Source organism: Choloepus didactylus, assembly GCF_015220235.1.
Source record: "Choloepus didactylus isolate mChoDid1 chromosome 13 unlocalized genomic scaffold, mChoDid1.pri SUPER_13_unloc1, whole genome shotgun sequence".
NCBI classification, from domain to species: domain Eukaryota; kingdom Metazoa; phylum Chordata; class Mammalia; order Pilosa; family Megalonychidae; genus Choloepus; species Choloepus didactylus.
Genome location: NW_023637588.1, coordinates 1,302,564 through 1,446,742, shown reverse-complemented (window position 1 = coordinate 1,446,742; position 144,179 = coordinate 1,302,564). Strand labels below are relative to the sequence as shown.

The window sequence follows — 144,179 nt, the reverse complement described above, 5'->3', positions numbered from 1 at the left end:
CTAAACTAAAGGTAATGACATTTTGGCTCACCTAACCAGTAAATGCAGCTGCTGGCTTGGCACATCCAGCTTTGGAGAATGAGTGGCATTAGGGCTGGGCCTCTCTCCAGCTCTCATCACCTCCTCTTTTTATCATCCTAATTCCATAGATGGCCAGTTACACAGCAGTGGACAAGGTGCCACCATCTTGGGTGGTGTCCAAATGAAGGGTATGGTTGCAACTAGTAAATGTAGGAGGAATAGTGGAATTAGAATATTAGCATAACAACTTCCTGAGAAATATTAAAAATGTTTTATCATATTTATTATTTTCTATCACTTTCATGTCCCCATTGTCTGCAGGACTCCAATTCCATCCACAATGTTGATTTTGATGGTTTTATTACCTTTTAGTTCTAAAGAAATCTCAGAAGAAAAGCTTGCCATGCAGTCACTTCATTTAGATGGGCACAGATAAACCTTGTGACAAAGTAAAATTTTATTTTTTCAACACTGGAAATCACAGATATTTATGTATTTTGCTACTACATATAAACAGATAAGTTACAGTTTAAATGGAGTCTTATTTCTACTTCTTCAAGTAAACATAAATTAATCATTCCAAGAAAATGAAAAATATTTTACCTATTTCATAATCTCTGTAAAATACTGTACCAAATGAGAGTGGCTACATGAATCTACATATGTGATAAAATTGCATAGACTACACATGTAAACACATACAAATGAGTGCATGTAAAAAGGTGGACTGTACATAAGCTCTATGGTTTGTGCCAATGTCATTTTCCTGGTTCCAACATTATACTGTACCTATTCAAGAGTATACCATTGCTGAAAAATATGTGAAGGTACACAGACCTCCCCATTCTTCTTTCTTTTGGCATTTTCCTGTGAAGCTATCATTATTTCAAAATGAAAAATTAGGGGAAAAAGTCCAAGGCTAATCTTTTAAGAAATAAATTTAAAAGTTAGAAGTTAATCCCAAAGATCATGAAACAGTTGTATAGAAGTTTATCTCTTGGATCCAAAGTGGATTTATGAACAAATACTTAATTTTTGATCAATAATAACTATATATTTAACGTTACCATATCACAATTTGGGTATCATTGATAAGTTGTGATTTTATTTTCCTATGGCAATAGTTTGTAATGTATATCCAAAAGAGAAAATACCTTAGCTATGAGGAAGCAGCCTTTTTTCATTATGTGTTTTCTGTTCAGAAATTGTCTTCTCTGAATTATTCTGGAGAAATTTTAATATCTGGAGCCTTTATGGTACAGATACTCATAAAATCCTCACCATGTATCTTTTTGGATTTGAGTGAGCAAAGAACAGACCTGCTGAATTCAAAGTAGAAATTTTAGTAAATGAGAAGATACGGGATTCATAGTTTATATTGAAAAAGGAAGTGTTTCCAATGTTTATATTGAGAAAAATCTCTACTAGGTGCAATTTTGGTCCACCCACAGGGCAGTCCAAGGCATAATCCTCTTAAAGGAGTGTGTTCCACTTTGCTAAAGCAGCCAATATGCAAAGATACAAGAAATGAACTGGCTGTTAGAAAGGGGATGTGCCTATTTGTGTATATTATATCCCCCAGAAAAAGCTGTATTCTTTAATTCAATCTTGTGGGGGAAAATTGATTGAATTTTTGATTAGGATGTGAACTTTTGATTGAATGTTTCCATAACATTTGGCCCACCCATTCAGGGTGGGTCTTGATTAACTTACTTGTGCCCATAAAAAGGAGCTCACACAGAGAGCAAAGAGATGAAAACACCCAGGATATGCTAAACCAGGAGATATGGAGTTTGCTGACCCTTTTGAGATGCTGGCCCAGAGTTTGCTCTGGAGAAGCAAAGAGAGGACAAAATGCCAAAAGAATAACTGAAAGAAACTTTTGGGAAGATGCTTGGGAGCTGACACTTAGATATGCTTGGAGATATTTGGAGATGCTAGCCCTGACACATTCTGACGAAAGCCATTTTGAAACCAGAAGCTCAGAGCAAAGGATCAGCAGACAGTAGCCTCATGCTTTCCAAGCTAACAGATTTTCCAGATTCCATTTGCATTTCTTCAGTGAAGATACCCTCTTGCTGATGCCTTGCCTTGGGCACTTTTATGGCCTTAAGACTGTAAATTTGTCACCAAATGAACCCCCTTTATAAAAGCCAATCCATTTCTGGTATTTTGCATAACAGCACCATTAGCAAACCAGGGCAGGGGATTTATTTGATTACAAATTGGCAGTTCTAAGGCCATAAAAGTGCCCAAACTCAGTCATGAATAAGTGGATACCCTCAATGAATAAAGGCCAATGGCATCCAGAACTCCTCTGTCAACTGGGAAGTCATGTGGCTGGCGACTGCTGTTCCTTTGCTCCTGGGTTCTGGGTTCAAAATATCTTTCTGCAAAATGCCTCTGGGTTTTTGTGTCTCTTAGCTTCTCTCTTTCAGCCTCAGTGCATCCTTGCTTGTTGTCCCAGGGTATTTCTCTCTAAAAACCTGGGGGCCCTCTCTTAGCTTCTCCAGGACAAACTTGGGGCTTCTTCCCTTAGCTTAACATCTCCAAACATCCTTCTGTCTGCATCTCTAAGCATCTGGGTTTGTCTTGGCTCTTAACTTCTCCAGGGGAAAAATTCTGGATAACATATCAGCTTCTATCCAAAAAATCTGTCTCAGATACTCTGGGCACCTTCTCTTCTCTCTAAAAGTACTGCAGTAAACAAATAAAGACCCACCCTGAATGTGCAAGGTCACCCCTAGATGGAAATAATATAATCAAAAGGTCTTAACCACAGTTAGGTAGGTCACATCTCCATGGAAGCATCCAATCAATATGCCCCATCCCATAATATTGAATTAAAAGATCATGGCACTTCTGTGGTCCATAACAGCTTCAAATAGGCACAAAGTGACTTCTACTCCTCACACTCATTGTCTACTGCCCCAGTTCTTGAGATTCTTCATCATTCCCTCTGCAGTGAGCAGATTCTTTGCAAACACCCTGGGCCCATTCTTTGTTGTTTCTATGTCTACCACCCAGTAATGTTGGCCAGAAAGGAACCAGTCAGAGCCTAGGACACAAATTGAGCAGCTGAATCTCTTGGAATGTTCCTTCCAATTCTTTGTGATGTTGCCACACTGGGTTTTCCTCAGGTCATCAGAATTAAAGAGGTGATTGCTGTGTTCACATCCAAGGTCATTTCCATGGTGGCGAGAAAGAAAATAGCTTAGAACATGGACAAAGTAGGGATAAATCATCCATAAGCAAGGGTCAATGAAGCTACATACATGAGAATAAATATTTCAAAAGTGTTAAAATACTGTAGAACATTTATAAAATGATTTGAACCTAATAAATAATAGGATAATATTTGAAGATTATGAATATGTAGTAGCAGGAGAGAGAGTATTGGAGCTCCAAATTAACTGATCACAATTTTAGTTGGAGTTATTAGATTTCAGTTGCCTTAGTGAGTTCTTGAGATGAGTCTTTGTTTTTCATTTGAAATATAAGATTATCCAGGAAAAACTAGTAATGTAGCACTACTTAATTTAATCATCTAAATGTAATCTATCCCCCATGCTCACCATCCCCCCTCAGTTCCCAATCTCATTCTCACTCCTACAGCATTGATCACCTATGAATCATCTAAAACCAAATATGTTTGTTTTAATAAAGAAAATGTGTGTCATTTTTAAAAAATAACATGATGTAGGGAACTAATAAGATTTTAAAATAGCAGTTTGTTTTGATTCTATAACTGAATAAAAAAACAAGAACTTGGTGACTTCACACAAAATATCAGTGTAGTCAAATACATGGTGAATTTTACTAAACAGTAAAAGAAGAATTAACACCAATCTTTCACAGACTCTTCCAAAAATTGTAGAGGAGGGATTGCTTGCTCACTCATTCTATGAGGACAGCATTACTCTAAAACCAAAGCCAGATAAAGACAGTATAAGAAAGAAAGATGAAAAGAGTGAAAGAAAGGAAGAAAGGAAGGAAGAATGTAGGAAGAAAGTGAGTAAAAAATAAATGAGATATCCAAATTGTAAAGAAAGAAGTAAGACTAAGTCTTTTCACTGATGACATGATCCTATATATTGAAAACCCCAAAGAATCCATAAGAAAGCTGCAACAGCTAATAAACCAATTTGGCAAACCAGCAGGGAACAATATCAACATGCAAAAATCATTTCTATGCACCAGCAATGTACAATCCTAAAAGGAAATTAAGAAAAATTCTATTTACACAGCTTCTAAAAGGATAAAATATCTTGGAATTCATTTCTCAAAGGGGTGAAAGACTTGAACACTGTAAACTACAAAATGCTCCTGAAAGAAATCAAAGATGAAATAAATAAATGTCAATATATCCCTTGTTCATGGATGGGAAGAATTAATATTGCTAAGATGTCAATACTACCTGCTTCAGGTTGCTAAAGCCAAAAGTGTGAAAAACACCAGAAAAGGATTGGCTTTTTATAAAATTCAATTTTATTGATATATATTCACATACCATGCAGTCATAAAAAGCATACATTCAATTGTTCACATTACCATTATATAGATGTGCATTCATAACCAAATTTAATTTTTGAAAATTTTCATTACCATGCACAAAAAATAAGTATAAAAATTAACATGAAAAAGAACAAGTAAACTGAAAAAGAACACTGGATGCCTTTTTTTTACCCCATTTTTCTACTCATCGATCCATACACTGTTCGAAGGGGAGTGTGGTCCATATAACTTTCCCAATCACATTGTCACCTCTCATAAGCTACATTGTTATACAGTCATCTTCAAGATTCCGGGGTTCTGGTTTGTAGTTTGATAGTTTCAGGTATTCACTGCTAGCTATTTCAATTCACTAGAAACTAAAAAGGGTTGTCTGTACTGTGCATAAGAGTGCCCACCAGAGTGACATCTTGGCTTCTTTTGGAATCTCTCTGCCACTGAAGCTTGTTTCATTTCATTTCACATCCCCCTTTTGGTCAAGAAGATGTTCTCCATCCCATGATTCCAGGTCTAGAATCCTCCCTGGGAGTCAGATTCCACACTGCCAGGGAGATTTACTCCCCTGGGTGTGAGATCTCATGTAAGGGGGAGGGCAGTGATTTCATCTGCCAAGTTGGCTTAGCTAGAGAGAGAGGCCCACATCTGAGCAACAAAGAGGCTTTCAGGAGGAGACACTTAGACAAAATTACAGGCATGCCTAGACTCTCCATTGCAGCAACAGTCTTCCAAAGGGCAAGTCCTGTGCTAGAGGGCTCAGGCCATTAAACCTCCAGTCCTCTATATGTGTGAGCACATCAGCAACCATTGAGGTTGGGAAGCCCAACACCACTGCATTCTCCACCAGTTCCTCAGGGGGATCTGCATATGTTTTTCATTGTGTTTTTCTAAATTAACTTTTTTTATATATTAGCTATTAACTATATAAAATTTTTTAAAAAACATACAATAAAAAACATTTCAGCATAGCATAACAAGTGAGTAAGAAAAAGACAACTAACCTAAAATAACTACTTTACTTCCAACATGTTCCTACTCTACCCCAAGAAGATAACCTAATAGACCAATATTTCTGTGAACTGGTTCCCACCATACCCACCAGAAATTAACAAACCATAGTCTTTCCTGGACATTCCCAGAGTTATATTTACCCATGATAGCTTACCTGTTCTTATGGAGTTATCATTCTCCTTTCATTAATTTCTCTCTAACGCTAATTCCCTTACATTCTACATTATATACCATTTATTTTACATTTTTCAATGTTCACATTAGTGGTAGCATATAATATTTCTCTTTTTGTGTATGACTTATTTTGCTCAGCATTCTGTCTTCAAGTGTATCCATGTTGTCATATGTTTCAAAACATTTCTTCTTACTGCTGTGTAGTATTCCATCATGAGTATAAATGACATTTTATTTAACCAGTCATCTGTTGAAGGACATTTGAATTGTTTCTGTCTCTTGGCAATTGTGAATAATGTTGCTATGAATATTGGCATGCAGATATCTGTTTGTGCACTTCCTTCAGATCTTCTAGGTATATACTGAGAAGTGTAATTGCTAGATCGAAGGGTAACTCTACATTTAGTTTTCTATGGAATTGCCAGACTGACTTCCAGAGTGGCTGAAACATTATACAGCCCCACCAACCATGAATAAGTGCTCCATTTGTAGTTTCCTGTTTTAAAAATGGCAGCCATTCTAATTGGTGTAAGAAGTTATCTCATTGTGGTCTTAATTTGCATCTCTCCAATAGCTAGTGAAGCTGAACATCTTTTCATGTATTTCTTGGCCATTTGTATTTCCTCTTCAGAGAAGTGTCTTTTCATATCTTTTGCCCATTTTATAATTGGGTTGTAAATACTATTGTCATTGAGTTGTAGGATTTTTTTATACATGGAAGATATCAGTATTTTGTCAGGTACATGGTTTCAAAAATTTTTTTACCATTGAGTTGGCTGCCTCTTTGCCTTTTTCACAAATTCGTTTGATGTGCAGAAACTGCTAAGCTTGAGGAGTTCCCATTTATCTATTTTTTCTTTTGTTGCTTGTGCTTTGGGTGTAAGGTCTAGAAAGTGGCTGCCTAATACAAGTTATTGAAAATGTTTCCATGCATTACCTTCTAGGATTTTTATGGTACATTTATATTGAGGCTTTTGATCCACTTTTAGTTAATTTTTGTGTAGAGTGTGATGTAGGGGTCCTCTTTCATTCTTTTGGATATGGATATCCAACTCTTGCAACCCCATTTGTTGAAAAGACTATTATGTCTCAGTTCATTGGTTTTGGAGGCCTTATCAAAAATCACTCAGCTGTAGATCTGAGGGTCCATCTCCAAATTCTCAATTCATTTCCATAGATCAATATGTCTATTTTGGTACCACAATGATGCTGTTTTTACTAATGTGGCTTTATAATAAGCTTCAAAGTCAGGGAGTGTAAGTCCTCCCACTTCATTTTCCTTTTTAGAGTGTTTTTAGCAATTTGAGGCATCTTCCCTTTCCAGATAAATTTGATAACTAGCTTTCCCAGGTCTGCAAAGTAGGTGGCTGGAATTTTGATTTGGATTGCATTGAATCTGTAGATGAATTTCATGGGAATTGGCTTCTTAATGACATTTAGCCTTCCTTTCAATGAACATGGAATTCTTTTCCATCTTTTAAGGTCCCTTTCTACTTCTTTTAGTAGAGTTATGAAGTTTTCTTTGTATAGGTCTTTTACATCTTTGGTTAAGTTTCTTTCTAGGTACTTGAATTTTTTAGTTGATATTGAAAATGGTATCTTTTCCTTGAGTGTCTCTTCACTTTGTTCATTACTAGCGTATAGAAACATTAATGAATTATATGCATTAATCTTGTGTCCTGCTATTTTGCTAAATTTGTTTATTAGCTCTATTAGCTATATTGACAATTTCTCAGTGTTATCCAATGTAAGAACATATCACCTGCAAATAATGACAGTTTTACTCATTCCTTTCTAATTTGGATGCCTTTTATTTCTTTGCTTTGCCAGATTGCCCTGGTTAGCCCATCTAGCACAATGTTGAAAAACAGTGGTCACAGTGGGCATCATTGTCTCATCTGTGATCTTAGAGAGAAGGCTTTCAGTCTCTCACCATTGAGTGCTGTGATGGCTTTAGGTTTTTCATATATGCTCTTTACCATATTGAGGAAGTTTCCTTCAATTCCTACCTTTTGAAATGTTTCTATCAAAAAGAGATATTGGATTTTGTTCATGATTTTTCAGAATCTATTGAGATGATCATTTGATTTTTCTCTTCTGATTTGTTAATGTGCTGTAATACATTGATTTTCTTATGCTGAACCATCCTTGCTGCCTGGAATGAACCCCAATTGGTCATGGTGATGATTTTTTTAATGTGCATTTGGATTCAATTTGCAAGTATTTTGTTGAGAATTTTGCATCAATATTCATCAGGGTCATTGGCCTGTAGTTTTCCTTTTTGTAGTATCTTTGCCTGGTTTTGGTATTAGATTGATCTTAGCTTTGTAAAATGTGTTAAGTAGTATTCCATTTTCTTCAATATTTTGAAAGAGTTTAGTAAGATTGTTGTCAGTTCTTTTAGAAAGTTTGGTAGAATTCTTCTGTGAAGCCACCTGGCCCTGGTCATTTATTTGTGGGAAGCTTATGGTGACTGACTGGATCTCTTTTCTTGTGATTGGTTGTCTGAGATCTTATATTTCTTCTCTGGTCAGTCTAGTTTGTTCATATATTTCCAGGAAATTGTCCATTTCCTCTGTATTATCCAGTGTGTTGGCATACAGTTTTTCACAGTATCCCCTTATAATTATTTTAATTTCTTTAGGATCCACACTAATGTCCCCTTTCTCATTCTTTTGTTTATATGGGTCTTCCCTCTTTTAGATTTTGTCAGTCTAGCTAGGGGCTTGTCAATCTTGTTAATCTTCTCAAAGGGCCTACATTTGGTGTAATTTATTCTCTCTATTTTTTTTGTTCTCTACGTCATTTATTTCTGCTTTAATCCTTGTTATTTCTTTTCTCCTACTTGGTTTAGGATTGGTTTGCTGTTCATTTTCTAGCTTCTTCAGTTGCTCTATTAGATCTTTGATTTTATCTTTTTCTTCCTTTTTGATGTGGGTGTTTAGTGCTATAAATTTCCCCCTCACTACTGCTTTTGCTGCATCCCATGGGTTTTTATATGTTGTGTTCTCATTTTCATTCATCCCTATGCATTTAGCGATTTCTCTTTAACCCACTGATTGTTTAGAAATGTGTTGTTTAATCTCCAGGTATTCATGAATTTTCTGAGTCTTGAATGGTAATTGACTTCTAATTGTATTCCACTGTGGTCAGAGAAAGTGCTTTGAATAATTTCAATGTTTTTTAATTTATTGAGGATTGTTTTATGCCCCAGCAAATGACCTTTTTTTTCAAAAAAGATCCAGGAGCACAATAGAAGAATGTGTATTCTGGTGATTTGGGATGTAATGTTCCATATATGTCCATCAAATCAAATTAATTTATCAGATTGTTTAAGTTTTCAATTTCCTTATTGATCTTCTGTCTAGTTGATCTATCTGTAGGAGAGAGTGATGTGTTGAAATTTGACACAATTATTGTGGAAACATCAATTCCTTCCTTCAGTTTGGCCAGTGTTTGTCTCATGTATTTTGTGGTGCTTTGATCAGATGCATAAACACTTATGATTGTTTTTTTCTTGTTGAGTTGCACTTTTATTAGTATGTAGTGGCCTTCTTTGTCTCTTATAACATCCTTGCATTTAAAGTATATTTTATCTATTTATCTGAAATAAATATTGTTACTCCTGCTTTCTTTTTGCTGTAGCTTGCATGAAATATTTTTCCATCCTTTCACTTTCAATTTCTTTGTGTCCCTGTGTCTAAGATGAGTCTCTTGTATGCAACATATTGGTGGTTCATATTTTTTGATCCATTCTGCCAATCTATATCTTTTAATTTGGGAGTTTACTCCATTTATGTTCAATGCTATTGCTATGAAGGCATTTCTAGAATCAGCCATGCTATCCTTTGGTTTATGTTTGTCAGATACATTTTCCCTCTCTCTCTTGATATCCTTTAGTACTATACTGAATCTCTTTAGTACTGAACCTTTCTCCATATCTTTCTCTCCCTTCTTTGTTTCTCTGTTGGAAGATCTCTCTTTAGTATCTCAAGTAGGACAGGTCTCTTGTTAGCAAATTCTCTCAGCATGTGTTTTCCTGTGAAAAATTTATTATCTCCCTCAAATTTGAAGGAAGGCTTTGCTGGAGAAAGAATTCTTGGCTGGCAATTTTTCTCTCTCAGAATTTTAAATATGTCATGTCACTGCCTTCTCACCTCCATGCTAGTCTCTACTTTGTCTTATGTTGTTTCCTTTGTAAGTGGTGAATATCTTTTCTCTTGCTGCTTTCAGAACATGCTCCTCTGCAATATTTGACAATATGACCTGAATATATCTGGAGTAGATTTATTTAGATTTCTTCTATTTGGAGTTCTGTGGGCATTTATGATTTGTGTATTTATGTTGTGTAGAGAGTTTGGGAAGTTTTCCCCAACAGTGTCTTTGAATACTCTTTCTAGACCTTTACCCTTCTCTTCCCCTTCTGAAACACCAATGACTCTTATATTTTGATGTTTTTTATTATGCATCATATCCCTGAGGTCCATTTCAAATTTTTCAATTTTTTCCCATTCTTTCTTTTGTTCTTTCATTTTCCAGTCTGTCATCCTCAAGGTCACTGATTGTCTGTTCAGCATCCTCTAGTCTTGTACTATGAGTTTACAGAATCTTTTTAATTTGGTCAACAGTTTCTTTTATTTCTATAAGATCATCTGTTTTTTTTTCATTTACTCTTGAAATTTCTTTTTTATGCTCATCTAGGGTCTTCTTCATGTCCTTTATATCCTTTGCATGCTCTCATTGTTTGTCTTTAGATCTTTGATTAATTGTTCCAAGTACTGTGTCTCCTCTGATTTTTTAATTTGGGTGTTTGCTTTTGGGTTATTAATATCATGTGTTTTTTTCATATGTTTTAAAATTTTCTGTTGTTTTTGGCCTTTTAGCATTTGCTTAACTTGATAGGTTTCTTTCAGGATATGTAGGCTCTAATTTGTCATATCTACAGCTTGGTGGATACACTTTCTCTAACCAGCAGGTGGTGTCTGCAAGCCACCTATTCCCCTCAAGCCTTTTCCCCCCAAATTTTTCTTTGTGGTGAGTAGGGGTCTGAGTCTTGTGGGGTTCCAATTGGTGCATGAAGTTTGTTTGTGTAGTTGGTGCTGCCCACCTTGAATGTGGGACATGTATCTGAGTGTTTAGGGAGGAAGGACAGCTTTAATAATCAAATCTCCCAGGTGTTCCTGGAGGTTTAAAGCTCTTGCAATTGTCTAACACTTCAGTTCAGTCTCACCACAGTTTGTCTCTGCTGCTGACCCACTGTCTCTTGGTATTAGAATATGGTCCCTGGGACTTGTGACTAGGTCCCTCTTCCAAGTCATGCCATGCCAGGGCTTCTACTGAGGGAAGACTGTGTTACATCACAGGTGAGCACCATCTCCCAAGGGAAGTTCTAGGTCACAGGGCCATGTAGGTGCATTCCCAGCCTGCTGAATGGATGGCTGAATGGCTGATGTTAATTTCCACCTTTTCACACAGCTCTGCCTTCCCAGTTCTGGGACAAGTAGCTGTGGGTGGGTAAAAGACTATTGTCTATGCCAGATATTGTGGCATGTGTGTATGTGTGTGTGTGTTGCTGGAAACATTTCCTTTCACACTGGGTTGTTTGTGGCAGCTCTGAGTTATCATGTTTGTCATAGGCAGGAGTGTTTCCAGCCTGCCGGGAAGATGGCTATAAGGAGACACCCCCCTTTTCTTGGGAAGTTTTGGTGTTTAGTTAAATTTCTTCTCCACTGGACTTATTGTTTTGTCCCTCAAAGTTATCTGAGCGCTGCTTTTGCCTGCGCCCAAACTGCAATTCTTTGATGCTTTGTGTAGTGGGCTTCTTAGAATAATTGCTTTAAAAAAAATATAAAAAGAAAAAGAAGGTCCCTCATTTCAGATCTAATGGGCTATTGAAACGGTAAGAGACAAGGAGTTTAGGGCCATTAAGGAACAATCAAGAAAGCAGAGAAACCAGCACTTCAGACAAGGGTTTTCACCTTCTGGATTTGCATATACACCTGATTCTGTTTGAGTCCTGTCCTCCCTTGTTTTATGCCCACCAGAACTCCAAAAATCTCTGTTTAAATTTTTGTGGATTTTTTTTTTTTTTTTTTGCTTTTTTTGCTATCCCTATTTCCTCTCAACTTGGCTGACTCCTCCCAGATTCTCTGGTATCTGGTCTCAGTCTATCTGTGTTTTGGAGTTTTTGATCAGCAGTCTGAGTTTTCAATCAGAGCTGCAACTGTAGTTCTTGCCCATGGTTCCCAGCACCAACAACCTATCCTCCCATGGGACAGAGCAGGGAAGGGCATCGGCATCCTGGCCAGAAGAACTTACGGTTTTCTTTCATCTCACCTGTTCCATGAGTCCCTGAGGGTTGTATGAAGTATGCCCAGTCAAATTGCTCTGTGGAGTCCAGTCCATGCAGTTACTTGCTTTCTACCTACTGCCCTGGAGGATTAACTAAAACCCACACTTCACCACTTTGTCATCTTGCCGCTCAATTGGATTGATTAATAAGTCACTTTTATAAAGTGGCTTATTAGCTTACAATTTTACAGTTGTAAGGCCATGAAATTGTCCACACTAAGTCATCAACAAGAGAATACCCTCACTGAAGAGAAGCCAATGACATATGGAACACACTGTAAGCTGGGAAGGCATGTGACTGGCATCTGTTCATCTTTTCTCCTGGGTTCTGGCTTCAAAATGGTTTTCACAAAAATTCTTATTCTGTCTCTCTTAGCTTCTCTCAGCCCTCTGCTTGGTTCTCCTGGTGTATTTCCCTCTAAGCCTGTGTGAGTCCTCTCTTTGCTTCTCTTGTGCAAACTCTGGGCTTCATCTTTTAACTTAGCCTCTCTAATCCTTCTTTTATCTGCATCTCCAAGTGTCTGGGCCTGTGTTGGCTCTTAGCATCTCCCAGGGAAAACTCTGGATTACATATTTTACCTTCTGTACAAAATCTCTCTCTTGGCTTCTAAGGATTCCAGTGATATAATGAAGATCCACCCTGATTTGGCAGGTCACACCTCCATAGAAATAATCTAATCAAAATGTCCCACTCACAGTTGGCTGGGTAACTTTTCATGGAAACAATCTAATACAAGGCCCCAACCATAATAAATCTGCCCCATATGATTGCATTATAGAGCATCATCTTTCCTGGGGTACATAACAGATTCAAGCCTGCATGGATGGATTATATGGATTATATCTAAATAAAACTGAATAAAAAACTTCCAGCAGGCTTTTTGTTTTGCAGAAGAGGGAAAGCTGTCACCAAATTTATATCAAATCACAAGAGGACCAAAATAGCCCAGAGCAATCATGAAAAATAAGAAAGTTGTAAAACTCAACCTTCCTTATGTCAAAATTTACTACAAATCTACAGTACTAAAAAAATGCACTACTATCATAAGTATACATATATAGAGCAATGAAATAAAATTGAGACTCCAAATAAAATCCCACATATCTATGGCCAATTTAATCTTCAACAAGAATGCAAAGTCTATTCAATGGTTAAAGAATAGTTCACTTCAACAATATTGCAAGGGAAACTTGCCACCAATACTCACAAGAATAAAGTTGGATCCCTTCATCATAATATACACAAAAATTAATTCAAAATGTATGAGTGACCTAAACATAAGAGCTAAAACCATAAAATTCTTAGAAGATAACAGAGTGTCAAATTTTCATGACCGTGGATTTAGCAGATTTTTAGATATGATACCAAAAGCATGAGCAACAAAAGAAAAAAATAGATAAATCCAACTTCAGAACTTTAAAATCCTATTCATTAAAAGACATTATCAAGGAAGTGGAAATTCTTTCTATATAATGGAAGAAAATAGTTAAACATCATGTATATGATAAGGACTAAATATCCAGATTATACGAAGAACTGCTACAACTCAACAAACCAAAGACAAACAACCTGATTGAAAAATGGGCCAAGGACTCATTGCTCATATACAAGTACCCAATAAGCACATCATTAGTCATTAAGGATATGCAGATCAAAAAACCACAATGAAACACCACTTCAATACATTAGGATATGCAGATCAAAAAACCACAATGAGACACCACTTCAATACATTAGGATGGTTATTACTATAAACAGAAAAAATGGAAGACAAGTGTTGATAAGGAAGCAGAGAAATTGGAAATGTAGGCATTGTTTTTGGGAATGTATAAATGTTGCAAGCAATGTGGAAAAGAATTTGGTAGCTCCTCAAAAAGTTAAACATAGAATTACCATGACACAGCAATTCCTCTTCTTGGTATATACCTAAAGGAATTGAAAACAAGGACTCAAGCAGATACTTGTACAACAAAGTTTATAATGACATTACTCATAATAGCCTAATGGTAAAAACTTCCAAATGGCCACAAGCAGATGAATGGATAAACACAATCTAGTATATCCATACAATGGAATATTTTTCAGCCATAAAAAGAATGATATTCTGACACATGCTAGAGAATGGATGAAACTTGAAGAATTATGGTGAATGAAATTACCTAAACACATAAAGACAAATGTAAGATTCCACTTATGTAAAATAACTGAGTAAGGGATACAGAGTTTCTGTTGGGTTAGAGGGAAAGTTTTGGGAGTGGATGGTGGTAATAGTAGCACAACATTGCAAATGTAATTAATTCTGCTGAAATATACACTTGAAAACTGGGTAAAATGGCAACAATTATATTTTATATACAATTATTTAAAATAATAGTTTTTAAATAAAAATTTATAATAATGTATAATATTTTGTTTAAAAAGTTTCTTCCTAATTACAAATGTTCTCATCAAAAGAATTAACATTTAGATGTCATCTGCAATGATAATGTATTTTGTCTGCATTAAGAAAAAACATTCTCAGGATAAAGTCTCCTCCTTTGTCTTAACCTTTCCAAGTCATGAGTTGAACACTCATTTCTGCCAAATTAAATAAAAATCTGATTGAATTACAGAGGAGGGAGTGGCAGGAAATAATGAGGTAGGAGGAGCGGCCTCTGACAAAAGCCCCTGGTCTGTGGCTCTCACTCCAGAACTGAGCTGTCAGTGGAAGCATCTGGAGGTCAGAGGAGGCTCTTGTGGGAGAGAGATGAGGCCAGTCTTCTCATATATTGTTTTAGTTATCAGATTTCAACCAATGGAAGATATGATGGGGCAAGGTAAAAACACTTGAGAAAATATTAATGCTGCAAATAATTTTGGGGGCCAAGTCAATTTAACACACAGTCTGAGCCCTTAGGGACTCTTGAGATCTTGATACCTCTGTTCCAGGAGCAGTTGGAAAACCTAGATTTCAATATCTAGGCTGAAGAAATGACAAGATCTTTTATCATTAGTCAAAGCATAGCTTGGCCAACTCTAAGGGATGGTGAACTGAAGTCCTCCATTGAATTGATCAACTTCACAGCTGCTGCCAGGGGCTTTGACCACACACATTTGGACTATCTGGGGGAGTTGGAAGATGTCTGCATCTAGACAAGCAATGTCCAAAAAAAATTGAGTAACTTATATAATTATTTATTCTAGTATCCATGTTAAAGAAAGTAAAAAGAAATAGGTCAAATTAATTTTAATAAGAAAAATATTAGTATTTCAACATGTAATCAAATTTTAATTCCTTAATGAAATAATTTACATTATCTTTCTCATTACATTTTCAACATTTGTGTGCATTTTGTACTCACAGCACATCTCAGTTCAGATTTGTCCCATTTCAGGTGCTCAATAACCACATGTGTCTCATGACTACCCTCTTGGACAGCCCACATAGAGAATTCTGAGCACCTAAACTTTTTTTCTTATTTTAGTTTCTTTTATTTGTTGATTGATTTTTAGTTTCATTTTTCTTCACCAACTAAACTTAAAGCCAAATGACGAGTCATGAGCTCATTCAAACTAGCATTTATAATTTCAGAAGTTCAGGACCATGACTTTTCTATTTGTTTTTATATATTATCTTCACTACCTAGTACTAGGGATTGCACAGAGAAGGTAAAAAATTTCTCTAGGCATGTAAGATGAATGATGTCCAAAGTACATTAGGCATATTATCATTTAACTCTTGGAAACTCTATTATCATGCACATTTTCCTCCCCAGATAGTGGCCATGGCTGAATACTTTAAAGAAGCAAGTAGAGGTATTGTATGTCTGGACTATCTTGAAAATCTGATGCACCTAAAATGTGGATACATCTGCTGCTTCTGCTGCATCAGATTCTGGGTCTGAATTCTGATTCACTAAAGAAGGAATCCTGTGGCAATGGTTTGCTGTGCACCTTCTGTTCCATAGTCTCTCAGAAGAACAATGTCAGGCCCAACTGGCAGCTGGGGAAGCTGGTTTCCAAGGTCAAGGACCTGGACCCCCACCTGAGAGCTGTTCTACAAATGTACACAAGGATGCTGAAATTTCAAGGTAGGGAATCTGTACTTTTCCTCAACTTAAAAAGGGCCCTTGAATGAAGAAATGTTCAAAAGGATCTCTATTGAACATAGGCATGAGCTGAATTCTGGCACCTCAAATTTTTTTCTCCCCAAGCAGCAGTTGTTCTTACCTCTGAGAATAGATTAGATACACCTGAAGGTTTCAAAGGAAATGGAATATTAATTCATTCCTAGATCTGTGTTGTCCAATATGGTAGTCACTGATGACTATTGAGCAGTTTAAGTGTGGCTAATGTGAGGTACAGAAATTATAATCTTTTTGGATATATTGGGTTAAATAAAACATGTTTTTAGAAACTAATTTCATATTTCTTCTAATTTTTTAATATCCATAAAGAAATGTTAAAATTGCACATGTGGCTCACATTATGCTTCTAGTGGGCAGCAAAAGCCTTTTCATGGTTTCTCTCTTTGAAAATACATTAAATTACCAGTGATCCTTCTTAATATGTGGATTCCATTTATGTGGTGCTTGTCTTCCCTGAAAATCTGGATTTCTGCCAGTGCTCAGGTGTTGCTGAGGCTACTGGTTCCCAGAGAACTTTTACCTGCCCTCCTTTTTGCCTCTATATCCCAGGAATCTGCAATGTTCAAAACACCCAGGTGACTCTAATCCACAGTAAGCAAGGGCAACCACTATGGTGAATGCATTTATACCCAAGCTCATACTTCCTAGCACCACCTGGAAAAGTTCTATGTGGCTGTTGGTTCTATAGATCTAGGTTCAGTTGCAGAAAATGGATGGCAGCACATCCTTCCTATCCTTATCTGGAGCTGAAGAAAATAATCTGGATTGGAAATCAGAATTCTGAGGGGTTTTCTTTGTAGAACTTCGAGAAAATTATGCAGTTACATTGAGCAATCACAGCTCAGTTGCATGTATATTGGGTCTAAAGTCAGGCCAGACCTACCACATTCCTGAAACCAGGCTCCTTTGCATATGCCAGGTACTTGCTCATTCTCTCTCTAAGAACAATATCTGTTAAACCATGTCATATTAAACAGTGCTTAGGGTGTCCATAGAATGAGTGTGTTTAGGTAGGAATCCCAGCCCACAATATCAATTGGGAAAATGAATTGTGTTTTCTGAGTTACTGTGCTTTTGGGTCCATGCAATCTTGCACTTGAAATGGGCAGACATATCCCAGATATACCATACCCTTGACAAGACCTCTGCAGGCATCACACATATCCTAGTGCCTTCCACCAAGCCAAGTCATAAGGTAGCCACATGAAATAATTGGTCACAGCCCAAAGGACCCACTTCTGAGTCTCATATTGGCTCTGTCCACATAGTAGCATTAGTACAAGTGGTTCTGCACCCAGATCCTATGAATTTGAGCTTGCTTAGATCCTGGAAATCCACAAAGCCACTCCTCTCCCAGATCACCAGCCCATCTGAGAACTGCACCCTGCATGCTCTGAGTCTAAGCTGCTGCATAGACCCAAAGCTAAGTCTACTCATACCCAAGGAATCCCTCCCTCTGTCTTCACTTCCACAGAGATGATGTTTCTTGTTTCAGGACTGCTCACATTACCTCTTCATTTTTGATATAACTCTCAGAAAACAAAAGCCTGGAATGCAATTGCATAGTCAGAACTAAATAGGGAAGCAAAATTGCAAAGAAAAACAATTTTTAATATATGAACATTATTCTAAAATAATTCAGATTATTTTCCATTATTCAAAATACCTATTAGATACCTATATTTTCATCGGATCTGTGAAAATTTCTCTAAAATTTTAGAGCAGACCAACATGATAGTCTCTATTTTCATGTATCTCACATATTAAGGAAAGAAAAATCTTGAAACAAATAATATATAAAGAATACCTACCATGACTAACAGGACTGGTTACAATTATATCCCTCCATTCTAGATATAAAATTTGATTAAGGAGAACAGGGAAGTTTCCTAAGGAAAATTTTGATTTAGTGATATAGATACAAACATGTGAAAGGGAAATAGATATTTGGACTATGTCAGTAGAAGTGAAGAGGGAGGAGTCTATGTATTTGCTGAGCTCCTTATATTTTTTTCCACAGTGGATATGACCTTGGATGTTGACATAGCAAACAGCTACCTCATCATTTCTGATGACCTGAGGACTGCCTGATGTGGGAATTTCAATCAGAATTGGAGAAGACATGCTGAGAGATTCAAGTCTTCAATCTATGTCTTGGGCTCCCATCAGTTCACCTCTGGCTGCCATTACTGGGAGGTGGATGTCAGAGCAAGCAAAGAATGGGAACTGGGTGTTTGCACAGAATCTGTTAATCAAAAAGGGAACATCCAACTGTCTTCAGAACTTGGATTCTGGGTCATTGGCTTGAGAAAGGGAGGGTCCTACTCAGCCAGCACTGCTCCTTTGACAACCCTGTGTGTGAACTTCCAGCTACACTGAGTAGAGATTTTCCTGGATATGTATATCGGCAACATTTCCTTTTGTGATGTTAGTGATGGATCCCATATCTTTACATTCACCAAAATTTCTGCTATGGAGCCACTGCATCCATTTTTCTCTCCTTCAAACCCAATTAATGATGATCAAATCTTTTTGCATATCTCTCCTGTCACAAGTCTGAGCACTTCCATGCCTCCAATTTATTCTGGGAAAGACAAATAAACCTTTGATCACAAAAAACATTTATAGAAAACTACTTCATATTCAGAGTTAAGCAGTTTTCTGCTTGGTACACAGATGTTACAAAGTAACAGCAGATATGGAACATTTTATGTATTATGAACATAAATTAAGTAAATGAATTAGGTAAAATAACATGTGAAATATTTAGTATCTGTATGGTTTTCTTCTTGGGGTTTTATATTTATATGTCATATAAACATACATTGAATTTCAGATCAATTTCCAAATGTGTTCCATTTTATTTTCTGTAGGATCAACTTAGGGTGTTATGGAGGTTTTAAAATATGTAAACATTTAGATGTGACCCAACAGATTACACAATTATCTAAATGATAAGAAAAACAAGGCATGATGTAAACTAATAATAAATATGTGTATGTTTCAAGTTGAGTAATGGATCAATGCCTGTATAATATCCAGAATTGAGAAGACATATTTCCCCACCATAGGAAAACTTATTTAAAGTTTTTTTTTTCCTGTGTATGTTTAAGTCTATAGTTGAGGTTCTATAAGAATAGAATGATTTAGTTTCCAATGTATGTTATTCTCCTGGTACCATCTGACATGCACACTCATAATTTTCTCCTATACTACCATTTAGATTCACAGAGGGACAAGATATGGAAAACTCCTGCTGTTATTATCCCTCTCAAAAGATAAATAAAATGGGACATGTTCAACTTGACAAAGGGTATCTAAAAAGATTCTACATCAATCATGCTTAATCATGATAGTCTAGAAGATTTTTCCCTAAGTCTGGAACAAAACAAGGATATCTCTGTTAGTCAACATTGTACCAGTGATTTCAGCCAGTGCAATCAGGCAGGAAAATACATAATGTATGTAGGGTTTCTGACTGTGGGGATGTGAAAGTTTTAGTAATGGAAGGTGTTTAGGAAACTGCAACATTGTGAATATCATTAATCACAAGGATTTGATTGTTTCTGAGTGGTTGAGATGAGAAAGTTTATGTTGGATAAGTTTCTACAACTAAAAATGAGCATCTAAAGAGACAATGTCATTTAAATGAAACACATGAACATGGATGGAATCTAATAAAAGAGGAGAAAAGGCTCAAATGGACATTACTGAGACAGGTAAAAAATTGGAACATAAACTGTAATCTTTTATCAATGTTAAATTTCTTGGGTTAGACAACTGCACTTTGGTTGTGTGTGAATATCCTTGTTCTTTGGAAATGTACATGGTTGTATCAAGGAGCATGATGTATATAAATGACCTACATTCAAAGGTTCAGAAAATAGATTGCTAGACACAAAAGGAAGGAAGGGAGGGAGGGAGGAAAGGAGGAAGAAAAAAACAATACACATGAAAATGTTAAAACTGGTGGATTCTGTACTCAGGGTAATGGGGATAAGTTGGAGTTCTGTGTATGGAATTTGTATTATTTTTGTAAGTGTCCTGTACATTTAAAAAACATTTAAACTGCTAAACTGCCTGCAGGAATGTAAATTCATGTCAATGTCAAATGATTGGCCCTATTTTCCCTCCTATCAGTTGAGCCCACCTTCTTTCACCAGGTGCTTCTCAAGCTCAGTAACATATTCATTCTATGACCATTCATGAAAGGTCCTTGTGCTTGGTTGGATTCAGGTCCAGAAGAGTCAGCCTCAGGCAAAATGAAAGTTTTTCTTTCATGGATCCTACATTCAGGTGGGAATAGAAATCATGAACTCAAATCACATTTCAGCCTCCTAAAGAGGAGCATAATGGAGTGGGTTAATTGTTCTGATGGGGAATGGTAAGTATGGTTGGTATATTTCCCAGAATAAGCTGTTTAAGTAGAGGAATCTGTTACCATGAATGAGCTGGCTAGCTGGGCATTTAGACATATCAGAAGTGGGTACCAAATACTGTCAACTTTCCTATTTTTGTTTAGAATGAGATTTCAGGAGGGAATAGTGTTTTATTTTTCCATTGCCTAAGTGGAACTCTATCAGCTTAGAAAATACCGTGCATAATGAATACTACTGAGTTTTACACTTGAAAGTGGCTAAATGGGAAATTTTATTTCATCTATATGTTACTACAATAAAGTTTTAAAAACCCTGTCCAGAAAGAAAAGGGGGAAAGAAAAGAAAAGTAATGTATGTATGTTGGAAAGAAAGATATAAAACTTTCTCTTTTTCAGATGGCATGGTTGTAAATCCCATAAAATCAATTTTATAAACTATTAGAACATATTCTAGATTATTCATATAAGTTTACTCATGCAGTATTTGCCCATTTGTGTCTGGCATATTTCATTGAACACAATGATCTCAAGGATCATCCATGTGGTAGCATGTATTAGTACTTCATTCCTTTTTAGGCTGGAATAACATTCTATTGTATGTATATACCATAGAGACAGAAGTTAGACAGTTTGCCATTTCTTCAGAAAGCTAAGTATAGAATTATCATATGAGCTGACAATCCCATCACAAGCTATGTACACAAAAGATTTGAAAGCAGTAATTCAAACAGATATTTGCACATTGATGTTCATAGCAGTACTATTCACAATTGCCAAAAGATGGTAGCAACCCGTGTCCATCAGCTGATGAATGGATAAATAAAATGTGGTATAACCATAAAATTGAAAACTATTCAGCCATAAAGGGAATGAAGTCCTGATACATGCAACAACATGAAGACATCATGTTGAGTGAAATAAGCCAGACACAAAGGGACAAATACTGTATGATCTCACTGATTTGAAACCTTATACTACACACACTCACAGAGTCAGAATCTAGAGTATAGGTTACCAGGGGACTGAATGAGGATAGGGAAAGTTGTGTTAAGGTTTAAAATGTACAGGGTTCTTACTTGGAATGATGGAAATGATTTGGTAATGGATGGTGACAATGGCAGCACAATAGTGTGAACATAGTTAGCAGCACTGATATACATATCTGCATATGATAAAAGGGGGGAAATGTAGGTTGTATATATGGAAACAACAAAATTTTAAAAATATCCATGGAAGTGTACTACATCCATGGTCTTTAATTAATAGTACAAATTAAAAAAATATGTGTTGTTATCAATTGAAACAAATGTTCCATGCAAATGCAAGGTTTGTTGTTGGGTGGTGAATGGGAATCCTACATTTTATGCATGATTGTCCTGTAAACCCACAACTTCTCTAAGAAAACTGCCAAATCACAAAACAAAACATGAGGGCTCTCATGGCATCTTCCAATACTACAGAATCCCATGAAAAGTATATTGCCAGGTTAGAGACAACTCTAAAGTGATCATGGGAAACACCAAGACAAACTCATGGGGTGTTCTCTTCTTGTTATTATCCCCTTTTCACTGGGGAAGCAGATTTTCCATGTAGACAAAACAGTCTTGTATTGAAAGAAGAAGCCATCTAGAACTTTCACAGCTAAAGAGGAGAAGTCAATGTCTGGCTTCAAAGCTTCAAAGGACAGACTCTCTTACTTGGGGCTAATGCAGCTGGTGAGTTTAAGTTGAAATCAATGCTCATTTGCCACTCTGAAAATCCTAGGACCCTTAAGAATTATGCTAAATCTTCTCTGCCTGTGCTCTATAAATGGAACAACAAAGTCTGGATGATGGTATGTCTGTTTACAGCATGATTTAATGAATAATTTGCACCCACTGTTGAGACCTACTGGTCAGGAAAAAATATTCCATTCAAAATATTACTGTTCATTAACAATTCACCTGGACACCCAAGAGCTCTGATGAACATATAAACAAGATTAGTATTTTCATGCCTGCCAGCACAAGATCAATTCTGCAACCCATGGATCAACGAGTAATTTCAACTTTCAACTCTTATTTAAGGAAAACATTTTGTAAGGCCCTGTGGTCTAGCTGTCATGGATAGTGATTCCTCTGATGGATCTAGGCAAAGTAAACTGAAAACCTTCTGGGAAGAATTTAGCATTCTTTATGCCTTTAAGAACATTCGTGATTCATAGGAAGAGGTCAAAATATCAATATTAATAGGATATTGGGAGACAATTCCAACACTCATGGATGACTTTGAGAGTTTCATGATTTCAGTGGAGGAATTACTGCAGATGTGGTGGAAATAGCAAGAGAACTAGTATTGGAAGTGGAGCCTGAAGATGCAACAATCTCATAATAAAATTTGAATGGATTAGGAAATGCTTCTTATAGATAATCAAAGAAAGTGGTCTCTTGAGATAGTCTACTCCTAGTGAAGATGCTGTGAAAATTGTTGAAATGACAAATTATCTAGAATATTACATCATCTTCATTAATAAAGCAGCAGCAGGGTTTGATTGGACTGACTCCAATTTGAAAGAAGCTCTACTGTGTGTAAAATGCTATCAAACAGCATCACATGTTACACAGAAATCTTTTGTGAAAGGAAGTGTCAGTCACAGCAGGCAACTTCATTCCTGCCTTTTTTTTAAGAAATTACTACAGCCACCCCAAACTTCAGCAACCACCATCCTGATCAGTAAGCAGCCATCAACATCTGGACAAGACACTCCACCAGTAAAAATTTACCACCTGCTGGAGGCTAAGATGAGGGTCAGCATTTTTTATCAATAGAGTTTTCTGATTAAGGCATATAACATGTTTTTTAAGAAGCAAGTAGTGTTTATTTGCTTTTGAACACTTCATAGTGTTGTACACTTCATAGACTACTTAGTGCAAGCATAACTTACATATGTACCAGGAAATAAAAAAAATCATTTAACTCAGGTTATTGCTATATTCACTTTATTGTGGTGGTCTGAAATGGAACCCACAATATCTCCATCTATGTAGTCTGTTCTTGATAGTTGACAAGTCCTCTGGATTTTTAATTATTTTATAGTAATCAGACATGGTTAGAGGAACTAGGTTTTGAGAAACCAGGCTTATTTCATGGCCATAGAGAAATAATGGTAGCCATTTACTCTTCTTTTATCTATATTGGTGTTGACTTAACAGGGTCTTCAATTTTCCATTTTCTGAATTAAGGTTGGGAGCACAGCAATCATATTCAACTTCTGGTTTAGATAAGTCTCAGCAGAAAGTACAAATCCGCACTTCACTTGAAAAATGTTTCAATGTGGGCACATGATAAGAGAGATGGGATGCTCTGAGACACTTTTCAAAGGACAGGAATCCCATTGTGACAAATTGCACACTACTCCTCATTGGGGTCCCCCTCTTTCTTCATCACTCTAATGTCAAGCAGTGATTTCTGGGAAGTGTCCAGCCACTCAGACTTTCCATGTGAGGAATTTTCCTGGTGAAGTCCAGACTGATGTCCTGTGCTATTGGATCGTCTAAGTTAACAAAGCCTCCTTGGAAACAGCCCTGACTGCTACTCAAGAGCATGGATGAGAGTGTGCTTCTTGGATAGTTGGTATTTTGAGGTCTAGATTCTTCATCTGTTTCTCATTTCTCAAAAACAGGAAAGTCATAATTTTCAGGTGGTCTCCTGTTTTCTTGTTTTATTCAGATCAGCTCTAACATGATCACTGGGTCTTTGTGTGTAGGATCAGCTCCTGCTGGTTTGCTAGAAGAGCCTTGCATCCTCGACTTCCAGAGCTGGAAGTGCTGGTGAACATATTGGTATGTACACTAGTCTTAATAACAGGTCCTGCATGGCCTGGAGATGGCACTGGGTAATCTGGACACTGGATGGTTCTGTTTGAGGGAAGTCCTGGCTGGCCATGATCTTTGCTAGTTTCTCCCATCCAGATACAGTCCAGAATAATAGATCTTGAACAATCAGTATCTGGAAGAGAAGGAAGATGAAAAGAACCTCCAACTGGTGAGCTCAAATTGATCCGAGGTGAACCAAAATCCTTTCCATGGTATCCTGCAGTATTGGTAGTGGTGGCACTGGAAGTTGTACAGGATGTGCCATTAGTAGTTGATGGGGCAGCCATGCACTGCTGATCTGCCACAGTTTATGGCTCACTGAGACAAGAAAGACATCTGTAGAGTTGGGCTCTTGCATGTCATTGCACATTCTGGTTTGGTGGATATCTCAGTTGTGGAGGATGAGAAGGAAGAACTGGTTCTATGGGTTTGGGGCAGTGAATTTGAAAATGTCCCAAACATGGAGGGCTGGCCTTGCAGCACATGCTGGAGTAATCATGAAGCCAGGTTGATCTGTGTCAGAAACTTGGATAATGGGTTTGCAGATAAGCCACCTGGTAGCTATGACTTCTGTTCCACTACAGGATTCTGCTTAGACATTTGTGGCTGACTCTTTATTCTCAACTACTAAAGAACTTAAATTGATAGTATTTTGAGACCAGCAATCAGGATCATGGTGATATTGGATGGCATTAATGGTCACTGGGGAAAATTTGCCCAAAGGAGGTGCCATAATTGGCATGTTATCAGGGGCTAGCTATAAAAAAATGCTTTTCAGCTGCCATGGACACTGCCCATTTAGAAAAATTCATGCCATGCACCCACAGCTTAGAAAGTGCAGCCAATTTTGGTTGTTGCACAAGTTTCCTTCAGTGGTCCTTCACCAGGCTTTCCAGCTGATACAATATAGTTTTTCCTTTTTTATTTCTACCCATAAAATAATTACAGTAACTTTAATATCTTGTTCCACAAGCATTTGATTTTTATTTACTTCAGTTATAGAGTTTTGTATCTGTTTTCCTCTGAATTGTATGTATTTTGTCTTTCCATCAGTTTTGTGATTGGTGTATCCATGATCAATTTCTGACTCTGAAAAGCTTCTTCTATAAATTGATGTTTATGTTTTTATGTTCTAATAATTGACAGTCCTGACTGGTGAGTTTGTCACATGTTTCACAGTTAAGCTTCAATTGTTTTTTTTTTTTTTTTTTTTCATGAAAAGGATAAAACACTGGTCGCTGATGTTCACACCAACTACCTTTGGAGATAATCCACCCTCTGCTGAGCACTGAGGCAAGTCTCTCAGTCCCTGCAACACTCTCCACAGATCCCATTTGCTCTGCCCTGTCCTCACAGCCTGTCCATTCCTGTCAAGACTTCTCTACTGTAATGCTGGAACCTCAGTAGTGTCCTTCACAAAGAAACTGTCTATGAAGGGGCTTTCTGCAGTGAATAACTCCAATGTGGGTGGCAAACAGTGAGAAGCTGCCCCCTGGAGATGTGGGGGAGGGCACCCTTGGCAGGGCATGGGCAGAACCCAGCATCTAGGCAGAGAAGAGTTGGGGCTTGTTCTGGGTATGGTGTGCTCTGGAAGGTGCTGGTGGGTGTGGAGCTCCAGGGGGTGAGGGGAGCTCAAGGGCACTGGGGTGTGCAGACAGGCAGCAGCCTGGGTGTGTGCTCTAGATGTTTTTGGCTCCCTCACAAGGGTCTAACAGGTTGAGCTGGCCTCTAGCACCCACAATCCACATAGGGTCCCTGTGGGCTCTCAGCCTTGTTCTCCCCACCCAGTGCTGCTGAGCTCCCAACCCCTTCTCCAAACCCATCTCCCCTGTCTGACCCCCAACACTGATGAACCCCTCCTGCTCCTCTTCAGGGGTCATGCAGCTGACTCTAGGGAGAGGGAGGGATGGAGGGAGTGTCTCAGGCCCCAGGAATCTGCTTCCCGGATGGTGCACATGGAAGAGGGGGTTGTATGTTTAACTTTTTAAGTTACTGTCAAACTCTTTCCATCCTAGAAATTTCTTTTAGACAGTGCTTTTCAGCAAACCCAAGGTGATAATTTGATTCATCACAATAGTAAAGTAAACCTTTCAGTTTGATTATTTAAAATTAAATCTATGCCCACAACTTCTGTAGGATAAAGTCAATGGGAGACAAATTTCACACACACAGTTGTTTCTCAGCAGTAATAGCTTCATTGTGGATGTAGAAAGTGTCCATTTTGCTGTCTCCTAGCCATGGTTTTCAGGTCTCTGATTAAATTTGTCAAGGTCATTTAGGACTCACCTCTCCTGAAATCTCCTATGACTTCAATGTGTTTATTCACTGAGTTCAGTTCTGCTGTAAAACAGAACCATGTGTATTTTTTATTGGAAAGTTCTCTCCTCTCATCTCATTCACACTCTGCTACACTTGTGTACTTCAATCTCATTTTGATTTAAAGAAGGCATCAAGTCAAAAGTTATGTCCTAAGAAGAACGTTATCTATTTAAATGGGAAACATTTTGACTTCCAGTTTTTCTCCTCCAGGGATATTCTTCTGCTTAGGGGAATTTGAGTAAATGTCTGGTGAAATCATTGGTTTCCAGAACTGTGGGAGGGAAGCACTGTTGGCATCTGGTAGGTAGAGGCCAGGGGGCTCCAAAACATCCAGCAGTGCATGCTCCCCCAACAAAAAAGAATTCTCCAGCCTTAAGTGTCAACACCACCCGGTGGGGAGACAAAGGCTCAAGCTGTGCCTAGTGTGTACAGGATAATTGGGGATTCCTACTTGTATTTTTTAACAAGTATTAAGGAGTTAATATCTGTTCATATAGAATGTGGCCACTTATCCAGCTGCTGAGATAGGAATAAAACTATTCTCATATTTAGATCTAGAAAAGTCATGAATCTTGCCAGAAGTGTTTTCTAAAATCTCACTCAGTGGCCACAATCCTTTCTATGAAATGCTTCTCTTGCTGATTGCAAAAAGTTTGCTTTTATAATCAGAAATTTGTTTAAGAAAAAAATACTAGAAACTGCCTTAAGACTTTGTGTAGCTGGACAATAACCTTCTTTTAAAAAAAATATGCCAGGAAGTATAACATAAATCAAAGACATCATCTAAAGACCAATAAATCATATCATCTATGTTTTAACCAAGCCTAAAACTCAGATCCACATAAAAATTGTGACTCATCAGCTTATTGCAGATATTTTCATCCCTAGTTAACCCTAATAGTACATGCATTTTGATTCTGTTCATGGCTTGACAAAAGTGTAAACCTTTGCATTTATAGTAGTTTGGAATGACATACCTCAATTTCACATGTAACCACAGTTTCTCCTTTCTGGCACTTTATAGTTTTCATGTGTTCTTTCATTTACTTATCAGAGATTTAGAAATGTTTGATAATGCATAAGTATTTACAAAGAAACAAAACATAAATAATTTGTAATATAATCGAAAAATTTTCCCTTCCAAATTCCATATCACAGTTTAGAAGAATTCTGTTTCTTTTTTCCTTTTTGATGTACAATCAATTTTGCACTTTTCAAATATGGTATGTTAGTGTTTTACATGACCCACAGAGGATCCAGGATTATATAGAATGGATGAAATATCAGAGAAAATTATCAAGAAACCTGTTGATTTCAAATCATGGGCATGGAGGTAGGAAGCCTGACTCAGAAGAGGGAATAAGAAAGACACTTTGTAAACATCAACATAGGACCATCTGGGAGGTTGCTGGGAAACACTAGATGTAGCTTGAGGACAATAACAATCTTAAGGAACAATCTCTTCTGAACTAGGTGGGAAAACAGAAACATGGAAGGAGACTGGTGTCATTCTCTAACTTAATTGCCTGCCTTCAGGCCCACAATGCTTTGGTGCCTGTCTTCAAACACACAATGCCTTGGCCTCCTCCTAACCTTTCAGGAGGTGGCCTCCCTGACTAAATTGCTAAGCCAGGGAACTCTCCATGCCTCCACATCTCCCCCCTTTTGATTATGTTTACAATTTTGTATAATAGCATAAAGCTCATTCATAGAGATATTGTGGGGATTCTGGGAATGGACGTGATGTCTTCTTAGGCTTGTCCACACACGCTGGAGTCCTAAAAGCAAAACATAAAACATAACACTAAGTAAGTACCATTTACTTTGAGAGGGTAGAGAAAATATGTGACCCCAGGAGCTTGGGTCTAGACATTGCAAGCGATTTTGTAGAGTATTGATAACATTGGTTTGCTCTTCGTTGATTAGGGTGGCATGGAACATTTCTAAAATTTATGTTTTTAGATTATCCACACCACTAGTTAAATTATCATGAAATACTCCCCATAATTGTTCTTTAACATCATTCCAAGTGTGGTGTGTATGATTCCATTGCAAAGGGGTTTTGCAGATGGATGTCATCTGCCAATAACATCTTAAGGTAAGGTACCTGGCAAGGGCATCTTGCCATTTGCCTACAAATTCTACTGCAGCCTCTAGGGCTTGAATTCAGGTTAGGATTTTCTGATTGATGTTGAGTAATAAATTGTTGATTAGCATTCTTAATAGCAGAATTTACAAATTGAGCTGTTTGCAGAGTTTGGGAGATAGCTACTATAGATATAGTAGCAGAGGCTAACATGATAACAGTGGATACAAGGTCTGCAATTAGAGTAAATATGAAATAATGGGGGACATGAATTTTTTGCAAAGCTTGCTCAAGAATTATGAGTGGAAGTAGATTGCCACCCTCAAGTCAGATTTACAGGAAGAAATATTTCAGCTTGTCTCTTTAAGACCATATACTTGTTATATTCCTTTCAGTTATGTTCGTGTTTGAAATACAAAAAGTAAAATATGAGTTGTTTGAGAAGGTAATGTAATGGTCAGAATAGGTAATATTAAGGGAATCACTGACTAAGAATACATAAGAATGTGTAGTGCAGACTAGGACATCAAGAGTACAGTTGTGAGTGAAAATAATATTTGAATGCTTGGAAGAGTTGTAATTACCATGCCAGATGGATACTTTGTGGAAGACAAGTCCTAACTGCCACACAGTATGCAGCAGTGGCCAGGAGTCAAGTTGAGTGGTGGGAAGGCTTAATTAGCCATTGGTCCAAATGATAGGTTTGGAGGAGTTTGCCACAAGGGCAGAGTGATTTCTGACCCAATGAACTAATTATGTGTGGTTGCCAGACATGAGACATCTGACAGGGCCCCAATCAATAATAGAGTGGTTATGAATGAAAAGGACATGGGGATTTTTGCCACTGCACACATCTCAATCAAGGGATTTGCCCATGGGTTTATATTTATTGTGTCTAGATGTGCAAGGGGGATCTGGAGTCAGCACAGAAACATTGTTCTGCGTACTTTCATTTCCATAAGCAAGGCTCCCTGTGGATATGAAAGTGAGTGACAGAGATATTATGTAGTCAGGCACAGTTATGGGGTTTGATGCAATATTCACTGGTTAAAGATACACAAAGAGAAAGATGAGAGGAGGCAATAGATAAAGTATTGTTAGCTAAGATCCATTGATTGCCATTAATTATGGGACTGCTAGGTGGCACATGCATTCCACTGAGCAAAGTGGTAACATTGTGGAAGACAGGGAAAGGGGAGTCCACCCAAGTTACTGGGCAAAACAGAGGTGGCCAATACAGGTGGGCAGAGACACATGGGGATAGAAAAGAGAACAAGGAAAGGAAGATTAAAGTTACTGCACTCTGGCAATGGATAGTAGAAACCATTGCCAGAAACAGAGTTTCTGGAGTTACAGGGGTGCCAGTGTTTTGCAGCACCACCTCAGCCTTTAGTCTAGTTTTCTTCAGGACTCCCCATGTCATCAATATGGCTTGCTGGGTTTTCAGCAGCCTCATCATCAATGGTGTGGTCTCTTCTATCTGCAAGTTGTGGAGTTTGGGACCTGGATTTGCCTTCATCCATGCCATGCCATGGTTTGTTGTGTCTTGTGGGAATCCACTGGAGACCTGCTAGGGTGGAAACACAAGTGTATCCCCATCCCCAGGTTAGGAAGGGCACTGGTCCTTCCCAGTGTCCAGTTTGTCTATTTTTCCAAAGCACAGGAGGCTTCACCATTTCAATATCTTTTGTTTCACATGGCACATGGAAATGGCACTGTGCAGTTGTCAGTCCATCATATGTGAGATTTAAAACATTAAGGACAAATAGGGTTTTAGCCGTTCTTGCAGAAGGATCCATATCCCCCCCCTTTTTGTTTTAAAAGACATGTTTTTAGTGTGCAATGAGCACATTCAATGATATCTTGTCCTGTAGGGTTAACTGGAATACCAGTTGTGTGTCATATAGACCATTGAGAACAAAAAGTATGAAAGCAAGAAGAAGCATAGACAGGGCCATTGTTAGTTTTGAGTTGATGCAGGTGTCCAAGGATGGCAAAAGCCTGTAATAGAACGTGAGAAACATGAACTGTGGTTTTGCCTGAGAGAGGAATTGCAAAGAGAAACCAAGAGTATGTATCAATGACAACATGAATAAAATGGAGGTGACCAGAGTGAAGTGGGTGACATCCATCTTCCAAGTGGCATTGGGCTGAAGGCCACAAGGATTGGTGCCATAGATAGGTGGTGCTAAATTATGTAGCTGGCAGGAAGGGCAGCTGTGGATTATATCTTTGGCTTGTTGAGTTGTTAAACTAAACTGTTTTTGTAAACTACAACAGTTTTGTTGGAAAAAATTGATGGGATTCAATAGTGGGATGTAAGAGAGATGACATGAGGAGTTTGGCTTGCTGATTGCTGTGTGTTAAGAAGCCTGGTAAAGAAGTATGAGAGTGAATATGGATGATAATGAACAGATGATGATGAGCATGAATTAAGGTCTGCAATTGAAGAAATAAAAGAATAGGCACTGAGAAGCTAGCACTAACAAGAGCAGTTTCTAGGTGTTGTGCAGGATAAACTGCATAGGCAGAATCAGAGAAAATGTTGATTGGGTTATTTGGAGAAGTTTGAAATGCTAAAATGAAAGCACCAAGTTCAGCTTGTTGGGTTGTAGGATAGTCATGTTTGATGCAAGAAAGAGTAGAAGTCCAGATGGCTGCCTTACTGGTTTTTCCTGATCCATCAGTGAAAACTGTGATAGCATGGGGAATGGGACAAGTAGAAGTAATGCAAGGAAAGATAAAAGGTGTAAGGCAAAAAAAGGCTAATAAAGGATCTGTGGGAAATTGAAAATTGAACTGTCAGATAATCATAAATTGCAGCTTGTAAGGAGGTGGAGAAAGAAAGCACATGAGTAAACTGATCTTTTGTAATAGGCAAGTAAATACAATTAGGTTCCTTGCTGGTGATATGAATAACACATTTGTGGCTTTTGATGATAAGCTGAATAAGTAAGTCAATATACAGAGAAAGAGATTTCATTTGGGAGTGTCCAAGGAAAAGCCATTCAAGAATATAAAGTGCAGGAAAAAGTTGTCCCATTAATCCAGTGGGAGAGTGATCTGTCTGTAAAATAAAATATGTTACAGGAAGTTGTGGATCAATGTGATTAAGAGAGAAACATTGGATGGCCTGTTCAATGAGAAGCAATTCTTGTCGGTAGTGGCAGTAAGGGTGCAGATGCTGTGGAGGATGGAATCTCCCTTTAACAAGAAGAGATCCTGTAATTGATAAGTTGGGATGCTGAGTGAGGGATGGAGACAGTTAATATTACCCAAGAGTTTTTGCAATTCATTGAGAGCAGGTTGATAAGAGATTTTAAGTCAAATATGCTGGGGCACTATGTTAGCATGGGACACTAAGTAGCCAAGATAATTACAAGGTTCTGTTTGTTGAATTTTTTCAGGGGTGATAAACAAGCCCACAGCTGTGAGGAGGTCTTTTGTAAATGATAACAAATGAACTAAGAGATGATCAGTTGGCACACTAAGCAAAATGTCATCTGTATAGTGAATGAGTTTACAATCAGAGAATTTTTCATGAGCTGGACATAAAGCTTGGCTAACATAAGATTGGAACATGGTGGGCTATTTAACATGCCTTGTGGCAAAACTTTCCAATGAAAATGCTGAGTGGGGACCTCATTGTTAATGGCTGGTAAGGTAAATGTAAAATGTTTTCTGTCTTTAGGGTGTTGGGGAATAGAACAGAAACAGTCTTATAAATCAATGACAATGATTGGCCAATTTTGCAGTACATATTCAGGTGAGGGGACCCCAGGTTGTAAGTGTCCCATAGGTTCAAGGCAAGCATTAATTATTCATAGGTCATGCAATAAATGCCATTTTCCAGATTTCCTTTTTATGACAGATAGGAGAATTCCATGGGCTAGTAGATGTTTCAATATGTTAAGGGGTAATTGTTCATGTATGAGTTGATGGGCTTGGGATAATTTTTCTGAGGTAAGGGGCCACTGCTCCACCCACATGGGCTCATTACATAGCCACATAAAGGGTAAAGTTTCAGCGCTTATTTGTGGAGCAGTGGCCCCTAGGATAAATTTGTCTGAATTGTCATGTTCCATTGAGATAATAAGTCACATCCCCATAAATTAACAGGGATTGGTAAAATCAGAGTCTGAATTGTGGCAGAATGACCTGCATCATGACATTCAAGGGGATCTGCACTTTGAGCACTGGAGTTCAGTTCCCCAATTCCCAAAACAGGGGTATCTTGTAAGACTTTTGGCCAGGTAGGTGGCCAGCATTTTAAGCTAATGATTGAAATATAAGCACCACTATTGATTAAACCATGAAAGGCTCATCTCTCTATGTAAATGGTTAATGTAGGGCAGCTGCACTGAATTTTCTCAACCCAGCACACTCTTGGTCTTGTACTATTGAACCTTTAGTTCCATGTGTGTCATTTTTAGCCTGCAGGACCCAGAAGGGCAGTAAGAGCAATTGTGCAATAGCAGATTGAGTGGGTAAGAGATGAATACTTGTGCATGAAAGAACTTGAATTTCACCACAATAATTGGCATCAATAACACCCATATGAACACAAAGACCTTTACAAGTTAGACTTGACTTTCCTAAGACCAATCCAACTAAACCATGAAGAAGTGGCCCATAGACACTGGTATGAACTTTCCTAATTCCATATGACTCTTTTACGAGTAATTCATGGAGACAGGGTATATCCAATCCTGTGCTACCAGAGGTGGCCGCTGCAAGGGCATCAACTCCAGGATGTTTGGGTCAGTAACTTCATATATTGCAGGCCTCTGGCCTTCGGTGTTCCTCATTGTAGCTCCAGTGTTGAAGGAGCTCTGGAGAAAGCCCCCTTGGGAGTTTCCCAAGTTCATTAAGGCTCCATCATGATTCCATTTGGAATTACACTGGTTGACCCAATGGAACCTGTTTTGTATCGGGGACAAGGCTTAGGGGGTTTTGAGACATTAGGAGGCCCTTGATTTCATGGCAGTGCTGAGGACATAATTGTCTGAGGGCATTGCTTTTGGAAGTGACCTGGCTGGCTGCAATGAAAACACACATTGGACACACTCTGGTGGGGTTATGGATGGCTGCAGCAAAAACCTGTGCCTTGTAGGTTTCAGTACCCACTAGCTGGCATGCCTTGATAAGATCACTGATAGCCTGTGCCTTAGTGCAAATGGGGCACATAGCTTGTTGGCAATCTGCATTAGCATTTTCAAAGGCTAATTGTGAAAGAATGATGTTAGCCATGCCAAGATGGCTAACCTGTTGTCCTATGGCCTTTGCAAACTGGTCAAACAAAATCTTCAAAATGCTCTTGTGGACCTTGGTGAATATTAACAAAAGAGCCTTGTGCATCTGTCTCTGAGTCTGGCAGTCACTCCCATGCCCACATGGCACAAAGAGCTACCTGCTGATTTGCATTATCTGGCCAATTAGATAATTAATTAATTAATTAGATATTAATTACATAATTAATTAGATAATTAGATAAAACTGTTGGTGAACATCTTATTGGCCATGCCCTTGAAGCTGCTCCATGGTAATATTTACTCCCGCAAAATGATTATGACCTGCCTATTCCACACAACATTCATCATATTCTGTAAGCCACAGCAAATAAGCACTAGACTCAAGAACGGTATGAGCTAAGGGATTCCAATCCCAGGGGGTCAAGGCATAATTTTCAGATAAGGATTGCAGTAAACCTTTAGTAAATGGGCTTGAGGCACCATTTTCTTGGACACTTTTTCTGAGTTCTTTATAAGTTGAACAGGTTAATGGCTCAAACAATCTTTGGTTCTGCTGATTAATCATGATGGGACAAACAAGATCACCAGCCAATGCTGCTTAATGCAAACAGCACTGTAAAACTGGTGCAGCACCTCCAGGGAGATGAGGTGGTGGCAGTGGTAAAGGAGGAGGAGGAGAGGGCCAGGTCATAGTGGTTTGCCACATTTCTCAGCTGTTGGTAGGGGAGCCAAGGGCTCGGGAGGCAGAAGACACACATCAGAGACAGCTGTGGTCTCCCTTTTAGGTAACTCAGTTTCAGAAAGCTCAGTTCTGGCAATATGAAGAGGGGTCAGGGCAGTGCATACAAGAGCACATGTAGTAAATGTCTTAGAGGAAATTTTTTGCCCCTGCTCAAAGTCACATTATAAATTCCTTCCAATTCATTCCAGACATCTAGATCTAATGTGCCCTCATCAGGAAACCAAGGGTTATGCTGGACAACATCATGCAATAAAGAGTGCAAAGTATCTTCTGAAACAGAAGCTCCACTAGCCTGCAGCAACCATTGCAAAGTTAAATCATACCAGTGCTGGGGAACAGTGAGAGACTGACCCATATTGTTGAGTGGCTGAAACTACTGAACCACCATGAAACAAAATTGCTTGTACTTACTGCACAGCTGCCAAATGTCATGGTCAGGATTGGAATTCCTCACAGTGCACCAATTGTGAAAGAGGGGAGCCAACTCCATCTCTTTATTCCTGCAAGAAGTTCCTTATTGGCTTTTTAGTACAAGATTATATAGTATGAGCATTCTTTGACTACATGATTATTTTCCCATTTCCCCAGGGAACTGTGTTTGTTCTAAATCACAAGACTAGCATGTTTACAATTTTTGGGTAAAAGCTTGAGGACAATAGCAATCTTAGGAAACAATCTCTTCTGAACTAGTTGGGAAAACAGAAACATGGAAGGAGCCCAGGGTCATTCTCTAACTTAATTGCCAGCCTTCAGGCACACAATGTTTTGGCGCCTGTCTTCAGGCACACAATGCCTTGGCTTCCTCCTAACCTTTCAGAAGACAGCCTCCCTGACCAACTTGCCAAGCCAGGGAAACGTCTATCCCTCCACATTCCTGTATGATGGGAATATAGGATGGCCAAATTCCATCCCATCATAGCTTTGTACACATGGTCACTCACCAAATACACTGTCCATCTTTGTGGAACTTCATAGTTTAGATTCTTTAGTTAAATTGAGTGAATATTAATTTAATGTATATTAATGTAGGTTGAATATTAACATGGTAAAATAAATACACATAAAAAGCCAAGTAAGTTATCACCTTTATCTATACAGGCCAAGAAAACAGGGCTATTTATTATTTCTCTACCAAAGGTAACCACATCACTCATGAAACATATCAGGAAATAGTTTCACAATTTTATTTTGTTTTAACTACTTCTAGTATTAGGAAGGAATAAGGGAGCTAATACAGCATATATTCACAATTAATTGTTAGTATTTGTCAGCAAGTAACAATAAACTCTTTTCCATGCTTGAAATATTAATTATAAAGAAAAATCAAGAATGCTTACAGAAGGATCTCAAAAATTTTGTGCTGTTTTTTCTTTTTGTTTTAAAAATGGTATACACACACACACACACACACACACACACATACACACACTCTGTGGTGTCAGAGATAGTTCATCTCCATGCTTATTACATAAAAATACCTATCAGAAATATCAATCTATTTGTGTCAGCTGTGAATTAATTGGATATATATTCTTACACTGTGCTGGTTTGTATATATCATGTACCCCAGGAAAAGCCATATTCTTTAATGCAATCTTGTGGGAGCAGACATATTAGTGTTGATTAGGTTGGAACCTATTGATTGTTTCCATGGAGTTGTGACTCAGTCAACTGTGGGCAAGACCTTTGATTGGATAATTTCCATGGAGGTTTTACCCCACTCATTCAGGATGGGTCTGAATTAATCACTGGAGCAATATAAATAGTTCACAGACAGAAGGATCTCAGAGCAACTGAGAGTAACATTTTGGAAGACCAGTAGCTAAGGGAGGACAAAACATCCCAAGAGCAACATTTTGGAGAATTCCATTTTGAAATGCAATCTGGGAGCAAGCAGACACCAGCCATGTGCCTTCAGAGCTAACAGAGGTTTTTGGGACATCATTGCCATCCTTCAATGGAGGTACCCTATTTTTGATGCCTTACTTTGGACACTTTATGGCTTTAAGATTGTAACTCTGTAACCAAATAAACCCTCTGTATAAAAGCCAATCCACTTCTGATGTTTTGCACAAAGGGCAGCATTAGCAAACTGGAACATATATCTTAGGACTTGCACAAGACCAGGAGGCAGAAGCACAGCAAATAAGAAGTCTTCTAGCTTCCTTTCAAATTGACTGGGAGGCCATTTGTCTGGGAATCACCTTGCAACAGAACACAGATAAACCACCAGAAAATTTCAAAAAGCAAAAAAAAACAAGAAGGAAAGAAAAAAACTTGAACTTTGGTATAGTGCTTTTGTTACAACTAATGAAAAATATTACAATGTTACTGTTAACTATGGACCTTCATTTACAGTAATTGTATTTTCTCCCATATAACACCCTATTATTAACACCTGATAATAGTAACCTGTTTGTTCTAATTTATGATGTAGGAACTTTATTGTACAATTAACCACTATCACTGTGCAATCCATATTTTGATAAGTTATACAACCCCAGTTTTTATCCTCTAGCTTTCCTTCTGGTGACATGCACAACTCTCTAGCCTGCCTCTTTCAAACATACTCACACTAGTTCTGTTAACTACCATTACAGTATTGTGTTGCCATCACACACTATTGTGTTATCCATTTCCAAAACTTTACACTCAACTTTACTGAGCATTCAGTACTCTTAAGCAGTGATTACCCAATCCCTGTCCTCTATCTCCTAATAACCTATGCTCTTGAATTTAACATTCAGGGTTTGCTCATTATAGTTAGCTCATATTAGTGACTTCATATAATATTTGCCTTTTTGTTTCTGGCTTATTATATTCAACATAATGTTAAGGTTCATTCACATCATTGCATGCCTCACAATTTCATTCCTTTCTACAGCTGCACAGTATTCCATTGTATGTACACACCACTATTAGCCCTTCTGCTCATCAACTGATGGACACCTGGGCCTCCTCCATCCATTGGCAATCATGAATGATGCTGCCATAAACGTTGTGCAAATGACTATTCATGTCTGCTTTAAGTTCTTCCAAGTACATACCTAGTAACAGGATTGCTAGATCATATGACAATTTTATACTTAGCTTCCTGAGGAACCACCACACTGCCCTCCAGAGGGTCTGCACATTTCCACTTCCCTACCAACAGTGAATAGGTGTACCTCTTTCTCCACAGTTTCTCCAGCACTTGCATTTTTCTAACTATTTTTTCAACAGTTTTATTCACACACTGTACAATCCATCCTAAGTGTACAATCAATGGCTCCTGGCATAATCAAATAGTTTTGCATTTACCACCACACTCTATGTGAGAACATTGCCATTTCTTCTGAAAAAACAGAAGAAAAAAATCTCATACCCCTCTTTTATATCCCTCTCTTACTGACATTTAGCTTTGGTATATTGCCTTTTGTAACTTGTCTTTGACAGCAGCAGTCACCATAGCTGTGATGTCCACAGCCAGCTGTTCAGCAAGCAAAAGTTTTGGTCACTGTTCAGAAGAAGGGTGAGGACAGCTGCCAACTGCTTCCCTTAGCTTGTTGTTGGACCACTGTCCAACTTTTCCTCTTCTCTTGAGCTCAATGAGCAATTCAATATTTATTCATCTTCATCATTTGTTCTTATACCATTTTCTACATACAAAAAATCTGAAAGGTCTCAAGAGAGAACTTCATGTTCACTAGGTAGGTCAAGATGGTCAGAAGGGTCTGTCTGTGGAGTGTATCCTGAAAGGTTGGATATTCCATTATTGCCCAGGAATCCTCTGCTACATCTGTGTAAGATGCAGATAGCTCTTTGGAAGCAACAGTGAAGCTAATCTTAGGACAAAGAGCTGAAAAGTCTATTCACTCTCCTCTTTGTGACTTTTTTCCTTATCGGCTTCAGGTCTCACATGTTTCTTCTGACTTAGGTCTATTTACATACTCTCAATTGCAGCATGCTCTTCCAACAATAACTACAGTAAATAATGCCTGATTCATTTCCCATCTCTGAGTTAATTCTGTGATGTAATTTCATTAAAGTTGTGCATTAAAAGTGAATCATCACATCTCAGCTGCATGTATATTTTTTTCTGAAGTCAGGATCCCTCCTAACACCTACAATATTCCTGAAAACAGGCTCCTTTGAAAGTCATTTTCTCTATACCACCAGTGTCTCTCCATGTTACCATGTGTTACAAAATCAATGTTTTCTGTTGGGTGTGAATTTAATTACTGTGCCTTGATATGAAGGCAAACTCACAATATCAATTGTAAAAAATGATTTATTACATTGTTTTCTAAATGTGTATGCTTTTTGTTCCATGCAAACCTACCTCTGAAATGGTGAAACCTTTCCAAGATCTATTTTGTCCTTTTCAACACTGCTTTGGATGTCAGACATAACCAAGCATTTTCCACTGAGCCACATCATAAAGGAGCTGAATGGAGTGATTTGTTGTGGGTCTGGGAGGGTTCACTTCTGAGGCTCATATTATCTCCATCCACACTATATTAGGACAAGGACTTTTGCATCCAGATTCTATATAATTACTATGGTTGGAGATATTGGGAATTGTCAAGGCACACATCTCTAAGTCTACGTGCCCCTCTGAGTTCTGGATTTAAATTGCTACCAAGATCCAAAGATATCCCTACTCATACCCAGGAATTCCTTTTCTTCTTCAATTTTCACCTCAGAATTCCAGCATTGTTTTTTCATTTTGTTATAACTCAAGGGAAACAAAGTCCTGGAATGCAGTTTCCTGGTTAGCAATATTAACTGGGGAATATAATTGCAAGAGAAAACAAACTTTCATATTTCAACATTTTTCTGCAATAAGCAAAATTATTTCTTTCCATCATTCAAAATATCTAGTAGATGGCTGTGTTCTGATAGGATCTGTGCTAATTTATGTAATTAGTTTTAGAGAAAAAATGTCATGGTCTCCACCTTCATGAATCTTAAACACCAGAGAGAAGAAAAAATCTTAATAATTGAATAACTCAATGCAAAAATATCCTTACTATGCCTAAGAGGAACTTGTTACAATTATATTCATTAATTCTGTATATAAAATTTTACTTAGGGATTCCAGAGAATTTTCCCCAGGAAAATTCTGATTTAGAGGAAAAGAGTAAATGTAAGTGAAAATGAATATTTGGGCCTTTGTGGTAAATTGAAGAGTGGGCCCAGAATCTGTGCATTGTCTGAGCTACTTACATTTCTTCCCACAGTGGGAAGCTTGGGTTTGTTTGAAAAAGTGCTTAAAATCAGTTTTTCAGTCAATAACCAAGACAGCTTCTTAGAAATTTCCCCCTTAACTGTCTTGTAGGTCCTTCCTCCTGCAAATCATACAGCATGAAACAATGCCAGCAATTCAAAGTGTAAGCAACAGATACATACTTCAACTATTAAGTGTATGCAAAAGTAATTCCCTTTTACCTAGCCTGACATTTTGAAAATGAATTTTCTCGAGCTCCCTTGATCAACTCCTGCTTCTGGGGAAATTTAAATAGTTCCTCCTGAGTTACATTGATGTTCTCATTATTGAAAATATGATATAAAACTTTCTTGTGTTCCCTATGACAATTAAGAAACTATTACAAGTTCTTTATAATTTTATAATATTTAGAAAATGGAAAGAATAATTTGAATAATGTGAATTATTCTTAAATGTAAGAAAGTGGTGGTATTTTATTTTAATTATTTATGTTTGTGTGCAGAAATCATAATCATGAGAAATGTATACAATGGTTCACACTGTTCCAGAAGTAGAGAACCTAGTTTCTCCAATTGATCTTGAAAGTGTTGAAATGAACATAGCCCAGCTTCCTGTATGAATATACTTGTGAGTCAGAGAGGTGTTGATTGGAAAGGTCGATTGCTGATGCCCTGCTTACCCAAATGTTATTTCAAAGAGGCACAATGGTTAGCATGCCACAGGCTTCATAACACCGTGAAAAGGTGTTCCTGGCACAGTTCTCACTGTAAAGTTTGTATGTTTTGGTTCTCCTCTCTCAAGTATTTGCAGAGATATTTATTTGGCTCAACCTTAGAGGACACTATGATTGGGATAGATACATCTTTATGGATTCTAGTTCCCCACATCCATAAATATAGATGAATCAACAGGGAGGACTTGGGAAGCATTTTTCTCATCAAAGTTTTCTGATATTACTGTAGCCATACCAAAATTTTTACACTTAGCTTTTCATGGAATGCTCTTTTGTTGACTTAAAGAATGACTTGGGACCAGTTCTAGTTCACCCAGTTGAGCACACACCTGCTCACCTTTCTTCTCTTGTAGCAATGCTATACTGTGGGATACAACAGACACTTCTGTGGGACAGGTCAAAAATAGGCTTAGTTCCCCAACGTGATCTTCATCAGTTATAAAGGTAATAATTTCATTCTTAAGTGTGTGATACTGCTTCTACTCTGTTTCTTTCAGCCTCAGACAGAGAATAGGGTTATCTTGTACTTATCCTTGACAATCTTAATAGAAAATATTTTGGTTGTTGTTTTAAAGAAATGGGTACTCAAAGTGATATTTGTTCTATTTATTGAGTATCACATAATTTTAATCATTCCACTTTTATGAATAGATACAGATGTGTCTACCTTGTGCTCTACATCAGTTGAGATTCAACCACTGAAAGAAGATGACTTTTTGTTTTTTGTTCCATGATGTTAACTACTACTCAAATCAGAATTGCAGAGTAAAAAAAAAAGTTGCTAAGTGGTAATCACTTGTTTCCTGCCCAACAAAGCAACACACAGAAACCTTAAGCAAGATACAGCCTCAGGGCCAGGGGAAAAATCCTGGCCCCAAATGTGACATCTTCTCCTGAAAAAGCTTGTCAAAGCTTCACTCTGAGCCACTGTGAAGTGGTTTTTCCAGTCCTCAGAAATTCCTGCCAGACAGAGATGGAAGGAAAAGTATCAAGTCAGAGAAACAAAGCCCAAGATATGCAACCAAGCCTGTCTACCACTGTTTCTCCCAATAACCCAATTAATCCAGACAGTAATTTCTCTGAACAATAACATGAGCATCTGCTCCCTGTGCTCAAAGTCAATGAAGAGCACAAGTGAGAATGTGTGGAGTAGTGGCTACAAGTGACTACAGTATCACACAGATGAGATTTGAAATCCCACTTCTGTACCAGCTTGGGAAACCTGAAAGGTTTATTTAACTTCTCTGAATCCCAACTTCCTTATTGGAATAATAATCATAAACAGCTGAGAGAATTGCATTATCCATTATATATAATACATTTCAATATATTTAAATAACACAATGGATAATAACATTTTTTATAGTCCTTTATTTTTAGATGTAGATTGATAATAAGTAGGAAAAAAAGTAGAGGGATATCCTGGGTGTACCTCAGCCAGTTTCCTCCCATAGGATAACTAGATAACTATAGGGAAATATCAAGACCAGAAAATTGACATTTGTATAATGTGTTTGTATAATCCTCTGTCATTTTACCCCATATATAATATGATATAATATAATATAATATAATATAATATAATATAATATGATATAATATAATATAATACAATATAAAATAATATACATAACATGTAAATTCATGTAAGTCATAAAATATTCCATCACAACAAAGATCTCCCTCATACTACTTTCAAGTCACATCCACCCATCTACCCCTCCATTGCTAATCCCCATAAATCACAAATATTTTCCCCCTCTATAAATTTGTTATTTTAAAAATGTTATATAAATGAAATTATACAATATGTGGCCTTTTGATACTAACATTTTTCACTCAGCATAATGCCTTGAGATCAATCCAAGTTTATGCATATATCAAAATTCATTTTCATATGGGTGATAAGTTTGTATCATTATACTTGCCACATGAGCAGCAGAATGGATAATAGCTATTTGCATAGGTTATCCCTTTTAATCTCACAAAAATCTTTGAGTTAGGAGTTCTTATTACACTGAGCATTTTACCCACAGTTTACTATGGACTCTTCAAAGGACATACAGCCAATAAAAGGCGGAGCCATTGAGTGAACACAGAAAACCCTATTTGCAGATCTATTGGCCTTCATCATTTTCCCACTATCCCTTATATAAGGATGGGATCCTAAATGGAGGTAGACCTCACCAGAATTATTCTGAACAAATTATTCTTGCTCAAAAACATTCAGTGTCGTGGATCTCACCATCTATGAAAACAGGATACACATTCAATAATTGGGCAGGTTTCTTCTTAAAAAGCAATTATTTATTAAAAATATCTTGGTGTATGTTCAAACCTTAATCTTAATTTTACATCCAAGCAGTTGTTTAATGGAAGACATCCTTCTGTTGCAGGAGTTACTTTTGATCAAATGCATGCATTGCCACACCTAAGGTCTTTAAAGTTAATTTCTGATATTACATAAGCATCACATTCAGCAATTGAGAGATGACATTTATATTTCTTTCTATAATTACTGAGATGGAGGAATTAGAAGCTCTATTTCCCCCATCTGAAGCAGGATATACATGTATGTGTATGCATCTGTGTATGTATGTATATATATATGTTTCTGATTAGGATATAATCATTTTGTATTTCCTGAAAATGATCAGAATCCATCTCCTGTAATGTGTTTATTATTCCATGGATTATTTCCATTTAAGATAATATAGGAAAGGAGAAATATGTGGTAGGGATAGATGGAAGGAATCTTTACAATGGATGTAGCCCAGGAAACAGTTGATATAACAAAAATGGGGTCAATTTTAGGCATGGAAAGAAGCAGAGGAATGGCTAAAAATACCTGGATTGGATTATAGTCAGGATCTGTGATGCCATCAAGAATAGGGTAAGGAGTCTAAAGTTTAGTATGATTATAGTTAAAAATGTTATGTGTTATATTCTGCCTAACCAATTACACATGGGCTCAAAATGGTGACAGTAGACACCTGACAATAGTTTTGGTAAGGGAGTAATACATCTAAAAACTGTCACACATTTTTGGTGGGCATATAAAATGGTACAAGCACTTGGGAAAAAATTTTTGACAATTTCTTTAAAAACTGAACATATAGTTACCATATTGCTTTCCTTGGGATTTACCTCAAGGAAATAAAAATGAATGCCCAAAAAATATCTATGTATAACTGATAATAGAAACTGCATCTGCAATAGCAAATAAATTGCAAACAACTCAGATATTCTTTAAGGAATGAATGGTTAAACAAACACTGGTACATCCATACCATGGAATACCAGTCAGCAGTTTAAGGAAGAAACTATTGATACATGCAACAACTTGAATGGATCTCAAAGTTATGATGCTGCATGGGGGTAAAAAGCCAATGTCACAAAGCTGACATACTCTATGACTCAATTTAAATGATGTTCTTGGCATGAAAAAATTATAAAGATTTTGGATAGCCTAATGGTTGCCAGATGTCAGGGAAGATGTGGGGAAAACAACGGGTGTGATTGTAAAGTAGTGGCATGTGGGAAGTCTTTGTGATGATGGAATAATTCTGTATCTTGATTGTAGTGGTATCACATATGTGATAAAATATCATAGAAATATAAAACACATACAAATGAATGCATATAAACTGGTCAATTCTGAATGTGGTCTCTTGATTTTTATGATATTAATTTTCTGGTCTTAAATATTGTACTATAGTTATGAAAGAGGTTACCATTGGGGGATACTGGATGAAGGGCATAAGTAACCTGTGTGCTATTTTTGCACATACTTTGACTCTGTAATCACTTCAAAATAAAAGGATAAAAAAATGAAGGTAACTCAGAACATCTAACCACTGATATCTGCTGGGGGTACTGATGCTTGGGGCTCTCTGATACCTTGGCAGGAGTAACCACTTTTCAGAAGAAGGGAAAAACAGTATATCTTCTGATCCTTCCTTCCCATGATCCTTTCAGCAATGTTTTAATCTTTATTCTGAAAAATGACCATTATCCTCAAAAAAACAAACACTGGGCAGTCAGTATTCAAACAGAGTTGCTTCCATGCCCTGTGCTTTATATGAGTCTTGAGAAACAATCTACTTCAATGATGCAATCTTGTCCCCCGGCCCATCCATTCTCACCCTGTCTCAGCATTGGTGCTTCAGTGTAGGCATGGAAGATAAGCTGACCGATGTTGGACATTTTTTTCTCTTTCATGACTGAGAAGGAGCTGTTATGGAGTACTGAGTCAAATTCTTCTGGCTCCAAATTTTTACCAAGAAATTGACAAATCTTCTCCACACTGCCCCTAATGTCCTGAGGGGAAAAATTGACAACAGATAGTGATTCTAAGGACTGATTTTAGAACCAGCTGTTTGAAGCTTAATCAATATCCAACACTGAATACTTGTGTGACCTTCTGACATTTTCTGAATTCCCACATGCCTCAGTTTTTACATCTATAAAATGGAGATAAAAATGCACACCACATAAGGTGGCTATAAGAATGCTACTAGTGAGGCTAACAACACTTTATATAATAGATTTCCATGGTGCCTTGTATATTTACAGCTAAGTTTTTCCTGGCTGACATAAAGTCAAGTGTTTATTTTGTTAGTCATGTGCATTTTAATATAAGTACAATCCTAGCCTCCTACTGTTTTGTGACTCAATCCTCCATCATATCCTCACACTACTCTCTCTTCCATTGGCAGTTGGAGAAGGAGATCATAGGATTGAAGCACCTCCTTCTTCATCAATTCTTCCTGAAGTGACCCTAGCATTCCACTTACTTTCCATTAGCAAAACCAAGTCACATGCTCCCATCCAGATGCAAGGGATACTAGGAAATATAGTCCCTACATGGGAGGCCACTTTCCAGAAATAGCTCTACCACTACAAATGGGAACGTAACATTTCAGTGGCCAGCTGACCAAAAATGCCACTGAAAAAAATGACTTTATAGAAGTATATCTGGCATAGATAAAGGTCTAGATAAAATCTGACTATTATTGACACCAGGATTGGTGTGGGTGGATAAGCACATGAAATCTAGAGATTATTATATTTCTGTCTACCACCCTCACCTTCCACCCCAGGACCTCTATTTGGGAACACTCTAATCTGGAAAAACCTCTGAAGGTTTATGCAAAATGACTTGGGACTAGCTTGCAGTTCAATAGTCCATTCAATAGCAATGGACCCAAGCTGAAGGTGATTTTAGGTGCTTGCATAGATCATGTTCATTAGATGCAGGAGTTGTCAGGTTGGAGTCAGCTTCATGGGTATGTAAATAACAATTTCCATGTGTTAAGCATACACTGTACAGCCTGGAGAATGTGCATAAACCAAAGAGAGTAGAAGATTGTCAGCTGATGTTCTGGCCTAACTCCCTGAGAGTGTCTTATGCTAAAATTAGAAGGACACATGGAAGAAACATATCTGTAATGATGCTATAGCTAGCACTTATTAAACACATATTCTATGGGAAATATGATTCTAGATATTTCCTTTTTGTTCTCACAACTCAGTAAATTATTATTATTCAGGTTAGGGAATGGGGACACTAAGGCACAGAGTAGTTAAGAGATTGTCAAGGTTACCCAGTAAATAGTAGGCAGTCTGGCTCTGAGCATCAAGCTCCTAGCCACTGCCCCATGCTTTCTCTTATGAATGCTTCTGCATGGAGGAAGAGATGTTTGGGAAGGGAGAGAAGGCTGCTTGACCCTAGGAGGGACAGAGAAAGGAAATTACCCTCTGCATGTCCTCATAAAACACTAGTAGGAAACACTTCTTATCTCTTCTCTCCATCCATCCAAGGGTATGATCAAACCAAGGTCCATAAGCCACTGTATGGGGATAAAAAACATAAAGGTTAATAATTCTTCCATACTCATATTCAAGAAATATTTATTGCCCTACCTAGAATAGATATAGTTATTTTGATTTTGAGGGTTGGGAGTTAACCAAGAAATGTTTTGACCACTGCATGTTGGAATGCACAAGCTATTTATTGGGAATGATGTTTTAGCTTTGACAGATTTGCAGTGGGAAGCAGTCCTTCTTAGCATGAAACATTCCAGATGCAAAGTGTGAGGAAGCCTCTAGGAGAAGCAGACAAGGGGAAAACCCCCAGAATTCTCAGGAAAGAGGGAAAGTGAGGGTGGGGGCAGGGTTTATGTATCTAGGCAATGTCACAGGGCTTGCACAACAGGGGCTTCTTGATAAGAAAGCTCTGAGGTGACAAAGATGCTAAGGGCCTTATAAGTGCAGAGTTTTATCTTATCAATGGTAACCACAATTGGTGGACACTTTTTTAGCTTAGGTAATGCAGGTCAACTCTAAATGGCAAAAAAATTGCTTAATTGAGCCATTTTTAAAGGAATTGAATGTGCAAGAATTTGAGTTTGGCACCAGTGGGCTTTTCTAACAGACCCAGGCTGCTGTGATCAAGTGAAAACACACAGTGGCCACCTTTGGGTTCATTTATGTAACAGAAGGCAATATTTTATTTTGTGGGGTGTAGAAGGGGAAAAAGACAGTGTCCTTCCCTCTGGCAGTCTATAATAAAATAATGATTATAAAAACTATAAAATCTCAGATTCATCTTCTATGTAGTGAGACACAACTATGATACAACTCATTCTTACCATTTAGATTTTTTAAATGAATAGACATTTTTAGAGAGTCTTAGGTTTATAGGAAAATTCAGCCAAAAGTACAAAAAGTTCCCATATACTTCTTCTCCTCTTGCACACAGATTCTTCTGTTATTAACATCTTACATTTGTTTGGCACTTTTATTACAATTGATGAACCAACATTGATACATTATTAACTAAAGTTTCCAGCTTATATTCAGGTTCACATTTAGTGTTGCACAGTGCTATGAGTTTTGATAAATGCATAATGTCATGTATCCACCATTACAACATCTTGAAAAATAGTTTCACTGCCACATAAGACTAAGTGCTGACTACTCATAAGACACAAATGCCAGTGAGAAAGCAGTGGTATAATATATTTAAGATTCTGAAAGAGAAAAATTGCCAGCCAAGATTTCTTTAGCCAGCAAATGTTTCCTTCAAAAGTGAAGGAAAGTTTAAAATTTTCAGACAAACAAGTGCTGAGAGAAATTGTTAACAAGAGACATGCCATTCAAGAAATACTAAAGGGAATTCTGTTGGCTGACAAAAGGACAGGAGAGAGAGGTCAGGAGTAGGGCACAGAATTCAAAAGTATTATTAAGAGAAACTTAAAGGATAAAAAGAGAGAGAAAAATAGATCTGACAAAATAAAATCAAAAGATAATATGGTTTAATCAAGAACTGCCTTTACAAGAATAACATTGAATATTAATGGATTGAACTCCTGCAATTAAAAAAACACAGATTGACAGCATGGATTAAAAAATATGATCCGTCTATTTTGTGTTCACAAGAGAATAATAATAGACCAATGAAAACAAATAGGTTGAAAGAAAAACAATGGAAAAAATATTCCATTCAAGTTGTAACCAAAAAAAAAAACAAAAAAAAAAACATCAGTAGCTATACTTATATCAGGCAAAATAGACTTTAAATGCAACAATGTCAAAAGAGACAAAGAATGACACTATATATTATAAAAGGATTATTTACCAAGAAGAAATATCATAAAGTTTTATGTACCCAATCAAGGTGCTCCAAAGCACATGAGGGACATTGGCAAAACTGAAGGAAGCAATAGGCATTTCTACAAAAATAGTGTGTGACTTCACTACACTATTCACTTCTATAGATAGAACAACTTAGAGGATCAATAAGGAAATAGAGAACTGTTCTGGTTTGCTAAAGCTGCCATAATGCAAAATACCAGAAATGGATAGGTTTTTATACAGGAAATTTATTAGGTTACAGATTTACAGTTCCAAGGCTCATAAGTGTCCAAACTAAGGCATCAACAAAAGGATACCTTAACTGAAGAAAGGGCAATGGCATCCAGAAGACCTCTGTCAGCTGGGAAGGCACATGGCTAGAGTCTACTGGTCCTTTTCTCCTGGGTTCTGATTTCAAAATGGCTTTTTTCCAAAATGTCTCTGGTCTTCTGTCTCTCAGCTTCTCTCTTGGCTCCTGTGAATCCTATCTTTTTATCCCAGAAGCATTTCTCTCTGAACATCTGGGGGTCCTCTCTTTGCTTCTCCAGGACAAACTCTGGGCTTCATCTCTTAGCTCATTATCTCTAAACATCTTTCTGTCTGCATCTCCAAGCATCTTGGTCTGTGTTGGCTCCTAGCTTCTCCTGGGGGCAAATTCTTGATTACATATCTCAGTACATTTCTCCCCAAAATGTCTATCTCAGCTTCTCTGAGATCCTTTTCTTTGTGAGCTCTATTAAAGGACTACAGTGGTCTAATTATGACCCTGAACAGGAGGTGTCACAACTCCACAGAAATAATCTAATCAAAATGTCTCACCCACAATTGGATTGGTCACATCTCCATGGAAATAATCTAATTGAAATGACCCAACTATTAGTCTGCACCCCACAAGATTGCATTAAAGAACATAGACTTTCCTGGTGTATGTAACAGTTTCAAACTGGCATATTTCACTTTTTGGACCCAAGGCAGTCATATTCTTTCCAAATGCAAAATACATCCATTCCATCACAATATTACAAAAGCCTTAAATCATTTCAGTAAAAATAGATAAGTACAAAGTCATCAAAATCTGTTACAGGCATGGCCTCTCCAAAGACAAAATTCCCCTCTGGCTGTGCAACTTAGAACACGTTATGCACTTCCAACATACAAAGGAGGAGCAGTCACAGGGTAAATATTCCCATTGTAATAGGGAGAAATTTAAAGGAAAAGAGGGTTCATGGGACATAAACTGTTCCAAAACCTACAGGGCAAACCTCATCAGATTTCAAAAATAAGAGTCATTTATAGAATGATGTTTTATCCTCAGGGCTTGAAAAAGAGGCAGTCCCACCCCTTTCAAAGACTCATGCAGTAGCCTTGCTTTCTTCAAACACTGGGGTGATTGCTCCAACAAATCCAAGTAGTGGGGAGACCACCTTTATCTCAGCTCCACCCTCCTAAAATATCTGGTCGCACCCAGACTCTCTGCCATCTCTATGGCACATGCTCACCCCTCAGAAAAATGAGATGGTGGCAGGATCTCCCTAATCCCCAGGGAATGTGCTCCACCCTCTCAGAGGCCTGGGACAGCAGCACTCATCATGAACATTGAGGTGGAAGACCCAAACTCAGCTTCTGGCAGAAACTCACCCCCTTCACATGCATGGGTTGCTGTCCTCTCCTGTCCTGCGATTTCTTGGCTCCAAGCCCCCTTCACATGCATGGGTTGCTGTCCTCTCCTGTCCTGCGATTTCTTGGCTCCAGACCTTGGATACCATGGTTTGAGCTTTGAATAAATGTTTCCTTCAATCTTTCTCTTTTATGTCCCTTTTGGTCCAGACTGGCAGTGGTTTCATTTATACAGATATCACACATGCAATAATGTTGTTTTTGCAATCAGCATGCAAGTGTGAAGACTTACAGATAATAAAACTTTCCTCAAACCCTTTCTGGGTAACGCCACCTCCAATCCTGGCTTGAACTGAAATGGCTGGCTGGTTCCAGGTTTCATTAAATCTTTGTGCGACACACTATTTTCTGGAGTCCCACTTTCAGGAAGCCCAAAATTTTACAGACCATCCATTTCTAGTTTCTTAGTACCCAAGAGTTCAATTCTCAGCTTAAATATTTCTTCTCCCATTTTACTATATGCTGCAAGGAGAAACCAGGCCGCATTTTCCAAGTTTAGTTTGGAGATCTCTTCAGCTAAGTATCCCTGCTTGTCACTTTCAAATTCTGTATTCTATCAGATACCAGGAGCCAATTTTACCAAACTATCTGCCACTTTGAAACAAGGATGAGCTTTCTTCCAATTGGCACTGACACAATCATCATTTGTGTCTAAGCCCCCATTGAAAATATCTTTAGGGTCCATATTTCTACCAATAGTCTCTTCAAATCAGTCTAGGCTTTTACTATCAATATCCTCACAATTTTTTCCAGAATATTCCCCGTATTAATTTAAAAAGCCATTCCACCATGTTTGGTATTTTCAAACTCAGCAGCACCCCTTTTATGGTACCAAAATTGGTTCTGGTTTGGTAAAGCTGCCATTATGCAAAATACCAGAAATGGATTGGCTTTTATAAGGGGGATTTATTCAGTTACAAATTTGCAATTCTAAGGACATAAAATTGTCCAAATGAAGGCATCAGCAAGAGGATACCTTTGTTGAAGAACAGCCAATGGTCTCCAGAACACCTCTGTCAGCTGGGAAGGCATGTGACTGGCATCTGCTTGTCCTTTGTTCCTGGATCCTGGCTTGAAAATGTCTTTCTGCAGAATGTATCTGGTCTTCTGTGACTCTAAGCTTCTCTCTCAGCTCCTGTGAATCCTTGTTTGTTTTCCAAGGGCATTTCTCTCTAAACATCTGGGGTTACTCTCTTAGCTTCTCCAAGGTAAACTTCTGGGCTTTATCTCTTAGTTCTGCATCTCTAAACTCATTCTTCTGAGGTAAAACTCTGGATTTCATATCTCAGTACATTTGTTTCTGAACAGTCTCTCTCAGCTTCTCTGAGCTCTTTATCTATCTCCTTCTCTCTGTAAGCCCTATTAAAGGACTCTACTGATCTAATGGAGACCCATCCTTTATGGGAAAGGTCATGCATCCATGGAAGTATTTTAGTCAAAATATGTCAACCACAATTGTTTGGGTAACATAGAAAAAAACCTAATCAAATGTCCCACCCATGATATGTGTACCACCACAAGACTGCATTAAAGAACATAGTCTTTCCTCGGGTATCTATCAGTTTCAAACTGGAACAAGAACTTAATATAAATGATTAGCCTAAAAGACATATATAGATCATTGTACCCCAAAACACCAGGAGATATATCCTTCTCAAGTGCTCATGGAACATTCTTCAGGAGAGATCATATTCTGAGACACAAAACAGGACTTAATATTTTTTAAAAGATTAAAATTATTCAAAGCACTTTCTCTGACCATAATGGAATGAAGCTAGAAACCAATAACCACAAAGGAACTATAAGTTTCAAAAATATATGGAGAGCAGAGGGGTGGGGAAAGATGGCAGAGTGATGAGGTGTAGAATTTAATCTCTCTTTTGGAGCAGCTGGTAATTACCCAAGAACTGTATGAAACAGTGTTTTCTGGGTCTCCATTGACCCATCACACATCAGACACAAGTTTGGAACTGAAAGAATAGCCAAGTTTGCAGCAAATATTGTGTTTCCCTGATGAGGTGTCTGGTGCCCCCCCACCCAGACCCCATGGACTGTCTTGCAGTGAGCTCCCTGAAAGGAAAAAACAATAATTTGCTGAGGGCAAAAAGGGGATATCAACACAGCCTCAACTGCAGAATTAATAAATTAACTCATTTTTGGAGCTGGGGGTGCTAAACAAGGGCTGGGCTCCAAGAAGGATGGCACATAAAAGCAGTCACCATTTCCTGGCCCCAGAAAAAGCCTTTTCCCCCCTACACTTTGACCCTTACCATTTCTCACTGACTTCTTACTTTTGGAATTCAATAGCCCCCCAGCATGGGAGGAATTGATGTTGTTGGAGATAATTATCAAGCAATAGCCCAAAGTACATCCTTAAATGCTCTATTCTGACACTGACAAAATGTCCAGGCTGGGGAACATCTTTTTAATGGGACTCCTTTTTTTTTCTTTTTCCTTGTTTTTCTTTTCTATTTTTTAAATCAAAAAGTAACATATGTGGTTATTTTCTATCAGAAAGCCCAAGTTGAAGCTCTAGCCTAGTCTGAGGGAGGAAAGACAGAGTACCCAGAATTTCTTTGAACTCCAAATTCATTTCTGAAGGTCTCCACCTCTGCCTTTAATTGGCAACTCAGGCTGACCAAGGAATTAAGCTGGAGTTGCCCCAAAGAGAAGAGGGGAGAAGGGAATAGTGCCCCTTGTAGACAATTGGCGTTCCCAGGATTCGGAGAATGGAGAGAGGTCCAGCTCAACTGACAACCCTTTTTCTGGGATCTCAGAAACCAGGCACTGGAAACGAGAATGCTGCTTCAGGCAGCCATGCCCAAAACAGGATCAGAGTCACTGGGAGAACTAAATGCTCCATACCTCCTTACACTGGTGGGAGATCTGTGGGCTGGCAAGTGCCACCTGCCAGACAGGATAGGAAAAGCTCAGATTCTAGAGGCCTCAGAAGTGGGTCTCATTCCCAGGGAAACACCATATCCTCCTCCTGAGACCTGGGCCTTTGTAGACTATGTAAACCTGATTGGGGTAGACCATATCTGAGGGGGCCTTCTCACAAAAAGACTACATAGATGCAGAGCAAGAGACAGAAAAACAAGAGATGAACTAAACGGAACTTAAATTAGAGGTCTAAAATAAGCTGAGCTGCACAAAAAATGTTCAGAAAACAAAGTCAAATGACAAGAAACCCCCAGGTAGAAGAATGAAAATGAACCCCAGAATAAATTAATCAAGAAAACCAGATGCCTAGACAACTTAAGATAATGAGTCATACTAGGAAACATGAAAATATGGATCACCAAAGGAACAAATTAATGGATCAACTGAGATATAGGAGTTGAGACAACTAACACAAAATCTATTCAATGAACTGAGGGAAGATATGTCAAAAGAGATGAAGGGTATAAAGAAGACACTGGATGACTATAAAGAAGAATTCATAAACTTGAATAAACAAATAGCAGAACTTATGGGAATGAAGGCCACAATGGAGGAGATGAAAAATGCAATGGAGGAACACAACAGTAGATTTGAACAGGCAAAAGAAAGGGTCAGTGAACTGGAAGAAAAAACATTTGAATTCATACATACAAAAGAAAAGGTGGTGAAAAAATGGAAAAATATGAACAGGGCATTAGGGAGCTGAGTGACTACATAAAACACACAAATATACATGTTATGGGTAGCCCAGAAGGAGAAAAGAGGGGAAAAAGGGCAGAAAGAGTAATAGAAGAAATATTCACTGAAAATACCCCAACTCTTATAAGAGACAGAAAATTACAGATTCAAGAAGTACAGTGTAACCCAGACAGAATAAATCCCAATAGACCTACTTCCAAGACACTTACTGATCAGATTGTCCAATGTTAAAGACAAAAAGAGAATTCTGAAAGCAGCAAGAAAAAGCAATCCATCATAAACAATGGAAGCTCCATAAGACTATGCATAAATTTCTTTGCAGAAACCATGGAGGTGAGAAGACAGTGGCATGATATACTTAAAATACTAAAAGAGAAAAAAATGCCAACCAAGAATTGTATATCCAGCAAAACTGTCCTACAAAAATGAGTGAGAGATTAAAATATTTTCAGAAAAACAAGACAAAGAGAGAGATTGTGAATAAAAGATAAGCACTACAAGATATATTAAAGTGAGTGCTACAGGCTGATAGGAAAAGACAGAAGAAAGAGGGTTGGAGAAGAGTGCAGAAATGAAGTTTATCAGGAAAGGTAAAAGAAGAGAGAAAGCAATAAGATATGGCATATAAAATCCAAAAGACAAAATGGTAGAAGAAAGTATTGCCACTACAGTAATAACACTAAATGTTAATGGATTAAACTTCACAATAAAAAGACACAGCCTGGCAGAATTGATTAAAAAATGGGAACCATCTATGTGCTGTCTGCAAGAAACTCACTTAAGACACAAGGGCAAAAAGATTGAAAGTGTAAGTATAGAAAAATATATTTCACACAAGCAACAAGAAAAAAGTAGGAGTAGCTATATTAATATCATTCATATTAGATTTCAAAGTAAAACACTTCAAAGAAACAGGGAAGGACACTATGTATTAATAAAAGCATCAATTCATCAAGAAAACATAACAATCATAAATATTCTTGCACAAAGACAGAATGCCCCAAAATTCTTGAGGCAAATCTGAGAACACTGAAAGGAGCAGATACCTCTACAGTAATAGTTGCAGAATTCAATACACTATTTCCATCAATGGATAGAACACATAGACAGAGAATCAATAAAGAAAACAAAGATGTTGAATTGTATGATAAATGTACTAGACTTGACAGACATTTATAGAGCACTACATCTAACAACAGCAGGATACATTTTTTACTCAAGTACTCATGGAACACTCTCTAGGACAGACAATATGTTGGTTCCCAAAACAAGTTTCAAAAGCTATTAAAATATTGATATTACAAAAAAACACTTTCTCAGACAATAATGGAATGAAGTTGGAAATAAATAACAGAAAGAAGTTAGTAAATTTCACAGATATATGGAGGCTAAACAACACACTCTTAGAAAACCAGTGGGTAAAGGAAGAAATTACAAAAGAAATTAGTAAATACTTGAAGCAAATGACAATGAAAACACAACATATCAAAACTTATGGGATTCAGCAAATTTATTTGAGATGGAAATTTATTGCCCTAAATGTCCATTTTAAAAGAAAACAGAAGCAAAAATTGAGGAATTCACTACTCACTTGGAGGAATTAGAAAAAGAAGAGCAAACTAACCCCAAAGAAAACAGAAGGGAAGAAATAACAGGGACTAGAGCATAAATAAATGAATTTGAGCACAGAAAACAATAGAAAGAATCAACAACAAACCTGAAGATTGTTCTCTGAGAAATCAATAAAATTGATGGGCCACTACCTAGACTAACCAAAAAAAGGGGGAGGGGGAGAGAGTGGATGCAAATGAATAGAATCAGAAATAGGAAAAGAGACATAACAACTGTCCTGCAGAAATAAAGGAGATAATGAAAAGATGCTATGAGCAACTATATGCCAATAAACTCCGCAAATTAGATGAAATGGATAACTTCCTATAAAAGCATAAACAACCAACATTGACTCAAGAAGAAATAGATGACCTCAACAAACCAATCACAAGTAAAGAGATTGAGTCAGTCATCAAAAAGCAACCAAAGAAGGAAAAGCCCAGGACCAGGAAGATTAATATTTGAATTCTACCAAGCTTTCAATAAAGAATTAGTACCAATCCTGCTCAAACTCTTCAAAAACTTTGGAGAAGAGGTAAAGCTACCTAACTCATTCTGTGAAGCCAACATCATCCTAATACCAAAATCAGGCAAAGATACTACAAAAAAAGAAAATTATAGATGAACTTTTTAATGAATATAGATGGAAAAATCCTTAAAAAAATTCTCACAAATCAAATCCTGCAGCACATTAAAACAATTATATACCACGCCCAGGTGTGATTCATTCCAGGTATGCAAGGATGGTTCAACACAAGGAAATCAATTAATTTAATACACCACATCAATAAATCAAAGCAGAAGAAACACATGATCTTCCTGAATGATGCAGAAAAGTCATTTGACAAAATTCAGCATCCTTTCCTGATGAAAACACTTCAAAGGATAGGAATAGAAGGGAACTTTCTCAATATGATAAAGGCAATATATGAAAAACTCACAGGAAACATCATACTCAATGGGGAAAGACTGAAAGCTTTCCCTCTAAGGTTAGGAAAAATACAGGGATGCCCACTGTTGCCACTGTTATTCAACATTGTGAAGGAGGTGTTAGCTAGAGAAATTAGGAAAGAAAAAGAAATAAAATACACCCAATGGAGACAAAGATGTAAAACTTTCACTCTGCAGATGATATGATTCTACATGTAGGAAATCCAGAAAACTCTACAGCAAAGCTACTAGAAATAGTGAATGAATACAGCAAATTGGCAAGCTGCAACATCAACATGCAAAAATCTGTAGTGCTCCTACACACAAGGAATGTGCAACAAGAGAAGGAAATGATGAAAAAAATCCATTTACAGTAGCAACCAAAAGAATCAAGTATTTAGGAGTAAACTTAACCAAGGACAAAAATGACCTTTACACAGAAAACTATAAGAAACTGCTAAAGGAAAGCAAACAGGCAATTTTACCTAAAATGATTTGTAGATTCAATGCAATATCAACTAACATCAAAACAACTTAGTTTACAGAAATAGAAAAAAATACACAAATTTATTAGGAAGGGCAAGGGGCCCCAAAGAGCCAAAAATGCCTTGAGAAAGAGGAATGACATTGGAGGTCTCACACTACCTGACTTTGAAACATATTAGAAAGCTACAGTGATCAAAACAGCATGTTACTGACATAAGGACAGATATACTGACCTATGGACGAAAATGAGTGTTAAGAAATAGACCCTCTCATCTATGGACAGTTGATCTTTGGTAAGGCAGTAAAGCCAAAGCAAGCGGGAGTGAGCAGCCTTTACAATAAATGGCATTTGGAGAACTTGAGGTTCATTTCTGAAAGAATGGAAAAGGACTCATATCTCACACCTTATACAAAAATTAACTTGAAATCGGTCAAAGACATAAACATTAGCACTAAGACCATAAGACTCAGAAGAACATGTAAGGAAATGTCTTAAAGATATTGTGATAGGAAGTGTCTTCCTAGACCTCACAACCAAGTCACAAGCAATCAGAGAACAGACAAATGAGACATCCTCAAAATTACACAATTTGTACATCAAAGGACTTTGTCAGAAAAGTAAAAAGGCAACCTATGCAATGGGAGATGATATTTGGTAATCACATATCAGAGTTTAATATCCTGATTATATAAAGGGATCTTACAACCCAACACCAGAAAGACAAACAATCCAATTAAAAAATGGGCAAAACTCATGACAGACACTTTTCTGAAGAGGAAATACAAATGGCACAAAAACATTAAAAAATGCTCAACTTCACCGGCTATTAGGGAAATGCATATCAAAATCACAATGAGATATCATCTCACACCTATCAGAATGGTCATTACCCAAAAATCAGAAAATTACAATTGCTGAAGAGGATGTGTAAGAAGAGGCACACTTATTCATTGTTGGTGGAAATGTAGAATGGTACAACCACTCTGGAAGACAGTGTGGAATTTCCTCAGGAAACTAGGTATAGATTTGCCATATATCCCAACTATTCCATTGATAGGTACATACTCAGAGGAACTGAAAGTTAAGACAGAAATGGACATTTCTAAACCAATATTTATTGTGGCATTATTTGTGATTGCCAAGAGATGGAAACAGCCCAAATGTCCATCAATGGATGAGTGGATAAACAACTTGTGGTATATATACATGATGGAATTTTATGTAGTTATAAGACAGAACAAAGACATGGATTATATAATAATGTGGATTAACCTTGAGGACATTATGTTAAGTGAATTTAGCCAGAAACAAATGGGCAGGTACTGTATGGTCTCACTAATATGAACTAACATTGAACAGAGTTTGATAGTTAAATCTGACAACACAGGCTACCAGGGTACAGGAAGAGGTTAGCAATCAGGCATTTGATGCTGAAGGACTACAGAATGTTCAGCAGGATTGCTTGTATAAATCCAGAAATGTTCAGCAGTATTGATTGTATAAATCCAGAAATAGTGTGTGATGGTGGCACAATATTGTAAGTACACTGAACAAAGATGTCTGTGAGTAAAGCTGAAAGAGTTGGAATAGGTGAATGTATGACACCTGAGGTAAAAATAGATGACAAAGACTGGGACTATATAACTTGGCAAAAACTGGAGTGCCCAGTGACTCTTACTAAATGTACAAATATAAAAATGTTTTTCATGTGGGAGAGAAAATGGATATCAAACATGTAGTGTTGAAAAATGGTTGGTATTGGGGAAAAAAACATAATCAAAGCAACCTGGAGTCTGTGTTCAGCAGTAACATTGTAATATGCTTCCATTAAATGTAACAAAGGCAATATAGCAAAGCTAAATGTGTATGAGAGGGGGATATAAAGGAGGAATATGGGATTCTTGGAAGTGGTGTTGTTTTCTGTGTTTACTATTATATTGTACCATATGACATGTTATACATCACTAAAAAAACTTTTTTGTAGTAACCAATATGTTCAAGTGCTGATTGTAGTGATCAATGTTCAACTTTTTGATGATAACATGAACAACTGACTGTACACTGTGGACAAATATATGGTATGTGAATATAACTATAAAATTTTAGGGAAAATATAAATAGGAGTAAAAATGTTGGAGAAAACATGGAGAGATTGATGCACCTATCTACTGTTGATGAGGAGTCAGAATGGTGTAGCCTTTCTGGAGGTCAGTGTGGTGGTTCCACTAAAAGCTAAATATGTGGGGGCCATAAGGTCCTGCAACCTCATTATGGGGTATGTACTTGGAAGATCTGAGAGCAGAGACAAGAATGGACATTTGCACACTGGTGTTTATGGAGGCAGTATTCATGATTTGCAATGAGTGGATGTGGCCTAATGGTACATAGACTGAGGAACAGAATGGTGAAATGTGGTCTATGCATAAAATGGAATATTGAGCAAATACAAGAAGGAGTGAAGCTGTGAGACATGCAACAAGGTGAATGGTTCCTGTAGACAGCATTTTGAATGAAGTGCACCAGAAAAAAAGGCAAACAATATAATGCCTCACTCATGTTGACTAACTGCAATGTGTAAACTGAGAATTGAATCTTAGAACACAGCCTAACAGGGGAACAATTATTGTAATTGTCCCTAGATTGTAAGCTCTTACACCTGTCACACTGTTCTTGAATTGTAGTGGTTATCTCCAAACTCTGAGATGCTGATCCCTTTGTGCATACACTGATTGTTCTCTGGATCCCTGGGTATCTGTGTGACACCTGAAACTCAGAGCTAGTGCTCAGCAGATATGAATGTCAGTATTACCTCATACAGCAACCATTTAAAAAGCTGAAAAACCATCAAGATTTCAATTAGAGATATGAACAAAGTGGATATGGTTCATATTAATGCATACAGCAGCAGTTTAAAAAAAGCTGAAAAAGAGCCCAAAATTTGATTACAGATATGGATGAAGCAGATCTGACTAAGACTGGGGCAAATCAGACCAAAGAGTGAAAGTTGAAACTGACTGTGTATTAAAACTTCAACTTCTTTGTAAGACCAATGGAAGAGATGCTTATTTGGTGCAGGATCTATATTTTCTAAACAATATAACTTCTACAGTCAGTTTGTTCCAACACTACAATTACTTGGAACTTTGAATAGGAAGTGAGATATGGTATGTCTGTATAGGTTAGAGTGAAATAGTGACACATCTCAAAGTAATTTGGGCAGAGAATAAAAATATATATGCAGGGAACCCCTGAGGAGCTGGGGGAAATGCAGAAATGTTGGACTTCTTCACTTAGACTGATGCTGATGTACTCACAAACACTGAGGCCTGGTAATTTGATAAGCCAAGCCCTCTAATATGGGACTTGCCATTGTGAAAGTTGTCATTGTAAAGGAGAGGCTAAACCTGCATATAATTGTTCCTAAGAGTCTCTTCTTTGTTGCTCACATGTGGCCCTCTCTCTCTAGATAAGCCACCTTGACAGGCAAACTCACTGCTCTACTCCTTATTTGGGATCTGACTCCCAGAGGTGCAAATCTCCCTGGCAATGCAGGATATGACTCCTGAGGATGAATATGAAACCAACATTGTGGGATTGAGAACATCTTCTTGACCAAAAGGGGGATGCAAAATAAAATGTAATAAAATTTCAGTACTTGAGAGATTTCAAATGTAGTCAAGAGGCAAGCCTGGTGGAATTCTTATGCACTATATAGATAACAGTTTTTAGGTTTAATGTATTGGAATAGCTAGAAGTAAATACCTGAAGCTATCAGCTCCAACTCAGTAGCCTGGTCTCTTGAAGATGACTGTATAACAATGTAGCTTACAAGGGTGACAGCATGATTGTGAAATCCTTGTGGATCACACTACATTTATCTAGTGTATGTATGATGAGAATAAAAATGGGGACAAAAACTAAATGAAAAATAGGGTGAGATGGGGGGTGATGTGTATGTTCTTTTCTAATTTTGTTTTTTATTCTTATTCTGATACTTTCTGAAGTAAGGGAAATGTTCAAAATTGGATTAGGATGATGAATGCATAACTATATGATGGTACTGTGCACAGTTGATTGTGCACCATGGATTATGTATGGTATGTGAATATATTTGAATAAAATTGAATTTAATTTTAAATAGAGGGAGATTTAGTATAGGAATTGGCTCATGCAACCATGGGAATTGGCAAACTGAATTCTATAGGGCAGGCCACAAGTTGGAAGCTTGAAGTTGCAGTTGAATTCCCAAGTTGGAAACTCCAAAGAAGGTGACAAATTCCCCAGCAGAACTGGGCTGGCTGAGTAGAAACAGGGATTTTTCATTCTGACTGCTGAAATCCTTAGTTCCTGCTTTAAGGCTGAAACTGATTTTATGACTCACATCATCCACAAAAGACATGTTCAAATCTTAATCTGTATTCCTGTGCATATGAAACCATTTGTAAATAGGACATTCTGAAGATGTTAAAATTAGTTAAGGTGTGTAGAATTGAATCAGTTAATTGAATTAATTAAGATGTAGAGAATTGAATTGAAATGACTAGAAACCTTATAAAGAGAGGAAATTTGGAAGAAGTCAGTCAGAGAAAGCCAAAAGAAGTCAGACAAAAGTCAGCAGAAACCGGAAGAGCAGATAAAATGGGAGAGAGAGAGACACCAGGTGACATCACCAGAGGGCTACCAATATTGGAGAAAAAACATGGCCTTGCCAACATCTTGATTTTGGACTTCTAGTCTTCAAAACTCTGAGACAATAAATGTTTGTGGTTTAAGCCAAATATATATATATGGAGGTTGAAAAACACACTCTTAAACAAGCAGTGGGTTAAAGTAGGAATTGCAAGAGAAGTCAGTAAATATCTGGTGATGAAAGAAAATGAGAATACAACATATTAAAATGTGTGATGCAGCAAAATCAATGCTAAGAGGGAAATTTATACTCTAAATGCCTACATTAGAAAGAAAGAAAGAGCTAAAACCAAATATCTAACCGAACAACTGAAGGAACTGGAGAAAGAGCAGAAAACTAACCCAAAAGCAAGTAGACAAAAAGAAATAAAGATTAAAGCAGAAATAAATGATTTGGAGACCAAAACAATAGAGAGAATCAATAACACTAAAATTTCTGCCTTGAGAAGATCAACAAGATTGAGAAACCCTTAGATAGACTGACAAAGTAAAAGAGAGAAGATGCAAACAAACAAAACCAGAAATGAGACGAGACTGTGCTGGTTTGAATCTGTTATGAAACCCCAGAAAATCCATGTTCCTTAAATCCAATCTTATGGGGACTTACCTATTGTGGGTGGCATATTTTGATTAGGTTGTTTCCATGGGGATTAGGCACTGCCCATTCAAGATTGGTCTTAATCCTTTACTAGAGTTCTTTAAGAGAGTGATAGAGATAGATAGAGATAGAGATAGATAGATAGAGAGAGAGAGAGAGAGAGAGAGAGAGAGAGAGAGAGAGAGAATGAGATTAAGATTGAGACAGAGATAGAGAAAAGGGGGGTTCAGAGAACTAAGATATGTAATCCAGAGTTTGCCTCAGAGACATTTTGAGAAATCCACAGAAACCAGAAGCTAAACCTGGTAGAGACCAACATACACTCATCATGTGCCAGTCCATGTGAATGAGGAGCCCCAGATGCCATTGTCCTTTCTTCAGAGAAGGTATCGTACAGTTGATGCCTTAATTGGTACATTTTTATGGCCTTAGAACTGTAAAGTTGTGAACTAATAAACATCCACTGTAAAAGCCAATCCATTTCTGTTATATTGCATTCTGTAAACTTTAGCAAGCCAAAGACGTCCCATTTAGCAAATACTTATAAGAAAATTAAGGCCTAGATTGTAAGGTAGTATGGAAGTCATATTTATTCTTGAGTTTAATTGTTATTTCCAAGTTCTGAAATTCTTTGCTCTTTGTGTATAACCTGGTAGTCCCCTGGAACTTTGGTTATCTGTGTGATGCATGAGACACCAAGTTAAAGTTCTGCAACTCTGAAATCCAGCATTACACTTTACAGCATCGCTTAAGCTGAAAAAGTGATCAGACTTCAATTAGAGATGTGCATGAAGCTGATCTGGTTAGGACTAAGGTAAATCAGAATACAGGGTAAAGGATGATATGTCTGTATTTAAAACTTCAACTTCTGTGTGAGACAAAAGGAAGAGATGTATATTTTGTCCAAAATTTAAATGTTCTATAGCATACTGTCTAACTTAACCTGTCTGGTCAGTTTATTTAAACAACCTAATTACATGGAGCCTAGAAGAGGGAATGAGAATCTGTTACTCTGTATAGTTTAATGTAATATGCTGATACATTCCAGAGTATTTTGCACAGAAAATAAAAGTATTTGCAAAGTTACCTGAGGGACTAGGGAGAATTTTTGGAACTATTAAACTTCTCCACCAGGGAAACTCCTGATAATGTCTCAAGGGTTAAGGACTCCCAATTTAATAAGTCAAGCCCTCAATCTTGAGGTTTTCCCTTATGAAACTTCTTTCTGAAATGGCAAATCCAAGTGTATTAATTAGGGTTCTCTTGGGAAACAGAATCAATGAGAGATGTCTCTGATTATCAAATTGTTAAAGTGACTCACACAACTGTGGGTATGCATGAGTCCAAATTCTGCAGAGCCGTCAACAAACTGTCAACTCCAAGGAAGATGTCTGATGAACTCCTCGGGAAATGAACTGACAACTTCGACGAACTCCTAGGAAATGAACCAGCAACTTCGATGAGCTCCCCAGGAAATGCTTCACTGGGCAGCCAAAGAAGAAGGGAAGGTTCTCTAACCGTTCCACTTATAAGCCTTCAACTGATCACCCACAACAAATCCAGCCAATTGCATTCTCTCATTGTGGAAGGCATGCCCCTTGATGAGTCATCAGTCAGCTGCAGTCAATTGACTGATGATCCAACAAACCAGCTGATCACCCGGACCAAATCCAGCCAACTGCATTCTCTCATGGTGGAAGGCATGTCCCTTGATGAATCATCAGTCAGCTGCAGTCAATTGACCAATGATCCAACAAAACAGCCCATTCATTTATTAAGCAGCCTCAAATATCCTCACAGCAGTCATCAGGCCAGTGCCCACTTGACCATATAGCTAGGTCACCTAGCCAAGTTGACACATGAACCCAACCATCACAGTCCACCCCTTGTCAACTTGGCAGTTGTACACATAACCTAAAACCATACCTTCAAAATGAACATTACAGCTTATTCCATATGATAAGGGGATAAGACAGAGAAGAAAGCAAAGATATTTGCTTTACAGAAAAATACAAACATAATTATAACAAAACAAGAAGGAAATATTCATGTCATCATATTCCTTGTTTCTGTAACTGGTCACGTGGCCGTAGTTCATATTTATCACGACCTTCTTCCACTACCCATTCCATGTTCCGTTTACCCTCAGCAAGCACTTCAGCTGGCGATGGTTCCTTGCCTGGTGGGGTGACCCAAACCTTCATTCCTGAAGTTTCTTGGCTATTGGTAGTCCTGCCTGGATTGGGTTGTTGCAGTTTTCCATTGACTTGAATCACGGACATGGTAGTGCTAAGAGACACCCTAGGGGATCTCCTGTATTCCAGGAAAACTCTTCTTTACTTCCATTGTGTAGTTGCAGTGCTATTTCCCCTTGATACTCAGGATCAATCACCCCAGCCAGTACAGTAATCCCCTTACTTGCCTGCAGATTCAGAAGCATAAGAAGCCCAAAGTGGCCAGGTGGCAGTCTTAACTTCCAGTTCAATGGGATTATTGTTGTGTTTCCTGGTGGAAGCACTCCTCCTTTTGGAACCAAGACCTGTAGACCAGCAGAGCTTAAACTTGCAGGGACAGGAAGCAAAAATTTCCCTAGTGGATCACTAGGAGTGATAGTGAGTGGTGCCACTCCTGTTTCCACCCCTTGATTCCTGGACTCATGAAACCTGGCTATGGGAGAAACAGCACCATAGAGTTGATGCTGATTCAGAGCATACACAGCCCCCTGGAGAACACTGCCCCAACCCTGCAATGTATTGCCACCTAGCTGGCACTGTAATTGAGACTTCAATAGGCCAGTTCACCATTCTATCAACCCAGCTGCCTCTGGATGATAGGAAACATGGTAAGACCACAGAATTCCATGAGCATGTGCCCATTCCCTCACTTCATTTGCTGTGAAGTGGGTTCCTTGGTCCAAAGCAATGCTGTGTGGAATACCATGATGGTAGATGAGGCATTCTGTAAGTCCACGGATCATAGATTTGGCAGAAGCATGTCATGCAGGGAAGGCAAACCCATATCCAGAGTATGTGTCTATTCCAGTAAGAACAAATCACTGCCCTTTCCATTATGGAAGTGGTCCAATGTAATCAACCTGCCACCAGGTAGCAGGCTGATCACCCTGAGGAATGGTGTCATATTGGGGACTGAGTGTGGGTCTCTGCTGCTGGCAGATTAGACACTCAGCAGTGGCTATGGCCAGGTAAGCCTTGGTGAGTGGAAGTCCATGTTGCTGAGCGCATGCATAACATCCATCCCTACCACCATGACCACTTTGTTCATGAGCCCATTGGGCAATGACAGGAGTTGCTGGGAAAAGATGCTGATTGCTATCCACCGAACAGGTCATTTTATCCACTTGGTTATTAAAACCTTCTTCTGCTGAAGTCACCCTCTGGTGAGCATTCACATGGGACACAAATATCTTCATGTTGTTTGCCCACTCAGAAAGGTCTATCCACATGCCACTTCCCCAGACTTCTTTGTCACCAATCTTCCAATCATGTTCCTTCCAAGTCCCTGAACATCCAGCCAAACCATTAGCAACAGCCCAGGAATCAGTATACAGACACACCTCTGGCCAGTTCTCCTTCCAAGCAAAGTGAACAACCAGGTGCACTGCTCAAATTTCTGCCCACTGGGAGGATTTCCCCTCACCACTGTCCTTCAGGGACATCCCAGAAAGGGGCTGCAGTGCTGCAGCTGTCCACTTTTGGGTGGTGCCTGCATATACAGAACCATCTGTAAACCAGGACTGAGTCTTCTCTTCCTCAGTCAACTGACTGTAAGGAACTCCCCAAGATGCCATAGCCATGGGCTGGGAAAGAGAAGGTAAGGTGGAAGGAGTGGGGGCCATGGGCATTTGGGCCACTTCCTCATGTAACTTACTTGTACCCTCAGGACCTGCTCAAGCTCTATCTCTTATATACCATTTCCATTTTATGATGGAGTGCTGCTGTGCACGCCCAACTTTATGGCTTGGTGGGTCAGACAACACCCAGCTCATGATAGGTAACTTGGGTCTCATGGTAACTTGGTGGCCCATGGTTAAGCATTCTATCTCTACTAAGGCCCAGTAGCAGGCCAACAGCAGTTTCTCAAATGGAGAGTAGTTATCTGTAGAGGATGGTAAAGCTTTACTCCAAAATCCTAAGGGCCTGCATTACGATTCTCCTATAGGAGCCTGCCAAAGGCTCCAAACAGCATCTCCATTTGCCACTGACACTTCCAGCACCATTGGGTCAGCTGGATCATATGGTCCAAGCAGCAGAGCAGCTTGCACAGCAGCCTGGACCTGTTGCAGAGCCTCTTCTTGCTCCGGTCCCCACTCAAAACTAGAAGCTTTTCTAGTCACTCAGTAAATGGGCCGGAGTAGCACACCTAAATGAGGAATATGTTGTCTCCAAAACCCAAAGAGGCCAACTAAGCATTGTGCCTCTTTTTTGCTTGTCGGAGGGGCCAGATTCAGCAGTTTATCCTTCACCTTAGAAGGAATATCTTGACAGGCCCCACACCACTGGACAGAAGGACCCTGTATTTTTGTTGGATTTATCTCCCATCTTCTGCCATGCAAATACCTCACCAAAAAATCTAGAGTAGTTGCTACTTCTTGCTCACTAGGTCCAATCAACATGATATCATCAATGTAATGGACCAGTGTGATGTCTTGTGGGAGGGAGAAATGATTAAGATCCCTGCAGACAATATTATGACATAGGGCTGGAGAGTTGATATAACCCTGAGGTAGCACAGTGAATGTAAATTGCTGGCATTGCCAGCTGAATGAAAATTGTTTCTGGTGGTCCTTGCTGACAGCAATTGAGAAAAAAAGAATTTGCCAGATCAATAGCTGCATACCAGGTACCAGGGGATGTGTTGATTTGCTCAAGCCATTATACCACATCTGGAACAGCAGCTGCAATTGGAGTCACCACCTGGTTAAGCTTATTATAATCCACAGTCATCCTCCAAGACCCATCTGTTTTCTGCACAGGCCAAATAGGAGAGTTGAATGGGGATGTGGTGGGAATCACCATCCCTGCATCCTTCAAGTCCTTAAGAGTGGCATTAATCTCTGCAATCCCTCCAGGAATCTGGTAGTGCTTCTGGTTCACTATTTTGTTAGGCAGGGGCAGTTCGAGTGGCTTCCACTTGGCCTTTCCCACCATAATAGCCCTCACTCCAGGAGTCAGGGAACAAATGTGAGGATTCTGCCAGTTGCTGAGTATGTCTATTCCAATCATGCACTCCAGCACTGGGGAAATAACCACAGAATGGGTCCAGGGACCCACTGAATCCACTGTGAGATGGACCTGAGCTAAAACTCCATCAATCCCCTGACCTCCATAAACCCCAACTCTGACTGGTGGACCAGAATGACATTTTGGGTCTCTGGGAATTAATGTCACTTCTGACCCAGTGTCTAATAATCCATGAAATATCTGATCATTTCCTTTTCCCCAATGCACAGTCACCCTGGTAAAAGGCCGTAGGTCCCCCTGGGGAAGGCTGGGAGGAAGATTAACAGTATAAATTTTTGGCAGTGTAACAGGGTCCTTCCCCAAGGGTACCTGGCCTTCTCTTCATTCAAGGGGCTCTGGATCTGTAAGCTGTCTCAAGTCTGGGAATTGCTAAGGGGCCATGACTCTCTGTTTTTGTAATTAAAGGGAGACTTTTGTTCATGTGACCTAGAAGTCTTCTGCTTATATAGTTCAAACAAGAATTTACTCAATTGCCCATCTATTTTACTACTTGGTACTCCATGATCCACTAGCCAAAGCCACAAGTCTCTGCGAGTCATATTATTTTGATTGCTGCTTTGAGCCTGTTTTCCATTATGGCAGCCATGCCCACCGTGTCTGTGGTGATTAACTGCAGCCACTTGGCTTCTGCTGACTCGGGACCCAATTATCCCCATTGTGTTTAAGGATTCCAGCTCAGTGACAGCAGTTTCTACAGTAATATCTGACCTACAGAGAAGGGCGACTACAGAGCTCTTCAGGGATGATGGAGCTAGTCTCCCAAATTTATTCCTTACAGTCCTGGTAAAAGGTGTGTCCTCTGGACATTCCAGGACTGTGTGAGTAGGTCTTCCATGATAAATCCACTCTAACATTCCAATCGCTCTAAGCCTTTGAATCCCCTCCTCCACATTGTACCAGGGCAGTTCTGGCATTTCAACCTCTGGTAATGCCAGCCACCTTTTGATCCATGTTTCAGCCAGCCACCCAAACAAACTTTTAACACCGTTTCTAATCCATCAAGCTACAACATTGAATGAAGAATCTCTGCTTAGTGGGCCCATATCAGTAAATTCAGCCTGATCCAACCTTATATTCCTTCCACCATTATCCCACACTCTTAATATCCATTCCCACAAATATTCCCCTGGTTTCTGTTTGTATAAGTTGGAAAACTCATACAGTTCTTTTGGAGTATATGGTACCTCCTCATGGGTCACACTTTGTACCTTACCCTTTGGGGCTTGTTGGGACTTGAGCCTAGTTATAAGTCTTGAAGGAAAAACTGGTGGTGGGGGTGGGTCATGAAAAGAATTATCTCTCAAGCCATTCACCTCAGGACATTCTGTTGCATTTTCATCTCTTAAAACAGGATTAATCTCTCCAGACAAAGGAGTGAGGGCTGCTTCCTCAGGGGAGGTGATTACAGACTTAGCAGGCACTGAAGGGTTAATCTCCTTAGTGGGGATTGGGTGGCAGGCTCCTTAGGGTAGACTGGAGGTAGAGAAGCTGTGTCCCTAGGACAGCCCTCTACAGGTAAATCTAACAATGATCCAGCAGAATCCAGGGTTCCAATGTCCTCACTGTCATTATTATCAATCCATATGTCCCCATCCGAAGTTTCCAGATCCCATTCTTTTCCAATCAATGCCTTTACTTTAACAGCAGACCCCCTGAGAGTTTGAGATTTCAGTTTACGTTGTAAATGTGCTACTTGCACAATGAGAGACTGCGTCTGATTTTCAGAAACTTCCAGTCTGTGGGCACAGGAAATAAGATTGTCTTTCAGGGCACACATGGAAACCTTTACATCTGTCATATGGCATTCAATTTGAAGTCATTAGCTCATACCTTTCTCTTACAACTGTACCCAAAGTATCTAAGAGCAGCCATCCAACATCATTATACCTCTTAATACTACAAAACTCCATGAAAGTGTCAAAAACACTGTCACCCAGAGCCATGCTTCATACTAGAGTACAATGAGGAGAATCAAATGGTGCTATTTTGCGTATTTCCTTTGCCTACTCCTGCCATGGACTGTCAGTTCCCTCTTGATTATTGGAAATAGAGTCATTAGTGCCTCTGAATCTAATCAGAGTAGAAAACAAATTGTAAAAGCCCATTGTAAGATTCTGTTTCTCAAGAACCACTCCTGGTATGAAGTTGTATTAGTTAGGGTTCTCTTGGGAAACAGAATCAATGAGAGATATCTCTGATTATCAAATTGCCAAAGTGACTCATGCAACTGTGGGTATGCACAAGTCCAAATTCTGCAGAGTCATCAACAAACTGTCAACTCCAAGGAAGATGTCTGATGAACTCCTCAGGAAATGAACCGACAACTTCGACGAACTCCTCAGGAAACGAACCAGCAACTTCGACGAACTCCTCAGGAAATGAACTGAGATCTTCGACGAACGTGCTCAATGAACTCCTCAGGAAATGATCTGGCAACTTCGATGAGCTCCCCAGGAAATGCTTCACTGGGCAGCTGAAGAAGAAGTGAAGGTTCTCTAACCATCCCACTTATAAGCCTTCAACTGATCACCTGGACCAAATCCAGCCAATTGCATTCTCTCATTGTGGAAGGCATGCCCCTTGATGAGTCATCAGTCAGCTGTAGTCAATTGACTGATGATCCAACAAACCAGCTGATCACCCAGACCAAATCCAGTCAATTGCATTCTCTCACTATGGAAGACATGCCCCTTGATGAGTCATCAGTCAGCTGCAGTCAATCGACTGATGATACAACAAACCACCCCATTGGTTTATTAACCAGCCTCAAATATCCTCACAGCAATCGTCAGGCCCTTGCCCGCTTGACCAGACAGCTGGGTCACCTAGCCAAGTTGACACATGAACCCAAAGATCACACCATTCCTATTTATAATTATGCCTAAGAGTCACCCCTAGTGAACTTCTTTTGTTTCTCAGATGTGGTCTGTCACCCTCTAAGCCAAACTCTGACAATAAACTCTCTATCCCACCCTCCTACATGGGAAATGACTTCCAGGGGTGTAAGTCTCCCTGGCAACATTGGAGTTTATTGCCAGATATGAACCTGACCCAGCATCATGGGATTGATTATTCCTTCTTGACCAAAAAAGGGAAAGAAAATAAACAAAATAAAATTTCAGTTGCTAAGGGATTTCAAACAGAGTCAAGAGGTCATTCTGGAGGTTACTTTTATGTAAGGTTCAGCTAGATATTGCAAATTGCCACAGTATGCTACACTCTAACCTATGTATTCCTGAAAACTCTAAAGAATATCTTGGGCTCTATCTAAGACTCTGTAAAAGCTTTAGTTATTAAGTTTACTTTTTCAGAAACTTAAAACCCCCAGATTGTTCCTATGACAGATAAGCCCTAAAAACCAGAGGAACCAGTCTCTCCAAGAACATCAATGAGTTTCATTCAGCTACCCTATAGTGTTGGCACTCCTTTTAAGCATGAAGAGGTTAGAATGGCCATTGCCAGGATATCCCAGAATATTGAGATAACGATCAAAAAAGAGGGAGTAATTGTAACAGAGAAGCTAAGATTTAATAAATGATTATGACTACTGAATAATTATATAGCTATTTCCTTTTAGTTTCTAGTGTATTATGATAGACAGAAGGAACTACCTGAAATTGTTGAACTGTAACTCAGTAGCCTTAATCTTGGATAATGATTGTATGACTATATAGCTTTTGTTTTGTGACAATGTGATTGTTAAAACCTTGTGTCGGATACTCCATTGATACATGTATGGTTAGATGAATAGTAAAATAGACATAAGTGGAAAAAATTCTAAAGGAGATGAAGAAAGTAATGAGAAAAACCTAAGGGATATAAGAAAAACAATGAGGAGGCGGGGCAAGATGGCAGAGTGTTGAGGAGCAGAATTTTGTCTCTCCCCTAGAGCAGCTGGCCATTAACCAAGAACTATATGAAACAGTGTTTTCGGGATCTCCAGTAACCAGTCACACATTGGATGCAAGTATGGAATTGGAGGAAAAGCTGAGATTGCAGCGAACATTGTAAGTTACCCTGACCAGGGGTCTGGCGCCCCTCCCCATCCAGACCTCACAGACTGTCTTGCTGCTGGCTCCGTGAAAGGGGGAAAAAAAAAAACCAAAAAACACCAATCTGCTGAGGGCGAGAAGGGAGGCTCAACCCAGCCTCAACTGCAGAATTAATTAACAAATTAACTAAGTAATTTTGGGCGCTGGGGTGCTAAAGAAGGGCTGGGCTCTGAGAAGTGGAGGCACGTGAAAGTGGGCACCCATTCCCAGACTACAACAAAGCCATTTTTCCCCCTACATTTTTTCCCTTCTGGCTTCTCACTGATCCCTTATCTTTTTGCATTTCAATAGCCCCTGGCAGGAGTGGAACTGAAGTAGTTGGAGAGTAATTATCAGACAATAGCCCAAAGCATATCTTTAAATGCTCTATTCTGACACTGACAAAACTTCCAGGTTGGGGAAAGACTTTTAAAAGGGACTTTTTTTTTTCTTTATTCTTTTTCTTGTTTTTCTTTTCTATTTTTTTTTAATCTAGTAATATATGTGGTTATTTTCTATTGGAAAGCCCAGGTAGAGGGACAAGGCTGGGCTTGGGGGGAGACAGAGTACCCACAGTGTCTTTGAGTTCCCTATTCACTACTGAAGGCCTCCACCCCCATCTTTAATTGGTAACTCAGGCTGACCAAGGAATGTACCTGGAGAGGCCCCAAAGAGGAGAGGGGAGAAGGGAATAGTGCCCTTGAGAGACAAATGGAGTTCTGAGGATTGGGAGAGTGGAGGGAGGTCCAGCTCAAATGGCAGTCCTCCTTCTGGGAACTCAGACCCCAGGGGCTGAAATTCAGATTCCAGCTTCAGTTAGCCACGCCCCCTACAGGATCAGAGTCACCAGGAGAACTAAAGTCTACATAACTCCTTACACTGGTGGGGGAGCTGCAGGCTGGCAAGCACCACCTGCTGGACAGGAGAGGAAAAGCACCAATTCTAAAGGCCTCATAGGAGGGTCTCATTCTCAGGAAAACACCATAACCTCCCAATGAGACCTGGGCCTCACTAGACTGGGAAATTCTGACTAGGGTCGACCATATCTGAGGAGACCCACTCACAAAAAGGTTACATAGAGGCAGAGCAAGAAACAGAAAAAACAAGAGGGGAAAAGTTCTGATCAACTAAATAGAACCTAAGTTAGAGGTCTAGAATAAGTTGAACTGAATAACGGAGGCCAGAAAACAAAGCCAACCAACAAGAAAACCACTAGGTAAGAAATAGAAAACAAGCTCCAAGAAAAACTAATCAAGAAAATCAGATGCCTAGACAACTTAAGATAACAAGCCATACCAGGAAACACAAAAGCATGGACCAGTCAAAGGAACAAACTAATAGCTCAGCTGAGACACAGGAGTGGAGGCAACTAATGCTAAGTAAATTTGATGAAATGAAGGAAGATATAACAAAAGAGCTGAAGGATATGAAGAAGACACTGGATGCCCATAAAGAAGAATTCATAAACTTAAAAAAACAAATGGCAGAATTCATGGGAATGAAGGCCACAATGGAGGAGATGAAAAAAAATGGAGGGACACAACAGTAGATTTGAACAGGCAGAAGAAAGGATTGGTGAACTTGAAGACAGGTCATTTGAATTCATACACACAAAAGAATAGATGGTGAAAAAAATGGAAAAATATGAGCAGGGTCTTAGGGAGCTGAGTGAAACATGAAACACACAAATATAAGTGTTATGGGTATCCCAGAAGGAGAAGAGAGGGGAAAAGGGGCAGAAAGATTAATAGAAGACATATTCACTGAAAATTTCCCAACTCTTATAAAAGACAGAAAATTAGAGATTCAAGAAGTACAATGCACCCCAAATAGAATAGATCCCAATAGACCTACTCCAAGACACTTACTGGTCAGATTGTCCAATGTCAAAGACAAAGAGAGGATTCTGAAAGCAGCAAGAGAAAAGTGATCCATCACATACACCGATAAGACTATGTACAGATTTCTCCACAGAAACCATGGAGGCAAGAAGACAGTGGCATGAAATATTTAAGATACTGAAAGAGAAAAACTGCCAATCAAGAATTCTATATCCAGCAAAACTTTCCTTCAAAAATGAGGGAGAGATTAAAACATTTTCAGACAGACACTGAGAGAGTTTGTCAATTAGAGACCAGCACTACAGGAAATACTAAAGGGAGTGCTACAGGCTGGTAGGAAAAGACAGGAGAGAGAGAGTTGGAGAAGAGTGCAGAAATGAAGATTATCAGGAAAGGTAAAAGGAGAGGAAAAAATAAGATATGACATATAAATTCCAAAAAACAAAATGGTAGTAGAAAGTACTGCCCTCACAGTAATAACACTAAATGTAAATGGATTAAACTCCCCAATAAAAAGACACAGACTGGCAGAATGGATTAAAAAACAGGACCCATCTATATGCTGTCTACAAGAAACTCACTTTAGACACAAGGACAAACATAGACTGAAAGTGAAAGGTTGGAAAAAGATATTTCATGCAAACAACAACCAGAAAAAAGCGGGAGTAGCTATATTAATATCAGAGAAGTTAGACTTCAAAAGCGAAACCATTAAAAGAGACAAAGAAGGACACTATATATTAATAAAAGGGTCAATTCATCAAGAAAACATAACAGTCAAAAATATTTATGCACCAAACCAGAATGCCGCAAAATTCATGAGGCAAACACTGCGATCACTGAAAGGAGAAATAGAAACCTCTACAATAATAGTTGGAGACTTCAATACACCACTCTCATCAATGGATAGAACATCTAGACAGAGGATCACTAAAGAAACAGAGATGTTGAGTTGTATGATAAATGAACTAGACTTTACAGACATTTATAGAACACTACATCCAACACCAGCAGGATACACTTTTTTCTCAACTGCTCATGGAACATTCTCTAGGATAGACCACATGTTGGGTCACAAAGCAAGTCTCAACAAATTTAAAAATATTGATATTATACAAAACACTTTCTCAGACCACAATGGAATGAAGTTGGAAATAAATAAAAGGCAGAAGGTCATAAAATTCACAAACCTATGGAGGCTAAACAACACCCTCTTAGAAAACCAGTGGGTAAAGGAAGAAATTACAAGAGAAATTAGTAAATACCTCGAGGCAAATGACAATGAAAACACAACTTATCAAAACTTATGGGATGCAGCAAAGGCGGTGCTGAGAGGGAAATTTATTGCCCTAAATGCCTATATTAAAAGAGAAGAGAGAGCAAAAATTGAAGAGTTAACTGCTCACCTGGAGGAATTAGAGAAAGAACAGCAAACTAACCCCAAAGCAAGCAGAAGGGAAGAAATAACAAAGATTAGAGCAGAAATAAATGCAATTGAGAACAGGAAAACAATAGAGAGAATCAACAAAACCAGAAGTTGGTTCTTTGAGAAAATCAATAAAATCGATGGACCACTGGCTAGGCTAACAAAAAAAAAGAGAGAGCAGATGCAAATAAATGCAATCAGAAATGGTAAAGGAAATATAACTACCGACCCTGCAGAAATTAAGGAGATAATGAGAAGATACTATGAGCAACTATATGCTAATAAACTAGACAACTTAGATGAAATGGACAACTTCCTAGAAAAGCATAAACAACCAACATTAACTCAAGAAGAAATAGATGACCTCAACAAACCAATCACAAGTAAAGAGATTGAGTCAGTCATCAAAAAGCTCCCAAAAAGGAAAAGCCCAGGACCAGATGGTTTCACATGTGAATTCTACCAAGCATTCAAGAACGAATTAGTACCAATCCTGCTCAATCTCTTCAAAAAAATTGAAGAAGAGGGAAAGCTACCTAACTCTTTCTATGAAGCCATCATCACGCTAATACCAAAACCAGACAAAGATACTACAAAAAAAGAAAATTATAGACCAATTTCTTTAATGAATATAGACGCAAAAATCCTCAACAAAATACTCGCAAATCGAATCCAGCAGCACATTAAAAGAATTCTACACCACAACCAGGTGGGATTTATCCCAGGTATGGAAGGCTGGTTCAACACAAGAAAATCAATTAATGTAATACACCACATCAATAAATCAAAGCAGAAGAAACACACGATCATCTCGATTGATGCAGAAAAGGCATTTGACAAAATTCAGCATCCTTTCCTGAAGAAAACACTTCAAAGGATAGGAATAGAAGGGAACTTTTTCAATATGATAAAGGCAATATATGAAAAACCCACAGCTAACATCACACTGAATGGGGAGAGACTGAAAGCTTTTCCTCTAAGATCAGGAACAAGACAGGGATGCCCACTATCACCATTGTTATTCAACATTGTGCTGGAAGTTCTAGCTAGAGCAATTAGGCAAGAAAAAGAAATAGAAGGCATCCAAATTGGAGAGGAAGAAGTAAAACTTTCACTATTTGCAGATGACATGATTCTATATGTAGGAAATCCAGAAAAATCTACAGCAAAGCTACTAGAACTAGTCAATGAATATAGCAAAGTAGCAGGCTACAAGATCAACATGCAAAAATCTGTAGTGTTATTATACACAAGTAATGTGCAACAAGAGGAGGAAATCAAGAAATAAATCCCATTTACAATAGCAACCAAAAGAATCAAGTATTTAGGAATAAACTTAACCAAGGACACAAAAGACCTTTACATAGAAAAGTATAAGAAACTGCTAAAAGAAATTGAACAAGACCTGAAAAAATGAAAGAACATACCATGTTCATGGATTGGATGACTAAATATAGTTAAGATGGCAATTTTACCTAAACCGATTTACAGATTCAATCAATACCAATTCAAATCCCAAAAACTTACTTTACAGAAATAGAAAAACTAATAACTAAATTTATTTGGAAGGGTAAGTTGCCCCAAATAGATAATAATATCTTGAGAGAGAGGAATGAAGTGGGAGGTCTCACACTACCTGACTTTGAAGCATATTACAAAGCTACAGTGCTCAAAACAGCATGGTACTGGCATAAGGACAGATAAACTGATCAATGGAATCGAATTGATTGTTCAGAAGTAGACCCTTGCATCTATGGACAACTGATATTTGATAAGGCAGTAAAGCCGAAACAACTGGGAAAGAGCAGCCTGTTCAATAAATGATGTTTGGAGAACTGGATACTCATTTCCAAAAGAATGAAAGAGGATGTCCGTCTCACACCTTATATCAAAATTAACTCAAAGTGGATCAAAGACCTAAACATTAGCACCAAGACCATAAAACTCTTAGAAGAAAATGTAGGGCAATATCTTAAAGATCTTGTAATAGGAGGTGGTTTCTTAGACCTCACACACAAGGCATGAGCAACCAAAGAACAAATAGACAAATGGGATCTCCTCAAAATTAAACACTTTTGTACATCAAAGGACTTACTCAGAAAATAAAAAGGCAACCTACACAGTGGGAGATGATATTTGGAACCACATATCAGATAAGGGTTTAATATCCTGAATATATAAAGGAATCCTGCATCTCAATAACAGAAAGACAAACAATCCAATTAAAAAATGGGCAGAAGAAATGAACAGACATTTTCCTGAAAAGGAAATACAAATGGCTCAAAAGCATATGAAAAAATGCTCAATTTCACTGGCTATTAAGAAAATGCAAATCAAAACCACAATGAGATATCATCTCACACCTACGAGAATGGCCATTATCCAAAAAACAGAAAATGACAAGTGCTGGAGAGGATGTGGAGAAAGAGGCACACTGATTCATTGTTGGTGGGAATGTAGAATGGTGCAACCACTCTGAAAGACAGTATGGAGATTCCTCAGGAAGGTAAATATAGATTTGCCATATGACCCAGCTATTCCATTGCTGGGTATATACTCAGAGGAACTGAAACTTAAGACACAAACAGACATTTGTAAACCAATGTTTATTGCAGCATTATTCACAATTACCAAGAGATGGAAACAGCCCAAATGTCCATCAAAGGACGAGTGGATAAACAAACTGTGGTATATACACATGATGGAATATTATGCAGCTGTAAGACAGAATAAAGACATGGATCATGTAATAATGTGGATGCATGTTGAGGACATTATGTTGAGTGAAGTTAGCCAGAAACAAAAGGACAGATTCTGTATGGTCTCACTAATATGAACAGACATTAATGAACAAACTTTGGGAGTTAAAAGCTGACAACACAGGCTACCAGGAGATAGAAAGAGGGCAGATACCAGCCATTTGATGCTGAAGGACTACAGAATGTTTAGGATTGATTGCATAGATCCAGAAATAGATAGCATAATACTGTGTGATGGTAGCACGGTATTGTAAGTACACTGAACAAAGATGTCTGTGAGTAAAGCTGAAAGAGGTGGGATAGGAGAATGGATGACACCAGAGGTAAAGATAGATGATAAAGACTGGGACTGTATTACGTGGCAAAAAATGGAGGGGCCAATGACTGTTACTAAATATACAAATATAAAAATGTTTTTGCATGTGGGAAAGCAAATGAATGTCAACCATGTAGAAATTTGAAAAGCGGACGGTATTCAGGAAAAAACATAATCAAAGCAAGCTGGAGTATATGGTCAACAGTAACATTGTAATATACCTCCATTAAATGTAACAAAGGCAATATGCCAATGCTAAATGTATATGAGAGGGGGATATAGGGGAGGAATATGGGATTCTTGGTAGTGGTGTTATTTGCTGTCCTTACCAGTATATTGTATTGCATGACATGTTATTTTTCTTTTTATCATTTTTTTCTTATTGCTAAAAAAACAATTTTTCTTGTAGTAATCAGTATGTTCAAGTGCTGATTGTGGTGATAAATGTACAACTTTATGATGATACCATGAACAACTGATTGTACACTGTTGATAAATATATGGTATGTGAATATAAATATAAAATTGTAGGAAAATGTATACATAGGAGTAAAAGTGTTGGAGAAATCATGGTGAGAGGGATGATGCCTCACCAATATGGACTAACTACAATGTGTAAACTCAGAATTGAATCTTAGAACATAGCCTAACGTGGACATAATAATTGGAATAGTCCCTAGATTGTAAGCTCTTACAGCAGTTAACTCTATCCCTGAATTTTAATGCCTATCTCTATACTTTGAGATGCTGATCCCCTAGTGTGTAACCTGATTGGTCTCTGGAACAATGCATATCTCTGAGACACCTGAAACTCAGAGCTAGAGCTCGGCAGATATGAATGTCAGTATTAGTGCATACAGCCACTGTCAAAAAAATAAATAAATAAATAAAAGCTGAAAAAGAGCCCAGACTTCAATTAGTGATATGAATGAAGCAGCTCTGGTTAAGAGCAGGGCAAGCCAGACCAAAGGGTAAAGGTTGAAACTGGTTGTGTTTTAAAACTTCAACTTCCATATGAGACCAAGGGAATATATATCTATTTGGTACAGGATCTAAAATTTTCTAAATGGTACAACTCTACAGTCAATTTGTTCAAACACCACAATTGCATGGAACTTTGAATAGGAAGTGAGATATGGTAGGTTAGTATAGGCTGGAGTGAAATAGTGACACATCCCAGAGTAATTTGGGCAGATAATAAAAAAATATATTTACAGCCTCCCCCTTCCAAGCCCCGAGGATCTGGGGGAAGGTGTGGATGTGTTGGACATCCTCACCTGGACTGGTGTTGATGTTGTCACAAACATGGGGACTGGCGGTTTGATGTGCTGAGCCCTCGAGCATGGGACTTACCTTTATGAAACTCATTACCACAATGGAGAGTCTAAACTAGCATGTAATGGTGCCTAAGAGTCTCCACCTGAGTACCTCTTTATTGTTCAGATGTGGCCCTCTCTCTCTCTAACTGAGCCATCTCGACAGGTGAACTCGCTGCCCTCCCCTCTATGTGGGACCTGACTCCCAGGGTTGTAAATCTCCCTGGCAATGCAGAATATGACTCCCAGGGATGAATGTGGACCCAGCATCGTGGGACTGAGAGTATCTTCTTGACCAAAAGGGGGATGCAAAATGAAACAAAATAGTTTCAGTGGCTGAGAGATTTCAAATGGAGTCGAGAGGTCACTCTGGTGGACATTCTTATGGACTATATACATAACACCTCTTAGGTTTTAATGTATTGGAATAGCTGGAAGTAAATACCTGAAACTACCAAACTCCATCCCAGCAGTCTGGACTCCTGAAGACAATTATATAATAATGTAGATTACAAGGGGTGACAGTGTGATTGTGAAGACATTGAGGATCACACCCCCTTTATCTAGTGTATGGATGAGTAGAAAAATGGGGATAAAAACTAAAGGACAAATAGGGTGGGATGGGGGAATGATTTGGGTGTTCTTTTTTCACTTTTATTTTTTATTCTTGTTCTGGTTCTTTCTGATGTAAGGAAAATGTTCAGAGATAGATTGTGGTGATGAACGTATAACTATGTTATCATACTGTGGACAGTGGATTGTATACCATAGATGATTGTATGGTGTGTGAATGTATTTCAATAAAACTGAATTTAATTAAAAAAAGAAAAACAATGAATGAATGATTTGAGAGTATAAATAAAGAGATAGAAATTTTTAAAAGGAACAATACAGAACAACTAGTGTTGAAGACCATAATAATGAAACATGCCCAGCAGGATTTGAAGAGAATTTTGGAGCTAGCAGAAGAAAGATTCAGTGAACCCAAAGACAAGACACTTGAAATGACTCAGGCTGAGAAGCAGAAAGAAATGAATTATTAAAAGCAAAAAAAATAGCCTAAGGCATCTCTGGGGACACATCAGTGTATCAACATACACATTATGGGAGTCTCAGAAGAAGAGAGAAAGAGACAAAGGAACATTCAAAGAAATAATGACAGAGAACCTCCAAAATTTAGCAAAAATCATAACATGTAATCCAAGAAGCTTAGAGAACCCCAAACAAGTTAGACATGAAGAAGGATACACTGGTCACATATTAATAACCCTACTGAATACAAAGGAGAAGGACAGAATCCTGAAAGCTGCAAGAGAAAAGCAACATGTTATGCACAAATGAGTCCCACTGAGATTGAGTGCCAACTTCTCATCAGAAACCATTGAGGCAAGTAGGTGGTCTATGAAATACTTGAAATACTGAGAGAAAACAGCTACCAATCAAGAATGTCATATCTGCAAGACTTTCTTTCAAAAATGTGTGAGAGATTAAGACATTCCCAGATCAACAAAAGCAGAGGGAGTTCATCATCACTAAACCTGCCCTACAAACAACACTAAAGAGAGTTATTCAGTCTGAAAGGAAAGGACACTAGACAATGGTTCAAATCCACATACAGAAACAATGGCCTCTAGTAAAGTTAACCATTTGTTTGACTAGAAATGCAAATATTATTGTGGTATATTGTTATGATAGCTAAACAGGTGTGCAAAGGCATAAAAGGTAATGATAAATCTGTGGTTTTGGACATACAATGTACAAAGATATGACTGGTCACAAGTAAAAAAAGGAGGGGTGATTCAAGGGTATAGGAAAATTATATGTGTGTGCTATTGAAGTTAAGGTAGTATCAACCAAATATGATTGTTATGTATTTAGGATGTTAAATTTTAACCCCATGGTCAACACAAGGAAAAGAGATGAAAAATACATCCAAATAGAAAAGAGAAGGCACTCAGTATGATACCACCCAAAAATCAAATAAATATAAAAGTAGGCATTTATGGAAGAATTAAATGGTCAAAAAATATATAAGACATATGAAGGCTAAATAGTAAAATGTACTACATTATCAGTAGTGACTTTAAATGTAAATGAATTAAACACTCCAGTAAAAGAGAGATTAGCAGAATAGTTCCAAAAATGTGACCAAACTATATGCTGTGTGCAAGAGACTCATCTTAAATTCAAAAACAGAAGTAGGTTGAAAGTAAGAGGATGGGAAAAATATTCATGAAACTAATAAACCAAAGAGAGCTGGAGAAGCTGTACTAATATCAAATAAAATAGACTTTAAGTAAAAATGTCTTATGAGGGACAAATACTGCCATTATATGTTGATAAAGTGGAAAATCCAAGATAAAGATGCAACAGTTCTGAATATCTAAGCACCTAAGAGCAGAGCCCCAGAATATATGAAGCGATCACTGCCAGATTTGAAGGGAGAAATTGACAGTTGTATATTAATAATAGGAGACATTCATACATAACTTTCAATAATGGATAGAACATCTAGTCAGGTATCAATAAGGAAATACAAGACAAACTATATTCAAAACCAACTATACCCGACAAACATATGGAATATTTCACCTCAAAAAAGAGAACACATTCTTCTCAAGTGCACATGAATCATTCTCCATGAGAGACCATAAGTTAGGTCACAAAACAAGACTCAACAAAATAAAAAAATTTGAAATCATGTATGTGTAGCCTCCAACAAAAACAGAATGAATCTAGAAGTAAATAACAGATGGAGAAATGAAAAATTCACATATATGTGGAAATTAAATGGCACTCTTAACCACCCAATGGTTTAAAGAGGAAATCAGAAGTGAAATTAGGAAATAACTTGAGGTGAATGAGAATGAAAAAACAACATAACAAAATTTATGGGATGCAGAAAAAGCCGTACTGAGAGGGAAATTTATAGCTTTAAATACTTACATTAAAAAAGAAGAAAGATTTCAAATTTGAGACCTAACCTCAAAACTGGAAGAACAAGAAAAAAGTGCAAGCTAAACCCAGAGTGAGCATAAGGAAGGGAATAACAGAGATTAGAGTTAAATAAATGAAATAAAATTAAACAACAACAACAAAAACCCCAATAGAGTGCATTAATAAAATCAAAAGATGGTTACTGGAAAAGAGCTATATAATTAACACACATTTAATAGACTGACAAAGGAAAAAACAGGATACAAATAATGAAAATCCAAAAAGAAAAAGGGAACATTACTTCTGACCCTATCAAAATGAAATGGACTATAAGGGAATACTATGAAAAACTGTACATCAATAAATTAGATAAGCTAGATGAAATGGACAATTTCTTAGAAACACACAAATCACCTACACTAAATCAAGAAGAAATAGAAGATGTCAACAAAACAATTACTATTAAACACATTGAATCAATAATGAAAACCTCCCAAAAGACAAAGTTCAGGACCAGATGGGTTAACAAGGGAATTCTATCAGAGATTCAAAGAAGACAACTCCAATTCTGCTCAAACTCTTCCAAAAAATGGAAGAGGAGGGAATATTCCCTCATTCATTCTACAAGGCCAACATCACCCTCATACTAGAGCTGTATAAAGACACCACAAGTAAACAAAACTGGAGACAAATATCTTTCATGAATATAGATGCAAAAATCCTCAACAAAATACTAGCAAACTAAATCCAACAGCATATTAAGAGAATTATACACCATGATCAAGTGGGATTTATTCAAAGTATGAAAGATTGGCTCAACATAAGACAGTCAATTAATGTAATATGGTACATTAAAACAATGAAAGAAAAAAACTCATGATTTTTCAATTGATGCAGAAAGTGCAATTGACAAAATCCAGCATTCCTTCTTGATAAAATCACTTAGAACGTTAGGACTAGAAAGGAAATTATTCTACATGATAAAGGCTATATATGAAAATACTACAACTTTTCCTACTTCATGGTGAAAGAATTAAAGCTTCACTGAAGATCAGGAGCAAGACAAGAATGCCCAGTTTAATGAATGTTGTTCAACATTGTACTGGAAGTTCTAGCCAGAGCAATTAGGAAAGGAACAGAAATAAAGGTGACAATTGAATAGTGTATTAGTGTTCTCTAGGGAAACAGAATCAACAAGAGATATCTGTGAATATAAGATTGTATAAAAGTGCCTCACATAACTGTGGGTATGCAAGTCTCCAAATTCTGTAGGGCAGGCAGCAAACTGGCAACTCAAATGAAGATGTTCAATGAAATCCTCAGGCAGCAAACTGGCAACTACAATAAATGTGTTCAAAGTACTCCTCAGGAATGAACTGGCAACATCAATGAACTGCTCAGGAAACATTTTACAGGTTAGCTGAAGAAGTGAAGGTCCTCTGTCTCGCTTAAAAGTCTTAAATTGATTGGATTAAATCCAGCTGATTGAATACTCTCATTATGGAGGGCACACCCTTCATTGAATGTAATCAGTCACAGCTGCATCCAATGGACTGATGATTTAATAAATGAGACTTCATGTTTATTAACCAACCACAAATGTTCTTGCAGTAACAGGCCAGTGCATGCTTGACCAGACACCTGGGCACCATCACATGGCCAAGTTGACACATGAACCTATAACAGTCCACCCCTTGTCAAATTGGCAGTTATACACATCAGCTTAAACCATACTTTATCTCTATGTAGAGAACACTAACAGATGTATGCTTCACCTACCAATTATCTGCTGTCCTGTGTACAGCTTGAAATGCACTAAATCTATCCAGAATAGGGTGCAAGTCCTTGGGTGACATTAACTCTTAAAATTGATTTCTTTTAACTTAAATACTGTGAAATGAACAATACAGCTTATGTCATATGATAAGGAGATAAGATAGAGAAGGAAACAAAGATATTTGCTCCACAGACGATTTCAAACATCCTCATAACAAAACAAGGAGGAAATATTCATGCCATTATAGTCTTCATTTCTGTAACTGGTCACATGGTTGTAGTTCATATTTCTTACTACCTCCTTCCACTACCCATTCCACTTTCCCTTTACCTCAGCAAGCAATTCGGATGGCCATGGTTCTTTTCTTGGTGGGGTGAACTAAACATTCATTTCTGAAGTTTCTTGACCATTGGTAGTCCTGCCTGCATTGGGTTGCTGCAGTTTCCCATTGACTTTAATCACAGGGCATTGTAATACTAAGAGATGCCCTTGGGGATTTCCTGTATTCCAGGAAAACCCTTCTTTCCCTCCTTTGTGTAGTTACAGTGCTACTTTCCCTTGATAGGATCAATCACCACAGCCAATACAGTAATCCCCTTCCTTGCCTGCTGACTCAGAGGTATAAGAAGTACAAGTGGCCAGGTGCCAATCTTAACTTCCAGTCCAATGGAATTATTTTTGTTTCCTGGTGGAAAGACTCTTCTTTTGGAACTAAAACTTGTAGACTCACAGAACTTATGCTTGCAGGGACAGGAAGCAAAAATTTTCTTAGTGCATCACTAGGAATGATAGTGAGTTTTGCCACTCCTGTTTCCACCCTTGAATCCTGGACCTGTGAATCCTGGCTATGGAAGAAACAGCACCATACAGTGGATGCAGATTCAGAGCATACAGTCTCCTGGAGAACACTGACCCTGCCCTGCAAGGTATTGCCGCCTAGGTGGCACTGTAATTGAGTCTTCAACAGGCCATTCCAATGTTCTATCAACAAAGCTGCTTCTGGATGATGGGGAACATGGTGTGACCAGAGTATTCCTTGAGCATATGCCTATTCCCTCAATTCATTTGTAGTGAAGTGAGTTCCTTGTTCAGAAGCAATGCTTTGTGGAATACCATGACAGTGGATAAAGCATTCTGTAATTCCACAGATATAGATTTGGAAGAAGCAGTTTGTGCAGGGCAGAAAACCCCATATCTGGAGTATATGTCTATACCAGTAAGGATTAATCATTGCCCCATCCATGATGGAAGTTACCCAATGTAATCAACCAGCATCCAGATAGCAGGCTGATCACCTTGGGGTATGGTTCCATATCAGCAACTCAGTTTGGGTCTCTGCTGATGGCAGATTAGGTCCTCAGCAGTGGCTGTGGCCAGGTGAGCCTTAGTGAGTTGAAGTTCATGTTGCTGAGCCCAAGCATAACCTCCATCCCTACCATCATGACCACTTTTTCATGAGCACATTGGGCAATGACAGGAGTGGCTGGGGAAAGAGGCTGATTGGTATCTACCAAATGGGTCATCTTATCCAATTGTCTGTTAAAATCTACCTCTACTGGAGTCACCCTCTGGTAAGCATTCACATGGGACACAAATACCTTCATGTCTTTTGCCCACTCAGAAAGGACTATCCACATACCTCTTCCCCAGACTTCTTTGACACCAAATTTCCAATCATGTTCCCTCCAAGTCCCTGACCATCCAGCCAAACCATTAGCAACAGCCCATGAATCAGTAAATAAATACACCTCTGGACAGTTCAACTTCCAAGAAAGTGAACAACCAGGTTCACTGCTTGAAGTTCTGCCACTGGGAGGATATCCCCTCACCACTGTCCTTCAGGGACATCCCAGAAAGGGACTGCAGTGCTGCAGCTGTCCACTTTTGGCTGGTGCCTGTATATCATGAAGAACCATCTGTAAACCAGGCCCAAGTTTTCTCTTCCTCAGTCAACTGACTGTAAGGAGCTCCCCAAGACACCATAGCTGTGAGCAGTGAAAGAGAAGGTAATGCAGCAAGAGTGGGGGCCATGGGCATTTGGGCCACTTCCTCATGTAACTTACTTGTGCCTTCAGGACCCACTCAAGCTCTATCTCTTATATACCATTTCCATTTTATGATGGAGTGCTGCTGTGCAAGCCCAACTTTATTGCTTGGTGAGTTGGACAACACCCAGCTCATGAGAGGAAACTAAGATCTCATGGTAACTTGGTGGTCTATGTTTAAGTATTCTGTCTCTACTAAGGCCCAATAGAAGGCCAAAAGCTGTTTATCAAATGGGGAGTTGTTATTTGCAGTGGTTGGTAAGGCTTTACTCCAAAATCCTAGGGACTGCATTGAGATTCTCCTATAGGAGCTTGACAATGTCTCCAAAGAGCACCTCTATTTGCCGCTGACACTTCCAGCACTATTGGATCAGCCAGATCATATGGTCCAAGTGGAAGAGCAGCTTGACCAGCAGTCTGGACCTGTTTCAAAACCTCATCTTTTTCCAGTCCCTACTCAAAACTTAGAAGCCTTTCTGGTCACTTGGTAAATGGGCTGGAGTAGCACACCAAAATGAGGAATATGTTGTCTCCAAGATCTAAAGAGGCCAAGTAAGCATTGTGCTTCTTTTTAAGTCATAGGAAGGGCCAGATGCACCAGCTTATCCTTCACCTTAGAAGGGATAACTCAAGATACCTGGTACCACTGGACACCTAGAAATTTTACTGAGGTGGAAGGTTGCTGTATTTTTTTGGATTTATCTCCCATCATCTGACATGCAAATACCTTACCAACAAATCTAGAGTAGTTGCTACTTCTTGTTCACTAGTTCCAATCAACCTGATGTCATCAATATAATGGACCAATGTGATGTTTTGTGGGAAGGAGAAATGTTCAAGTTCTCTTCAGACAATGTTATGACATAGGGATGGAGAGTTAATATAGCCCTGTGGTATCACAGTGAATATAAACTGCTGGCCTTGCTAGCTGAATGCAAACTGTTTCTGGTAGTCTTCACTACCAGCTATTGAGAAAAAAAAAGCAATTGCCAGATCAATAGCTGCATACCTGGTACCAGGGGATGTGTTGATTTCCTCAAGCACTGATATACATCATGAACAACAGCTGCAATTGCAGTCACCACCTGGTTAAGCTTACAATAATTCACTGTCATACTCAAAGTTTCATCTCTTTTCTGCACAGGACAAATGGGAGAGTTGAATGGAGATGTGTTGAGAATCACCACTTCTGTATCCTTCAAGTCCTTAGGGGTGACATTAGTCTCTGGAATCCCTCCAGAAATCCGGTATTGCTTCTGATTTACTATTTTGTTAGGCAGGGAAGTTCTTGTGGTTTCCACTTGGCCTCTCCCACCACAATAGCCCTCACTGCACGAGTCAGGGAATGAATGTGAAGATTCTGCCAGTTGCTGAGTATGTCTATTCCAATTATGCATTACAGAACTGGGGAAATAATCACAGAATGTGTTCAGGGACCCACTGGACCCAGTGTGAGATGGACCTGAGCTAAGGCTTCATTGATCACCTGACCTCCATAAGCCCCAAATCTGACTGGTGGACCAGAGTGATGTTTTGGGTCTCCTGGAATTAATGTCACTTCTGAGTCAGTATCTAATAATCCCCCAAATATCTGATCATTTCCTTTTCTCAAATGCACAGTTACCTTGGTAAAAGGCCATAAAGCCCTCTGGGTAATGCTGGGAGGAAGATTAACAGTTTAAATTTTGGGCAGTGTAACAGGTTACTTCCTTCAGTGTACCCAGCCTACAACACATTCAAGGGACTCTGGATCTGTGAACTCTCTCAAGTCTAGAAATTGAATAAGGGGCTGCAACTCACTGTTTATGTAATTCAGTTTAGATATTTGTTCACTTGACCTAGAATACCTCTACTTAGAAACCTCAAACAAGAATTTAGTAGACTGTCCATCTATTTTACTGCTAGTTATTCCATGATCTATTAGCCAATGCAATAAGTCTCTGCAAGTCAGATTACTTTGACAGCTGCCTTGAGCCTGTTTTCCATTATGGTAGCCATGCCCACCTTTTCCCTGAAAATTAACTGCTGTCATGTGGCTTTCGCTGACTTGAGATCTGATTATCCCCATTGTGTTTAAGTATTCCAGCTCAGTGGCAACAGTTCCCACAGTAATATCTGACCTACAGATAAGGGCAATTACAGAGCTCTTCAGGGGTGATGGAGCTAGTCTCACAAATTTATTCCTCACAGTCCTGGTAAAAGGTGTGTCCTCTGGACATTCCAGGGGTTTGTGAGCAGGTCTTCCAAGATAAATCCACTCTAACATTCCATTCTCTCTAAGCCATTGAGTTCCCTACTCTGCATTATACCAGGGCAGTTCTGGCATTTTGACCTCAGAAAATGTCAGCCACCTTTTGATCCATGTTTCAGCCAACCACCCAAACTGGTAAATCCCTTAATAACTACTCAAGCTACAACATTGAATGCAGAATCTCTGCTTAGTGGGTCCATATCAGTAAATTTAGCCTGATCCAACTTTATATTCCTTCCACAATTATCTGAAACACTGAATATACATTCTCACACATATTCCCATGGTTTATGTCTGTATAAGTTGGAAAACTCATACAGTTCTTTTGGAACATATCATATTTCCTCATGGGCAACACTTTGTACCTCACCCTTTGGGGCCTTTTGGGACTATAATCTAGTTATAGGTCTTGAAGCAAAGACTGGGGATGGGTTCGGGTAACAAAAAGAATTAGAAGTATCTGTAAAGCCACTTACCCCAGGACATTCTGTTGCATTTTCATCCCCTGAAACAGCATTAATCTCTGCAGACAAAGGAGATAGAGCTGCTTCCACAGGGGAGTTGATTACAGGTTTATCAGGAACTGAAGTGTTAATCTCTTTAGGTGGAGGTGGGATGGTAGGCTCCTGAGGGAGGACTGGAGTTTGGGCATCTGTTTCCCCCTGTGGGGGGCCTGTTTCCTCAGGACAAAACACTACAGGCATATCTAACAAAGACTCAGCAGAATCCAGGGTTTCCCTGTCTTCACTGACATTATTATCTTTCTGTATGTCCCCATCCCCTTTCAGGATTCCATTCTTTTCCAATCAATGCATTTACTAACAGCAGACATGCTGTGAGGTTGAGATTTTAATTTACATTGCACCTGATACACACCCAATGAGACTCTAGGTCTGGTTTTCAGAAATCTCAAGTCTGTGACAAAAGAATATAGTATTTCCTTTAAGGGAACACACAGAAACATTTACAGCTGTCATACAGTGCTTAAATTTCAAATTTTAAAACTTTGACTTATCCCTTTCTCTTATAACTTTATCCAGCATATCTAAGAGCAACCAGCTAACATCATTTTACCTCTTAAGTCTGCAAAACTCTGTTAAGGTGTCAAAAACATGGTCACTGAGAGCCTTGATTCATACAAGAGTATGATTAGGAGAATCAAATGATGCTATTTTGCTTATCTCCAATGCCAACTCATGCCATGGACTGTCAGTGCCATCTTGATTATTGGAAATTGGGTCATTAGTATCTTTGAATCTAATCAGAGTGAAAAACCAATTGCAAAAGCCCATTTTAAGATTCTGTTTCTCAAGAACCACTCCTAGTACCAAGCTCTATTAGTTAGGGTTCTCTAGGGAAACAGAATCAACAAGAGATATCTGTAAATATAATATTTTATAACAGTGTCTCATGCAACTGTGGGTAAGCATGACTCCAAATTCCATAGGGCAGGCAGCAAACTGGCAGCTGAAATGTTGTTCAATCAACTCTTCAGGCAGCAAACTGGAAACTTAGATGAATGTGTTTAATGAACTCCTCCAGGAATGAACTGGCAACTTCAATGAACTCCTCAGGAAATGCTTCCCTGGTTAGCTGAAGAAGTGAAGGCCTTCTATCTTTCTTGCTTAAAACTCTTAAACTGATTGGATTAAATTCAGCTGATTGAATTCTCTCATTGTGGAAAACATGTCCTTTGCTGAATGTAATCAGTCACAGCTGCAGCCAATTGACTAATTTAATAAATGAGCCTTCTGGTTTATTAATCAGCCACAAATGTTCTTGCAGTAATAGTTAGGCCAGTGCATGCTTGACCAGACACTTGGGCACCATCACATGGCCAAGTTGACACATGAACATAATCATCACAAAAAAGTGAAACATTCCATGTTTGCAGATGACATGATCCTATATACAGAAAATCTTGAAAAATCCATATCAAATTTCCTAGACCTAATAAATGAATTCAGCAAATTGGCAGGGTACAAGATTAGCACCCCAAATCAGTAGTGTTTCTGTATACAAGCAATGAACAATCAGAAGAAGAAATCATGAAAAAATTCCATTCACATTAGCAATTAAAAATAAAATATAAGAAATAAATCTATTGAAGGAGGTAGAAGACTTGTACATGGAAAACTACACAATATTGCTAAAAGAAATAAATGAAGTCCTAAATAAATGGAAGGACATTCCATGTCTATGGATGGGAAATCTAATTATGATGACAATCCTAACAAAAGGAATATATAGATTCAACACAATCCCACTCAAAACTCCAACAGAGTTCTTTGTAGACATGAAAAGCCAATCATCAAATTTGTATGGAAATGTAAGGGGTTCCAAGTAAACAAATCTATCTCAAAAAAGAATGAAATAGGAGGAATCACTTTCCCTGATTTTAAAGCCTATATATAAAGTCATAGTAATCATAACAGCAAGGTACTAGTACAAGGATGGACATATAGACCAAAGAAATAGAATTGAGAGCTCAGAAATCAACCCTTACATTTATGATGAACTGATTTTTGTTAAAGTGGCAAGAACTACTGAACTGGGGAAGAAGTCTCTTTAACAAATATTGCTGTGAAAACTGGATCTCCATTATCAAAAAATAAGGAGGGCACCTACCACAAGACATACACAAAAAAACAACTCAAAATGGATCAAATAACTAAATGTAAGAGCTCAAACTAAGAAACTCCTAGAAGAATACATAAGGAAGTATCCTCAGGGTCTTGTGTTGGGCAATGGTTTCTTACAATTCACACCCAAAGCACAAGCAACAAGAGAAAATATAGATAAATATGACCTCATCAAAATTATAAACTTTTGCACCTCAAAGGAGTTTATCATGAAATTAAAATGACAACCTTTACAATGGTAGAAAATATTTGGAAACCACATGTTCCAGTTTGCAAAAGCTGCCAAAATGCAAAATACCAGAAATGGATTGGCTTTTACAGTGGGTGGCGAGGGGCAGTAGTTCACAAATTAAAGTTTCTATTGCCATGAAAATGTCCAAATTAAGATATCAAGAGGTAGAGACCTTCTCTGAGGAAAAGGCTGGTGACATGTGAAACACCTCTGTCAGCTGGGAAGACACATCATTGGCATTTCCTGGTCCTTTTCTTCCATGTTGCTTTGTTTTCATCTTATTGCAGTGGCTTTCTACTTAAGCATCTATTGGTTCCCACTTAGCTTCTCCAGGGCAAACTCTGGGCTTCATTTCTTAGGATCTCCAGACATCTGGGTCTGTGTCAGCTCTGAGCTGTCTCCAAAATGTCTCTGCTTTTTATCCACTCATAGAGTATGCCAGTAAACTAAATAAGTCCAACCTTGAATAGGCAGGGTCACATCTCCATGGAAATAATCTAATCAAAAGATCACACCCACAATAGGTCTGCTTCCACAAGAGTAGATTAAAATAATATAGTCTTTTTATAGGGTACATAACAGATTCAAATCAGCATACCACATATCCAATAAAGGTTTATATGCAGAACATAAAAAGAAATCCTTCAACTCAACAACAAAAAAGCAAACAACCCAAGTAAAAATTGGATGAAATACTTGAACAGACATCTCTCCAAAGATTTACAAATGGCTAGAAAGCGCATGAAAAGATGTTCAAACTCATTAGCCATCAGAAGTGCAAATCAAAACCACAATGAAATACACTTTCAAACCCATTAGAATGGCTGGTTTTTTTAAAAAATGGAAAATAAGTGCTGGAGAGGATACAGAGAAATAGGAACACTCATTCATTGCTGGTGGCTAGGTAAAATGGTGCAGCCACCATGGAGGAAAGTTTGGGGTTTCCTCTGAAAGCTAAGTTTAGAACTAGTACCCAGACATAGGCATATATCAAAGTGAAATCAGGGACTTGAACGTATATTTGTACATTTACAATTGCTAAAATATGGAGACAACCCAAGCGTCCTTCAACTAATGGATGGATAAATAAATGTGTGATATGTACAATGGAATGCTATTTTGCCATAAAAAGAAATGAAGTCCTGATACATACAGCAACATGGATGAACCTTGAAGACATCATGTTGAGTTAAATAAGCCAGACACAAAAGGACAAGTATGATCTTAGTGATTTGAAATTATTAGAATAAGCAAAATCACAGAAACAGAATCTAGAATACAGCTTACCAGGGTACAGTGTGGGGATAGGATATGGGATGTTAAGGCTTAAAATGTACAGGGTTCATATTTGGAATAAGGGAAATGTTTTGGTAATGGATGGTCATGATGGTAGCACAATATTGTGAACATAATTAATATCACTGAAATATATATCTGAATGTGATTTAAAGGGGAAATGTTAGATTGTGTATATGGTAACAATAATAATTTTAAAAATTCATTCAAATACACTATATAAACAGTGAGCCCTAAGTTAAACCATGGACTATAGTTAATGGTACAATCATAAAAATGTGCTATAATATAAAAAAAATTTTCACACCAATGCAAGATGTTGGTTGTGGGTTGGTGTATGGAAACCCTGAATTTTGTGATTGTTCTGAAAACTGGCAACTACTCTAATAAAGAAAAGTCACTGTGGCTATGAAATAATTTGGCTTAGGTTTTCCCAAATTCTACACAATCAGTTCTGAAGTAGTTTTCAACTATTAATTTGATATCTATCTTTTTATATTAACTAATGGTTTCTGTGCGCTCAAAGGGGTGAGTGATTGTAAGGTAATAAACTTATTAATAAATTGGATCATTTGGAAAAAAAGATAAAATTAGCTCCATTCCTTACACCAGACCCTAGATTAAAGATTCAGAAATCTAAATATAAAAAATATGTAGCCATACAAGTAGGAAAAGATAATATGAACAAATTTTTCCTTACTCTCCTTAAAGAAAAAGGCTTTCTAACTATGATTCAAGTTAATTTAGTAAATCACAAAGAGATTATGCTAAAAGCCACTGACTGTACACATTTGATGGATATTATGGTATGTGAATATATCTCAATAAAACTGCCTTAAATATATATGCAGTAAAATAGCATAATATTGAATTATATTTTCAAAAATTGCATAAGAACATAAATATTTAAAAAGAACTGACAAACTTAAGAAAATATTTTCAAAACATATCACAAAAAAAGATTGAAATAGCTAATATATTTTTAAAACCCTTGATGATTGCTTGCAAAATAACCAAATCCCAATAATAAAATTGATAAAAAACAGAAACATAAATTACACACAAAAAAGATATAAAATGGATTTTAACATGTGGAAAAATGTTCAACCTTATTCATAATTACATAAGTTCAAATTAAAACTGCAACAAGATATCATTATTCACATATCAGATTGACAAAATTAAAAAAAGTATGACAAAATATTCCATTAGCCAGACAATGTGGGAAATAGGTACACACACACATTGCTGGTGGTAATGCAAGTGTGAGACAATTTTATCAAGTAAATAAATAATAATAGCAATGGAGTTTAATCCATAGAATAAAATAAAAATAGGTGAATAAATGCTGAATTTACAAAAAAAATAAAACAAGAAATAAAGGAAATCTCTGTTACAAATGAATTTCAACTAATAAATACATCAAGGATAATTGAAATAGAACCATTTGGAAAATACCATGGTCATAATTGATTTAGCTAAGAATAATAGATTCTAAAAGTAACAGAATGGTTATTTACTCTCAAAATAACTCCTCACACGGCACATATTAATTTAAAGAGAAAATCTTAACAAAGAGTCCTCACAGATATCATCTTAAACAAATGAAAAATTTTCACCTGGACTGAGTAAAATAGACACTATATGCTTCCTGATAGGATTCACAGAGAACACCTCATATCTGAGGTACTGTTCCAGTATGCTAATGCTGCACTTTTGCAAAACACCAGAAATGGATTGGCCTTTATAAAGGGTATTCATTTGATTGCACAATTACAGTCTTAAGGCAATAAAGTGTCCAAGGTAAGACATCAACAAAGGATACCTTCACAGAACGGTGGCTGATGGTATCTGAAAACCTCCATTAGCTTGGTAGGAAAGTGGCTGGCATCTGTTGATACTGGACTGTGTTCCAGCTTCTCTCTCAGCTCCTGTGAATTCTTCAAAATGTTGCTCTTTTGGCATTTTGTCCTTTCTTAACTTCTCCAGAGCAAAAATCTGCTTTCAATGGCCATCTTCAAAATGTCTTTCTAGTCGCAGCTCCTCTCTCAGCTCCTGTGCATTCTTCAAAGGGTCCCTCTTGGCTGTAGCAAGCTCACTTCTTCTGTATGAGCTTATACAATGCTCCAGTAAACCAATCAACACCCATGCCAAATGGGCAGGGCCACACCTCCATGGAAATTATGCAGAGTTATCACCAACATTGGGTGGTTTGTATCTCCGTGGAAACACTCAACCAGAGAATTGCAAACTAATCAACACTAATATGTCTACCCATACAAGACTGCATCAAAGATAATGGCATTTTGGGGGACATAATACATTCAAACTGGCACAGATACTATGGCCAAAAGAGTATATCATGAATTTAATTATGAGGAAACATAAGAAAATAGCAAACTGGAGGACAATCTTCAAAAAACTACATCCTACTCTCCAAAAAGATCAATGGCATGAAAAAAATAATTATTCCAGATTAAAAGAGAATGAGACATAACAAAATGAAATGTATCATTTTTGATTGGGTCCTGTTTCACCAGTTGGGAACTGGTGAAAATTGAGCAGACATAGATAATAGCATTATATCATATTAAAATGTTAATTTCCAGATTTTGATCATGCTGTAGTTTTAAAAAGGTGTTAACATTTGCTAAATATGGTTATATGGGAGTTCTTTATAAATTTGTTCATTTTTGTAGGCTGAAAATACTTCCAAAAATAAAGGTTAATAAAAATTTTAAACACCAGCAAATTAAATTGATCCAGAGTGAAAAGTGTATCCTGAAGAAAAAAGCCAAATACCTTGTGACAACAGTGAGAATGTGTTTCATGATTGTAGGACTCCTTCTAAAACATGATTGATTGCACAAAGTAACAGTCATAGCTGAACAAAGAATTATATGGAACAATCATATTTTCAGAAATATTCAGTACAAGTGGTAATGTGGGAAAGAGAAGAATTGCATTGAAATTTGAATGATTCATCTCTTTGTGGATAATTAAAGGCTACTCTTTAAAACACATCCCTAAGCCATAGCAACACATCTTCCAAAACACAGTCCAAACCCTGCCAAAAACCTCCTAAGGATAGATGGATGAGGAAAAGGCTATCCTTATCCAAAATTAGTAATTAAAAACAAACCAACACAGAAAATACAAAATTATATAAAATAAAAAGGAAAACTAGAGAACCACAAGATAATAAATGGCATTTCACAAATTCTTAAGAGAAAAATTTTGCAAAAAGGGAGAAATTCAGTTAACTCTGTTCAAAACAATTACATCTACTAAACAAGAATTTAAGCCAGGGATATAAGAGTTCAGGGAAGATATGATGAGACAACAGAAGGAATTAAAAAATATTGATATAAATAAATAATATATGCTTATACAAGCACATAAAATAAGTCCTTTACATAGTGACCTTCTGAATAAAGAAAGATAAAAATGACAATCAGGTAAATGTTTTCCACCCTAAATTCCTTCTATGACATTGGAGAAAAATTTAAACAATTACTGACCACAGATTTACACTTTTGTTAAAAATGCAGTTACTCTGATTATTATTCCAAAATTTTTAATGGAAGTTCATGTTCTACTCACCATCACCTTGGATAAACTTGTTGAATAATTCATCAATATTTTCTTGCTTCCACAACTTATTTTCTTTTGCTAGATAATAAAAAGATGCAAGAATATCTCTTGGATTCCTTATGATGTAAATGACCTAAAAGAGAAAGAGAGTTAATGAAACCTCAGCATAGATATTTATCTTTGTCTTCACTTCTCAGTATTGCACACTTCTTGTACCTGGACATCACCTACTCATCTACTTAAACACAAAGCCTGAGTTAGAAAATAGGAAACTTCACTCTCAATCCAATACTTTTTCAAGGCAAGCTCTGATTCCCTAACATGATTCCATTTACCATTAGGTAATAGATGCTAAATTAATCTTAACCTTGGGCAAGATTAATTAATTGGTAGTGGCTCCCACTAGATTAAGAAGAATTCATACCTGCCATCTTGGTTCACAAGTCAAAGAGCTGTGCTCAGTTAATTATGGCTGCCTATATGTGGGAATGGGGAATGGTGACATATTTGCCATGCATTTAGAATACCTCCTTGAATTAACCATTTTTTAAAATGATAGAACATGACCTGAGACTCCTTCAGAGGGAGGAACATCAACTCACCTTGGCATTGGAGGTAAAATAGGACTTGGGGAAAAGATGTATGGGGAGATGTGAAGACATGAGGCGTGGTCTCTCCTGGTCATTTAGGGCTTTCATTCCAGCATCTTTTTCAATCCATGGGGACCTGAGAAAATTGGGGACAGACTGGACCCAACTGGGGTCCCCATTGGAGTTGATCAAGCTGACAATATCAATCATCCAGTATGTTCCTGGTTGTGGGAAGAAGGTGCAATGATGTTAGTTATATATTACATGATATATAATAGACTCGATAACATATTTACATTAATATTCACACTTTCTGTATTCTAGACACCCAAATCTGTCATCAATCATAATCATCAGCTATTATATCCTGAAAATCATACTAGAAATTATGATGGAAGAAGCAATATTGTATTATTGTTTCAATTCTGATTTATCAGATTATTAGTGATATTGAAGAACTGCCATTATATAAATTCATAAATGTCCTCACATTTTAAAATAATTTGTGGAAATTTAACCCCCTTTTATTATGTGGTCAAAGAAAAATTTATAAATTAAAGGTAAATAATATTGTTTTTATTAATTTATATTATAATAACAGAAAATCTTTATTAACATTCCAGAATTTGGAAAATTATTAACTTTCTTCTTGTCCTAGTATTTTTTTACTGTTTTGGCTTCTAGCACATTCATTTGCCTGTAAATTATTTTGGTTTAAAGAGTGAAGAGAAAGAAAAACCTGCCGAAAAGGATATTATTGGGACAATTGAAAAAAAATTGGAATATAGCTTCTATGCTTTCTATCAATGTGAAAATTATTGAATATGATAAAAGAAATTAATGAGGTTACATAAGTGAATATCCTTGCTCTTTGACAGTGTACATGGAAGTATTAAGCGTTCAAGGAGCATGATGCATGCAACCTACAATCAAATGTTTATAAAATAGATATGTAGATAAATTTATAAAAAATATAACAAATATGTCTAAATGCTTGTATATCATAAAAATGGTTTTACATGTGGGAGAACAAATAATTGGCAACCTGGCAAAATGTTGAAAAAGGGATGGTACTGGGGAAAAATATAATCAAAGCAAACTGGAGTCTATGATTAACAGTGACATTGAATATGCTTCCATTAAATGTAACAAAGGCAATATACAAAAGCTGAATATATGAGAGGGGGATACAAGGAATGATATGAGAATCTTGGTAGTGGTGGTGTTGTATGACCTTATCATATTGTATGGTATGGTATAGTTTACCATATTTTTTATTATTCATAATTTTTTTCATAGTAATGAATACTTTCAAGTGATGGTTGTGGTGATGGATGCACAACTATATGATGATACTGTGGACAATTGATCATACACTGTGGATGATTGTATGGTATGTGAATATATCTCCACAAAATTGTAGGAAAAAGTATAAATATGGATAAAACTGCTGGAGAAAACATGGAGTGAGAGATGTACCTATTTACCATTGGTGGGGAAGTAGAATAGTGTAGTCTATCTAGAGGAGAGTGTTGTGGTTCCACAAGAAGCTGAGTATGTGGGTGCCATTAGGTTCTGCAACCTCATTATGGGGTATACATTTGGAAAATCTGAGAATAGGGACATGAATGAAGATTTGCTCACTGGTGTTTATAGAGGCAGTATTTGTGATTTGCAATTGGTGGAGGTGGCCTAAAGTTGCATTGACTGAGGAACAGAATGGTGAACTGTGGTGTATTCATACAAGAGAATATTGAGCAGCTGCAAGAAAGAATGAAGCTCTAAGACACACAACAAGGTGACTGCATCTTGAAGACAGCATTTTGAATGAAGTACACCAGAAACAAAGACAAACATTATAATGCCTCACCAATATGGACTAACTACAATGTATAAGCTCATAATTGAATCTTAGAGCACAGCTTATCAGGGGAATTCTTTTTATAATGGACCCTAGATTGTAAGCTCTTACAGCAGTCACATCTATTCCTGAATTATAATGGTTATTCCTAATTCTGGTATTCTGAGTTCTTTGTGTATAACCTTGTTGGAATCTGGAACTTTGGGTATCTGTATGACACCTGAAACACAGAGCTAGAGCATGGCAGCTATGAATGTCAGTATTAGAGCAAACAGCAACTGTTAAAGAAAACTGAATACGAGTCCAGAGTTCAATTGCAGGTATGAATGAAGCAGATCTGGTTAGGACTAATGAAAAACTGGTTAAAAGGTAAAGGACAATACTGACTGTGTTTTAATACTTCAACTTCTGTGTAAGACCAAGGGAAATGATGTTTATTTGGTATAGGGTATAAATCCTCTACAGCACAATAAATAAATAATTTAACTTCTATGGTCAGTTTATTCAAACACCACAATTGCATAGAACTTTGAATAGGAAGTGAGATCTGGTATGTTTGTACAGGTTGGTATTAAATAGTGATCCAGCCCAAAGTAATTTGGGGAAAGAATAAAAATATATTTGCTGGCCTCCTGAGGAGCTGGGGGAAATGCAGAAATGTTGGACATCCCCACCCGGGTTATTGTTGATGTTCTTGCAAACACTGAGGACTGACACTTTGTTGTGCCAGGCACTCAATATTGGGGCTTGCCCTTTTAAGGCTAGTTACTGCAGAGGAGAGGCTGTCTACTTATAACTGCATCTCTTTGTGGCTCAGATGTGACCCTCTCTCTCTAGCTGAGCCAATTCAGCAGGACGTGTCTCACAGGGATGCCCACTAAGCAGAGCACCTGCATTCAATGTTGTAGCAAAAGGGGTTAGAAAGGTCAGTGGAAGTTTGTTTGGGTGGTTGGCTGAAACATGGATGAAAATGTGGTGGAGATTACCTGAGATTGAAATGCCAGAACTGCCCTAGTATAATGTGAAGGGGGAAATCCAAAGGCTTAGAGATATTGGAATGGGTTAGCATGTATTTATCATGGAAGACCTGTTCACACACCACAGGAATGTCCAGAGGACATATCTTTTACCAAGACTGTGAGAAATAAATATGTTACACTAGCACCATTATCCCTGGTGAGCTCTGCATTTGCCCTCCTTTGTAGGTCAGATATTACTGTAGGAACTGCTGCCACTGAGCTGGAATCCTTAAACACAATGGGGATAATCATATCCCAAGTTGGCAGAATCCAAATGGCAGCACTAAATTGCCAAAGGCAAGGTGGGCATGGCTACCATAAAGGACAACAGGCTTAAGGCAGCAGTCAAAATAATCTGACTCACAGAGACTTATGACTTTGGCTAGTAGATCATGGAGTACCTAGAAGTAAAATAGATGGACAGTCTACTAAATTCTTATTTGATCTGTGTAAGCAGAAGGCTTCTAGATCAAGTGAACAATGTCTAACCTGAATTACAAAAACAGAGAGTCATGGCCCCTTAATCAATTTCTAGACTTGAGACAGTTTACAGACCCAGAGTCCCTTGAAAGAGGAGAAGAACTGGTAAACTTGGGGAAGGACATTGTTACACTACCAAAAATTTATATTGTTAATCTCCCTCCCAGCCTTCCCCAAAGGGACCTATGGCATTTTACCAGGTAACTGTGCATTGGGGAAAAGTAAATGATCAGATATTTGGGGAATTATTAGACACTGGCCCAGAAGTGACATTAATTCCAGGAGACCCAAAATGTGACTCTGGTCCACCAGTCAGAGTTTGGGCTAATGAAGGTCAGGTGATTGAGGGAGTTTTAGCCCAGGTTCATCTCACAGTGGGCCCAGCATATCCTTGGATCCATTCTGTTGTGTCCCTAGTTCCAAAATGCATAATTGCAATAGACATACTCAGTAACTTACAGAATCACCACATTGGTTCATTGACTTATTGAGTGAAGGTTATTATGATAGGAAAGACCAAGTAGAAGCCACTAGAACTGCCCCCTGCCTAGCAAAATAGTAAATCAGAAGCAATACTGGACTCCTGGAAGGATTTCAGAGATTACTTCCACTCCTAATAACTTGAAGGCCACAGTGGTGGTGATTCCCACCACAGCCCCATTCAACTCTCCTATTTGGCCAGTGTAGAAAGAGACATGTCTTAGAGAATGGCAGTGAATTATAATAAGCTTAACCAGGTGGTGACCTCAATTGCAACTGCTTTTCCAGATGTGGTATCATTGCTTGAGCAAATCAACCCCTCCCTTGTTACCTGGTATGCAGTTATTCATCTGGCAAATTCTTTTTTCTCAATACCTCTTAGTAAGGACCACAAGAGTTTGCATTCAGCTGGCAAGGCCAGTAGTATACATTCACTGTGCTACCTCAGGGCTATGTCAATTCTCCAGCCTCACAAATATAGACTAACTATAATCTGTGAACTCTGAGAATTGAATCCTACAGGAGAGGTTATCAGGGGAAGGCTTACTATAAAGGTCCCTATATTGTAAGCTCTTATGGCAGTCACATCAATTCCTGACTTGTAATGATAACCTTAAAATCCTGAGATGCTGAGCTCTTTGTGTATAACCTGGCTGTTCTCTGGAAATTTGGGTATTTGTGTGATACCTGAGACTCAGAATTAGAGTTTAGCAGCTATGAATGTTAGTATTTCCTCATAGAGGAAGTGTTTAAAAAAGCTGAAAAAGATCTCAAACTTCAACTAGACATGTGAATGAAACAGACCTGGTTAGGACTAAGGCAAATCAGGACTAAGGGGAAAGGATGATATTGACTGTTATAAAACTTTAACTTCTGCATAAGATCAATGGAAGAGATGTTTATTTGCTGCAGGATCAATATTTTCTGTGGCACACTAAGTCATTTAACTTGTATGGTCAGTGTATTCAAACAGCATTAACTACATGGAGCTTTGAATAGGAAGTGAGATCTGTCACGTTTGTACAGGTTAATGTGAAATCCTGATACATCTCAAAGTAATTTGGAATCTGAGGAACTGGGCAAAATACAGAAATATGAAACTTCCCAACCTGATTTTTTACTGATGTTCTTGCATGCACTGAGGACTGCCAGATTGGTGGGCTGAGCCCTTATCTTGGGGCTTGCATTTATGAAACTTGTTACTGCAAAGGAGATGCTAAGACTAGCTATAATTGTGCCTAAGTGTCTCCCCCAGAGAGCCTGTTTTGTTGATCAGATATGGCCTCCCTCTCTCTCTTAGACCACCCTTCAGGTAAACCCAATGTCCTACCACCTACATGAGACATGACTCCCAGGGCTGTGTATATCCCTGACAAAGTGGTACATGACTCTAGGGATCAGCCTGGGTACAGCATCATGGGATTGAGAAAATCTTCTGAAAAAGGGGGAAGCAGTGGAACAAAATAAAGTTTCAGTGACTGAGAGCCTTCAAATTGATTCAGGGGGGTCACTCTGGAAGATTTTATTATGCATTATATACACAGCCCTTTTTAGTCTTTAGTGTATTGGAATCACTAGAAAGAAATACCTGAAACTGTCAATGCAACTCAGTGGCCTTGATTATTGAAGAAGATTGTATAGCTATGAAGCTTATATCATGTGACTTTGTGATTGTGAAAGCCTCATGACTCACACTCCCTTTATCCATTGTATGGACAGATGAGTAGAAAAATGGGGAAAAATTAAATTAAAAATAGGGTGGGATGGGGAATGGAATATTTTGGGTGTTCTTTTATGCTTCTACTTTTATTCTCATTTTTATCTTTTTTTTAGAGCAATGAACATGTTAAGAAATTGATTTTGGTTGTGAAGTCACAATTATATGATGGTACTGTAAACACTGTACTCTGTGGATGATTTTAGGGCATGTGAATATACACCAATAAAACTGAAGTTTAGAAAAATGAAATGAGCAGTGATTTAAAATGTCTCATTATAAAAGCTCATCTAAACAAAAAAGAGTAGTAAAGGAGGAAAGAAGGGAAAATATAAAGTATAAGACTTGCAAAAAGCAAGTATTAATGTCAGAAGTCTTGACTTAGCAGTAATTACCTTACATGTAAATGGATTAAATTCTCTAAATAACATACAGAGATTGACAAAATGGATATAAGTATGACCTAACTATATGCTGCTTACAATGGACTTATATCCAAAAACACAAACAGAATGAAAGTTAAAAGATGAAAAACACATTCCATGCAAAGAGTAATCAAAAGATAGCTCTGTTATTTCTTTTCTTCTACTTAGTTTAGGATTGGTTTTCTGTTCATTTTCTAGCTTCTTCAGTGGCTCAATTAGTTATTTGACTTTGTCTATTTCTTCCTCTTTAATGTATGCATTTAGTGCTATAAATTTCCCCCTTAGTTCCACTTTTGCTGCATCCCGTGGGCATTGATATGTTGTATTCTCATTTTCATTCATCTCTATATATTTACCAATTACTTTTGCTATTTCTTCTATAACTCAATGGTTGTTTAGGAGTGTGTTTTTAGCCTCTAGGTATTTGTGAATTTTCTAAGTCTCTGATGGTTATTGACTTCTAAATGTACTCCATTGTGGTCAGAGAATGTGCTTTGAATAATTTCATTTTTTGGAACTTATTGAAGCTTGTTTTATGTCCCAATATATGATCTATTCTGGAATAAGTTCTGTGAGCACTAGAGAAGAATTTTTATCTTGGTGATTTGGGATGTAAAGTTCTGTATATGTCTGTTAAATCCAATTCACTTATCACAGTGTTTAGGTTTGCAATTTCCTTATTGGTCTTCTGTCTGGTTGATCTATATATAGGAGAGACTGATGTGTTGAAGTCTCCTACAATTATTGTTGAAACTTCAATTGCTTCCTTTACTTTTTCCAGTGTTTGTCTCATGCATTTTGTGGCACCTTGGTTGGGTGTATAAACATTTAAGATTCTTATTTCTTCTTGTTGAATTGCCCTTTTAATAGTATGTAGTGGCATTCTTTTACTCTCATAACATCCTTGTATTTAAAGTCTACTTTATCTGAGATTAATATTGCTACTCCTGCATTCTTTTGGCTGCAGCTTGCATGAAATATTTTTTCATCCTTTCACTTTCAAATTTCTTTGTGTCCCTGTGTCTAAGATGAGTCACTTGTATGCAACATATTGATGGCTCACTTTTTGATCCATTCTGCCAGTCTATATTTTTAATTAGGGAGTTTAATCCATTTACATTCAATGTTATTACTGTGAAGACTTTTCTTGAATCAGCCATTCTATCCTTTGGTTTATGTATGTCCGATATATTTTTCCTTCTTTCTCTTAATGTCTTTTAAAATACCCATACTGAATCTCTTTATTACTGAAACTTTCTCAATTTCTCTCTTTTCTTTATTTCTCTGTTGGTAGGGAAACCTTTATTATTTCAAGTAGGGAAGGTCTCATGGTAGCAAATTCTCTCAGCATTTGTTTGTCTGTGAAATACTTAAGCTCCTCAATATGATAAACAGAATATATGAAAAACCCACAGCTAGCAAAGTACTCAATGGTGAAAGACAGAAAGCCTTCCCTTGAAGATCAGGAATGAGATAAGGATGCCCACTGTCACTACTGTTAATCAACATTGTGCTAGAAGTGATAGCCAGGGCAATATGGCAAGACAAAGAAATAAAAGGCATCCAAATTGGAAAGGATGAAGTAAAACAGTCATTATTTGCAGATAATATGATCTTGTATCTGGAAAACCCTGAGAAATTGATGATACAGCCACTAGAGCTAATAAAGAAATTTACCATAGTAGCAGGATACAAGATTAATGCAGATAGGTCAGTAATGTTTCTATATGCTACAAATGAACAGAGTGAAGAAACACTCAAGAAAAAGATAACATTTTCAATAGTGGCTAAAAAAATCAAGTACCTAGGAATAAACTTAACCAAAGATGTAAAAGACCTATAGAAAGAAAAGTATAACTCTATTAAAGAAATAGAAGAGGACCTTAAAAGATGGAAAAATATTCCATGTTCATGGATGGGAAGGCTAAATGTCATTAAGATGTCAATTCTGCCCAAGCTCACCTATAGATTCAATGCAATCCAAATCAAAATTCCAACACTTTTTGCAGACTTGAAAAAGCTAGTTATCAAATTTATTGGAAAGGGAAGCTGCCTTGAATTGCTAAAAACACTCTAAAAAAGAAAAACAAAGTGGGAGGACTCACACTCCCTGACTTTGAAGTTTATTATAAAGCCACAGTAGTCATAATAGCATGGTACTTGTATAAAGATAGACATATTGATCAACGGAGTCAAATTGAGAATTCAGAGATAGATCCCCAGATCCACAGTTGACTGATCTTTGATAAGGCCCCCAAAGCCACTGAACTGGGACACAAAAGTCTTTTCAACAAACGGGGCTGGGAGAATTAGATATCCATATCTAAACAAATGAAAGAGGACCCCTACGTCACATTTTACACAAAGATTAACTCAAAGTGGATCATAGATCTCAATATAAAAGACAGTACCATAAAACTCCTAGAAGATAATGTAGGGAATTATCTTCAAGACCTCACATTAGGTGGCCACTTCCTAGACCTTACACCCAAAGCACAAGCAACAAAAGAAAAAATAGATAAATGTGAATTCCACAAGCTTAGATGTTTCTGTACCTGAAAGGAATTTGTCAAAAAGGTGAAGAGGCAGCCAACTCAATGGGAAAAATTTTTTGAAAACCATGTATCTGATAATAGACTAATATCTTGCATATGTGAAGAAATCTTTCAATTCAATGACAATAGTACAGACAGCCCAAATATAAAATGGGCAAAAGATATGAAAAGACAGTTCTCTGAAGAGGAAATACACATGACCAAGAAACACATGGAAAAATTTTCAGCTTCACTAGCTATTACAAGGTGCAAATTAAGACCACAATGAGATATCATCTCACACCAATTAGAATGGCTGACATTAAACAAACTGGAAACTACAAATGCTGGAGAGGATGTGGAGAAGTTGGAACTCTTATTCATCATTGGTTAGAATGTATAATGGTTCAGCCACTCTGGAAGTCAGTCTGGCAGTTCCTTAGAAAACTAGATATACAGATCCCCTTTTGATCCAGTGATTGCGCTTTTGGTATATACCCAGAAGATCTGAAAGCACTGACATGAACAGATATATTCATGCTAATGTTCATTGCAGCATTATTCACAATTGCCAAAAGATGGAAACATCCCAAATGTCCTTCAGCTGATGAGTGGTCAAATAAAATGTGGTATATACACATGATGGGATACAATGTGGCAGTAAGAAGGAATGATGTCATGAAAGATATGACAACATGGAGGAACCTGGAAGACATAATGCTGAGCAAAATAAGCCAGGCACAAAAAGAGGAATATTATATACTACCACTATTGTGAACATTGAAAAATGTAAAATAAATAGTTTAAAATGTAGAATGTGGGGGAACTATCAATAGAGAGCAATTAATGAAGGGGAAACAATAACCAAATAAGAACAGATAAGCTATGCTGGGTAAATTTTACATTCTGGGAATGTCCAGGAATGACTATTATTTGTTAATTTCTGATGGGTATGCTAGAAACAAGTTAACAGAAATGTTGCTATGTTAGGTTATTTTCCTGGGGTAGATTAGGAACATGCTGGAAGTAAAGTAGTTATTTTAGGTTAGTCATCTTTTTCTTACTGTCTTGTTATTTTACAGTTTGTTTGAAATGTTTGTTTATTTTTTTGTTTTTAATGCTTTTATATAGATAATTAAAAATATATTTAATTAGAAAAACAGTGAAAAATATGGAGAACCCCCTTGAGGACCTGGTGGAGAATGCAGGGCTGTTGGGCTTCTCCACCTTGATGGTTACTGATGTGCTCTCAGACATCAGGGCTCACAGACTCTACCACAGGACTCAATTTTGCAAAACTATTGCTGCAAAGAAAAGGCTAGATCTGCCTATAATTGTGCCTAAGAGCCTACTCCCAAATATCTCTTTATTGCTCAGATGTGGCCCTCTCTCTCTAGATAAGACAACTTGAGAGGTGAAACTACTCCCTTCCCCCCTACATGGGATCTGACACATGGGGGAGTGAATCTCCCTGGCAACATGGAGTATAACCCCTGAGATGGAATCTAGACCCAGAATCATGGGATGGAGAGCACATTCTAGACCAAAAGGGGCTTATGAAAGGAAATGGAATAGCTTCAGTGGCAGAGAGTTTCCAAAAGGGGCTGAGATGTCACTCTGGTGGGTACTCTTATTCACAATATAGAGAAACAGTTTTAGGTTCTAATGAATTGGAACAGCTAGCAGCAAATAACTGAAACTATCAAATTACAACCCAGAACCCATGAATCTTGAAGTTTTTATAAAAATGTAGTTTATGGGTGATTCTGTGACAGGGATAGCTAAGTGGACCACACTCCCCTTTGTCCAGTATATGGATGGATGAGTAGAAAAATACAGGCAAAAAAACACCCAGTGTTCGTTTTTACTTTAATTATTCTTTTTCACTTTAATTTTTATTCTTATTTTCATGTGTGTGGTAATGAAAGTGTTCAAAATCTAATTTTGTGATGAATGCACAACTATATAATGACACTGTGAACAGTTGAATGTATGCTTTCTATGACTGCATGGTATGTGAATATATATCAATAAAAATGAATTTAAAATATACGGTAGCCCCAATGGATATACTAATATGAGATAAAGTGGACTTTATGTCAAAATCTATTATGAGAGAACTTAAGATGGTGACTAGGAGAGACAGGGCAAAAAAAAAAAAAAAAAAAACTCCCTGAAAAATACTATTTAAAAACCAGAAAGTGACTCAGAACACCTTTTCCAGTGTTGCACCAGCTGGACAAGGTCTGCTAAATCCACAGGGACCATGCACTTGCTGAAACTCAGAGTCTCCATTCTGAAATGAGTGAGTAAGCCTGATGAATTTCCAGCAGCCACACTTTCTTGTGGGGAAACCATGGGTTGCCATTTGGAGGTGGACAAGCTCTTTTTTAAAAAACCCAAAAGTGGCTGCACATACAGCAGTGAGAACTGTACAGTGAAGTATGGCAGGAGCAGGCTATGTAAATGCTTCAATATCTGGCATGGAAGATAGCCTTTTGCATACCCACTGCTAATTGTCTCACATTGAGCAAGGCAGAGGTGAGCCAGAAAGGGAAAATAAGCATGCCCCTTGCAGCCATCTTCCTGGTGGGCTGGGAACACTCCTGCCTGGTGATGGAGCCACGGCCCAGAGCTGTGTCAAAAAGCCCAGTGTGACAGGAAGTGTTTCCAGCAACATGCACACACACTGCAATACGAGGCATGGACAAAAGCCTTTCATGCATTCACAGCTAATTTTCCTGTAGCTGGGAAGACAGAGCTGTGCAAAAAGGGAAAATTAACATGTCCCATTCAGCCATGCTTATAGCAGGCTGGGAATGCCCCTACATGACCTGACAGCCAAGAACTTCCATTGAGGGAGAATGCACACTTGTGATGTAGCACAGCCTTCCCTTGGCAGATGCCCTAGAAGGGTACAGCTTGGAAGAGGGACCCACTTGGAAATCCCAGGGACCAGGTGCCAATAACAAGGACTTGTGGGTCAGTGGCAGAGACAATCTGTGGCAAGACTGAACTGAAGGTTTAGACTCTTGCAAAAGCCTTAAATCTCCAGGAACAATTTGGAGGTTTGATTACTAAAGCTGCCACACTCCCTAACCACTCAGAAACATGCCCAGCATTCAGGGAAGACAGAACCAACCACATAACCAAAATTGGTGCACCAATTGGACCCCACAAGAATCAGAACACCCACACACCACAAAGACAAAGTTGGGGAGAACTGACTTGGGAATATGTGACCCATGGATGCCATATGCTTGTTAGCTGGAGAAAGTGTATGCTACCAAGCTGTAGATCTGAAAAATTAGAGATAAGTCTGTGAATAGTCCTATATATACTAAAAGAACACTATCAAGTAAAGCAAATGCCAAGAGGTCAAAAACAAAAGATAATTTTAAAGCATATAAAATCCAGATGATATGGATAACTCAAACCCAAACACCCAAGTAAAAACATCAGAGGAGACACAGCAATTGGAGAAATTAATAAAGAACTAAAGACAAATAATGAGAGCATGGCAGAGGATATAAAAGATATGATGAAGACCATGGCACAGGATATAAAGGACATGAAGAAGATCCTAGAAGAGCATAAAGAAGAAATTGCAAGAGTAAGAAAAAAAGAGGTGATCTTATGGAATTAAAAGAAACTGTTGACCAATTTAACAAGATTCTGGATACTCATAGTACAAGAATAGAAGAAGCAGCACAACAAATCAGCGACCCTTCAGGGCCACAGAATGGAAAATGAAAGAACAAAAGAAAGAATGGGGAAAAATCAAAAAAATCAAAATGGACCTCAGGGACATGATAGATAAAATAAAACATCCAAATTTAAGACTCATTGCTGTCACAGAAGAGGAAGAGAAGGATAAATGTCTAGAAACAGTATTCAAATAAATTGTCGGGGAAAACTTCCCAAACCTTCTACACAATATAAATACACAAAGCATAAATGCCCAGTGATGTCCACATAGAATAAATCCAAATAAACCAATCCAAGACATATTCTGATCAGACTGACAAATACAGAAAGAGCAAGTTCTGAAATCAGCAAGAGAAAAGCAATTCACCATATACAAAGGAAACAACATAAGACTAAGTAGTGATTACTCAGTGGCCACCATGAAGGTAAGAAGACAGTGGCATAACATATTTAAAACTCTGAGAGAGAAAAATTTCCAAACAAGAATACTTTATCCAGCAAAGTTCTCCTTCAAATTTGAGGGCTAGCCTAAATTTTTCACAGACAAACAAATACTGAGAGATTTTGCTAATAAAAACCTGCCCTACTTAAGACACTAAAGTGAGCCCTACCAACAGAGAAAGAAAGGAGAGAGAGATATATAGAGAAAGGTTCAGTACTAAGGAGATTCAACATTGGTTCATAAAAGGACAATAAGAAAGTGAGGGGAAAATATATCTGACAAACATAATTAAAGGAAAAGATGGTTGATTCAAAAATGCCTTGAGAGTAATAATGTTCATTGTAAAGGATTGAACTCCCCAATTAAAAGATATAGATTGGCACAATGGATCAAAAAATATGACCTATCAATATGTTGCATGCAAGAGACTCATTGTAGACACAGGGACACAAAGAAACTGAAAGTGAAAGGATGGAAGAAATATTTCATGCAAGCTACATCCCAAAGAAAGCCAGAGTATCAACATTAATCCCAGATAAAATAGAATAAATGCAAGGATGTTATGAGAGACAAAGAAAGCCACTATGTACTAATAAAAGAGGCAATTCAACAGGAAGAAATGACAATCATAAATGTTTATTCACCCAATCATGCTGCCACAAAATAGATGAGACAAACACTGGTCAAACTAAAGCAAGCAATTGATGTTGCCACAATAATTTTGGGAGAATTCAACACATCACTCTCTCCTATAGGTAGATCAACCAGACAGAAGACCAATAAGGAAATTGAAAGCCTAAGAAAATCTGATAAATGTATTTGGTTTAACAGACATATATAGAACATTACATCCCAAATCACCAGGATGCACATTCTTCTCTAGTGATCACAGAACTTTTTGCAGAATAGACCATATGCTGGAACAAAAAAACAAGCTTCAATAAATTTAAAAAAATAGAAATTTTTCAAAGCACATTCTCTGACCACAGTGGAATACATTTAGAAGTCAATAACTATCAGAGATTTAGAAAATTCACAAACACTAACAGTTGGACATTTCAGTACACAATCCTTAAATACTAAATAGACCATGTACAATGAAAATCAACAAAGGAAAACATGGAAAAATGAGAAGTATTGGAAAATACTGTAAAGCAAAAGACCTGACAAACATAAAAAGAACATTTAATCCCTCCACAGTAGAATACACATTCCTTTCAAGTGCACATGGATCATTCTCTAGGATGGTCCATATGCTAGGCACAAGAGAAGTCCTAATAAATTGTAAGATATTCAAAGCAATTTATCTTCTGTACCCAGTGGAATGAACCTAGAAATCAATAAGGGAGAGATGTAAAATTCACAAATATGTGGAAGTTAAACAGCGGACTTGTAAGAAGCCAATGATTTAAAGAAATATAGGAGAATTAAAAAATACTTACAAACAAGTGTCAATTACTATGCACAATACCCAAACTTATAAGCAGTGTTCAAAGGGAAATTTATAGCTATGAATGCCTATATTAAAAGTAAAGAAAGATCTGAAATTTACATCTTGAGGAACTAGAAAAAGAATAGCAAAGTAAATCTAAAATTAGCAGAAGAAAGGATGAGATTAACATTAAAGTGAAAATAAATAGATAATAGAAAACAATTGAGAAAATCAGCAAAACAAAAAGTTAGTTTTTTGAAAAAAATCAATAAAATTGACAAACTTTTAGCTAGACTAGAAAAGAAAAAAGAAGACACAAACAACTAAAAACCTAAATGAAAATGGATCATTACCACTGATCTTGAAGTAAGTAAAAGGATTAAAGAAAATACTATGAAAAATTATTACCAACAAATTATAGTCTAGAGGAAATGGATGCATTCCTAGAAACACATAACTTACATAAACTTACTTAATTCAAAATACAAGATGTCAGCATACCAAAACAAGTAAAGAGATTGAATCAGTAATCAAAAGCCTCCAGCAGAGAAAAGTGAAGGACTAGATTTTTTCACTGTTGAATTCTATCAAACATTCAAAAAAATAATTATACACCATTTAGAATTCATTCCAGGAATGCCACAGTGACTCAACATAAGAAAACCCATGTAATACACTACATAGTACAAATTTTAAAATCACATGACCATCTCAGTTGATGCAGAGAAGACATTTCACAAAATCCAATTCTCTTTCATGATAGCAAAACCCAGCATGCCAGTTTGAATGTATCTTGTCCCCTAAATGCCATTATCTTTGATGTAGTCTCGTGGGGCAAACTTTTTGGTGCTGATTAGATTTACTTGGAATGTGCCCCACCCAGCTGTGGGTGATAACTCTGGTGAGATAATTTCCATGGAGGCATGGCCCCACCCATTCAGGGTGGGCCTTGATCAGCGGAGCCATATAAATGAGCTGACAGGCAGAGGGAACTCAGTGCAGCTGTGAGTCATGTTTTGAAGAGGAGCTACAGCTAAGAGGGACACTTTGAAGAAACACAGGAGCTGCAGATGAGAGACAGTTTGAAGATGGCTGTTGAAAGGAGACTCTTGCTCCAGAAAAGCTAAGAGAGGACAAATACCCCAAGTGCAACTAAGAGTGACATATTTGAGGAACTGCAGCCTAGAAAGGAACATCCTGGGAGAAAGCCATTTTAAAACTAGAACACCCAGAAAATTAGTAATAGAAAGTAACTTCCTCAACATGATAAAGAGCATATATGAAAAATCCACATACAATATTATACTTAATACTTAAAGACTAAAAGCCTTCTCACTGAGGTCAGAAACAAGACAATGATACCTTCTTTCATTGGTGCTGTTCAACATTGTAATGGAAGTCCTCACCAGAGCAATTAGGAAAGGAAATTAAAGGTATCCAAATTAGAAAATAAGAAGGAAAACTTTCTCTATTTTCAGATAATATGATTCTTTATATAGAAAATTCCAAAAAGTCCACAAGAAAACTACTGGAATTTATAATTAAACTGAGAAAATTTGCAGGCTACAAGATTAACATGAAAAAATCAGTTGTGTGTCTATACCACAGTAAAGAATATTCTGAAATTGAAAAATTTTTATAATCCCATTCATCTTCAAGTAAGATGGTGGAATAAGGACAGGAAGATCTCATTCCTCCAACAGAAACACATAGAGAACGGACAGAAACTGCCTAAGTCAGTAGATAAGTGGCTTGGCAGACTAGGGAAGGACCATTGCAAAATATAAGGAAAAGATTGAGGAAAAATGGAGAAACTATATTTGAGAAATTCTGGCGAGTGAACTTGACCATGTGCATTTGTCATGTTCTTGTCTGCCTTGTGAGGTGGGGTGCAGTCCTGTTTCAACTCTTGGCCAGCAAATTTAACCCTCTTGGACCCCAGCATAGGGCCTTTCCAAGTGGGAGTCTGGGAGCCAGCAGTTCCATTGTTTCCACAAGCAGAGAGACTGTGGAAAGAGTCTCATCTCCACAATGGTTCCTGGTGCCCATCTCTCAGTACAGGGGACAGCATATTCAGGAATTCCTGATTCTCACTTCCCTGGCTGCAACTGTCTGAGAGAGAGAAGGAGGCCCAACCACTGGGAAAATAGGGTTACAGAATGGCCCTGATTTAACAATTGGCTGGTGAATGTGACCCTCTTGTCCCACAGCCTTGAACCTTTCCATGGAGGAGTACAGGGTGCTTTTGTATCCACTATATCCATAAACAGAAGCTGCACTGAGTGACTAAGCTCCACGGTGGGCCCCAGTTCTCACACTTTACACCCAAGTCCAGTAGATTTAGGTCAATCCAGACCCTGTCCACCTGGTTGCTGTAATCTGGGAGAGGTGGGGTTGGGGGAAATAGATGGCCTAAGACTGCCATTTACCAGGAAAGCTGGAAAAGTGAAGTCTGGGAAAATGGTTTCCTGACCCTCTCAGTAAGGTTCTTTGGAGTGGGGCTGCAACCCCTGTGCGAGATACTGACTCTGGTTGTGCTGGGAAAAACTGATGTACCTAGTGCCAAAGTAGACCTTAAACATAAACCCAGTTAAGAACAAAATTTTACAAAAGAGAGGGAAACAACTTTCAAAGTAATGTTAACAAGATAATCAGATATCCAGAAACAGGCAAAAGAAATTACTATGCACATTAAGGAAGAAGAAAATATGGATGAGCCAAAAAATCAAATTAAGAAGTTGGAGGAGACAAAGAATTTGGAACAACTAATCAATGATGCACAAACAAATCTCCTAAATAATTTCAATGAGATAGTTAAATAGATAAAAAATATAAAGAAGACAATAGAAGGAGATGATGCCATCAACATGGAGATGTAAACACCTACTGCAATCTCCTCTCTAGAGATTAAATGAAAAAAGGGCAATCCTGAAGTGTTTGAAAATCTTGAGGAGAATATAGATTGGAAAAGTTCCCTGCAGATTCTTAATTGAAGAAAGAGAAAAATATCAGGTAGGAAACTTCCGTCTTAGACCAGCTGGTCCACTCACTACCCTCTCTCTCATGATCAGTGTGGGAAAGGTACAGAATCAGCAGACAGAAACCCTCACACCAGGAACACAGATTATAAAATCTCTTAGAGCTGTGAGACTTTCACCCACTGCCTGAAGGATCAGGGGACAGGGGAGGAGAATTCAAAGCCCAGGTCAGTGATGGGGAGAAAGACTAAGAAAATATGGACACAGACTGTGATTCCAGTCCTGGTTCTGAAATCCCTTCTCTCACCCTTGAAGGTATAAGCAGCTGATGACTCTTTGCTTGACTTGGGGACAGCTGGAATACTGGGACACTGAAAGAATACTTGGCCACAGGTAAAGTGCAATATGAAGCCAGATTTTGGCTGGGATAGTGAGGGCATAGGAATCCTGCAATTTCAGCTCACCTGGTCTCTGAAGAAAATTAAGTTACCAAAAAGTGCTGGATAGTCCTGAAAGTGCAAGGGAATAGACGCCCTTCTAAAAAGATGCTTCAAACTATTTGTTAGGATGACTAGAACTGGTCTGCATGCCCTGCACAGAAAACCCACCCAATTTTGGCTGAGAAATATGGACAACCCAACTCTCAATGCAGGGCTCTAAAACAAACCCAGGTCTTGTTGAGTGGCAGAAAACAGAGCACCATTGGAAGATGGCAGATCTTTATTACCATACACAGTGAACTTGCCTGGGTACCCAGTGCCTACCTACCATCACTGTGGCAGGACATGATGGGTGCCTGATTTGGGAGAAGACCTGAGGTCAGAACCAATCTGACAGCCAGCCAGTGAGAAAAATAAAGAAATACAGAGATCAAATAAAACCAGCAAGAGAACCAAAAGCAAAAGAGAACACAACCTCCAGAATAAACCAATCAAGAAAATTCAGATGCCTAGTCAACAAAAAAATCCTGAGTCACACCAAGAAACATGAAGATATGGTTCACTCAAAGGAAAAACTAATGCTTAAACTAAGATTAAAGAGTTGAAACAACTAATTAAATAAGGTCACACAAATCTTCTAAATCAAATCAATTAGTTGAAAGAAAATGTGACAAAATTGATGAAAGATATAAAGAAGACACTGGGGGAAAATAAGGAAGTATCTGTAAGCTTGAAAAAATGGCAGAAACTATGTGAAAGAAAGGCACAATAGAAGAGATGACATGCACAATGAAGACATAAAAGAGCAGACTTGGAGAGGCAGAAGAAAGGATTACTGAACTAGAGGACAGGATAACTGAAATTCCAGACACAAAAGAACAGATATGGAAAAGAATGGAAAAATATGAGCAGGGGGTCAGGGACTGAATGACAATATGAAGTGTATGAATATACATGCTATAGGTGTCCCAGAAGGAGAAAAGAAAGGGAAAAGGGGCAGAAAGAATAAGAGAGTAAGTAATCAAGGAGAATTTCTCAACTCTTATGAGAGACATAATATTACAGATTCAGGAAGCACAGCATACCCCAAACAGAATTGAACCAAATAGACCTACTCCAAGACCCTTCCTAATCAGACTGTCAAACATCAAAGACAAAAAGAATTCTGAAAGCAGCAAGAGAAAAGCAATCCATCACAAACAAGGGAAGCTTAATAAGATTAAGTGCTGATGTCTCATTAGAAACCACGGAAGCAGGAAGGCAGTGGTACGGTAAATTCAAGATACAGAAAGAGAAAACCTGCCAGCCAGGAATCCTATATCTGGCAAAACTGCCCTTCAAAAATGAGGAAGAGTTCAAAATATGTACAGATAAACGGACACTGATAGAGCTCATGAGCAGAAGACTTCCTCTACAATACTAAAGGAAATGCTACAGACAGATAGGAAAAGACAGGAGAAAGGTTTGGAGAATAGTATAGAAATGAAGATATCACAAGATAGAAAGAGGGTAAAGACTGGGCATTTGATGCTGAAGGAGTACAGAGTGCTAAACAGGATTGACTGTAAAGATACAGAAATGGATAGCACAATATTGGGTGATGGTAGCACAATATTATAAGTACACTGAACAAGCATGACTGTGAGAATGGTTAAAAGAGGAAGGTTAGATGCATGCAGGACACAAGAAGGAAAGATAGGAGATAAAGACTGGGACTGTATAACTCAGTGAAACTTAGCGTGGTCAATGATTGTGATTAAACATATAAATATAAGAATGTTTTTACATGAGGTAGAACAAAGGAATGTCAGCATTCCAAGGTGTTAAAAATGGGGTCGTTTGAAGAAAAATACAGTCAGTTCAAAACATAATCTATAGTCAACAGTAACATTGTAATATGTTTCCATTAATTATAACAAACCCAATTTACCAAAGCTAAGTGCCTATAAGAGGGGGATATAAGGGAGTATGGTATTCTTGGTATTGTTGCTGTTGTCTGACTTTTCTTTTGTTGCTTTTAAGGTGTTGTTTTTTCCTTCTTTTTCTTTTTTCTGTTTTCCATTTTCCACCTCTCCCTCTTTTTTTGTGGAAGAAATGGAAATATCCTCATATAGATAGTAGTGGTGAATGCATTACTAGGACTAATGTAAATCAGACTAAAGAGTAAAGGATGATATTGATGGTGTTTTAAAGCTTCAACTTCTATGTGAAACCAAAGTAAGAGATGTTTATTATGTGCAAAATCTATATTTTTGTAGCACACTATTTTAACTTGTATGTTCCATTTATTCAAACGATACAATTACGTGAAAAGTTATATAGGGACTGAAATCTGGTCTGTTTGTACAGGTTATTGTGAAGTCCTGATACATCCCAGAGCAATTTGGACAGGTAATAAAAATTTACTTGCAAAGTTCCACTGAGGGACTGGGAGAAAATGTGGAAATATTAAAATATCCCACCTGGGGAATAAATGATATTCTTACAAGCATTGGGGGCTACCAATTTAGAATGCTAAGTCCTCAATCTTGGGACTTGCCCTAATGCAGCCTGTTACTGCAAAGGAAAGGCTAAGCCTACTTAAAATTTTGCCTAAGAATCATTCCCAGGGAACCTTTTTTGTTGTTCAAATGTGGCCACTCTTTCTAAGCAAACTCTGCAGATAAACTCACTGCCCTCCTCCCTATGTGGGACGTGACTCCCATGCGTGTAAATGTCCTTGGCAACATGGGACATGACTCATGGGGATGAGCTTGGCCCTGCCATTGTGAGATTGAGAAAGCCTTCTTGGACAAAAAGGGGGGAGATAAATGAAAAAAAAATAAAGTTTCAGTCGCTGAGAGAACTCAAATAGCATTGAGAGGTCATTCTGGAGGTTATTCTATTTCATTGTAGAGATACACCATTTTAGTTTTAAGTGTATTGAAATAGCTAGAAGGAAATAGCTGAGATGGTTGAATTGACACCCAGTAGCTTTGATTCTTGAAGATGATTGTATAGCTACATTTCTTTAACTGTGTGACAGTGTGATTGTGAAAACTTTGTGGCTCCCACTCCCTTTATCCAGTGTATGGACTGATGAGTAGAAAAATGAGGATGAAATAACATTAATGGGGAAATCTGTGGTGATGGGATGTTTTGGGTGTTCTTTTCAACTTTAATTTTTATTCTTATTCTTTTTTTGTGTGTGATAATGTAAATGTTTAAAAATTGATTGTGGTGATGAATGTACAACTATATAGTCGTACTGTGAACAATTCATGGTACAGTGTGGATGATTGTATCATTTTGAATATATCTCAATAAAAGTGAATGAAAAGTTTAAGACAGCATAAAGTAGAATCTGAAAGAATACATAAATAACAATATTTATGGAAAGAGAAGATACTGCAGATGAAAGTAAAAATATACTAGAGACAAACAAGGTAGATTTGAAAGGCAGAAGAAAGGATAAGTGAACTAGAGGTAGACAAGTGAATTGGAACACACAAAAGAACAAATGGATGAATAAATGGAAATATTTGAGGTGAGTCTCAGGTAAATGATTAACAAGTAACAAACAAATATACAATCACAGGTGTCCCAGAAGAAGAGAAGGGCAAAGGGCCAGGAAGAATATTTGAGGAAATAATGGCTGAAAATTTCTTTACCCTTATAACAGACATAAGTATGCAAATCCAAGAAGCATATTGTAGCCCAAACAGAAAAAATCTTAATAGACCCATTCCAAGACTGCCAAATGCCAAAGAGGAGAAAATCCAGAAAGCAGCCAAAAAAAGAGAAAAAAAAAAAAAAAAACACAATTCATTACATACAAGGGAGCTACATAAGACTAAGTGCTGGCTTTCATCAGGCACCATGGATGTGAGAAGGCAGTGGTTCAGTATATTTAAGATACAGAAAAATTGCCAGCCAAGAAATCTTTATCCAGAAAAGCTCTCCTTCAAAAGTGAAGGAGAGTTTAAAAATATTCAGAGTTAAACAAAGCTGAGAGAGTATGTAAACAAGAGAACTTCCCTGCAAGAAACAATAAAGGGAGTTATGCAACTGAAAATAAATAAGACAGGAGAGAGAGGCTTGGAGGACAGTAAAAAAAGGATAACTGTCAGTAAGGTAATTAAAAGGATGAAAACAGAGAAAAATAATAGATCTGATAAATAAAAACCACAGGATAAAATGGTTGAAGCAAGAATGGCTTTTACATTAATAACATTGAGAGATAATGGACTAAACTCCTCAATCAAAAGACACAGATTGGGAGAATGAATGTAAAAATATGACCCATATATATGATGTTTACAAGAGAATAATTTTAGATATAAAGATGCAAATAGATTGAAAGTGAAAATAAAAACATTGAAAGCCTGGTTAAAAATATTCCATCTAAGCCATAACCAAAAAGAAGAAGGAGGAAAGAAGAGGAGGATGTGGAGGAGGCGGACAAGGAGAAAAAGAAGCAGTAGCAGCAGAAGTAGCTGGGGTAGCTTTACTAATATCAGACAAAATAGACTTTAAATGCAAAAACATTATGAGTCAAAGAAGTGAAGTATATTATAATAAAGGGAAAATTCACCAAAAAGAAATAATCATAAATATTTATGCACCTAATTGAGGTGCCCCAAAGTACATGATGCAAACACTGGCAAAACTGAAGAGAGTAATCTTGATAAGGAAATAGATAATCTGAATAATATGATAAATGAACTAGAGCTAGCAGACATATATAGAATATTGACCCTGAAACAGCATGATATACATTCTTCTCTAAGACTCAGGAACATTCTCCAAGATAGACCACATGCTAGGGCACAAAATAGATCTAAATAAATTTACAAAGATTGAAATTTTACAAAGAACTTTCTCTGATCATAATGGAATGAAGCTGGAAACCAATAACAGGCAGAGAAATGGAAAATTCTCAAATTTATGGAGGTTAACAACACACACTTACACAATCAATGTGTCAAAGAAGAAATAACTAGAGAAAACAGTAAATATCTTGAGATGAATGAAAATAAGAACACAATATATCAGAATTAAAGGGATGCAGTGAAGACAAGGCTGAGAGGAAAACTTATAGCCCTAAATGCCTGCATTAACAGGAAGAAAGAGCTAAACCCAAAAACCTAACTGAACAACTGGAGAAACTAGAAAAAGAACACCAAGGTAATCCAAAAGGAAACAGAAAGAAAGAAATAAAAAAGATTAGAGGAGAAATAAATGGGACAGAGAACAACAGCAGCAGCAACAACAACAACAACAACAAAAAACACAATAGAATCAATAAAACCAATCCCTGGTTCTTTGAGAAGATCAATAAAATTGAGAAACCCTTAGCTAGACTGACTAAGACAAAAAAAGAGAGATGACAGAAATAAAATGACAAATGAGAGGGAGGTCATTACTGCAGACCCAAAAGAAATAAAATAGATCATAAGAGATTGCTATGGACAACTGTATGTCAACAAACCAGACAAATTAGACAAAATGGACAATTTCTTAGAAACACACAAACAACCTTCATTGACACTAGAAGACATAGAAGATCTAAACAAACCAATCATGAGAAAAGAGATTAAGTCATTCATAAAACATTCCCGACAAAGAAAATCCCAGTACCAGATGGTTTCACAGGTGTATTTTAAGAAGCATTCCAATAATAATTAACAGCATTCCTGCTCAAATTCTTCCAAAAAACTTGAAGAAGAAAGAACACTGCCTAAATCATTATAGAAGCCAACATCACCCTAATAACAAAGCTTTAAAAAAGATAACAAAAGAAAATACAGACCAACCTCACTAAGGAATTTAGGGGAAAACTCCTCACCAAAATACTTGCAAATCAAGGCCAAAGGAACATTAAAAGAATTATACACCATGAATAAGTGGATTTTATCCCAGGTATGCAAAGTGTGGTTCTACACAAGAAAATCAGTTAATGTAATACACCACACCAAAAAATTGGTAGGGAAAAAACACATGATCATCTTGATTTGATGCAGAAAAGGCATTTGCCACAATGCAGCATCCTTGCCTGATAAAAACATTTCAATAGTTAGAGATAGAAGTGAACTTCCTCAATATGATAAAGAGCTATATGAAAAACCCACAGCTAACATTGTACACAATGATGAGAGACTGAAGACTTTTCCTCCAAGACTGGGAAGAAGACAAAGATGCCCACTGTCACCACTGTTTTTCAACATTGTGATAGAAGATGTATCTTTAGCAATTAGGCAAGAAAAGAAATAAAAGTCATCCAAATTGTAAGAAAGAAGTAAAACTGCCACTATTTGCAGATGACATGATCCTAAATTTAGAAAATCCTGAAATACTATGACAAAACAACTTGACCTAATAAATGAGATCAGCAAAATGGATGGAAACAAGATCAACACACAAAAATCAGTAGAGATAATCAAGAAAAAAGCTCCATTCACAAGAGCAACTAAATGAATCAAATATCTAGGAATAAACTGATCCAAGTATGTACAGGACTTGTACACATAAAACTACAAGCATTGATAAAAGGAATCAAAGTAGACCTAAATAAATGGAAAGATATTCCATGTCCATGGTTTGGAAGGGTAAATGTTGTTAAGATGTCAATTCTACCCAAATTGATCTACAGATTCAATGCAATACCAATAAAAATTCCAAAAACTTTCTTTGCAGAAATATAAAAGTTAACACATTTAGTTGGAGAGAAATGGGCCTTGAATAGCCATAAATATCTTGAAAAAGCAGAATGAAGTGGGGGGACTCAGGCTTCCTGACTTGAAAGCATTTAAAGTCCCAGTGGTCAAAACTGCATGCTATTGGCATAAAGATAGACATATTGATCAGTGGAATCAATTTGAGAGTTCAGAAATAGATCCTCCAATCTAGTCTCAATTGAGTATTGCCAAGTCTTTCAAATCCACTCAACTGGGTCAGAACAGACTCTTCAAAAAATGGTGTTGGAAGAACTGGATAGCTATATCCAAGAGAATGAAAAAGAACCCCTATCTCACACCTTATAAAAAATTAAGTCAAATTGTTCCAAAGTCCTAAGTGTATGAGCCAGTTCCATAAAATATCCTTAAGAAAATATAGGGAAACAACTTCAAAACCTAGTGATAGGAGGTAGCTTCTTAGACATTACCCCCAAAGCACAAGCAAAGAAAGAAATTATAGAAATATGTCACCTCCACAAAATTCAACAGCTTAGTGAATCAAAGGTCTTTGTCAAAATGGTATAAAGGCAGACAGCTCAATGAAAGAAAACATTTGGAAAACATATCTGATAAGTATTTTATATCCAGAATATATAAAGAAATCCTACAACTCAACAATGAAAAGACAAACAACCCAATTAAAAAATGGGCAAAAGTCATGAATAGACATTTTTCCAAGGAGGAAATACAAATGGCTAAATAAAACAAATGATAAATACTCATCTTCACTAGCTATTGGAGAAAGGCAAATCAAAACCACAGAGATGTCATTCCACATACTAGAATGACCACAATTAAACAAAAGACCAGAAGTGTTGTAAAGCATGTGGAGAAATATAAACACTTCTTCATTGCAGGTTGCAACACAAAATGGTACAGTCACTGTGAAAAATTTTGATGGTTCCTCAGAAAACTAAATATAGAGTTGCCTTATGATCCAGCAATACTGCTATTCAGTATAAACCCAGAAGATCTGAAAGCGGTGATGTGAACAAACACTTTCACACCAATATTTATAACATCATTATTCACAATTGCCAAAAGATGGAAAGAACCCAGGTGCCCATCAACTCATGATCAGATAAAGAAAATGTAGTATATACAGACAATGAAATATTACTCAGCAATAAGTAGGAATGAAGTCCTGAAGCATGTGTCTAAATGGTTGAACCTTAAGGACAATATGCTGAGTTAAACAAGACAGGCACAAAAGGACAAAGTTTGTCTAATCTCACTGATATGACCTAATCATGATACATGAATTCATAGTCATAAAATCTAGAATATAGCTTACCAGGAGATGGAATGAGGCTAGATAATGGGGAGTGGTTCCTTAATATATGTACAATGTTTAACTAGGATGAATGTACACAGTTGGAAATGGATAGAGGTGATAGTACAACATTTTTATAAGTGCAAGTAGTGCTGAGTTATATGTGAATGTGGTTGAAAGGGGTAGTTTAGAGTCACATATGTCACCAGAAAGAAAGCTAGAGTTTAAAATCTGGGAATACATAACACAGTGAATCTTGTGGTGGACAATGACTGTAATTAACCCTATACATGTAAGTTCTTTCATGAACTAGAAGAATTTTATGACACTTTTACAAGCAGATAATAATAGAGTTATATATGGGAGAAAAGTACCTATTGCAAACTCTGAGCTATTGTTAACAATATTATCTTAATATTTTTGCAAATGTAAGAAATGCACCACATCAATACTAGGGGTCAGTGATGGGTGGTGGGGAGAGAAGGAGTAGGGGAAGTTTTGGGTTTTCTTTTTCTTTTTAATTATTTTTTTGGAGTGTCAAAATGTTCTAAAACTGTGGTGATTAATTGAAAAATATATGATGATACTCTGAGTAATTGTATACATTGGATGGATTTTATGGTGTGAGAATATATCACAATAAAATTTTATTTTTAAAATGAAAGAAAGATAAGGAGTAACAAATGTACAACACCAACAGTAGGGTTCAACAATGATGTTGGGGATAAGGGATATGGAATATTTTGGGTTTCCTTTTATATTTATATTTTTTTCCTTTTCCTTTTTTGGAGCAATGAAAATACTCTAAAATTTTGGTGATGAATGCACAAATATGTGATGACACTGCTAGCCATGGATTGCATAATTTTGGTGGACTCTAATATATCTCAATAAAATGGCATTAAAAAATCCCACTCATGGTAACTCCTAAAAGAATAAGATACACAGGAATAAATTTAATGAAGCAAAGAAATGATTTGTGTACCTAAAACTACAAAATGTTGAAATAAATAAATAAATGACAAAAGTAAATGGCAAGAAATTCCATTTTAATGGGTAGAAGACTTATTATTAAGATATCAACACTACATAAAGTAATTTACTTATTCAATGAAATACATATCAAAATCCCAGAAGTCTTTTTCATAAAAATTAACAGCCAGTCCTCAAATTCATATGGAAACTCAAGAAACCCCAAAGAGCCAAATCAATATTTCCAAGGAAGAACAAAGTTGGAGGTCTCATCCTTCCCAATTTCAAAACTTCCTACAAAGTCACAGTAATCAAAATTATGTAGTACTGACTGAAAGATAGACAAGTGGACCAGAGATTTCAGAAGTAAATCTAACTGATTTTTGAAAAGGGTGCCAAGTAAATTAATTGGGGAAAGAATGGTCTCTTTAACAAATAGTGCTAGTAAAACTGGATATCTACTTGCAAAAGAATGAAGCTAGACCCTTACCTCATACAATATACAAGAATTAACTAAAAGTGGTCAAGGACCCCAACTTAAGAGTGAAAACAATAAAACTATTACAAGAAAAGTTAGGGGAAAACTTTATAACCATGGATTTGGTAGTGATATCTTAAATATGACACCAAAACCTGAGCAACAAAAGAAAAAATAGATAAAATGGACTTTGTCAAAATTTAAAACTTTTGCTTATCCAAGGACACTATGAAGAAAGTGAAAAGACAATCTATGGAATGGGAGAAAATAATTGCTAACCATATATCTGATAGGGGTATAATATCAAGAATATACAAAGAACTGCTGTAACTTAATATTAAAATACAAATAATACAATTCTAAAATGGGCAAGGTGCTTGAATATACATTTTTTCAGTGAAGACATACAAATGGAGAGTATGCAGATAAAATGATGGTCATCATCATAGGTAATTAGGGCAACTCAAATCAAAGCCACAATGATATACCCCCTCACATCCACTCAGTTAGCTATTACATAAAAATATAAAATAATGTGTTGACAAGGATGTGAAGAAATAGGAAACCTTATACATTGTTGATGGGAATGTAAAATGGTTAGCCACAGTGGAAATTAGTTTGGTGGTACATAGAATTATCATATGACCCAGCTATCCAACTTATTGGTATATACCCAAAATAAATGAAAGCAGGGACATAAACAGATATTTGAACACCTTGTTATTGAAAGTAACCCAGTGTCATTCTACAGATGAATGGATAAACAAAATGTGGTATAGTCTCACAAGGGAATATAATTGAGCCAAAAAAGGAATGAAGTTATGATACATGCTACAACATGGATGAACCTTGAAGATAATGTTTAGTGAAACAAGCCAGACACAAAAAGTTAAATACTGTATGATCTTGCTTATATGAAATATCTAGAGAAGCAAACTTCAGTGATTCAGATAGTAGTTTATAGTTTACCAGGGGTGGAGGTAGGGTAGGAAGAGGAGATATTTATTAATGCATACAGTTTCTGTTGGATATCATGAAAATTTGGGGTAATGCATATTGGTGATGGGAGCACAATATTTGAAAGTAATTTATAGTACTAAATTGTACATTGGAAGGTGGTTAAAATGGGGAATTTTGAATTGTATATTTGTCATAACAATAAAAAGTCACTCTGTAGGGTTGGCCACAGGCTGGAACCTCTGCTGCAGGTGACATTGCAGCCCTGAGCCTGAATTTCCCAGGGGAAATGGGCAGGTTGGACATTCCATCAAGAGTTTAAGTTGAAGTCTTCAGCAGACATTCCTCTGAACCCTGGCACCTTAGTTCTTGCTGTTAAGATTGGAGAAGGCCCACCAACTCCTGAATGGAGGAGACTTACCCATATTTTGGAGCATAAACTCCTTAAAGTCAACTGATTGCTGATGTTAATCCCATATACAAAATATCTCTATAGCAAAAACTAGGCCAGTGTTTGACCACAAAACTGGACACCATAACTAGCCAAAGTGACATGAAAAATTAACCATCACACCATAGAATCTACAATTCCATCCTAGGTATTTACCCAGGAGAAATGAAGATATATGTCCACAAAAAGATGCACACATAAATGTTAATAGTAATGTTACTTGTAATATCCCAAACCTGGAAATAACCCAGATATTCACCCATTTCTTAAATGATAAGCAATTTGGGTCATAGTCTCATGATATAATGCTGTCCAGGAATAATAAAAAAATAGACTCCTGATACACATAATAATATGAATGAATCTCAAAAACAGTGTGCTGAGTGAAATTAATCAAACCTAGGAGAGTACATATTTTATTATCTGATTTATATGAAGCCCTAGAAATGACAAGTCTAACCTATAGTGACTGAAAGCCGGTCAGTGGTTGTCTGGGGCTGGTATTTGGGGGAGGCTGGACTAGAATGACCCTTGCAGAATATTTAGAAATGAAGGGGGCATTCTACATCTTGATTGTGGTGGTGGTTGCAGGGTGAGTAGGGATTGTTCAAAACACCAAAATGTACAGCCAGAATGGGTGTATATTATTGCATATAATTTATACCTCAGTGAAGTTGATTTTAAGACAGGAAAGGATATTTATGCTAAAGATCAAGAGACTTAAAAGAGTGATAGAAATAAAGTGTTTGTACTTTGGGTTCTAATTCAAATATATCAACCAGGTAAAGAGAATGTTGAGGCAATGTGGAAAATTACACACAAATGGTGTATTGTATGAAATTAAGAAATTAACAATATTGTGCTGTTATACTTCTATTATGGGTAAAACAAGTTGTGTCTGTCAGTGATATTAAAAATTCTAGATTACCAGAAAAAGAAGAAAATAAATGAGGGGATTGAAAAATCAAGAAGAAAAGACCAAAATATTGGTTGCTGAAATAGGTGATGGAGGTTCACTGATCATGAAAGTTCTTTGCACTATTCTCTCTTACTTTTAATTATTTTTGGGAATTTTCCATCATAAGAAACATAAAAACAATTTAACTACATACTTTCTACCTAATGGGTGATTTATGCTTCTTTTATTGAACCCTAATAATACATTGTCTGTAAATCCATATGATATAAATATCCCTAAACACTAGCCTTCATAAATAGGCAGTAAGACAATGTGCCTAGATTATAGTACATATTTTGTGGCAAATAAGTGTTTCTTGAATTTACCTTGTCAGCATCAGCAGATCACAAATGTATTGCATATACAGAATAATAAATAATTATTAAATTATTTATTTAATAAAAATACATTATCCTAAAATATTTTAATATAGCATAATATGCACATTTATTATAATAAGTAAATATAATTTTAATAAAGAAAAAATTAACATATTAGCTTCCCAGGGCTGTTATAACAAATTATTACAAACTTGGTGGCTTAAAACAACAGAAATTTATTCTCTCACACTATCCTGGAGGCTAGAAGTCTAAAAGCCAGATGTCAAAAGAGTCATGTCCCCTCTGGGTAAAATTTTTGAGGAACCATCAAATTGTTTTCCACAGTGACTAAACCAATTTACAATTCTACCAGCAATGCATGAGGGTTCCAATTTCTCCACATCCCCATCAACACTTTTTATTTTTCACTTTTTAAATTATAGTTAATCTAATAGTTGTGAATTGCAATATTATGGTGTTCTTGGTTTGCATTTCCCTGATGCATAGTGATGTTGAGCATCTTATCATGTGCTTATTAGGTGTTGATGAATCTTCTTTGGAGAAATACCTATTTTATCATTGTAGTTTTGTTTTTGAGTTGTAAGAGTTATTTTTATATTCTGTATATGAAACCCATTTCACATATATGATTTTCAACTATTTTATCTCATTCTGAGAGGTTGTCCTCTCACTTTCTTGACAGTGTTGCTTGATGCACAAAAATTTCTAATGCTGATGAAGTTAAGTTTATATTTTTTATTTTGTTGCTCATGATTTTGTGCCATATTTTAAAAACTATTGCCAAATTTAAGGTAATGAAGATCTTCCCTCTTTTGTCTTCTAAGAATTTTATAGGTTTTTCTCCTAAATTTAGGTCTTTGACCCATCTTGGGCTAACATTTGTATATGGTGTAAGGTAAGTATGCTGGTTTGGATATATTATGTCCCCCCTCCCCAAAAGCCAGGTTTTAATGCAATCTTGGATGATTGGATTACTTTATTTCCATGGAGATGTGACTCTCCCAAGGAGAGGTGAATCATTTTGATTAGATATTTCCATGAAGATGTAGCCCCACCCATTCAGGGTGGGTCTTAATTAGATCAGCTGAGTCTTTTTAGAGGTGCTTGGGCACTGAAAGAGATGCTAGGAGCTGACCTAGATGCTTTCTGATGCTTACAGATACTTAGAGATGCAGACAGAAGGATATTTGGAAATGCTAAGCTGAAAGAAACCCAGAGACATTTTGGAGAATGCCATTTTGAAATGCAACCCAGGGGCAAAGGAACAGCAAACACCAGCCATGTGCCTTCCCAGCTGAGAGAGGTTTTCCAGGTGCCATCAGTAATTCTTCAGTGAAGGTATCCTCTTGTGGATGCCTTATTTTGGACACTTTTATAGTTGTATAACTGTAAATTTGTAGCCAAATAAACTCCCTTTATAAAAGTCAACCCATTTCTGCTATGTTGCATAATGGCAGAATTAGCAAACTGAAACAGTAAGGGTAAAAATTAATTCCTTTTCATGAAGATATCCATTTTTCCAAGTGACATTTGTTGAAGAGATCACGCTTTCCCCATTGAATAGTCTCCCCACCTATAGTCAAAATTTAATTTACCATAGATGTTAGGGTTTATTTGTGGGCTCCCAAATCTGTTCCATTGATCTATATATCTGTCTTTATGCCAGAACCACACTGTCTTGATGTTGTGGTTTGTAATAAGTTTTGATATTCGAAAGTGTATGTTTCCAACTTTGTTCTTCATTTTCAAGATTGTTTGGCTATTTTAAATTCCTTTTCCATATAAAATTCAAGAACAGCTTGTCAATTTCTGCAATTAAACTAAACAATAGCTGAGATATGCAATACTCTGTATATTTTCTTGGGATAGAGTTGGAAAATCTTGGAAGTAATTTAATTATTTTAGGCTATTTATTTTTTCCTATTCTTTTGTTTTGGCTTTGTTTGAAAAGTTTTTTTTTATTGTCTGCTTTTTTTAAACTGTTTGACAATTTTTTTTAAAAAAATGAGCAAAACCCAACAATAGCTGAGATTTCAGTAAGGATTTTGTCAAATCTTTAGGTGAATTTGGGGATAATTGCCATATTAACATATTAGGTCTTTTGATCCTTGACCTTGGGATGTCTTTCCATGTCTTTGGGCTTTCATTTCTTTGAACAATGTTTTGTAGTATGCACTATACAAGTCTTCCACTTCTTTTGTTAAACTTATTACTGGGTCTTATATTTTTATGCTCTTGTTCATTTAATAGTTACCTTAATTTCATTTTCGGATCATTCATGATGTATGAAATGCAATTGATTTTTGTATATTGATATTCTATCTTGAAATTTCCAGAACTCATTTGCTAGTTCTAATAGTTTTAAGTGAATTCCTTAGGATTTTAGAACAGAAAATTATGTCATCTGAAAATAGTTTTACTCTTTCCTTTCTGTTTGGATACCTTCCATGTAGAATCAATTGATTTTGGACAAAGATTCCAAGAAAATTAAATGGGAAAGGAATGGTGCTGGAACAATTGGATATTTATATGCAAAAGAATGAAGTTGGATCTTGTGCCAGATTGGATATATTATGTCCCCAAAAAGCCATGATCTTTAATGCAATCTTGTGGGGGCAGATTTATTAATCTTGTTGATTAGGATGTGATCTCTTGATTGAATGTTTCCATGGTGATTTGACCCTGCTCATTCAAGGTAGATCTTAATTAGATAATTGTAGTCCTTTAACAAGTGCTCATACAGAGCAGCTGAGAGAGATTTTTGGAGGCAGCCATTGGAAGCAGGTGCTTAGAGATGCCAGCCCAGAGATTCCTCCAGAGAAGCTAAGAGAGAGAATCTCAGAGCCATTTTGGAGAATGCCATTTTGAAAAGCAACCCTGGAGCAAGGGATCAGCAGATTCCCGCTATGTGTCTTCCCAGCTGACAGAGGTTTTCCAGATACCATTGGCTGTTCTTCAGAGAAGGTATCCTCTTGCTGATAACTTAGTTTGGACACTCTTATGACCTTTGAACTGTAAAATTGTACCCAAATAAATCTCCTTTATGAAAGCCAACCCATTTCTAGTATTTGCATAATGGAAACATTAACAAACTGGAACAGACCTCTACATTAAACTATACATAAAAATTAACTTAAATTTATCCCAGACTTAAATGGAAGATCTAAAACTATAAAATAGTTTGAAGAAAACATAGGAGTAAATCTTCATGGTCATGGATTAGGCAATAATGACACCAAAAGAACAAGCGATAGAAGAAAAAAATAAATTGGACTTCATCAAAATTAACATTTTAATGCTTTAAATGACACCATCAAGAATGTGAAAAGAAAGAATGGAAAAATTATTTTCAAATTATATATCTGATCAAGGAATTGTATGAAGAAAAATTAAAATCTTAGAATTCAAGACTGAAAAGACAAATATCCCAATTAAAAATGGGAAAATATCTGACCAGTATTTTTTCCAAAGAAGATATATAAATGTTCAGCATCATTCATCATTAGGGAAATGCAAATCAAAACCACATTTAGGTACCATTCTTTATCCACCAGAATGGCCATGATGAAAAAGATAGACAATAATTTCCTTTAAGCACATCACTTATGGAAATGTTAAGTGAAGTAGACACTTTGGAAAACAGTTCAGCAGTTTATTTTAAAGATATTTATATTACCAAGCAATTCCACTCCTAGATGTGTATTCAAGAGCACTGACAATGTATGTTAACACAAAGACTTCTATAGGAATGGCCATGATCCATTATAGCCCCGAAGTGGAAAAACCCAAATATACATCAGCTTTTAAAGGATGAAAACAAAATGTGGTATATCCATATATAGACTACTCATTGAAAATAAAAATGAATGAAGCACTGATACATGCTAAAAACTTCAAAATCATGCTCAATGAAAGAAGCAAGACAATAAAGAAAACATATGATTCTGTTTGTATGAAATGTTCAAAGTAAATCTATATAGTGAGAAAATAGATAAAAGGTTGCCCAGGGATAGGGGCAGGAATGAGGAGTGACTGTAAATGGTCAGGAGGCTTATTTTCAGGAGATGCAAATGGTCTAAAATTAGATTGCCCTGATCAGTGTACAACTCTGTAAATACATTAATATTCATTGAATTATACACTTAAAATGAGTGAATTTCTCAGAGTATAAATTATATTTCATTAACAGTGTTGAATAATAGAGAAACCTGAGACCAAGTTCTTTGATTTGAATCCTGTGTGAACTTGGACAAGTTACCTAACCCATTTTTCAATTTCTTAACTGATAGTTATCAGAAGTATTTATTAACAGAAATGTGAGCATTATATTAATTGAAGCATAAAAATTCTTTAGGACAGTGCTTTTTGCATTTCATGTCCCAGCCAGGTTTCAGTTGTTATTATTTTTTGTCAGTGAAAATATTGTCATCATCATCATTATTAGCTTCTGGTTTCTCAAGGAAGACCTTTTCCATGAGGACTTACTATTATAAACAGCCTCCCCTGAAGAACCAACATACACACACACTGACACAAACTCTTACACACATACCTTCACACACTCATGCGCAAATGCACTCACACACATGCATATGCATTAATGCATACTCTCAATCACATACCCTCACATAATCATGCATAGGACAGTCACTTACACACGTACACAGGCACACAGGGTTTCACACATGCATGCACTTACACACACACTAACATGCACACACTCTTCTTACCTGATCTAGGGTAGGTCAATATGATGACATCATCATCTCTCACCAAAAACTCATCCTGGGCAAAGAGAAGATCCTCTTTGCTGGTGAATAAAGAGCTCATCTTTGTCCCCTCAAACAAAAATAATGGCTTAGACATATTGTACTGTCCTCTTGTTCAGTGAAGCTTCCAGGACCACTGGATCTGAGTTCTGATCTTGGATTGAATGGCCCCTTTAAATAAGTCAGAAAAGGAATTGGAACATCCAAGGGGACCTGAAGCCCAATACTCTGTCTTTGACAGCCCCTGAAGATCCTTGGAAGCTCCCAAAGAGCAGGTCTTACTCAATAGTTGGGTGAATTGAGTGGAGCTTGACAGAGTCAAGGACTGCCCCTTAGACATGGGAAAACCCTGACAGGTTATAAAAGGATGAAAACCAGACCAGTAAATAGGAGAGGGGGATCTAGGCAAAGGACAGGGGAGAGCAGCTGAGGGAGGAGAGGCAACCAGGGCTCTCCACTTTAAGAAACTGAGGTTGGAAGGGGCTGGTGGGCTCCTTCAGTTCTCCCTGCAAGTCTGTGGCTCTGAAAGAGATTCAAAGAGTCCATTCCTTTCTCAGGATTCTCACTGCCCCTTCACCCAGTTCCAAGTATGCCTGATAAGATTTTTCTGGTGCAAAACAGGAAATGAGACAAAAGAGGCTTACTGTTATTTCACTTAAAAGGTGTCTTAAAAACTCTGGTTTCAGTCCTGTGTGGAAGCCCAGGGCCAGAAAAATTTCCAAGATTCTCTAAAACATAAGCACACAGCAGCCTGCATGACCCAGGGCAGTTAATCAAAATGTAACCAGCCTCCCTCAGAGGGAGGGAGCATGCAGATAATCAATTCTCCCTTCTGTAACTGATTAAATAAATCTTTTCAAGGTCCATTGGTTCCTGGAACCAAGGTTGTTACACTCTTCCTAGCAAGTAGCTAACCTGTGTGTTGCAAGACATCTTTATCACATACCCACTGAAATGTTCTTGTTTTGGGTCCCTATAACTGGCCCTGCAGACTCCAACTTAACCACACAGTGCCTCCACACAGAGTTCAGAACCAGCCACTATCAGAGCAACTTGACTGACTTCTTGCTTCACCCCTGTAAGTTCCTATAATAAATTGTCTCACTTCTTTCCTGTTTTCTTAGGACTCTGCTGGACCAGGCATTGTGAGCTGGAACAATTGCAAAGCCAGCCAGGAGACTAAAGAAACCCTGGCCACTGGTGGCATGAACTTAGGAAAGGGAGATCCCCCAGGTTGAACATGAGGATGGCCAGCAACATCTATGTGGGGAGGGGTGGCTATGCTCTAGATGAATAGGGTCCTCTGAGGTAGTACAGAGATGCTTGTAACTCTGCAGCTGGACTAAGAGCTCTTCTTCCACAGGCCAAAGGACTATTAGGATTTCATAAAGAAAAGAAAAGCCACTAGGCTGCCACAGCAGTAGCCTGGCCACACTTGGAGGCTGTGCATGCAGCTATGGAAAAGACCTTAGTAGCCAAGTTGGCAGTCCACTGCTGGGAAGAAGAGTTAGAGAGAGACATGCAGGAGCTCCCGATCAAAGGGTACCTTCCCCCAGACATACTGTGACAATACATCACTATAAACTTCCAGCAGACCAATGAGAATAAATGCCACCAATGAAGAATTAGAGAGATTGGGCAATATGGTTCCCGGCTCACAGTACATTTAATAACCATGTCTGACCAATGAAAATCCTAATGATACCTGGAAAATGAATATTGGTTTTTAAGAGCCTAATAAAGTAACACCTCCTTTGTTTGTAGCTGTGCTGAATAAAGCTAACTTGTTGCAAAATATGGGTACTTTGCTAAGCAAGTTTCATTTTGAATTAGACATTGCTAATGTTTCTTTAGAATTTTCGTAGACCCTTCCAGCCAGGCTGCATTAACCTTCATGTGCAAAGGACAATGGACATTTGCTGTATTTTCAGAGGGCCCTTCATAGTCCTATTATCTTCCATGATCTGGTTGTGCAAGATGTAAAATCATGGAATTTCCCCCAAAATGGAACTCTGTTTCATTACGTTGATGATGTTATGCTAATCAGTAATTCTTTTGCAGACCTAGCAACTGCCACTAACACTGTTGTGACACACCCTCAGAGCTGGGGATGGATGGCAAACAGAAATAAATTGCAGGGTTCTGGATCATCTGTCATCACCTGTATGGGAATGGCTGTCCATAGTGACACCAGACACCTTTGAGTTAGTCCTTCAACTTGGAGCAAGGCAGTATAGACACTACATATTTGCTTCTCTAAAGGTCTCTATCACAGTTCAGCTCCTTTCCCAAGTTGTCACTACAGTGTTAGTGGCAGTTACTAGGTCTGCAAAAGAGTTACTGGTTATCATAACATCATGAATGTAATGAAACAGAGTCCCTTTTTTGGGATATTTCCATATTAGGTCTTGCAAAACTAGATCATGGAAGATAGTAGAACTACAAATGGAGTGCACTGAAAATACAGAAAATGTCCATTGTTGTCCTTCCCACATGAAGGTGAATTCAGCCTGGTTGGAAGGGTCAAAGGAAATTCTAAAGAAAGCATTAGCAAGGTCTAACACAAAATGAAACTTGCTTTGCTGAGTGTACATATTTTGAAACAGGGTAGCTATATTCAGCAATGGGATCTCATTTTGCCTGTTGCCTTTGCCAAAAGCCCCACTGAAAGCCAAATTCAATGCCAAACACATCAAATTTATAATGTACATTTGAATCCAACAAATGGGAGCTTGAGAAATAGGTCTGGAGTTAGTGTGATAGCTCAATTAGCTTTTTCAAAGGCAGCCTATTGTGGAAAAATCTGATTCCACTTTTCTCTTTCTAACCAGGGTGTACAAAGGTCTTAGGATCTGTGCTAAATGGGGATTAATGGTCTCCAACAACCTAATACATCAGGAAGAGCCATTAATTATTTAGGAGTCTGCAATGTAGGATAACCTAGCATGTTATTAACAACACCTGAAGGAATGACATAAATCTTACCCATGATAAGCTCTGGGATACAGAAAGCTTCAAAGAGCATTGTTTCCACCATTACAAAGACAAAGAGTTAGAATAATGTCAAATTCATTATTGGACATAGTTTGAAACCCACAGGAGAACTAGGCTTGAAGGAAAACAAAGTATTCTGAAATCTAAGGAGAGACTGTGGGTGGGTGGGAGGGGTAGGGGGTGAACATGCACTCACCTGGGGAAGACACAACCAAGCACCTGTGAGAAAACAGAATGAACAATAACTGCACTAACCATCTTGATTTGCTTGAGCTTCCATTTTTTCGAGGGAATTAGAAAGAAGAGAAGGGGGCCAACATACCAATGATGCTTTATGTGGCTGGCAGTGGAGACCTCTCCTCCTGTGAAACTATGGGCAAGGAAGTTAAGGCCAGGGATAAAGAGTCTGCTGACAGTTGACAAATAGCCAAGATCTTGCAAAAACATCCTGTTCCTGCATCCTGGCTGTTGCCTGTCCAAGGACATTCCTCCCAGGTTAACCCATGCACTCTCTCACACCCCTCTCCATCACCTCCACTTCTCTTAAAGAGCCTGATAAGCCACTTCCACAGCCCAGCCTCTTGAGAAGAACCCCTGTTTGCTGGTGCTCTGCATGCATGTTGCTTTGGCTCATTAAAGCCTATATTATTATTATTGCAGTAAAGGCCTCTGGTGTTTTCCCTTTTGGAAAATAAGAACTTGAATTCTCATGTCTCCAGCTGCTTAAAGTAGAACACCTGTTAGCAGAGTTAAGCCAAAATAGGGGCCAAATCATTGAAGGCAGGGTTCATGCTGACAGGAATGCATGGAAACACCTGGGGCTGCAATAATCTGTGTGCCCACATCCTATGGCAGACTCCATCTCCCAACGCCCACAAGATGCTCAAAGAAAAGTTGTAAGAGAGCCCTAACAAAGCATCCAGGGTGGTACAGACTTGGAGGGGCAGAAGCAACAGCTCTGTGGGATAGACTTCCAAATCTGAATTTTCAAGATGCAGGCTAGAGGCTCATGTGGAGCACTCACAGACACCCCCTGTTATGAGAGCACAACCTGGCACTAACACCATTCTGGAAAGGCCTTTCCTTTGCCATTTGGCACTGTGTTAACCTTTTTAATTTTTTTTCAGCAGAGGGCATTGGAGAGACATTGAGGAAAAGGAGAGTTTTGTTTTACTTCCTTGTTCCACTGTTCTGGCCCCAAGCAGGCCCCTGGGGCTTGGACAGCTTCTCCAGTGTCTGGTTTTTGCAGTGCATGGAAGCCAGCAGCACTCACAGTCTCTGGCTTCCCTGGTTTGCCTTCTTGTGGTTTCATGGCACAGGGCCTCTGATGAAATGCCAGCTTTGAAGCACTTTCCCAAGAGCCAAGCAAGGAAGAATTCTAGCAAGTTCAGTGAGCCCAGCACCACATCTCATTCTATGTCCCTTTGATAGCCACAGCTTCTCCTGTCTGTGATTTCTGCATTGTTTGGAAGCATCTTTGTTTCTTACTGGGCAGTCTCTTGTTATTGCAATATCATTTCTTATTATTTTTTTTTTCATATGAAACACCATGTTTAAATCTTTGTGTAGTTTCTGCCTCCTGATTGGATCCTGACAGCTATGTTTCCTTCCTAGGTACAAAATTACAGACAACCACAAAAAGAGAGGGCTTTCATGGGTGTTTGTGGTGAATCCACCCCTTGCCTTGATTCTTCCTCAATGCCCTGAATTCATGCTTGGGAAATCCTAAATGCCCTCTGGATGTGTTGTGACTAGGAGTTCAGAAATGGTTTATTCCTCCTTTTCTGACATCCCTGGCTTCAAGAAGGTTTAGCTCATCCTCTGGCCTTGGCAGAGCTCCCAATTCATGGAAATGTCATCTCCAAGCCCCAGAAGCCCTTACTTTACTCATTTCCAGAATGACTTGGCATTAAAAGCACATGCTATGTTTTTCATTGTGCAGCTTTATCCCCTGATAAATGTTACGGTGCCCATGAGTTAAAGTACAAGACAGCCAAACAGAATTTAAAGAGCCTTTATTAGCCAGCCAGCCAGCAGCTGCCACCTGTCACTCAGCGCAGGGAGTTCAGTAAGCAGCAGCAGTGACCAGAGAGTGCTTGAGACTTATATAGGCAGAAATCACATCCTGAAAATGCAAGCAAGCTACTTTGACAAAAGCAGAGTTGGTGGTTAATTAATGGGTGCTTAAGATCTTTAGCAAGCTTGAGAAATTTTCTCAAGGCTGGTGCAATGGTTAATTACTGAAACGGTTACTCTTGGCTAATGCATACATCCGCAAGTCTCACTCCCTAAAACAGCACAGTTTCACTCCCTTCCTCTCAGGTCTTTAATGTTTACTTTGGAGTCATTACCGGTTGAGGGGGAAGGGGACTCTCTTGTTACAGATTAAGGGGAGGGAACCCACTTCAATAAACACCTTGCAACTATCAGTTCTCTGAAGAGTAATTTTTTTTCTAAAAAAACTTCAGAAGCAGATGCGCATAGTTGTTAAGACAAAGATGCAATTTTAAATCTCTCCAACTCTACCTACTCTGGCCAGGGAGACAATTGAAACTGAAGTTCCTATTGAACAAGATTTATAAAAAAGGTCTCAGCCCTGGTTTTGCCTGGAAAGTAAATTAAAGCACTTTGTTTTTAAGTGCACTCATCTGCATGCAATGGTCCAGGCAATTTTACCCATGTGTAGATTCACATAACAACCACAATCAAGATTCATAATTGTTTTGTCAATACAAAGTGACTCTCATGTTAATGAAAACACTCATCCATCCTTCCCCATTCCTAACCCTGGCCAACAATTGCCCTGTTCATCTCTATAGTTAGGTCTTTAAAGGATGTTCTATAGGTGGAATCATACAGTATAACCTTTTGAGATTGACTTTTGTCACTCAACATAATGACCTTGAGAATTGTCCAAGTTGTTTGTGTAGCAATAATTCATTCTTTTTTATTTCTGAGTAGTATTCCATGGTACAGATGCATCACACTTTAGCCATTCACCTGTTGATGGGCATTTGGGCTGATTCTACTGTGGGGGCTACTGCAAATAAAGCTGCTAGGAACATTCATATACAGCATTTTTGTTTTGGAAGGTTATTCCTTTCTCTGTGGAAAAATATCCAGGAATAGGATTCCTGGGTTGTATGATAAATGTATGTATGATTTTATAAGAAAATGTTAGCCTGTTTTCCAGAGTGGCTGAACAAATTCCTCAGGGTATAGTTCAGATCTATGAAATAATATAGCCTGTAGCTGGGTATTCTTCCATTCCAGCTGGTTGTTGAATATGGTTAGATTATCTGTATTTCTGAATGGTTTTCCATGTTTTATGGTTGGGATAATAGAAAGGAACTGATTTGGACCTTAGGTTTAGGGCTCAATATCAGGGAAACAGAGGATTAATGAAGGACCACAGCCAAGGATTGGTTTGAGTTTGATGTTTGTGTAAAGCATTTAAAGAACTGGACTTCAGACTGAACACACAGCTTGTGAGTGATTGGCCATGGGAGCTGTGGCTGGGATATTGCTGGAGTATTGTGAAGACTGAGGAGAAGATATATGCAGGATTCCGCTAGGAGCTAATAAACATGGTATGAAATATGTTAGGATGGTGACTGTGGGGGTGAAAAGGATCTAAACAAATGAATCCTAAGTGATCTTCCCAGCTCTTGATCTCCATAAAAAGATTTTCAATTGGTCCCTAAGAACTCTAAAATCTAAACCATGAATAACTTTTAACCCTCACCTCTGTGTCCATCTTAGATATGAGCAGATCCAAATGATTGGAATGGGACACAATAAATACTTTGTCAAAATTGGAGATGTTTTTAGAGGTCCCCCAGGTTCCAATTTCCCCCTTTTGAAAGACAAGTTTAAGAAGGAGTTGGTTTTCTGAGATCACACACACCTGACATTAGGGGGAAGTCAACATTCCCCCCATGAGGTACCCCTGTGAATGTGTGTGCAGAGAAGAGGAAGATGAGGTAACACTCCAGTTTGAGGAAAAAAGTAGGTCAGAGATGAAAGAGTTGAGACAGAAATGCAAAGTAAATAATGATGTAGGATAAATGCTTCCTCTCAAGTGATTCTTATTGATATCTTCTGACATCTCTCCCAAGACAGGAGAGTGAGAAGATCATGATCTATCAAAATACAAGTCATTGGAAAAAGTCCATTGACAAAAGAATAATGCTAGATACATTTTTTCAATGCATTCTAATTTTTTATTGCTTCATATAATCCTCAAACACTCTTGTTGAACAATGTGGGAGTTTTACAAAGAAAGCAATTAACTTGGCTATGGTCACAACACTAAACAGAGAAAACAAAATGAGAAACTATGACTACATTTCCCACACCCCACTCATAGTAATTTGTGTCAACATATTTTAAATAGTGAATAACTGAAAGGGTTTCCAAGAAAGTATAGTTGACCCTCTCATTTTTGTAATCTTCTTGGGCATTTTGAAAGAGATTAAATGTGACATAACCCTACTTATTGTTGAGTCTGACTGAGAAAGACTTAGATAATCAAACTGTTGACTGAAATTTCTTCCTTATCAGCACAAGATTGATTCACAAAGACTAGCCTTATATTTTTCTGTTTCACAGCCATCAGCAACCTCAGGGTTTCTGCACTGACATTAACAGTCTGAAAACTATGGAGATAGAGGGGGAATTATGTTATTTCTACATGTTATATTTCAACTTTATCACACTAATAAGTTTCCCATAACTCCATTCTTGGGTCATTCTTGGGAGTCTCTCATGCTGCCTCTGAGGAAAAAGAAAATCTGCTCTAGACTAAAAACCTTTGCTTTCAGTTGATAGAGCATTGCATTAAACACTGCAGTATAAAGAAAGAATTCCATTGAAAGAACAGACCAAAGTTATTCACTATAATCACTGATGCTGTGTGCCCAATACTTTACATGCATATATATTATATCTCCACAGACAATACCATTAATTGATTTTATAAATCACAATTTTGAGGATCCAAATATTTAACCTAAAGATGTTTACAGAGAGGAAAGTCCATATTCAGGAGCTCATGCTTATAACTTTTGGTACAGCATCTTAAAATCAAGGATGGGTGGTGCATACCCATGCATTTTTATATGTCCTCTCTGTAAATGTGTCCTCATTAGTATGTAGGTGCAAATGCTATTATAACTTGAAATATAGGTGCTAGGAAACAGCATTGAAGAAAAAATAAAATTCCTGCCATTATGGAGCTTATATTCTAGTGGAAGGAGATGGATAACAAACAGAAGACATGGTAGCTTCAAAGTAAGAGCCATGGAGAAAGATAAAAAGAATAAAGGATATGAGAAAGGTTGCAGTGCTTTAATGGGTGCTTCTATGAATTTGAAGCTTTGACACAATATCAATGTATATGGAAAAGTATCATTTGAGGAAAAGGGAAAATAAGTAATAGTGGGGTCCTAAGAACATTTTTCATTTGAGAAAACTGCAAGCAAAGGGAAATTGAGTTATCCTTTATGGACTTCATCAATGGGAAATCCAGGATGTGTATAACTTGTCTTTATTTAAATGCTCACTAACCTGGATATTGTTTTCCTTCAAGAAAATAAGACTGGTAGAGGGGATGCTAAATATGTCCAGAAGTTTCCATCTATGTAGACAAAGTATGAACGGAAATTGTGGTAGGCAACTTCTAAGATGTTTTCCATTGATCCTTACCATATGACTTTGCATAATCCCTTCCTTTTGAGTGTAGGAGAGACCTGTGATTTGCTTCTAACCAACAGAGTAGGCAAAGATGAGGGGATATCTCTAATGATTAGTTTACATACAATTGTTACCTGTGCCTTGCTAACAGACTCTACTGCCTTCTTATTTTGTTCACTTTGAAGTGAGCTGCCATGCTGGAGAGAACAGCCCTTGAAGAACTGAGTTCTTCCAGTTTCCCCATAAACTTACAATTAGATCCTTTCATAACTGGGCCTTCAGGCAATACCTCAGTCCTGGATGATACCTTGATTGTGTATTGGGAAAGACCCTGGAGAAGACTCCTAACCCACATAAGCTATGAGATAACTGTATGATGTTTTCAGCCCTATGATTGTGGTAATTTGCTACATAGCAATAGATAGCTAATAGAGAATGAGAAGTTAATACAGAGAGGATTTTAATGACCCCAAGTTTGAAGGCACAAAATGGGAAGCTGAAAATTCATCTTTTTTCCTTCTCTAGTAATGAAGGACATATCTGTTAGGTCTGGGCCCTTGGCCCCTCCCCTATCTCCCTGTTCTGCAAAACCACGCTGCAGATCAGGTCATGCCTCACATTGCTGCCCCCCCTTTCTCCAATTTTCATGTCACTTACTTTGTTCTCACCCATCACTGCTCCCCCTTTACCTCACAAATTTATTCCCTCCCTTGTCACCTCTCCTGTTCAAATGCACAAACCAGGATTTGCCAAAGTTACAAGATAATCTATGCATAACCCCCTGTTGGCCAAAATTCGCATACCTTATACTGCATAACCTCCTTGTTGGTGAAAAGCACTATAAAAGGAAATCCCACCACCCAACTGTGTGCTTTCCCCTCCAAGCAGACTTTCTGCCACTTGGGGCTTCCCTGAGGCTTCTCTCAAAAGAAATTTTCTTTGTCACCTGCCCATTTGGCTTTTTTTGCCCATCTTTCAAATCAAACTATCTTACAATACCCAAAACAGGAGAAATTTGAAAATTAGGAAATATTTAAATATAGGATAATTTTTATCTTCTCTCAAGTATAACAAGTAATTGCCACCATTTATTCATCATTGTATTCTACTTTAGGCACTCCACACCCATTCTCAATCTCCCAACAGGGAGACTAGTCTCATTTTTTCCCCAGAGAGTTGAGTCTGCTAACAGGGTTTTTACATTCTAGAACATCTCAAAAATGAATTCTCCAAGGATTCTTTCTTTCACCAAGAAAGAAAGCATCCAACTTGCCCAGCTGTCTGAAATATACAATTTGGGAGTCTCAAAGCCTTAAGGATTTGCACAATTCCTTCATCACCCAACTCATTCCTAAACAGATTGCATTTTTTTGTGTGTTTTGTTGTTGATAAGAAGAGAGGCAATGGCTCACAGCAGGCACTCATTAAGAAACTCTTCTAGTGTGAAACAAGGAGATGCACAGGTGAAGCAGAACCCAATCCTTGGAGAGCAGTGGCAGGCTGAATAGATGAGCATGAACTAGACATTTAACAAATGTCAGTCTTAACCAGTTTTGGATGAAACAACTGACAATCCAATAGAGCAGCATCTCAAACACCAATGAGAGTTCTCATTTCCCAGCCCACAGATAAGTACTTTCTGTACTTATCCCTCCTTCAGCTTTCCTGTACTCCAAAAAGGGAACCTTTCCCACCAGGTGCCTACCAATGTTTTCTAGCTTGCAGTTTGGATGTTTCAAGGCATTGCATCACAGCTCCTCCCCTGCATCCCCTACATTATTGTTTCCAACCTCCAGGCTCCTCAGGTTTTGATTATTAGTAATATTCAAGGCAATGTCTCTACAGACATAACTGCTAAAAATTAACAACTAGACAGCCTGCAAAAAACAAACATGAGCTGTAGTCATGAGCATATGTCTCAAGATTTTATACTGTGAATTGACAGATGTTTTTGGGCCTTTCTCAAAGCATCTACAAAGAAGGGACTCAGGATGGGAGCATTATTTTCAGTGCAGATGGGCCACTTAAAATGTACCAGGCATTATTCTAAGCTCTTAATGCTTATTACCTCCCATGATAGTCACAAGGCTATTATCCTCCCAACATTACAGACAAGGAAGCTGATGCCAGAATGTTTTAAGCATCTTGTCTGAGGATGCAGATGATTGGAAACCATATTTCCCATTTACATTTTTGTGACACTGAGCTGGAGCTCTAAAGAATTATTTTATGCAAGTCTGACATTTATTCTTTTATCTTTTAGTACTCATGGGAAAAACATCACTGAGGAGGACTGAAGATTTTGGCTTTGTAGCAAAAGGAAAATTATACCAGATGGTTCCTCTTCTCATTCAAAGTAAGCAAAGTGCTTACAATTGCCCATATGCTCCCAGTGTTATATGACTCATTTTCTCATTCTCATTATCTTCTCCCATCACATCTCTGGTTACAGTAGGGACACTCACTGTCTCAGTTACTTTGGCCACCTTGATTCTCCTTGAGGGTTTGAGCTGTTCCTATCTTAGCACCTTTGTACTGGCTGCTAATCCTGCTGAAAGTGCCCCACCAGTTTTCTGTGTGACAGACTCCCTCTTCTTTAAGATTTTGCTTAAATGTCCCCTTCTCAATGATGTTCACACTAACTGACCTTCCTTAAAATTGTCACATGCAACAGTCAGTCCTGATCACAAAACCTGATTTACTTAAAAGTCCAATGTGTTTATTGGTATCTAAGTGTGTGTGTGAAGCATCAAATAGTAAATATTTTGGTTTTGTGGGTCACACCACCTATCAAAAATGTAAAAATTTTGGAACATTAGCATGAAAGCAACAATAAATAATGCTGTAAACAAATGGCTGTAGTTATGTTCCAGTAAAATTCAATTTATAAAAACAGGTAGTGGGCCAGATTTTGCCCCTGGGCTGTGGTTTCCTGACCCTGAACTAACACATAGCATCATTTATTCATGCCTTCCTTGTTTTCTATCTTTCCGTTAGGATTCATTAGGACATGGATATTTGTTTTCTTCACTGATGCATCCCAACCACTTAGAAGAGTGCCTGACACTTAGAACACATTCAGTAAAAATCTGGAAAAATCTCAGGTATAGTAATTCAATAGTTATGGCCATCTACTGTATTAATTTTGAAATAAAGATAATACCACTGTTTTCATACTTAAAGGAAATGAAGAGTGGTAAACAAGTACAGGATTTTACATGCCCTAGGGAAGCTTATAGAAGAAATGGAAAGTTATACTTAAGATGACTGTTGGAGGTTGAATAAGAAGTAGGCATGAAAAGAGTGTGGTGTCTATAGCAAACCAGTCTCTGAGCCAAATCCAGCTACCTGCCTCTTTTTGTAAACAAAGTTTAATTAGGACACAGCCATTCACCTATTTATTGTCCATGCCTGATCTTGAACTACAATGGCAGAGTCAAATAATTGTGACAGAGACGACATGGTCTTTAAATTAAAAATACTTACTATCTGACCCTCTATAGGAAAAGTTTTCTAGCCCATGGTCTAGAGCATTTAGTGAATCTACCTCAAACAACTTAGCACAAACCAAGGGCTGGGGACACAGTGGTGGGGAGGTTATTTTCCCAAAGGCTACATATTGACTGTCATGGCAAGATAAACAGGTTTCTACAACAAAAGGGTTTCCCCTGAATTGTCTGTTTTTCCCTGACTTTCCTATCACCACTAAATTAAAGTAGAACTTATGAATTTATATTATAAGTGCTAGGTAGAAACAAATTTGAGGTAAGAAGACATCACAGTGCTGGTTATTTTTTCTTTGATATAATCCACTAAGCACTTCAGTTCAGGAGCTAATAAGTAAGAGTGTTATTATTGTATGAACAGGAAATAATTTTCTTATTTCAATTTCCCATACTTCTGAGCCAAGAAAAGACATTTGTGGTGGAATATTTTCAAAGAAATACTTCAATGCAAATTATGCCAAAGAATTAAATGGTTATTTTTTTCCAGATAAGGAACAGCTCAGCATCTCTAGAAGTATGAGAAAGTTGATTATATAGTATCTTTGATGAAAAATGATCAGAAGGCTATGGGAGATGATTGGAAGGTAATTACCTACTTTTTTTTGGATATTTGGCTATGGCCAGCCCATCCTAAGTTACCTTACCAGAAGAGAATAGGGTCTTTGGCCCATAGAAGTTTCTTTGATACAGCTACCCCCAAGCTATCTACCCAACACACCCATTTTCCAGTAGGTCCATTTTCCAACAAAGATGGCTCCACTATTGCATAGTCCAAAATATTTTCCCATCCCCCCAAATTTTTAAGCCACATCAGGGCTGGATCTCTGGAGTCCTTCTCCTGTAGTACTTTTCCATTGTTGGGCTCAGGCAAACCTCTGTATTATAAGGAACTGTGTGTACTCTGCTGTTTCTCAGCTGGAGTATTTTAACAATAAATCTTATTCTACTCTTAGGTGGCCTATTGCTGGGAGCATGTCACCATATCTCATGAGTACCACTCATTGCCCCCAAGACAACTGTTAAAGTCTTTGCTCATTTCTGTTGCCAACTCTGCCACCCAAATGCTTACAGTAGGAAAACAGTCATCCAAGAAACTCATAGCAAGACTTACTTGAGCTCTTGTAATTTACAGGTTGCTAACATCAAAGGAAAGTCAAAACCAGTATTCCATGATCTTGTAGGTAATTCTCAATTAAATCCA

At 37.7% G+C, this 144,179-nt stretch overlaps 3 pseudogenes; all 3 read right to left on the bottom strand.

Annotated features, from left to right (window-relative positions):
• Positions 1–20,350: 20,350 nt before the first annotated feature.
• Positions 20,351–24,911, bottom strand: LOC119524784 (annotated as a pseudogene).
• A 13,308-nt stretch (positions 24,912–38,219) lies between these two features.
• On the bottom strand, positions 38,220–39,532 carry LOC119524783 (annotated as a pseudogene).
• Positions 39,533–41,487: 1,955 nt separating this feature from the next.
• LOC119524799 lies at positions 41,488–131,034 on the bottom strand (annotated as a pseudogene).
• Between the last annotated feature and the right edge of the window lie 13,145 nt (positions 131,035–144,179).